This window comes from Henckelia pumila, chromosome 2, assembly GCF_033568475.1.
Source record: "Henckelia pumila isolate YLH828 chromosome 2, ASM3356847v2, whole genome shotgun sequence".
Lineage (NCBI taxonomy): Eukaryota > Viridiplantae > Streptophyta > Magnoliopsida > Lamiales > Gesneriaceae > Henckelia > Henckelia pumila.
In genome coordinates this window covers 106,199,129-106,304,990 of record NC_133121.1, presented here as the reverse complement: position 1 = coordinate 106,304,990, position 105,862 = coordinate 106,199,129, and the positions used below count along the sequence as shown (strand labels likewise).

The following is a 105,862-nucleotide window of genomic DNA, read 5'->3' as shown; positions in this document are numbered from 1 at the left end:
ATGTATCATCTCTCATAACAAAGAATATAAAACTTGATCTTAAAGCACTTATCCAGGAATCTAACAAATACTGATGGACAACAGACAAAACTTTATCAAGCTTTAATTTCTTCATTTTGCTTTTCCCAGTCAAACATCTCAGGTTCCTTTTCTCTCTCTGTATTCACATTCGGAGGATACAAACTCTCCTTTCTACATTATTGATTTACCAAACTTTAATCTTACACCCAATATTCTTACACATATTGGTCTACTACTGTTTTTAGATGGTTAATCTAGCATGACTGAAACCGACTTTAGCTATGTGGGTGCAACCAAAAAGTCGAAATCGCTAGCATTTTTTAAGATAGATTAGAACTCATTAACTCAATTCCTGGTTTTGGCCGAATGGGGCAACTCGAGTAGCTGTTATTTGAGTTTCAGTTCAAGCTCTCAAGTGGCTCCTTGATCAAGCTCGAGTATCGCATAATTTTTTTCCCGACACATTTACTATACCGATCGGCAAAAGCTATGATCCATCGGGTGTATTTCATCTCGTGGATCTTAGATCATTGATTGGGCATGAGGTTCCAGAAAATGTGAACCCTATGCCCAACACATGATATATATTACACCGGATGTAGCATTTGTTAATAAAACCTCAGGGGACTTTCTTTTTGGGCCAAAGTCACGTTAACAAAGTGTGACTGACAAATCTGCCCATTTTCAGTATTTTTCAAGGACCAAATTATTACCTTGCAGTTCCTCTTTATTGGTGGATGATCCACTTAGCTTTGTTTCATTGACAGAGACTAACAACAACACAAGCAATCATTGCTGACAAATAAACAATCATCACTTTCGGACATACTGTCAACATACAAGTAAAAAAATAGAGTAAATTGCAGTTAAAATTTAAGTTTACTCGCTTCAGGTTTTTTCAACTTACAAATTTTGTCCATATAGGATATGGTGTTTAGAACTTTTGAACTTGAACAGGATCTGTTGTGGTTCTACTCACTGTGTTGCTAAAGAAAAATTTGACTATGAGCTTTTCTCTACAAAGTTTTGAGAAAAGTTCATAATTACTTTTTTTCAAGCATTTGCGAACAATACCAAAACGCGAAACAGCGTTACATACAGAAGGGAACAAGCAAGGCAAGGTGCAAGAAAGTGAGAGCTTCCGGACATTGAATGTTTATCAGTTGCACTTGCATATAGTGGCAGAATAATAATGGGATAAATCATGAAGATGATATTGCAGGCATTATAGAATCAAGATTCCACCACTCAGAAACAGAGAAACAGGGGATTTTCTCATTATTAAAATACTTATAACATACCATCCTCATGACAATGCTCTTCAGACAACAAGAATTCAGCTGGTATATGTAGTCACACAACAAATGCAGCAAAGATATATAGCACTAAATCAAAAGAACTAAACTAGGGAACAACTTGATTCAGTACAAACGAAGAACGCTTCTTGTGATCGAGTGCGAGTTAGTAGGCTTGATTATACTACCTCTTCGCCCACTTCTCAAAGGCGTCAAGTAAAACCTCAACGGTCCATTATCAATATGGTTAGGAGAATATCTTGCACTCCTATTCTTTTCCAATACGAACTCGTCTCTCCTCTTATTCCCGCTTCCATTTGTTTCAAGATTTGGTTTCCTCGAGCTCCCAAATGATCCGCCAAAGTGATTGGAGTTTCTCCAGCTCACACTACTATTGCTCCTAAATGCCTTTCTGTTGAATCCACCAGCCATGGCCACCCCATTCCCTCTCCTATTCAACTCCTCCCAAGACTCCGAGAATGACCTCTCCACGCCATTTATTCCACCATACCTATCCCCGACGTCAAATTTGTTTCCATTACCAAGCCTGTATATGAATCCCCATATCCTCCAACTCCAACTCCTAGACTTTTTGGACTCCTTTCGTTCCCCATTTTTCAAATCATCCCTGAATCCATTACTCAACTCAAAAGTCTCAGAAACATCATCCCTCAAAGAATTCATATTTGGATCCCTCGAACTCTCCCTGGCCGATAATTTTGGCCCAAGAACGTGATCTGCAGTTGTAGGCAACACTTTAGTGTCAATATCTGCAGCCATGACAGCTTCTGCGTTCCTCATTGAGCTAGACCTGTCGAGACTCTTCCTTCGCCTTGAAGAAGAATCTGAGTAATACTCCCTTGTCTGTACAGACCCTCCAGGCACAGCTTCACTCTCATCAGTAATGTTAATTGGCTTGGTCATCGGCTCTTCCACTGGAATTTGCATATCAGAGCGAGTGACACGCGTGACTGGGGAATCCTCAATCACAGAAATCATTGGTGCAATTCTTGGAAAAGCCCTTCCAATCAAATGCCCGTCCCAAGAGGCTCGAGGCTCGTCGAACGAATACCTTGGATCATCGAAGCTGATCCTTCCAACATCAAGTGAAAACCTTGGCTCCGTGTCACAAGACCTCCTCCCAAACCCGTAATCGGCCACCTCTGACTGAGTTTCCCGGTACTGCCTTGAAATTGGTTTATCCACAGGTAATGCGGCTGCGCTTTCTCCATTTTTCTGCTTTTTAACCTTCTGCTTCCGCCTCCAGTTGTGCCATTTCTTGCTGAAAACCGAGGCAGCTGCCCAAAATCCTCCGCCTGAAGTCTTCTTTCCTCGGGTATCAAGATCTATGAGGTCCTTCATAAGTTTCAAATTATCCGTATTAAAAACGTCTGCTTCAATTACACCAGCATTATTCACCTGGGTTTCACTAATATTTCTCAGATTCTCCAAATGAGAATCTAGGACTGGAGTTATTTCATCTCCACCATCATCGTCATCATCCACCAGGGGAGATTCCATATTTTCAGCGTCTTTAAATTCGTCCCCATTTTCAGTTTCCTCAAAAACGGGCTTATTGGCAACACAAGACTCGTAATTTCTAGAATTCTGGCTATATTCTGAGCGATTTTGAGAGGATGGAATCGGAGCAGAGGGTTTCTTAGCAGTGCCCTTGTTATCGCCGTCTAGAGCAAAAAGAGACCAGAGAGTGCTCGAGTTTCTCACCCTAACGTCACAAGATTTTCTCTGGGGCTCGCAGAAATGGCCTAAAGCTTCATTCTTGGTAGCTGAAAATGACTTCGTACGTCGCAATTCAGGCAGAAACGAGGTGGGTTTGGAAGGCTTAGGAGGGACTGGCGGTGGGAGAGAGTTAGTGTTAGCGATGGGTTTCGAAGATGAAGATGAGAACAGCGATTTAATGGCGGCAGCGGCGGCTGCCGAAGCGGAGGAGGGGCGGCGAGATGAAGAGGGAGTGTTGGGTGAGGACTTATCTAATGTGGTAAGGCGCTCACAGAGGCAAGATGGACAAAATCCGGAGAACTGCTCATCAGGGTGGCGGTCACAGCTGGAAGAGGACCGCGGCGGCTGTGGCGGCTGTGGCGGAGGCGCTGTTGGGTCAACGACGGTGGCGTTAGAATTCATAACCGCTGGAAATGGCCGAGAACACCGCACCACCAGTTCATTTTACAACAATGCAGCACTCTTGCATCGTTAATTTCAAGAGCATATTTTTTAAAAGAAAAGCAAATGAATTACAGAAGGGAATTGAAGAAGAAGAAGAGTGAGGGTAAACGTCGGTGTCCTCTTATCTATACTACAATTATCTAGCGATAATTTTTAAAACCCTATTATCACCTACCATCACCAATTTATCAATTAATTTTCTTCTCCTTGCTGCCACCGCGCACCGCCAAACCATTAATTCCAAGGTGAAGAAGAAAATGAAGAAGAGGAGGAGTGTGTTAACGTCGGTGTCCGCATTTAATTTTATAACCTCCCTTGGAAAGTTAATTTGATTAATGACCTTTGAATACTTTCATTTTGGTAAAAATAACCTTCGTTTTATTAAAGTTAAATTAAAGTGGTAGCTTAAAGGCAAAATTGCCCTTTTATTAACTTGAATCAATAATTGTTCTTGAATCGTCTCATCCACTTGATTTATCAAGGTAATAAATATTTTCATTATCTGATAAAAATTCGATTGTTTCAACTGGATAGAATCCAATAGTGTATAATTCTTCCAAAAGTTTAACTTTATTTTTCTTTTCGTTTCGTTTTGGACATTCTTTTGCATAATATCATTCTTCATTGTACAATCAACATGTGCAATTCTTTCATTTATCCTTTGGGCAATGTGGTTTTTTGTTATCAAACTTTTTATAGAACTTTCTTCTATAAGGTTTTCTGAAAAAGTTCTTTTTGAATTTTTTTTCTAATAAGGAATGAATTTTCTTTTGAATGATTTATAAGGTTTATTAGTTTTAGTTTGTTTGTGTCGTTTTAGATGTTTTTGTGGTATGTTTGTTTTAAAACTATATTTTTTTACTGTGAATTTCATTTTATCACAGCAAACCATCCTCCTAGATTTTCGGCATAGGGACTCGTTAAAAATTTATTTTTACTGTTTATTGGTATATTGGATATTTTATTAAATATACTTAATTTGTAATGTTCTTTTTTATCAACATATATTAACTAATAATAGTTTGTTTCATAATCACATATAAATTCTTTTAAATAACATAAGTTGCAAAGTTTGATATTATCTAATATAAAAATTGCTCTATTTTGTTCTATATTTTTAGCTACTAAATTAGCATCATTATTTGATACTCCTAAGAATTCTTGATACAAAGGATCAACAAATAATTCAAAGTATATTTGTCATGTCATTCTTTGTTGTAAATTAGTAATTGCTAGGTTTTCAACCCAAGTTATTATTGCTCCTACCAATGTCATTTTTATCTTGTTTTGAAGCACGACACTACACTATTCAGTTAAGTTCACCACCTTGTTCTTTTGTAGTCATCTTTTCTTGGACATCACCTCTTTGATAAACTTTGCATAATTCTGCATTTGCTCCAAAGCATCAGCAAAAGAGATGTTGATATGTATCTTTTTTAAGATCTCCAAAAATTTTAAGAACTGCTCGTCCAATGTCTTCTTCTTGAACCTCTGGAATATGAATGTGTGGCTTATACATCGGTTTTGGCTCAAGTTCAATCTGCTTCTCTTCAACTTTCTTCTCACTGTCATACTCAATTTCAGAACCTTGGACTTTCTTTTCCTCCACTTAAATTTTAGTTCCCTCAGATTTCTCATTCTCAAATTTTCTTTCTTCAGTACTTACTTGTTTCCCACTCCGCAACTCTATTGCCTTGCAATGCTCAATGGGGTTTACTTCGGTGTTACTTGGGAATTGACCTCGATTGTTATCTTTCAGTGCATTTGCCAGTTGCCCAATCTGCGTTTCCATAGATTTCATCATGGCACCGATATTGACCACATGCGTCCCCAAACTATCAAGGCGAGACTCAGTTCTTGTCATCCTCTTACCAGATTCTTTGACAAAAGTACTTGCAACATCTTCTAACAAAGGTTTTCCCTCATCCTTGTTTGTATTGAACCCCAGATGAGGATTCAACACATTTTTATTGTTGGCATAAAAAAAAATTTAATGGTTACGCAAGCCAGGATGATAAGTATTAGGAACATGATTACCTCGATAGCCTTCATAACCTCTTTGATTGATGTACTGAAACTGTTCAGGAGGATGAGATTCCTTGATGGCAACCGAAACACCTGTTGGATCTGCGACACTCACCTTATTCAATGCTGCCACTTGCGTCGTCAATGCTGATAATTGAGCAGTTACTGAGGTGAGAGGATCCAATGCATACACCGCTTTCTTGACTTCCATTCGTTCAGATGGCCATTGAAAACTGTTGATGGTCATTTATTCTAGCATATCATAGGTCTGAATGGGATCCTTTGAAAATATGGTTCCTCCAGCTACAGAGTCCACTGACATCCTCGTGGTCATGTTCAACCCATTGTAGAAAAGCTTGATTTGCTCTCAATCCACAAAATTATTGTTAGGACAACGTCTTAATAAATATTTGTACCTCTCTCACGCTTCATATAGTTGTTCAGAATCCATCTGCCGGAAGGTACTGGTCTCTATATTCAGTTGAGTGGATTTGGCATGTGGAAAGTACTTTTCAAGAAATTTGACTGTCATTTCCTCCCATGTAGTTATGCTGCCCAATGACAGTGATTGTAGCCAACTTCTCGCTTGGTCCCTGAGAAAAAACGGAAACAAACGTAAGCGAATAATATTCTCAGGAACACCATTCATTTTTTTTAGTGTCAGTAATTTCTAAGAAGGTCCGCAGGTGTAGATGAGGATCAACTATGGCGCTCCCATTGAATTGGTTCTGATTGAACCATGTTGATAAAATTCGGCTTCCGTTCAAATTTGTTTGCATTTATAGTTTCTCAAGCGATTCCAAAATAGTGAGCCTGGACTGTTGGCCGGAAGTGATCTCTGATGGGCACCAAGGGAGGTTTTGTACGTTCTCTTCAGCCATTCTATGTAATTCTTCTTCTCTTCTCTGTCTTCTCAAAGCTCTTGCAGTGCGTTCGATCTCCAGATCAAACAATAAAGAATTAGCACTTTGAGATCTTCGCATACACTGCACGTAAGAAGAATTAAAACTCAATTAGTAACTAAAAAATAAAATAAAGAAAAACTCTAAATAATCTAGACTAATTGGTAACAAGACTAAAATAAAATCAATAATTTACTCCCCGACAACGGGCCAAAAACTTATTGCGTATTTTTGTGTCCGCAAGTGCACGATGTCAAGTTTTAATATAGTGTGAATAAAGTATCGTTCTCACGATGAGTAAAGTTGAAAATTTTTAAGTACTTGTAATTAAAATAATCTAAAATTTATTTAAAAAATTAAAGTTTGAGAGATTTGCAGAAAAATTAAATAATCAATAAATTTTAGCTAGCACGCACACAATTTCAAGGAAATATCAATGAGAGAATAATGGTCTAAAGGTTCAGATTTCACCTGGTTTCAACAACAACTACTTCTAATTAATTTATTGTCATGAATTTCATTCAATTAATAGTCAAGAACACTTAATTGTATTATTTTCCTCTCTCGAGCACATGGGCGGATCTAGGGTTTCGGCTTTAAGGGGCTGCTTACAAAATTTAAACAAAAGATTAAAAGATTAAAAATAAAAATTACACTGTTTTTAACAAATATATTTTTAACTAAAATAAATTCGAAGTACTATAAAATTTTTAAAATTTTCAATGATATCATCAATACAAATTTTATTGATAATGTTTCTTTAAAAAAATAACAACAATGCATTCGAGAAAATTATCATTCATTTTAGAGAAAACATAAGATTTTTTATTTTTACGATGAATATCCCTTTAATTTTAATTATTTTAAAATATATTATTTTATATAGTTTTAGAAGAAGAAAAATAGAAGTTTTCACTTTTCACAATGTATAACCACTTTTTTTTTTCTTTTTATTAGTTTGTAATTTTTAATTTTATATAATTTTAGAGGAAAAGTTTTAAATATTTAAATAATTAAAGAATTTATATTATTAGAATAGGGGGTTTTTACTTTCGAGATAAATAATTTTTTTTATTTTTATTAGTTTGTAATTTTTTATTATATATACAGATATATATATTAATTAAACAATAAATATTTTACATATTTTAACAAAATAGGTAATAGGGGTAAAAAGTTGGTATCTAAGGCATGTGCATTTCACTATCCGAGTTGATTTTTGTAGGAATTTGTGAAAAAATCATGATTTTTGGATCAAGAGAGGAGCCGCAAGAATGAATTACGGAGCAGCCACGGCTAGCTGTATCCCTGAACCATTGAGGGTCACACAGTGTAATGGAGTTTTAATCCCCGTTGAGATAGTTAAATTTAAAGAGTTAAATTTAATGAACTAAGGAGTTGGACTTCTTAAATAAGAGTAAGGGAGTAGGATTTCCTAAAATGACATAGGGATGGACATTTTTGGAAACCACTGAATTCGGATTCAGGAAAATTTATTTTGACTTTAAAACGTGCAGAAATGGTTTCTGTGCACATTGGTGAAATCGTTTCATCAATCGGAGTCAAGATGAATTTTATATTAATTTCTGAACGAGCGGGCTTTGCTTGTCGGGCCCCAGCTTATGACTAATGGGCCCTAAGGTGTTAGTGGCCTGCATTATAAATAAGTTATTTCAGTACAGAAATTACACAGAACAGGTCATTATTTTGAGAGACAAAAATTCGAAAAACCCTAGCCCCTATTCTCTCACAATTCGGCCGAACCCTCCCCATACTCTGCCCGAGAAATTCCGGTCTGTGATTTTGAATTGCAGTCAGGAATAACGAATCAAATTCGTGTATTCTCTTCGCAGAAAACTTCTGATAGATTTTCTAGTGCAATCTATCAGAGGGATTAAACCTCTGTTCGTGGACCTGATTGAAGGCGTTCATCGGTTCCAGGGAGAGACAACAAGAGCAGAATTGTTCTGTTGGTGTCCATTAATCTCGTTGCGAGATTTGAGGTAAAATTTATTTAATTGTTATTTAAATTTTACACACACGTAATTCAATCGATGAACGGTTGATACCCATACCATGGAAACGTTCCATGAAAAATTTTTAAACTTCCGCTGCACCGGGTATCAATCGTAATTGGTCTGGGAACTCGCCAGTTTTCCAAGCCCAGTGAGCCAACTGTGTGGCTATGGGCTTTGTTGACTCTTTGTATAAACAATCTTTTGTTTAATATTATTTACACTTTTATGGCAATGACTTTATATTACTTCATATTGTTATATTGTGATATACTATTGTTGTTTTGATAAAGACCTTGAATATACTATAGTGTATGTGAGATGTGGTAGAACATGGAGATGTCTATCATGAAATACATCTTATAGTCACTGTATATTCTAAAACCGTTCCTAGTCGATTGAGCCGTCCGATAATAAGGATAAGGATCGCTCGAGTTTGAGACTAGCATTTGCGATGCGGAGTACCACGTTTCATTGGTAGGGAACATGGAGATGTTCGAAGCATGCAAATGGATATTCATAGGATGAATAGTCGAACTACCCTATCCGGACTTTCCAAGTGGTTATCACTTATCGAGTGGATAAAGTCCGCGGTTTTGGTTGTACACCATTAGTCCTTACGACTTGAAACATCATGGAGACTCTATATGCTAGTACTGTGCTTTGACTCGTTTACCGACTCTGAGGGGGTCATCAGGTGTCGAGATTGGGTACAGTTACGACACATATAGGAGTCAATGCATTGTTGTCAAGGATTCACCACATACTTGCGAGTGTGGATATCCTATGCGATCTGAGGAGATATTAGTGTGACAAATCTCTGGCCAGAGTACTTGATGTGATTTAAGAAATGGTTTCTTAGTAGCACATGCGATGTCACTAATTTGATCTTCAAGATGCATTGCATAGTTATCGAATCTTGAGCGACTCTCGATATACCAATGGTTGTTGATTCGATCGGGATATATGGATGAAGGGACCGTACTGTACGTTAACCAAAATCTACTGGTTCTTGTAGGCACTATCAGTGATACCTAGGGAATCATGGGGCGATGTTGCTAGGCGCTTTACCATGATTCGTTGGGCAAGTCGGAAAGTGTTGTTCCGAGTCACAAGGAGTTGTGAGCCCACGGCTAGCTGTATCCCTGAACCATTGAGGGTCACACAGTGTAATGGAGTTTTAATCCCCGTTGAGATAGTTAAATTTAAAGAGTTAAATTTAATGAACTAAGGAGTTGGACTTCTTAAATAAGAGTAAGGGAGTAGGATTTCCTAAAATGACATAGGGATGGACATTTTTGGAAACCACTGAATTCGGATTCAGGAAAATTTATTTTGACTTTAAAACGTGCAGAAATGGTTTCTGTGCACATTGGTGAAATCGTTTCATCAATCGGAGTCAAGATGAATTTTATATTAATTTCTGAACGAGCGGGCTTTGCTTGTCGGGCCCCAGCTTATGACTAATGGGCCCTAAGGTGTTAGTGGCCTGCATTATAAATAAGTTATTTCAGTACAGAAATTACACACAACAGGTCATTATTTTGAGAGACAAAAATTCGAAAAACCCTAGCCCCTATTCTCTCACAATTCGGCCGAACCCTCCCCATACTCTGCCCGAGAAATTCCGGTCTGTGATTTTGAATTGCAGTCAGGAATAACGAATCAAATTCGTGTATTCTCTTCGCAGAAAACTTCTGATAGATTTTCTAGTGCAATCTATCAGAGGGATTAAACCTCTGTTCGTGGACCTGATTGAAGGCGTTCATCGGTTCCAGGGAGAGACAACAAGAGCAGAATTGTTCTGTTGGTGTCCATTAATCTCGTTGCGAGATTTGAGGTAAAATTTATTTAATTGTTATTTAAATTTTACACACACGTAATTCAATCGATGAACGGTTGATACCCATACCATGGAAACGTTCCATGAAAAATTTTTAAACTTCCGCTGCACCGGGTATCAATCGTAATTGGTCTGGGAACTCGCCAGTTTTCCAACAGTGGTATCAGAGCCAGGTTGCTCAGATCAATCGATTGAATAATCAATTGTACAAAATTTTTGAGTCTCGGTTTATGAAACAAAATAAATATTTTTAATAAAAAAAATTTTTTTCGGGGGCAAAACCCGGGCAGCGATTGGATCGCTGCCCGGTGGGGCAGCAATTGTTGCTGCCCCGGGCGGCGCACGGCGCCGCCCAAAGGGGGCGCACAGCGCCGCCCAAGGCGGCGACCGTCGCCGCCCAGGGCGGCGCACGGCGCCGCCCAGGGCAGCGCTGGGCGCTGCGCAGGGCGGCGCTCGGCGCCGCCCAGGGCAGCGCACGGCGCCGCCCAGGGGCGGCGCCAGGCGCTGCCCTAAGGGGGCAGCCGGGCTGCCCCCGGCCCGCGCCCCGGGTGCGGGCCGGCCCGGGAGTGTCCCGAGCGGCCCGCGGGAAAAATTATATTTTAATTTTAATATGTTAAAATTTTATTTTTGGTCCGGTCAAAAATTGTTTTTGATTGGTTCACGAGATTTCGGATCGAATTGTTCGAGTCCGTAAATTTTAAAATTGATTTTGGATAAATTTGAATTTTTGGAAAATTTTAATATTTTATCCGTAAATTGAATTTTGAAATCAATTATTTTGGTACAATTGATGATAAGATATGATCTTATGATATATTAGATAAAATATGATTTTATTTGTAAAATTGGATTTTATAGATAAAATATGATTTTATTTGATATGGAGATAAAATATGATTTTATATGTGAAATGTGATTTTATATATAAAATATGATTTTATCTTGTTTAAATTTGAATTGCCACAGCATGTTATCCAATAAATTAATTTTGAATTAAATGTTATTGGATAAGGATGATCGATTGCCATGACCAATTTTGTAGGTGTATGTTAGGAATTTACATTTTGTCTTTATTGTTGTTGGTTTTATTAATGGGCCTGGTTTATGGCCCGATATGAATGTCATATGTAATAAAAGTGGGCTTGGTTTATAGCCCGTTCCCACCCCCTAAAAATGTATCCCCTACTTGTCATTGTTATTTATTGTAAATACATTAGATTTAGTGGGAGATCAAGATTTGAAGATGGTGGGCCCAGCAGACAATGAAGACTGAAGAAATGTAAATTGGAAGCATATGTAATAGGATTGCATTTGCATACTGCATATTACCTAGGATTGGACTAAGACCCGTGATTGGCAACCACGGGTCAATTAGAAATGGAATCGATCATCCTATATAATATGTGATATTATGATTGTATGCATGTTTAGACATAAATTGCGTGAATCCGGCAATGCATGCAATAAATTAAATATGATGAGACAAATATTTTATAAATAAAATCCCTCATTTTAAATATGATTTAAAATTTATATCAAGATAAATAAAGGAAATTTAAATATTGTTTAAATGTTCCTACCTTCCATCAACGGTCAATGTATGTGATGCTACCCGCGGATACGGTCCGGCTCATATTATTGGGGGGGCCCGTCCGTCGGAAAGCTGTACATTGGATCGACAAATGTTGTAAGTTGGGTGGAACTCCCATGGGATCGGCTCATATTATTGGGGGATCCACATGGCGACCGTCCATCACAACTTAATATTGATGGGTCATCTTGACATGTCACTTTAAACGGCGTCATATTATTGGGCCCTTATTGGACATGAGGTAAATACATGGGGGTTGCTTTGGAAGCAATTGGGCTCTACCTTTTGAGAATTATGGTTGGCTGATATTATTCGGGACCATAAGTTTGTCAATTGGACTCCATGTTCTCACTAAGGAAAAAGTTTCCCGTTTTCACTAGAGGGTGGTGAAATCGTTAAAATAGTGGGAGTGAGATTCATAAAATTAAATTCGCCTATTTTATGTCTTAGTAAATTGTTAAACAATCATTGATATATGTCTGTTTTTCCTTTTCAGTATTTCATACAATGAATTCGCGAAATCCTTTATTCTCGATCCTCGAACAAAACAAGCTGACTGGCGCCAACTATACGGAATGGTTCCGGAAGTTGAAGATTGTCTTAACTTCGGAGAAAATGCTCTACGTGTTAGAGAAAGCACCTCCGAAGGAAGCACCAGCTGATATAAGTCCGGAGGAATTGGCCAAACTTGATGCATGGTGTGACCATGACATCAAGACCAAATGCTATATGCAAGCCTCGATGTCTGATGAACTCCAGAGGCGATTTGAGGACACGGTGAATGCTGCTGACATTCACACGCAACTCAAGGAACTTTTTGGGGCTCAGTCGAGGGCTGAAAGGTTCGCTACTGTTAAGGAGTTGATGACGTGCCGCATGCGTGAAGGGACTTCGGTCCGTGATCATGGGGTACGAGTGATTTGGCTCATACAGAAGTTAGCGACCCTTGATTTGGTGTTGGAGCATGAACTCAATGTGGACTTGCTGCTTCTATCTCTTCCTTCTTCATTTGATGGATTCGTGATAAATTTTAATATGAACAAGATAGAGGCCACCCTTGAAGAGATGGTCAATATGCTCGTTACATATGAATCCACACTTAAGAAGGATAAGCCAGCTTTCTTGGTGGGCTCCTCATCTTCTGCTAAGAAGGGGCCAAGTATGAAGGGCAAGAAACGTTCTGCCCCACCCAAGAAAGTGGAACCCGAGAAGAAGCAAAAGACAAAGGCTTCAAACGATGGAAAATCCAAGGATGTTTGCCATTACTGCAAGAAGCCGGGTCATTGGAAGCGCAACTGCAAGGAGTATCTTGGGCAGTTGGGAACTGCAAAGGGTATGTTCTATATCGAAATAAACATGTCACTTAATACAACTTCTTGGGTATTGGATACCGGATGTGGATCTCACATTTGCAATGATTTGCAGGTGATGACAAGAAGTCGCAGGCTTAGAATGGGTGAGACCCAGCTGAGGCTCGGGAATGGTTCCAGAGTTGAAGCTACGGCCATTGGAGATGTTTGTTTGATTTTGCAGAATGGTTTTAAATTATTGTTGAGAGATGTTTTATTTGTGCCAGATTTAATTAAAAACATTATTTCTATTTCTATGCTTGATAGAGATGGTTATTCTTGTAATTTTGTGAATGGGATTTGCAATATTTACAAGAATGAATGTTTAATTGGAAATGGACAACTTGAAAACGATCTATACAATTTAAAACTAAAAGACGTTCCAGTAAATTGTATTGACAAACCGGCGACAACAAACAAAAGGAAAATCGATAGTCAAAACCCGGCAAACCTATGGCACGCTAGGCTAGGTCATATTTCCTCAAGGAGGATGAACAAGCTAGTGGGAGAGGGCATGTTTGATATGTCTGATATTAACTCTCTACCTACTTGTGAATCCTGCCTAAAAGGGAAAATGACTAAATCTCCTTTTAAGGGGAAGCCTGAACGTAGTCAGAATCTGTTGGATTTGATCCATACAGATGTTTGTGGTCCATTTAGAGTAGGGACTCAACATGGCCACACCTACTTCATTACCTTTACTGATGATTATTCTAGGTATGGGTATTTATATTTAATGAAATATAAGTCTGAAGCATTTGAAAAGTTCAAAGAATTCAAGGCTGAAGTAGAAAACAAGCTAGGTAAAAGTATTAAAGCACTTCGATCGGATCGAGGTGGAGAATACTTGAGTACCGAGTTTTTGGACTATCTAAAAGAGAATGGGATTCTCTCTCAGTGGACTCCTCCTATGACACCACAGCTTAATGGTGTATCGGAGCGTCGTAATCGAACTTTGTTGGACATGGTTCGATCTATGATGAGCTTCACTGAGCTTCCACCTTCGTTTTGGGGCTATGCGCTTGAAACGGCGGTATTGTTGTTGAACAACGTCCACACTAAAGCAGTGGACAAAACACCATACGAGTTATGGAATGGCAAAGCTCCTAAGTATTCATACTTGAGGATTTGGGGATGTCCTGCTTACGTGAAGCGGACAGTGGGAGATAAGTTGGATAGTCGATCCAGCTTGTGTTATTTTGTGGGGTATCCGAAGAATTCAATCGGATATTATTTCTATTATCCTGCTGAAACAAAGGTGTTTGTTTCACGGAATGCCACCTTCTTGGAGAAGGAGTTCTTATTGGATAAGAAAGGCGAGATGATGGAACTCGAAGAAGTTCGAGAAGAACCCGAAATACAAAATAACGATCCCACACCTCAGGAACCATTGCTGGACACGCCTGCACCTAGAAGATCCGAGAGGACTTCTAGACCTCCAGTTCGATATGGTCTTCTTCTTGAAGAGGGTCAAGATGAACCCGACATTGGATGTGATCCAAGAAGCTTCAAGGAAGCAATTTCTGATGCGGATTCGAATTTATGGCTTGAAGCTATGCAGTCAGAATTGGATTCGATGCATACTAACCAAGTCTGGTCTTTAGTTGATCCTCCCGATGGAATTGTTCCAATAGGGTGTAAATGGATCTACAAAAGAAAGCTTGGGCCTGATGGTAAGATATTGACTTACAAGGCGCGATTGGTGGCGAAAGGTTATACTCAAAGGCAAGGAGTTGACTATGATGAAACCTTTTCACCAGTCGCAATGTTCAAGTCCATAAGAATCCTAATTGCCATAGCTGCATGGTATGACTATGAGATATGGCAGATGGATGTGAAGACTGCTTTTCTTAATGGAGACATTAAGGAGGAAATCTATATGAAGCAGCCTGAGGGGTACACATCCATGGGAAGCGAGCATAAGGTATGCAAGCTTCAGAGATCAATTTATGGTCTAAAACAAGCATCAAGAACCCGGAGGAACCTTGCGTGTACAAGAAAGTAGTTAAGGATGCGGTGACATTCTTAGTACTTTATGTTGATGACATCCTACTCATTGGGAATGATGTAGGGATGTTGCAGTCAACAAAGATATGGTTATCAGGTAGATTTTCGATGAAGGATTTGGGAGAGGCATCCTACATTCTTGGGATACAGATCTATAGAGATAGGTCTAAGAGAATGATAGGACTCACTCAATCAACCTACATCGATACCATATTGAAACGTTTTTCAATGGATGGGTCCAAGAGAGGACATCTACCCATGTGTCATGGAGTTTCTCTATCCAAGTCTATGTGTCCCAAGACTGAAGCAGAGATAGAGAATATGACACATGTACCATATGCGTCAGCTATAGGTAGTATCATGTATGGGATGATATCTACCAGACCGGATGTAGCATTTGCTCTGAGTGTCACGAGCAGATATCAGTCTAATCCTGGTCAGATGCATTGGAAAGCCGTGAAGGACATTCTTAAGTACTTGCGAAGGACTAAGAATATGTTCATGGTTTATGGAGGACGAGAACTCAAACTGGAAGGCTATACCGACTCTAGCTTCCAAAGTGATGTGGATGACTCGAAGTCAACCTCTGGATTTGTGTTCATGCTCAATGGCGGTGCTGTCTCTTGGAAGAGTTCCAAGCAGGACACCACAGCGGATTCCACCACTGAGGCTGAATACATTGCAGCATCAGCTGCTGCTAAAGAGGCCGTTTGGATGAGGAATTTCGTCCAAGAGTTGGGCGTCATTCCTGAATTTGTTGGTCCAGTCCCGGTGTACTGCGACAACACGGGTGCCGTTGCTCAAGCAAAGGAACCAAGGTCTCATCAAAGATCCAAACACGTACTGAGGAAATACCACATAATCCGGGAGATTGTGGAAAGAGGAGACATCAGTGTCGAACGAGTGGCCTCTGCAGACAATATCGCTGATCCACTTACTAAGCCTTTGCCAGGACCATTGTTTGACAAACATCGCGAAGCAATGGGTCTACGTAGTATGACTAGTTGGCTATAGGGCAAGTGGGAGATTGTAAGAGTGGGTGCCCAGTGAGCCAACTGTGTGGCTATGGGCTTTGTTGACTCTTTGTATAAACAATCTTTTGTTTAATATTATTTACACTTTTATGGCAATGACTTTATATTACTTCATATTGTTATATTGTGATATACTATTGTTGTTTTGATAAAGACCTTGAATATACTATAGTGTATGTGAGATGTGGTAGAACATGGAGATGTCTATCATGAAATACATCTTATAGTCACTGTATATTCTAAAACCGTTCCTAGTCGATTGAGCCGTCCGATAATAAGGATAAGGATCGCTCGAGTTTGAGACTAGCATTTGCGATGCGGAGTACCACGTTTCATTGGTAGGGAACATGGAGATGTTCGAAGCATGCAAATGGATATTCATAGGATGAATAGTCGAACTACCCTATCCGGACTTTCCAAGTGGTTATCACTTATCGAGTGGATAAAGTCCGCGGTTTTGGTTGTACACCATTAGTCCTTACGACTTGAAACATCATGGAGACTCTATATGCTAGTACTGTGCTTTGACTCGTTTACCGACTCTGAGGGGGTCATCAGGTGTCGAGATTGGGTACAGTTACGACACATATAGGAGTCAATGCATTGTTGTCAAGGATTCACCACATACTTGCGAGTGTGGATATCCTATGCGATCTGAGGAGATATTAGTGTGACAAATCTCTGGCCAGAGTACTTGATGTGATTTAAGAAATGGTTTCTTAGTAGCACATGCGATGTCACTAATTTGATCTTCAAGATGCATTGCATAGTTATCGAATCTTGAGCGACTCTCGATATACCAATGGTTGTTGATTCGATCGGGATATATGGATGAAGGGACCGTACTGTACGTTAACCAAAATCTACTGGTTCTTGTAGGCACTATCAGTGATACCTAGGGAATCATGGGGCGATGTTGCTAGGCGCTTTACCATGATTCGTTGGGCAAGTCGGAAAGTGTTGTTCCGAGTCACAAGGAGTTGTGAGCCCACGGCTAGCTGTATCCCTGAACCATTGAGGGTCACACAGTGTAATGGAGTTTTAATCCCCGTTGAGATAGTTAAATTTAAAGAGTTAAATTTAATGAACTAAGGAGTTGGACTTCTTAAATAAGAGTAAGGGAGTAGGATTTCCTAAAATGACATAGGGATGGACATTTTTGGAAACCACTGAATTCGGATTCAGGAAAATTTATTTTGACTTTAAAACGTGCAGAAATGGTTTCTGTGCACATTGGTGAAATCGTTTCATCAATCGGAGTCAAGATGAATTTTATATTAATTTCTGAACGAGCGGGCTTTGCTTGTCGGGCCCCAGCTTATGACTAATGGGCCCTAAGGTGTTAGTGGCCTGCATTATAAATAAGTTATTTCAGTACAGAAATTACACACAACAGGTCATTATTTTGAGAGACAAAAATTCGAAAAACCCTAGCCCCTATTCTCTCACAATTCGGCCGAACCCTCCCCATACTCTGCCCGAGAAATTCCGGTCTGTGATTTTGAATTGCAGTCAGGAATAACGAATCAAATTCGTGTATTCTCTTCGCAGAAAACTTCTGATAGATTTTCTAGTGCAATCTATCAGAGGGATTAAACCTCTGTTCGTGGACCTGATTGAAGGCGTTCATCGGTTCCAGGGAGAGACAACAAGAGCAGAATTGTTCTGTTGGTGTCCATTAATCTCGTTGCGAGATTTGAGGTAAAATTTATTTAATTGTTATTTAAATTTTACACACACGTAATTCAATCGATGAACGGTTGATACCCATACCATGGAAACGTTCCATGAAAAATTTTTAAACTTCCGCTGCACCGGGTATCAATCGTAATTGGTCTGGGAACTCGCCAGTTTTCCAACATTTTGATCATTAAACTTGTTTGAATTTTGTTTTCAATTATTGATTAGATTTTCTTCAACCAAGACCACGTGATTAGGCCGGACAAATCTATATAGAAAACTTGGATGTTTGTTTGGGATTTTTCAGATTTGGTTTTATTTTATTGATTATTAGATTTATATTTGTATTGTGAATGATCTGGTCAATTGTTTGCTTGCATGTTAATCGATTCCAAGTAGACAGAGGATGAATTGATTTCGATCATTCTAATAATTAACACGAGGTAAAATTGACTAGAAATAGTATTCGATTTCATCGTGTGGTTTTAGGTGTTAACTGAATTCTCACAGTTCCTAATGCATTTGAGTTTGATTAGAATTATGAAAATTGATCCGTCAATATTTGAATAGGTTTAATTGTTTTAGAAATAGACCTTTAAACAAGTTATGAGAATTCACCGTAATTTAATATTTAAATATGAGTCCTGAATCGGCTACATGTTACATGATTTATTCGGTACCTGCGTGTGTCTTGGTTGTCTCGTTTTAATTAAATTTTCCTTTCAAATATATTTAATTTTTATTTCTTAAACAGTTTTTATTTTAAAATTTTATTTTATTTAAATTCAATCGCTCTTTATGATTTTGTCTAGATTAAATAAAATAATCAAATCTTGAGAATCGACAATAGACCCTGTGGGATCGATACTTGGAATCTCTGTCCATTTACTATAACTTGACCTAGTGCACTTGCTAGTAAATAATGAATTTAGCGGTCAGTAAGTCACACAATATTCATTCACATTGGAGACCAAAATATTTATATAATGCTTTTACATAAATTTATATATATCTATATATATACTATTGAAAATTCAAAAAAAAAATCAGTTGCCCACCATTGCCCTATGGTGGGTCCGCTCCTGCCCGAACAACAAATAATGTGTATCAACTACGGTTTAATTTTAATATCCCTATTAAAAATTTAATCATATTAATATGTGTAAAACAATGTTTTTCTTAAGACTCCATTAACGTTATATACTCTCACGAGCTATATAAACAATTAATGGTGTAATTTTTATTGATCCTATTCAAAATACCCTCTCCCGAGCAATGATTTCAAATAAATTTAACAAATCAATTTATGGCCAGTAAATTGAAAAGACAATCAAAACTAGAAAAACAATTACTATAGTATAATTCAATCAAATAAAATTAAAAACTCGTAGAAGCGTCTACACTAGGTTCCATCATTCCAATAGACTAAGAAAATTTAGTTCATAATTAAATTCTAATAAAAACAAAACATATGTAAAAAAATAGACATGATTCAGAATTTAATAAAGGTTAAAGAAAGATAGCAAAGCCGAATATGCGATATCGTGTCCGGTTGACGCAATCTTCGTCTTTGTTCTTCAAGTTGGTGCAGATTTCTTCCAAACACCCTCTTCAAAACTAACGATCAAGCTCTCCAAAGTTCTATGATGATGTGTGGCGGCTATCCTCTCTAATGCTTAAAAACTCCCATTTTATATGTGCCTCTAATTAGTCCAAGAAAAACCCCAAAACTCTCCATGAAATTACTTCCCAAAATAACAAAAATTCTGTAAACGCAACGGCGCGGGTGCGCGGTAGGGAATGTGTGGGCGCGCTTCAACTTTGCACAACAGTCTCTCAAAATTTTTCACATAGCGCAGGCGCGCCAAAGAACCAGCGCGGCGCGCTTTTGGTTCGAAATTCCTAATTTTCTTAGCTTCTATCATCCGACTCAATCTTGATCTTGACCTTATTTTCTTACTCTTTTTGTTCCTATCAACATAAAAATTATGTTTTCTTGTCTTTCCTGCACTAAACAAAAACAACAACCAAAACACATAATTCTGCTCGAAACAAAACAATTTACTAGTGAATGCATATACAAATTAAGTTCACAAAATGCACTTATTACCTAGGTTTATTGGTCCATTTGAGATTTTGATGTTACCGTCGTATTTTTCAAGTATACATGATTTGTTTCATGTTTCACTGTTGCGACGGTATGTGGCAAATAAGTCTCATGTCTTACAGCCTTTAAAGTAATATTTTCATAATCGGACCGGTGATCGAACCGGTTTACCTTAAAAAAATGGTCCAATGTTTTCATAACCAGACCGGTTGTAGTAACCCAGAACCCATTTTAAGATAATAATATGTTAAACATTATTAAGGTTTAGTAATTAACCAATTTCGGGGGTTTAATAGGACTTCAGAATCACCAGATGGAGCGCTACATATAAAGGTAGTAGCCAAGTTCCACTTTACATGCTATGATATGGCATATAATTTTAAAAGTGGCAAAACATGATTAAGGAATCCTTATTTGGTGAAAATAAGTGGAAAATCAGCTTCGAAACGTCCAAAAATGGTAGGAAGGGTCCCGGGGGTCTCGGACAGTTTGAAGGCACCGAAATGAGTTCGGACCATCCGAACTCAAATACCAAGTTCGGACCATCCGAACCTGGGTTCGGAGGATCCGAACCCAGCTCTTAGGAGGCTCAGAACTCATCCAGTTCGGAGGCTCCGAACTCCCCCAGACAGCAATGCTAGATGACTAATCCGCGATTTTCGGCAAGTGTCGGGCATGCAGGTTCGGAGGGCCCGAACCCCAGTTCGGAGGCTCCGAACTCCGGCAGATTTTTCCTATAAATAGGGCCATTCGGACGAGAAATTAGATATAAATCAAGTATTCCGAGTGTTCAGTTTATAGTAAGCGTTATACAGAGGGCCCTATCGGTAATAGTGAGATTCTGGAATAACAAAGAAGTTGTTATAGTCATCCAGAGTCAGCGACATCAAAGGGCTTACTACGGACGAAGGTATGGTCCGGGAATATATTTAAGTTTTGGGAGTACTTATTAGCTTAGTTAAGACTTATAGAACTTGTTTAGTGATACACTGAACTTTTTAATATAGGCTTGGAACCTAGGATCCTACTTTACTTGAACTAGCCTAGAGGTACGTACACATTGACTGAGATTGCCAGCGAGTATACATGTTTATATGTTGCATTTATTTTGCATTATTATATGGCATGATATATGATTTATCGTTTTCCATATTCATATGTCATGTGCATATACATGTTGAGCCTATACCTTGATATACCTGATTATAGAGCCGCTCAGCTCTATACTCGATAGTCTGTCACTGAGAGTACTACGACGGCAAGAACATGTATGTCTGACTACTCTGGTGTACTAGACGAGTGTGGTTGCACCCAAAGGCTGATCCGCGCGGTGGCAGCACTCATGTGGCGCCGGTACTGAGCATGACTTTTCAGATGACCATTTACCAGCCATCATGTTGCATGCATTATATACATATGTTTACTCATGTTTATGTACTGGGCGTTAGCGCTCACGTCCTAGTTGTTATCTTGGACACCCTAATTCCATGGGGCAGGTCACATGATGGACGAAGCTGATAGTTCAAGGCAGGACTAGGGAGCAGGAGCCTTGAGGAGTTAATTATACAGCAGGATTCGATATAGCTGTATAATGTTTACTTTTAAGTTTTTCGATATGGTTGTATCACTACAGTATTAAGCCTGGATATATTTTACTAAGCTGATATGTAATTTATGGATTATGTTTCTGCACGTTTTACTCTGTTAAGTATTTTGTTGTATTAAGTTTAATGCATGCTATTAGTTGCCAGTTAGTAGGTGATTTCATGCAGAGTCACTACATTTTTGGTATCAGAGCATGCATAGATTTTGGGAATTAGTACTTGGGATTTAATTTAGTCTTAAGTAATACTTGTGCATTTGGGATTTTAATGTGCAATTCTTTTCAGGATATGGCTGACAAGAGTCACGGTAGTGTTGGCCAGGGAGGTGGTCATCATCATCGTCACCATCGGCATCATGATAATTGATATCGTCCTCATGAGGGTAGACGTCGCCACTCTATCAATAAGTTCATGCAAGTAGGACCGAAACCCTTGGTGGGAGGCGAGAATCCTGAACAGGCAAGAGGTTGGATGTCTAAACTCGAGATTGCGTTTCGAGCTTTTGAGTGTACTGAGGAGCAGAAACTGGAAGTTCTAGAATTTGTTCTAGAGGATCGAGCACGCTTATGGTGGGATGCCAAGGCTACTCAGGCACGTACGGAGAGAGGACAGGTGACTTGGGGGGATTTTTGTCTGCAGTTTCAGAAACTGTATTTTCCGTCAGCAGTTCGACAGGCACGATCTATGGAGTTGCTGACTCTGAGGCAAGGATCAATGACTATTGATCAATATCAGCAACAATTTCTTGATCTGCTACCTTTTAGTCCTCATATCAATGACAGTGATGCGTCCAAGTATGATATCTTTCTGCAAGGTTTGAATCAAGATATCTACTCACAAGTTGTTGTCTGTGATGATCCGACATCTTATGAGACTTTGGTGAACCGTTGCCGTCAAGTGGAGAACAGCAATAGGCGGGCACAGTTGATGATGCCAGGATAGCCTAGTGGATCTCTTGGGCCTAGGGCTCAATCTGTTGTGCAATCTGGACCTATGTCTTCCTTTACTCCTACTACTTTGTCTGGTTCTCGTGGCTCACGAGGTACATTCCATTTTGGGAAGAAGAAAAAGAAGAAGAAGAATGAGGAGTTTTGCAGCCACTGTGGTGGGAAGCATCCTGCAGCTTCATGTAGGAAAGCTACTGGTGCTTGTTATATTTGTGGTGAGTAGGGACATCTGCGGAGAGATTCTCCTCAGCGTATGAGTTCTGCTAGTGGATCGGGATCACATGTTGGATCTCAGGCTTCTTCTTTTCCACGTCAGCATCTAGCACCACAGAGTTCTTCTGGTTACCATCCACAGACTCAAGGACAGGTGTTTGCTCTGTCTCAGGAACAGGCTACTGAGGGAAGCGATCGCATGTTGGCAGGTACCTTTTTGTTATGTGGTATTCCTGCACTTGTCTTAATTGATACTGGAGCATCGCATTCCTTTATTTCTAGTCGCTTCGTTAAGAGACATAGATTACCTTATGTATCATTAGACATGGATTTAGTTGTATCTACTCCGCTGGAGCAGGAGGTAGTAACTAATCGTCTACTGATGGGTTGCCTTCTAGAATTTGATGGTCATGTGTTGTCTGCTAATCTGATGATTTTAGCGATGACAGATTTTGATTGTATTTTGTGAATAGATATGCTGGCTTTGCATCACGCTAATGTGGATTGTTATCAGCGTCTGATACAGTTTCATCCGGATGAGGGTGATAGCTGGTACTTTTATGGTGAGGGTGCGCGACCTCTGATGCCACTTGTATCGGCTCTGAAGGCATGTCATGTCTTGGAGTCAGGTGGGGAGGGCTACCTCATTTACGCAGTTGATATGTCCACGAGTAGTTCGGGTATTGATCAGCTATCGTGTGGGGCCTCGGGTTGCTAATCTCAAATCTTAAGGGCAATTAATGAATAAGCAATCACCAAGAATCCAAAGCTGTAACAAACAAATTTTTTTTTTTAAATAGGCTGCGCTCGAGCGGCTGAAAAGCGCCGCTCGGGCGCGCCCTGCCCATTTCAAGGCAGAACTTTCTGCCCCGGGCTGCGCTCGGGCTGCTGTTTTCTGCAGCTCGAGCACGGCCCTGGCAGATTCTTGCCCACATTTGACAGCTCCAAAACTTGGCAATTGACAGCTCCAAAACTTGTTTCCTTTAATGTAAACACAAATTTATACATCTAACAAAGTCTCAAGCAAGTATACATGCATTTTATTACATCAACCAAGTCGCTAAAGAAACGATAACGATAACGACACAAACTATCTCAAGTTTTATACATGTATTCCAAAACCAACAAGTTCTAAAGTTCCTTGCTTCTAACATTAAAAACATCATCTACAACCCGAGTCCTCACGTGCTAGACTCTCTCCCAGCTGTCAATGACGTCGATGATCAGCTCCTGCCCTCTCTGTTGTCATGCACACATACAAAACAAGACAACAGCCGGATAAACTCCGGTAAGATACAAATCTCAGTATAACCAACATATCGAAAGCGTTAAATAAATCATATTAACTCTATTTAAAACTCGACTCAACAAATAGAGTACTCAAACGCTTTAAATACGAATTGATTCATATAACTTTGAAGCCATCAAGATTCATAAATGATCTTGACATGGATATCCATTTAACGAATTCGTAAACGACTCGCAAATAAGGTTAACCGCAACCTTGGCTTAGAATCAATTCAATATCACATCATATCAACTCAAATTTAAAGATCCACTACCTGAGATGGATCGAAAACACCACAATCAAATCAAAACATAAACAAGTATGTGATTTTTGCGGGCCAACTCAAAGATAATCGTTCTTGAGTTTCAAAGTCCCTACTTCGTGATGTCGTCATTATACCTTCGTTTATTGAGGTTCTGAACTCTTCAAATCTGTAAGATATAATCAAAACACATATATCAAACTTCATATCAACCTATCATTTCAGAAACGAGTCAAAACCATCAAGATTTCATCAATCAAAACCACTTCAAACCTCAATCAACTTTCTTCGGTTCAAAGTCGGCGTCTCGTGTTGTTGGCCTTCCAAACGTGACTGAAATTGAACAAGACACATTCTTTAACATTGATAACATCTCAATAACAACATCAACTCAGAATTCGGCTATCAAAACAGTTCCAAAACTCGATTAAACGACGTAGCGATTCAAAATTGGTAACCGACGTAATTCCCGACTTCGAAACTTGTAACTCAACTGATATATCTTATAAAACTCAGCCATACAACAACATATCAGCAGCTATACTTGTCAAGATACATGCTACAAATCATAATCAATCCATTCAAGCATTCAAATTTGATCCGGTGTCGAAACTAGACGCAATACACAACTCCCAACATAACCGAAAACTCAATATCTGATATCTATCAATTTTCGAAATTCAAACCATGCTAAAAGATATAAAATCTTACACCAAATTGAATCCCTTGTTGTAAGGATTCCAGAACACTTTTCGGAATTGAAATCGGACAACCGGTTCAAAAGTTACGGCAAATCGAAAATCAAACTTTCAAAGGAAATGAAGAAGAACGAAACTCTGCTTTTGGTTTCGAAAGTTTTCTGAACAAAATCATGCTTACACGTTGCATAAGCTGAGTAAGCTAATAAAATCTGATAACTTTCAATAAAATTGCACTTTAGTCCCTCAACTCTTCAATAATTGCAATTTGGTCCTCGGCTCTTATTTTAATTCAATTTCAATCCTAAATAATTTAAGAATATTAGAATTTAAATCAAAACTCTAAATATTCCCAAATTAAATATACTCGGATTAAAATTAAATAAATTCGGATTAATCTCTAATTAATCCCGGGCCTTACATTTCTCCCCCACTAAGACATGAGTTCGTCCTCGAATTCATAAACAGTATAGATATGCAGTCCGCATGCTCATAAGAATAAAAATAACTGAAAACTGAATAAGAACTCACATCAATGAAATAAATAAGGAAATCGTTGCTTCATATCTTCTTCGACTTCCCAAGTCGCTTCTTCAACTCCATGTCTACTCCATTGAATCTTCACCAATGGAATGGTCTTCGTTCGGAGTTGCTTCGTCTTTCTATCAAGAATCTGAATAGGTTGCTCGAAATAGCTAAGAGTGTCATCCAATTCAGCTTCATCGGAGTGAATCACATGAGATGCATCAGATATGTACTTCCTCAACATCGATACATGAAAGACATCATGTATTCCAGATAAAGACATAGGAAGAGCGAGTCGATAAGCTAGATTGTGAAAGAGTGAGTGCCCGGTTAGCCAACTTGTGGCTAAGGGCTTTTATGACTCTATGTAAAACAATCTTTTGTTTAATATAATTTACACTTTTATAATGGCATTGAATTTATCTTTCTTCATATTGTTATATTATGATATACTATTGTTGTTTTGATAAAGACCTTGAATATACTATAGTGTATGTAAGATGTGGTAGCACATGGGGATGGCTATCATGAAACACATCTTATAGTCACTGTATATTCTAAACTGTTCCTAGTCAATTGAGCCGTCCGCAAATAAGGATAAGGATCGCTCGAGATTGAGACTAGCATTTGCGATGCCGAGTACCACGTTTCATTGGTATGGAACATAGAGATGTTCAAAGCATGCAAATGGATATTCATATGATGAATGATCGAACTACCCTATTCGGACTTTCCAAGTGGTTATCACTTATCGAGTGGATAAAGTCCGCGGTTTTGGTTGTACACCATTAGTCCTTATTACTTGAAACATCATTGAGACTCTATATGCTAGTACTGTACTTTGACTCGTTTACCGACTCTATTGGGGTCATCAGGTGTCGGGATTGGGTACAGTTACGACACATATAGGAGTCGATGCTTTGTTGTCAAGGATTCACCACATACTTGCGAGTGTGGATATCCTATGCAATCTGAGGAGATATTAGTGTGACGAATCTCTGGCCAGAGTACATGATGTGTTTTAGGTTAATGAGTTATCCTAGTAACACATGCGATGTCACTATTTGATCTCCAAGATGTTATGCATAGTTATCGAATCTCGAACGACTCTCGATGCACCAATGGTTGTTGATTCGATCGGGATATATGGTTGAAGGGACCGTACTGTACGCTAACCAAAATCTACTGGTTCTTGCAGGCACTATCAGTAATACCTAGGGAATCATGGGGCGATGTTGCTAGGCGCTCTTACCATGATTCGATGGGTAAGTCGGAAATTGTTGTTCCGAGTCGCAAGGAGTTGTGAGCCCACGGCTAGTTGTATTCCTGAACCATTGAGGGTTACACAAGTAATGGATTACTAAAACCCCGTAGAAATAGTTAAATTTAAAGAGTTAAATTTAATGAAAAAGAAGTTGGACTTCTTAACTAAAGGGAGTGAGATTTCCTAAAATGACATAGAGATGGGCATTTTTGGAAATCACTGAATTCGGATTCAGAAAAATTATCTTGACTCTAAAAGATGCAGAAATGGTCTTTGTGCACATTGGTGAAATCAGTTTATCAATCGGAGTCACGATGAATTTTATATTAATTTCTATAACAACAGGCTTGGCTTGTTGGGCTTAAGTTATGGATTGTGGGCTTTAAGGAGTTGGAGTCCTGATACAATTATAACTTAATCTAGTCTAGAAATTATCTATAAATATATGTGCAGTGTTCGAAAATTACATAGAATTCATTCATCAAATTTTCGAAAACACACATTATTTTCTAAGGGTTTTTTCGAAAATCCTTGTCCCTTTTCGGAGAAAATTCAGTCTTGTGATTTTTGTGAAAAATTACAATTCTGAATTAACAGATCATATCTGTTTATTCTCTACGCAAACTTCTGATTGATTTCTAGTGCAGTCAATCAGAGGGTTTCTGTTTTTCATTCGTGGACCTAATTCCGGAGAAAGATCGTGACGCCATCAGTTCCCGGGATTTACAAGAAGAGCAGATTAAATTCTGTTGGAGTCCACAATCAAGCCTTTGCTTGATAAGGTAAAATATTTAATTGTGATTATTTATTTTACTTGAACAAATTTAATCGTAAAAGGTTTTGATACCCAGATATGGAATCGTTCCATATTAGAAAAATAAAATTTTTAAACTTCTGCTGCACCGGGTATCAATTCTAATTGATCTGAACACAGTTTCCAACAGTGGTATCAGAGCCAGGTTGCTCAGATCAAACGATTAAATTAATCGATTGTACAAAAATTTTTAAGCCTCGGTTTTTGAAACAAAAAAAAATTTTAAAAATCAAAATTTTGACGGGCAAAACACGGGCAGCGATCCGGGGCAGCGATTGGATCGCTGCCCAGTGCAGCGCACGGCGCTGCCCAGGGCAACGATCGTCGCTGCCCAGCCCGAGCCCCGGTCGGGGCACGGGCTGCCCGAGATTGTCCCGGGCAGCCCGGAAAATTAAAATTTTATTTTTTAAAAAATTTTGAATTTTTGAAATTCTAGTGTTTGATCCTATCGAAAATTGTTTTTGATTAGATCACGAGGCATCAGATCGAATTGTTCGAGTCCGAAATTTTTAAAATTGATTTTTGGATAAATTTGAATTTTTGGAAAATTTATAAATTTTATTCGTTAAATTAGATTTTATAAAATTAATTATTTTGGTACAATTGATGATAAGATATGATCTTATGGATGGATAAGATAAAATATGATTTTATCTTTTAAATTATGATGTCTTTGCATGTTTATCCAATTATTTAATTATTGAATTAATTAATGGATAAAGGATGATCGATTGCCATGACCAATGTTTTAGGTGTATGTTAGGTGATTTACATTTGTCTTATTGTTGTTGGTGTTTATTAATGGGCTTGGTTTATAGCCCAATATGATTGTCATATGTAATAAAAGTGGGCCTGGTTTATGGCCCGTTCCCACCCCTAAAATGTATCCCATATTTGTCATCAAAATTTATTGTAAATTTATTAGACTTAGTGGGAGACAAAGATTTGAAGAAATGGTGGGCCCAGCAGACAATGAAGACCGAAGAAATGTAAATTGGAAGCACAATGTAATAGGATTGCATTGCATACTCGCATATCACCTAGGATTGGACTTAGACTCGTGATTGGCAACCACGAGTCGATTAGTTAATGGGATCGATCATCCTTAAATAATATATGATATTATTGATGTATGCATGTTTAGACTAAATTGTATGAATCCCGCAAGCATACATAAATTGCATGATGAGACAAATTTTCAAAATTAAAAATCCCTCATTTTAAATATGATTTAAAATTGATATCAAGATTAATAAAAGGGAATTTAAATATTGTTTAAATATTCCTACCTTCCATCAACGATCAATGTATGAGATGCTACCTGCGGATACGGTCCGGCTAATATTATTGGGGGGGCCCGTTCGTTGGAAAGCTGTACATTGGATCGACACATGTTGTAAGTTGGGTGGAACTCCCATGAGATTGGCTCATATTATTGGAGGATCCACATGGCGACCGTCCATCACAACTTAATATTGATGGGTTATCTTGACGTGTCACAATAAACGGTGTCATATTATTGGGCCCTTATTGGACATGAGATAAAAACATGGGGGTTACTTTAGAAGTAATTGGGCTCTATCTTTTGAAAATTATGGTTGGCTGAAATTATTCGGGATCATGATTTGTCAATTGGACTTCATGTTCTCACTAAGGAAAATAGTTTCCCGTTTTTACTAGAGGGTAGTGAAATCGTTAAAATAGTGGGAGTGTAATTCATAAAATAAAATTTGCCATATTTTATGTCTTAGTAAATTAATTAAACAATCATTGATTATTGTCTGTTTCCTTTTCAGTATACTATTACAATGACTTCTCGCAATCCACTGTTTTCAATTCTCGAACAAAACAAATTGACTGGCGCAAACTATACGGAATGGTTCCGTAAGTTGAAAATTATTCTTACTTCGGAAAAAGCTTTCTACGTGTTAGAGAAGCCGCCTCCGAAGGAAGCCCCGGCTAATACAAGTCCGGAAGAGTTGGCCAAACTTGATTTATGGTGGGACCATGATACCAAGGCCAAATGCTACATGCAGGCTTCGATGTCTGATGAGCTTCAAAGGAGATTCGAGGATACCGTGAATGCTGCTGACATTCACAAGAATCTCAAGGAACTCTTTGGAGCTCAGTCAAGATCGGAGAGGTATGCCACCGTCAAAGAGCTCATGACGAGCCGCATGCGAGATGGGACTTCGGTCCGTGAGCATGAGGTGCGCATGATTGGGCTCATTGAAAAGTTGGTAATACTCGACTTGACTTTGGAGCATGAACTTAGCGCGGACTTGTTGCTTCTATCACTTCCTTCATCGTTTGACGGTTTTGTGATGAACTTCAATATGAACAAGATAGAGGCCACCTTTGAAGAGATGGTCAATATGCTTGTCACATATGAAGGCACACTAAAGAAGGATAAACCGGTACTCTTAGTTGGCTCCTCTTCTAACTCTAAGAAAGGACCAAGTGGAAAGGGTAAGAAACGTTCTGCCCCGCCCAAGAAGATTGTACCAAATAAGAAGGGAAAGGCCAAGGCTTAAATTGGAATAAAAGATGAAAACGTTTGCCATTACTGCAAGAAACCCGGTCATTGGAAACGTAACTGCAAGGAATACCTCGAACAGTTGCAAACTGCAAAGGGTATGTTTTACATTGAAATAAATGTTTTGCTTAATACTTCTTCTTGGTATTGGATACCGGATGTGAATCTCACATTTGCAATGATTTGCAGGTGATGACAAGAAGTCATAAGCTAAGGATGGGTGAGACCCAGCTAAGGCTCGGGAATGGTTCTAGAGTCGAAGCCAAAGCTATAGGAGACATTTATTTAGTTTTGCAGAACAATTTTAAGTTATTTTTGAGAGATGTTTTATATGTTCCGGATTTGGTCAAAAACATTATATCTATTTCTATGCTTGATAGAGATGGTTTTTCTTGCAATTTTGTGAATGAGATTTGCAATATTTACAAGAATGAATGTTTGATTGGAAATGGACAACTTGAAAACGATCTATATAGCTTAAAATTAAAAGACGTTCCAATTAATTATGTTGATAAACCGGTAACAACAATTAAAAGGAAGGACGATAGTCAAAACCCAGCAAACCTTTGGCATGGTAGGCTAGGTCATATTTCCTCAAGGAGGATGAACAAGCTAGTGGGAGAGGGCATGTTTGATATGTCTGATATTAACTCTCTACCTACTTGTGAGTCCTGCCTAAAGGGAAAAATGACTAAATCTCCTTTCAAAGGGAAACCTGAGCGTAGTCAAAATCTGTTGGATTTGATCCATACAGATGTTTGCGGTCCATTTAGGATTGGTACTAAATGTGGCAACACCTACTTCATTACCTTTACTGATGATCATTCTAGGTATGGGTATTTATATTTAATGAAATATAAGTCTGAAGCATTTGAAAGGTTCAAAGAATTCAAGGCTGAAGTAGAAAACAAACTAGGTAAAAGTATTAAGGCACTTCGATCGGATCGAGGTGGAGAATACTTAAGTACCGAGTTTTTGGACTATCTAAAAGAAAATGGGATTCTCTCTCAGTGGACTCCTCCTATGACACCTCAGCTTAATGGTGTTTCGGAGCGTCGCAATCGAACTTTGTTGGACATGGTTCGATCCATGATGAGCTTCACTGAGCTACCACCTTCATTTTGGGGCTACGCGCTTGAAACGGCGGTATTGTTGTTAAACAACGTCCACACTAAAGCAGTAAATAAAACACCATGCGAGTTATGGAATGGCAAAGCTCCTAAGTATTCGTACTTGAGGATTTGGGGATGTCCTGCTTACGTGAAGCAGACAGTGGGAGATAAATTGGATAGTCGATCCACTTTATGTTATTTTTTAGGGTATCCGAAGAATTCAATCGGATATTATTTCTATCATCCTGCTGAAACAAAAGTGTTTGTTTCAAGGAATGCCACCTTCTTGGAGAAGGAGTTCTTATTGGATAAGAAAGGCAAGATGATGGAACTCGAAGAAATTCGAGAAGAACCCGAGATACAAAATAGCGATCCTACACCTCAAAAATCATCACAAGACACGCCTATTACTAGGAGATCTGAGAGGACTTCTAGGCCTCCTATTAGATATGGTCTTCTTCTTGAAGGGGATCAAAGTGAACCCGTCATTGGATGTGATCCAAGAAACTTCAAGGAAGCAATTTCTGATGCGGATTCGAATTTATGGCTTGAAGCTATGCAATCGGAAATAGACTCGATGCATTCTAACCAAGTTTGGTCTTTAGTAGATCCTCCCGATGGAATTGTTCCAATTGGGTGCAAATGGATCTACAAGAGAAAGCTTGGGCCTGATGGAAAGGTATTGACCTACAAGGCACGATTGGTGGCAAAAGGTTATACTCAAAAACAAGGAGTTGACTATGATGAAACCTTTTCACCAGTCGCAATGTTCAAGTCCATAAGAATCCTTATTGCCATAGCAGCATGGTACAACTATGAGATATGGCAAATGGATGTAAAGACTGCATTTCTTAATGGAAACATTAAGGAAGAGATCTATATGACGCAGCCTGAGGGATACACATCCATGGGAAGCGAGCATAAGGTATGCAAGCTTCAGAGATCAATCTATGGTCTCAAACAAGCATCAAGAAGTTGGAACCAGAAATTTGATGAAACGATAAAGGATTTTGGTTTTATCAAGAACCCGGAGGAACCATGCGTGTACAAGAAAGTAGTTAAGAATGCGGTAACATTCTTAGTACTTTATGTTGATGACATCCTACTCATGGGGAATGATGTAGGGATGTTGCAGTCAACAAAGATATGGTTATCAGGTAGATTCTCGATGAAGGATTTAGGTGAGGCATCCTATATTCTAGGAATTCAGATCTATAGAGATAGATCTAAAAGAATGATAGGACTCACTCAATCAACCTACATCGACACCATATTGAAAAGATTTTCTATGGATGAGTCTAAGAGAGGACATCTACCTATGTGTCATGGAGTTTTTCTATCCAAGTCTATGTGTCCCAAGACTGACGAAGAGATAGAAAAGATGACACACGTGCCATATGCGTCAGCCATAGGTAGTATCATGTATGGGATGATATCTACCAGACCGGATGTGGCCTATGCTCTGAGCGTCACGAGCAGATACCAAGCCAATCCCGGTCAAATGCATTGGAAAGCCATGAAGGATATTCTTAAGTACTTGCGAAGGACTAAGAATTTGTTCATGGTTTATGGAGGGAGAGAATTGAAGTTGGAAGACTATACCGACTCTAGCTTCCAATGTGACGTGGATGACTCGAAATCAACCTCTGGATTTGTATTCGTGCTCAATGGCGGTGCTGTCTCTTGGAAGAGTTCCAAGCAGGACACCATAGCGGATTCCACCACTGAGGCAGAATACATTGCAGCATCAGCTGCTGCTAAAGAGGCGGTTTGGATAAGTAAATTCATCCAAGAGTTGGATATAATTCCTGAAGCTGTTGGTCCAGTCCCGGTGTACTGTGACAACACGGGTGCCGTTGCTCAGGCAAAGGAACCAAGGTCTCATCAGAAGTCCAAACACGTACTGAGGAAATACCACATCATCCGAGAGATCGTGGAAAGAGGAGACATCAGTGTCGAGAGAGTGGCCTCTACAGACAATATCGCTGATCCGCTTACTAAGCCCTTGCCAGGACCATTGTTTGACAAACATCGCGAAGCAATAAGATTACGTAGTATGACTAGTTGGCTTTAGGGCAAGTGGGAGATTGAAAGAGTGGGTGCCCGGTTAGCCAACTTGTGGCTAAGGGCTTTTATGACTCTATGTAAAACAATCTTTTGTTTAATATAATTTACACTTTTATAATGGCATTGACTTTATCTTTCTTCATATTGTTATATTATGATATACTATTGTTGTTTTGATAAAGACCTTGAATATACTATAGTGTATGTAAGATGTGGTAGCACATGGGGATGGCTATCATGAAACACATCTTATAGTCACTGTATATTCTAAACTGTTCCTAGTCAATTGAGCCGTCCGCAAATAAGGATAAGGATCGCTCGAGATTGAGACTAGCATTTGCGATGCCGAGTACCACGTTTCATTGGTATGGAACATAGAGATGTTCAAAGCATGCAAATGGATATTCATATGATGAATGATCGAACTACCCTATTCGGACTTTCCAAGTGGTTATCACTTATCGAGTGGATAAAGTCCGCGGTTTTGGTTGTACACCATTAGTCCTTATTACTTGAAACATCATTGAGACTCTATATGCTAGTACTGTACTTTGACTCGTTTACCGACTCTATTGGGGTCATCAGGTGTCGGGATTGGGTACAGTTACGACACATATAGGAGTCGATACTTTGTTGTCAAGGATTCACCACATACTTGAGAGTGTGGATATCCTATGCAATCTGAGGAGATATAAGTGTGATGAATCTCTGGCCAGAGTACATGATGTGTTTTAGGTTAATGGGTTATCCTAGTAACACATGCGATGTCACTATTTGATCTCCAAGATGTTATGCATAGTTATCGAATCTCGAACGACTCTCGATGCACCAATGGTTGTTGATTCGATCGGGATATATGGTTGAAGGGACCGTACTGTACGCTAACCAAAATCTACTGGTTCTTGCAGGCACTATCAGTAATACCTAGGGAATCATGGGGCGATGTTGCTAGGCGCTCTTACCATGATTCGATGGGTAAGTCGGAAATTGTTGTTCCGAGTCACAAGGAGTTGTGAGCCCACGGCTAGTTGTACTCCTGAACCATTGAGGGTTACACAAGTAATGGATTACTAAAACCCCGTAGAGATAGTTAAATTTAAAGAGTTAAATTTAATGAAAGAGAAGTTGGACTTCTTAACTAAAGGGAGTGAGATTTCCTAAAATGACGTAGGGATGAGCATTTTTGGAAATCACTGAATTCGGATTCAGAAAAATTATCTTGACTCTAAAAGATGCAGAAATGGTTTCTGTGCACATTGGTGAAATCAGTTTATCAATCGGAGTCACGATGAATTTTATATTAATTTCTATAACAACAGGCTTGGCTTGTTGGGCTAAAGTTATGGATTGTGGGCTTTAAGGAGTTGGAGTCCTGATACAATTATAACTTAATCTAGTCTAGAAATTATCTATAAATATATGTGCAGTGTTCGAAAATTACATAGAATTCATTCATCAAATTTTCGAAAACACACATATTATTTTCTAAGGGTTTTTTCGAAAATACTTGTACCTTTTTGGAGAAAATTCAGTCTTGTGATTTTTGTGAAAAATTACAATTCTGAATTAACAGATCATATCTGTTTATTCTCTACGCAAACTTCTGATTGATTTCTAGTGCAGTCAATCAGAGGGTTTCTGTTTTTCATTCGTGGACCTAATTCCGGAGAAAGATCGTGACGCCATCAGTTCCCGGGATTTACAAGAAGAGCAGATTAAATTCTGTTGGAGTCCACAATCAAGCCTTTTCTTGACAAGGTAAAATATTTAATTGTGATTATTTATTTTACTTGAACAAATTTAATCGTAAAAGGTTTTGATACCCAGATATGGAATCGTTCCATATTAGAAAAATAAAATTTTTAAACTTCCGCTGCACCGGGTATCAATTCTAATTGATCTGAACACAGTTTCCAACAGATTGCCTATCTTCTCGAGAATCTCATACGGCCCAATATACCTCGGAGATAATTTCCCTCGTTTACCAAATCGAACGGTGCCTCTGAACGGTGAAATCTTCAAAAACACTCTATCCCCCTGATCAAAAGATAACGGCCATCGTCGTACATTTGCATATCTGGTGTCTTTGTGCTGTGCTGTTCTCATTCTCTGTTATATCAGTTTCACCTTCTCAGTCATCTGTCTGATCATATCAGGTCTTAACTCAGGTACCTCAAAAATATCATCCCAATACAGCGGCGATCGACATTTCTTCCCATATAATGCTTGGAATGGTGCCATCTCTATACTCGTCTGATAACTGTTGTTATAAGAAAATTCCACGAGTGGTATAGAATTTTGCCATGTAACACCAAAATCAAGTACTACAGCTCTAAGCATATCCTCAAGCGTCTGAATTGTTCGTTCAGATTGACCGTCGATTTGAGGATGGTAAGCAGTACTCAAATGTAAACGCGTACCTAGAGCTTCATGTAGGCTATGCCAAAAGTGCGAAGTAAACCTCGGATCTCGGTCAGATACAATCGAATTTGGTACACCATGAAGTCTTACCACTTCTCGAATATAAAGATCCGCCATTTGATCATGACGATAAGTCATTCGATAAGGAATAAAGCACACATATTTTGTCAACCTGTCGATGATCACCCAAACAGCATCGCACCCTCGAGATGATCGCGGTAACTTCGTTACAAAGTCCATGGAAATGTGATCCCATTTCCATTCAGGAATTGATAAACTCTGTAATAAGCCACCCGATTTCTTTCTTTCAGCTTTCACCTGTTGGCAATTCAAACATTTAGATACAAATTCAGTCACATCAGACTTCATTTGCTTTCACCAGTACTGACTCTTCAAGTCATTGTACATCTTTCTGCCTCCAGGGTGAACACTAAAGCGACTACAATGGGCTTCTTTCAGTATATTCTGTCTCAAATCTGTAATATTAGGAACAACTATTCGGTTATTCACATACAAGATATCGTCATCACTAACCTTGTACTCAGACTGATGTCCTGATTTGATCATTTCAATCGATTTCTGTACACTCTGATCAGCTTTCTGTGCTTCTTTGATACGAATCAATAACTCTGGCTCAGCACTAATTGCATACATTCTCATCGGCCTTCTATCTGTCTCAAATACATACCCAGAAACACAACAATTCTCAATCAAATTAGATACACCGATAGTAGATAAAGATAGAGCACATACTTTTTTACTTAGGGCATCTGCTGCTGCGTTAGATTTTCCCGGATAGTATTTGATTTCACAATCAAAATCCTTCAATAAATCAAGCCATCGTCGTTGTCTCATGTTCAATTCAGATTGTGATAATAGATACTTCAGACTTTTATGATCAGAAAAGATTTCACACTTCTCGCCGTATAAATAATGTCTCCAAATCTTCAATGCAAAAACGATAGCAGCCAATTCAAGATCATGAATCGGATACCTAACCTCATGTGGTTTCAGTTGTCGAGAAGCATAAGCAACAACATGTCCTTTTTGCATTAAAATACATCCCAAACCCTGGTGAGAAGCATCACAATAAACAACAAAATCACCAGTACCTTTAGGGATTGTCAACATTGGCGCAGTAGTCAATCTCTTTTTCAGTTCAACAAAACTCCTTTCACATTCCTCAGACCAAACAAATGATGCATTCTTCTGTGTAAGTTGTGTAATAAGCTTCGCTATAGATGAAAAATCTCGAATGAATCGACGATAATAACCAGCTAAGCCCATAAAACTTCGAATTTCTGGCACAGACGTCGGTCTTTGCCAACTGATCACAGCTTCTACTTTGCTTGGATCCACTGATATACCATCTCCTGAAATTATATGGCCAAGAAACATGACTCGCTGCAACCAAAACTCACATTTGGATAACTTGGCATATAATTTTTCTTCCCGTAACGTTCTCAATACAATTCGGAGATGATCAGCATGTTCACACATATTCTTAGAATAAATCAAGATATCATCGATAAATATGATCATGAAATCATCTAGATATCTTTGAAATACCCTATTCATCAATCCCATAAAAACTGCTGATGCATTCGTTAGACCAAAAGGCATGACTATGAATTCATAATGGCCATACCTGGTTCTAAATGCAGTCTTAGGAATATCTTCGTCTGTAACCCTTATTGATGATATCCGGATCGCAAATCAATCTTTGAATATACTGACGATCCCTGCAATTGATCAAATAAATCATCGATACGAGGTAAAGGATAGTGATTCTTTACCGTTGCTTTATTCAATTGCCGGTAGTCAATACATAGTCTCATCGATCCGTCCTTCTTTCTAGCAAACAATACCGGAGCACCCCAAGGAGAGACGCTCGGTCTGATATAACCCTTGGCCAACAAATCTTCGAGTTGGTCTTTCAGTTCTTTCAATTCAATCGGTGCCATTCGGTATGGTGTTTTTGATATCGGTTGTGTACCTGGCATCAATTCAATACTGAAATCTACCTCTCTGTATGGTGGCAATCCTGAAATCTCATCAGGGAATACATCTGCAAACTCGCTCACCACCGGTATATCAGTCAATTTCGGACTAGTCTTCAGTACATCAACAGTATAGATCAGAAATTCCTCTGCTCCTTTCTGTAACAACTCAGTCATAGCAAGAACAGATATCAATGGAATTTTATATCTTGATCCCTTACCATAAAATTTCCATTCGTCAGCCATATCAGGTCTGAACTTCACAATCTGCTGAAAACAGTCTACTGTAGCTCTGTACTTGGTTAGCATATCAATACCGATTATGCAATCAAAATCAAACAAACCGAGTACAATACAATCAAGCTCAATCTCATGCCCCTCACACTGTAATATACAATTTCCTACAGACTTCACTGATACAATACCTCGACCCAGAGGTGATGAAATAGATACAACAGTAGCTAAGGGCTCAACAGGTAATGAATGCAATGCAACAAACTGCTCAGATATAAAAGTATGTGACGCACCAGTATCAAATAAGACATAAGCAGGATAACCATAAAGAGAACAGTTACCTGCAATCACATCATCTGGTGCCGCTTGTGCTTGCTCCTCAGTCAATGCAAACACCCTTGCTTGTTGTCTTGGAGGTTGATTCACCGTCTGACCTCCTCCTCTACTCGGTGTGGCAGTTTGTGGTTGAAAAGAGTGAACTGAAGATGTAGATTGACCCACCGATCTCGATGCTCCTGCACCCTATGCACCTTCAGATCCTCGTTGTGGACACACTCTTGCAAAGTGTCCCATCTTGTTGCAAATGTGGCAGCTTCCAAACACACCTCGGCATTGTTCATCAGTATGGCGACCTCCACATTTGGTGCAATATACATCAGACTTCTGTCCAGCTCTAGACTGTCAGGATCCACTAGAACTAGAAGAGCTACCACCACCTGATCTCTTGAACTGTTTGCTCTTACCCTTGAAGAAATTTTTCTTTTCACTGCTGCTACCTCCAGCTTCAAATCGAGGTGGCTGTGGAATCTGTGGTTGTTCTTGTAGTTGTCTCACTGGCTGTGGCACAAACTGTGCTCCTCGTTGTTTTAGTATCCCTGCTTCAGCACCCTTTGCTCGATTCAGAGCATCAGCAAAGGTATTCGGTCTTCCCGAATTCACCAGTGTAAACACCTCAGGATTCAAGTCATTGATGAATTGATCGGCTTGAGCTTCGTCACTAACAGCGATATGTGGTGCAAACTTCAATAGGCTAGTGAATTTGGAAACATATTCTTCAATATTCAATTGTCCCTGTTGCAAACTTGCAAACTCTGCTCCTTTGTCCTTGCGATAAGACACAGGAAAAAAACGCTGATAGAAAGCAGTTCGAAATACAGACCAGGTAATAACAGTACCTTGGTTTTCCAGTGCTCTCTTCGCCGCTATCCACCAACTCTTGGCAAGGCCATGCAGTTGATGAATTATCAATCTCACACGACGATTATCTGTATAATCAATGGACTCAAATAACTGCTCAATATCTTCCAGCCAGTTCTCACACTCAATAGCATTCTCTGTTCCTTGCAACTTCGGTGGTTTAAATGACTGGAATCGTTTCAGAAGTTTCTCCATCGGATTAGCATCGCTGAACTCATCAGTAGACGTACTACCCTATCCATGTTCAGACACTGTCACTGGGACCTGTGCAGCATTGGTCTGTTCAGGCTGATTCACAACCAATGGTTGTCTAACTCTCGGTGCTGGTCGGGGAGGCATATCTGATAATCAAATAGATTAGTGTACAGTTCAATCTCAAATACATCAAGTCTGTTGCAATCCACATTGCCTTCGTAGATCGAGTTTTGATTCATCCTCATATTACATGCTAGCACTTCAATCAAATAACGAAATAACATGTAATTCATAACATTGTATAGCATACTCTTCGCAAATCATCACAGCATCATGTGACAATTTAATATCGGTAATCAATAAATCATATACCATACAATTATGAAAGCGATAAATAAATCAGAATAAAAGACTCGATCTACCCCGCTCATCTAGTCTTAGTCCGAGAAACTTAACGCTCTGATACCACCTGTTGTGGGGCCTCGGGTTGCTAATCTCAAATCTTAAGGGCAATTAATGAATAAGCAATCACCAAGAATCCGAAGCTGTAACAAACAAACAAAAAAAAATTTAAATAGGCTGCGCTCGAGCGGCAAAAAGCGCCGCTCGGGCGCGCCCTGCCCATTTCGAGGCAGAACTTTCTGCCCCGGGCTGCGCTCGGGCTGCTGTTTTCTGCAGCTCGAGCACGGCCCTGGGCAGATTCTTGCACACATTTGACAGCTCCAAAACTTGGCAATTGACAGCTCCAAAACTTGTTTCCTTTAATGTAAACACAAATTTATACATCTAACAAAGTCTCAAGCAAGTATACATGCATTTTATTACATCAACCAAGTCGCTAAAGAAATGATAACGATAACGACACAAACTATCTCAAGTTTTATACATGTATTCCAAAACCAACAAGTTCTAAAGTTCCTTGCTTCTAACATTCAAAACATCATCTACAACCCGAGTCCTCACGTGCTAGACTCTCTCCCAGCTGTCAATGGCGTCGATGATCAGCTCATGCCCTCTCTGTTGTCATGCACACATACAAAACAAGACAACAGCCGGATAAACTCCGGTAAGATACAAATCTCAGTATAACCAACATATTGAAAGCGTTAAATAAATCATATTAACTCTATTTAAAACTCGACTCAACAAATAGAGTACTCAAACGCTTTAAATACGAATTGATTCATATAACTTCGAAGCCATCAAGATTCATAAATGATCTTGACATGGATATCCATTTAACGAATTCGTAAACGACTCGCAAATAAGGTTAACCGCAACCTTGGCTTAGAATAAATTCAATATCACATCATATCAACTCAAATTTAAAGATCCACTACCTGAGATGGATCGACAACACCACAATCAAATCAAAACATAAACAAGTATGTGATTTTTGCGGGCCAACTCAAAGATAATCATTCTTGAGTTTCAAAGTCCCTACTTCGCGATGTCGTCATTATACCTTCGTTTATTGAGGTTCTGAACTCTTCAAATCTGTAAGATATAATCAAAACACATATATCAAACTTCATATCAACCTATCATTTCAGAAACGAGTCAAAACCATCAAGATTTCATCAATCAAAACCACTTCAAACCTCAATCAACTTTCTTCGGTTCAAAGTCGGCGTCTCGTGTTGTTGGCCTTCCAAACGTGACTGAAATTGAACAAGACACATTCTTTAACATTGATAACATCTCAATAACAACATCAACTCAGAATTCGGCTATCAAAACAGTTCCAAAACTCGATTAAACGACGTAGCGATTCAAAATCGATAACCGAAAACTCAATATCTGATATCTATCAATTTTCGAAATTCAAACCATGCTAAAAGATATAAAATCTTACACCAAATCGAATCCCTTGTCGTAAGGATTCCAGAACACTTTTCGGAATTGAAATCGGACAACCGGTTCAAAAGTTACGGCAAATCGAAAATCAAACTTTCAAAGGAAATGAAGAAGAACGAAACTCTGCTCAAGGTTTCGAAAGTTTTCTGAACAAAATCATGCTTACACGTTGCATAAGCTGAGTTAGCTAATAAAATCTGATAACTTTCAATAAAATTGCACTTTAGTCCCTCAACTCTTCAATAATTGCAATTTGATCCTCGGCCCTTATTTTAATTCAATTTCAATCCTAAATAATTTAAGAATATTAGAATTTAAATCAAAACTCTAAATATTCCCAAATTAAATATACTCGGATTAAAATTAAATTGTTTCCTGATGTATTCCCTGATGAGATTCCTGGTTTTCCTCCGGTTAGAGAGGTTAAATTTTGTATTGATCTAGTACCAGGAACTACGCTTATATCCCGAGCACCTTATCGTCTGGCACCGTCAGAGATGAGGGAATTGAAACAGAAGTTGCAGGATCTTCTTGATAAGGGATATATTCGTTCGAGTGTTTCTCCATGGGGAGCACCTGTTTTGTTCGTCAAGAAGAAGGATGGATCGATGCAATTATGTATTGATTACATGCAGTTGAATCGTGTCACCATCAAGAATAAGTATCATTTGCCACGAATTGATGATCTGTTCGATCAACTACAAGGTACTTCTGTCTACTCCAAGATAGATCTGAGATCAGGATACCACCATATGCGGGTACGAGAATCAGATATTTCTACGGCTGATTTTAGGACCAGATATGAGCATTATGAATTTTTGGTTATGCCATTTGGTTTGACAAATGCACCGGCAGTCTTTATGAATCTGATGAATCAGGTATTTTGAGAATATCTGGATAGATTTGTCATCGTCTTCATTGATGATATTCTTGTCTATTCTCATGACAAGAATGAGCATGCACAACATCTGAGGATTATTTTGCAGACGTTACGAGAGAAGCAGCTGTATGAGAAATTGAGCAAGTGTGAATTCTGGATTGATCGGGTAGTGTTTCTTGGTCATGTGATTTCTAGTGAAGGAATATCTGTAGATCCAAGTAAGATAGAGGCAGTGCTGAACTGGTCTCGTCCGACGACGATTGCTGAGATTCGAAGTTTCATCGAGAATTTTGCACAGTTGGCTAGGCCTTTGACACAGCTTACACGGAAAGATGTTGCCTTCATTTGGTCCTCGGATTGTGAGGAGTCATTTCACGAGCTGCGTAGCAGTCTTACTACTGCACTTGTGCTTGCTCTACCTTTTGGATCGGGAGGTTATGTTGTCTATACTGATGCCTCTGGTCAGGGGTTAGGATGTGTTCTAACACAGCATGGACATGTTATTGCCTATGCTTCTCGATAGTTGAAGACACATGAGAATAATTATCCAGTGCATGATCTTGAGTTAGCCGCCATTGTATTTGCGCTCAAGATTTGGAGGCATTATCTTTATGGCGAGAAATTTGAGATATTCACGGATCACAAGAGTCTGAAATATTTATTCACTCATGCGAAGTTGAATATGCGACAGAGACGCTGGATGGATCTCTTGAAGGATTATGATGTGAAATCAAATATCATCCAGGTTCTGCTAATCTTACTGCTGATGCCTTGAGTCGGAAGGTGAGACTTTCTGCACTTCAGACTAGAGAATTATCTCATATGATTCAAGAGTGATGTTCATTGAGTTTTACGCTCAAGCACAAGAAAAGGGAGAAATGAGATTCGTTTGTATACTATTCTATCTGAGCCAGCATTGTATTCTCGGATCAGAAATGCTCAGATATCTGATGTTAAGACTCAGCGTTTGGCACATCTAGCCAATGGAGTTAATACATCTGGATTCCATTTTCAACCAGATGGTTTATTGTGCTTATCAAATCGAGTGGTTGTACCTGATGTTGCGGAGCTCAAGAATGATATTCTATCTCAAGCTCACAGGAGTCGATTGTCTATTCATCCTGGAAGCATGAAAATGTATAAGGACTTGCGAACCAGATTCTGGTGGAAAGGGATGAAGAGGAGTGTATATCAATTTGTTTCAAGATGTTTGGTTTGTCAACAGGTCAAGGATAAACACCGACGATCAGGTGGATTACTGCAGAATCTTGAGATTCCCGAATGGAAGTGGGAGCACGTGACTATGGATTTTGTCACCCACTTGCCTATGACTTCACGTCAGTGTGATGCTATCTGGGTTGTCGTTGATCGTTTGACAAAATCAGCACATTTCATTCCTTACAATCGGGAGTATTCTTATGATCGCATGGCACGCTTATATGTTCAAGAGATAGTGTGATTACATGGGGTTCCAGTGAGCATAGTTAGTGATAGAGACCCGCGATTTACCTCACATTTTTGGATTAGTTTTCAGCAGGCGTTGGGTACCACTCTGAGTTTGAGCACTGCATATCATCCGGAGACTGATGGGCAGTCCGAGTGCACGATTCGTACGTTGGAGGATATGATACGTTCTTCTGTCATGGATATTGGCTTATCTTGGCAGGATCAATTACCTTTGATCGAATTTGCCTACAATAACAGTTATCATCGTAGTATTGATATGACACCTTTCGAGGCATTATATGGTCGACGATGTCGTACTCCGTTATTCTGAGATGAAGTCGGGAAACGACAAGTCGAGGGTCCTGAGTTGGTGCAGCAGATTGTAGACAAGGTAGATTTGATCAAGCGGAGGATCAAAGCTGCTCAAGATCGGCAAGCCAGTTACGCTAATATACACCGCAGGCCACTTCAGTTCGAGCCTGTGAATATGTGTTCCTACGAGTATCATCTTTCAGGAAGGTGATGAGATTCGGTGTGAAAGGCAAGTTGTCACCTCGTTACATTGGGCCTTTCCAGATACTGGAGAAGATCGGAGATGTTGCATATCGTTTGGTGTTACCGCCATATCTTTCCAATATACATGATATTTTTCATGTGTCGTTACTTCGACAGTATATAGCTGATGAATCTCATGTTATTCAGTCTACTGACGTTCAGCTAGAGCCAGATCTATCTTTTTGTTGAACGACCACTCCGTATCCTAGACAGGAAGGAGAAAGTTCTTCGGAACAAGACTATACCACTTGTGAAGGTACAGTGGCAACGTCGAGGCGTTGAAGAAGAAACTTGGGAAACCGAGAGTCATATGCAAGCGGAATATCCTGAGTTGTTTGCTTTGTACTTTTGATTACCATGTAAAGATGTAATTACAATTGTTGTAATAAAACATGGTTTGATGTTTCATATTGTTATCTTGATTTGTCTTTAGATTTTATTTCGCGAACGAAATATCTAAAGGTGGGGAGAATGTAGTAACCCAGAACCCATTTTAAGATAATAATATGTTAAACATGATTAAAGGTTAGTAATTAACAAATTTCGGGGCTTAATAGGCCTTCAGAATCACCAGATGGAGCGCTACATATAAAGGTAGTAGCCAAGTTCCACTTTACATGCTATGATATGTCATATAATTTTAAAAGTGGCAAAACATGATTAAGGAGTCCTTATTTGGTGAAAATAAGTAGAAAATCAGCTCCGAAACGTCCGAAAATGGTAGGAAGGGTCCCGGGGGTCTCGGATAGTTTGGAGGCACCGAAATGAGTTCGGACCATCCGAACTCAAATACCAAGTTCGGACCATCCGAACCTGGGTTCGGAGGATCAAACCCAACTCTTAGGAGGCTCCGAACTCAGCCAGTTTGGAGGCTCCGAACTCCCCCAGACAGCAATGCTAGATGACTAATCCGTGATTTTCGACAAGTGTCGGGCATGCAGGTTTGGAGGGCCCGAACCCCAGTTCGGAGGCTCCGAACTCCGGTAGATTTTGCCTATAAATAGGGCCATTCGGACGAGAAATTAAATATAAAACAAGTATTCCGAGTGTTCAGTTTATAGTAAGCGTTATATAGAGGGCCCTATCGGTAATAGTGAGATTCTGGAATAACAAAGAAGTTGTTATAGTCATCCAGAGTCAGCGACATCAAAGGGCTTACTACGGACGAAGGTATGGTCCGGAAATCTATTTAGGTTTTGGGAGTACTTATTAGCTTAGTTAAGGCTTTTAGAACTTGTGTAATGATACGGTGAACTTTTTAATATAGGCTTGGAACCTAGGATCCTACTTTACTTGAACTAGCCTAGAGATACATACACATTGACTGAGATTGCCAGCGAGTATACATGTTTATATGTTGCATTTATTTTGCATTATTATATTGCATGATATATGATTTACCGTTTTCCATATTCATATGTCATGTGCATATACATGTTGAGCCTATACCTTGATATACCTGATTATAGAGCCGCTCAGCTCTATACTCGATAGTCTGTCACTGAGAGTACCGCGAAGGCGGGTACATGTATGTTTGACTACTCTGGTGTACTAGACGAGTGTGGTTGCACCCAGAGGTTGATCCGCGCGGTAGCAGCACTCATGTGGCACCGGTACTGAGCATGACTTTTCAGATGACCATTTACCAGTCATCATGTTGCATGCATTATATACATATGTTTACTCATGTTTATGTACTGGGCGTTAGCGCTCACGTTCTAGTTGTTATCTTGGACACCCTATTCCACGGGGCAGGTCGTAGAATGGACGGAGCTGGTAGTTCAAGGCAGGACTAGGGAGCAGGAGCCTTGAGGAGTTAATTATACAGCAGGATTCTATATAGCTGTATAATGTTTACTTTTAAGTTTTTCGATATGGTTGTATCACTACAGTATTAAGTCTGGATATATTTTACTAAGCTGATATGTAATTTATGGATTATGTTTCCGCACGTTTTACTCTGTTAAGTATTTTGCTGTATTAAGTTTAATGCATGCTATTAGTTGTCAGTTAGTATGTGATTCCAAGCAGGGTCACTACACCGGTGATCGAACCGGTTTACCTTAAAAAAACGGTCCAACCAGTCGGACCGTTTTAACCGGACGGTTGGACCGGAAAACCATTTATATAATATAATAAAATATAATTAATAATATATTTTAAAATTTTAAAACTCAAAAGATGTATATAAATAGAAAAATATATAGATTTATCATAGTTTGAAAACTAAATAACAATATAACTATATTCAAAATATTAATTTTAGTTATATATTTTTTTAAAAATTAATTAATTAATTAAAAAAATCTAATATTACTAAAATAATATTTTTCATGAAGTATAAATTCCAAATAATGTTGTATATATATATATATATATATATTAAAATATTAAATTAAGGTTTTAAAATTAAAAATATATTTTTTCAAAAAAAATAAAAAAAATCGAAAAACCGGTTGAACCGGTTCTTGACCGGTTCTGTGCTGGTTTTTTGACAGGTTCGACCGGTTCGAAGCCTGTTTGACCGGTTCTTGACCGGTTCTGACCGTAAAAACAATTTTTAGGAGCAATTCGGACCGGACCAGTGACCGGTTCCCGGTCGAACTGGTTGAACCGGCCGGTCCGGTCCGATTTTGAAAACATGGGTTTACATTTAGATACAGATTTGATGTACGTGGAGAAATCTTTGCGTATTATAGGTCATAAGGATAAGGTCTTACACAACAAGATTATTGCTCTTGTTCTAGTTCAGTGGCAGCGCCGGGGCACTGAAGAAGCCACTTGGAAACTTGAGGGTCGTATGCGTATAGATTATCCAGAGTTGTTTTAAAACTTGTTGTATTCAAGATGTATCTTGTAAAATGATTAGTTTGAATAAAATATGTTTATTCAGTATTTTCTGCATTCAGTACTTAAGATTGTTCGAGTACGAAATATCCTAAGTAGGGGAAGAATGTAGTAGCCCGACTCTATTTTACAAGATTAGTTAAGTAAAAAATGGTTAAGCATGGATTAGGGATTTCATTTTGAATTAAATGATCAATTTTCGGAATTTTGGCCAAGGTGAGTTTGGAGTATCGGAACCAGGATCGGAGGGTCCGAACTCCTTCGGAGGCATGACCAAGGATTGGACTTTGGAGGCTATGCCCAGATCGGAGCATCCGAACTCAGATCGGACCGTCCGAACCAAGTTAGGCCATGCAAAGGTTGAGGTGTCAAGGTTGATCAGACACGTAGAAATTCAGAGGGTCCGAAGTAGGCATCGGAGCGTCCGAACTATACATGCAGTGACTTGTTTCCATGCAAGGATCGAAGTGTCCGATCTCTCCGATCGGAGCGACCGAACTCCGCCTATAAATAGGCCACCCGAGGCTTATTTTGGCACACCAACGCAAGTCTCTCTCTCGGTTCTTATAGTATTTTAGGTGTTTTGGGGAGTTTCCAGCCTTTCTAGGCTTGGTTCGAAAGTTGGCAAGGCGCTCCGGGGTTGCGGCAGAGAGGTGCTCAAGTTCTGGGGCAGTTGTCATTAGAGGGCTGACGACGAACGCTGGTATAGCTCTGGCTCCTTATAGTAAATAGGGTGTATGCTATAGCGTAGTTAAAGCTTTTATAATAAGGTTATAATGCATGAGTACTTTGCATTGTAATGCGGATTATAGGCTTGGACATAGAGCTGGTTTAGCTTACCTTGTATATGAGGAACGGAAGTATTATTCGAGATATCCAAATTGAGTATGCATGTATTATGTGTTTGCATGGATTATGTGATTGCATGTTTTATATGTCTTTATATACAACATGTCATGACTGTATGTTGCATACATGAGTATATTGAGCCTATACCTTAGAGGTATCATGTAGTAGGGTGCTCACCCTACGATTTTGTGAATGGTTGGATACATAAGTTTTGTGTCAGGTCACCGTGATGGTTGGACAATTGTACTAGTATCAGGTCACCATTATCCACTGGGTATAGGAGCCACCTCCTGAGACGACGGCGCAACGTGCTATATACCCTTGGTGCGGTCGATGAACTAGTTTTCTTTACCAGAGTGTATTGGTACCCAGTTCAATTGCATTCATGCACGTATAATACTGTACTCTCGTACTGATCTTTTAATGCTAACGTCCCGGATCCATGGGATAGGTCTGCGGTTGGATGAGGCGGGTGGTTCCAGGAGGGCTTAGGCGATTTATGTCCAGCAGAGATATTTGTCTAAGCTTATGGATTTGATGTATTTGGATTAATATATTCAGTATTTCGATATGGTTGTAATCAATATTTTAATTGTTGTTTATGGTTTCCGCTGTTAATTTTTTATTATTGAATTTTATTTTGAATCATGAATGCATGCTTAAGCTTTTGATTATTAGGTGACCACGGTGCGGGTCACTACAGTTTTGGAGTAAGGAAGTGCTCAGAAAGGGGTTGATTTGGCGAGTAGGTGACGACAAATCGATAAAAAAATTTGATGATGCATGGATTCCAAGTTTGAACTCCAAAATTGGGGGTCGTATGACTCTTAGCAATGGTGAAGTAGGGGTGGACGCACTAATTAGGGATGGCTCCAGGAATCATACTCTTATCCTTGATAGTTTTAATTGTTATGGGGCTGGTGAAATTCTCAAGATATCGCTTCCTTCGAATCCATTTGATGATATTTTGTACTGGAGATTTGATACAAAGGGAAGATACTCGGTTCAAGATTGGTACCGTCTACAGAGAGGAATTTATTCACCTGCGGAGAATCAATCGGACTACTCTCTTCACAAATGATGATCATTCATATGGGGTCTATCTATCCCACCCAAGGTGCACATATTTTGGTGGAAGGCGTCGTATGATATAATATCCACAAACCAAAATTTGGAGAGACATCATGTCCCAGTTGGTAGTCATTGTTCTCTCTGCTGTTTTGCACACGATTCTACTACCAGTCACGCCCCGAGACCAAGACGTGCCACCGGTGTTGTTTCAAATTCACACAAATTATAAAACAACCAGCCTCGTAGTATAATATATACCAAACCAGTCTTTTTCATAACTAAATTCCAGAAAAACATCGTCTTTACAACTCGATAAATCCAAAAATAACAAAACATGTGCGGAACCGTCTAAAAACTTAATAACAAATTATTAATGCAAAAATCCCAGTAATAAAAATATCAAAATTTAGCCTTAATATTCCTCTATCACCATCCCCAAAACATATCTTGTTCACGATCTTCTAAACCATCTTCTTCTTCATCTGGAGGGAAAAAGTAAGGGGTGCGTATTTTGGGAAACACTCAGCAAGTGGGGGCCGTTCGAGACATGTAACAAATATATGCATAATCATAGGAACACAACACATCATGAACATATACATAAACATAACTCAATACTTGGGCCATCGGCCATAACATCATCATGATACACAAGCTTTCAACACATGAACATAAGCACTAATATTCATCTCCTTTCCATGATTTATTGTCTCCTATATGTTAATCCTCTAAGGAGCGAGGCCATGTCCAATATGTTAATCCTCTATGGAGTGAGGCCATACAACGTTTACAATCTCACCGTATAAGGGTCATATCATTACAATATCCATTCGAATCATAACAGTGTTTGACAACATGCATGACACAACATGAACCAACATGACACGAATAAAAGACACATGCTCGAACGAATTTCAAAAACCAAAATACCATGACTCATCAATAAATATTTTTAAAATCACAACAAAAAATATACATATAAAAGCCCACTTACTATATACCATCGCGTGAGAATAAATACTTTAATTGGAGAAGCTTTCGGCCAAAAAATTCAGAAGCAATTCTCGAAAATTTGGCAAACTCTTGAGCACTTTTCCTTCCAATTTATATTTTACCTCCACGAGATAATATGGACAATAGTGGACAATTCCTCAAAGAATTCAGAAAGCACATTCGACAGATCTTAATTTATTGACCAATCAAAGTTCTTCTATACTTAATATCATTAATCCTTTCACACAAAGCTTGTAAGGCCCGAAAATATTAAATTATTAATTATGAGATTTGAGAATTAAATTCCATATTATGGGCTAATATTGATTTGAGAAGTTATGGACATGATAGATTTAATTTCCGAGTCAAAAATATTTAATTTGAGAATTTACGGATTTTGAGAATTAAATTCCGAGAATTCTTAAATTAAAAGAATAAATATTTAATTTGAATATTTATGGGATTTAAGATTAAATTCCATGTTTTGGAAATTAAAGAAGATTAATTTTGAAGATACAACCCGATCAGGGACTGATTTTCAAATATCGAAATTGCAAGGGCTAAAGTGCAAAAAGCCAAGATTATGTAATTAATCCAAATTTATTTAATTTTAATCCGAGTATGTTTAATTTTAATATTTAGAGTTTCGATTTTAATTCTAATATTCTTAAATTATTTTGGATTAAAATTGAATTAAAAAGAAGGCCGAGGACTCAATTGCAATTAATGAAGACTTGAGGGACTAAATTGCAATATTGATTGAATATATCCAAAATTACATGTCTTAGTCAGCTTCAACGTGTAATTCAGATATTTCATTCAGAATTTTGAACAAAGGTAGCCGAGACCTTCAAGTTCTTTTGATTTCCAATTTTCAAAACCCCATAATTTTTGATCCGATTGTCCGATTTCGATTTCGAAAAGTGTTCTGGAATCCTTGCGATGAGGCCTTCGATTTGATGTAAGTATTTAATCATCTTGGCATGTTTTGAAGAACGAAATTTGGTAGAGATCAGTACTTTGGTATATGATTATGTTCTTGACGTGTTGTATTGTTTATTTTCGAAATCGGATCGAATATGGATTAAGAAATGAATTTGTTATGATATCCAGCTTGTATTTGATATACTTAGTTGCTGTTATGAGGATTAGAATGATGTATTAATGATTTGGAATGGACGTATGAATTGGATTGAAGTTAAAGAAGTTAGCTTCGAAGTCGATATTAAGTCGATTACCGATTTTGAATCACTATGCCGCTGGTTGATGTTTATACATCGTTTTGATAGCCTATAAATGAGTTGAGATAGTTGTTTAGATGTTATGAATGTTATGGCATTTTTATTTCTCGATTTCAGTTGAGTTTCGAAGGCTAACGATTCACGACTCCGAGTTGTACCGAATAAGAAGAAGTTGAAATTTGAAATGATGTTGATTGAATCTATATTGATGATTTTGATTCAATTCTGAAATGATTGAATAGAATGAAGTTTGATATGCATGTTTTGATGATATGTTTCAGAGTTTAATAGGAGACTATTGACTCAAGAACCTCAACTTGAAACCGAAGAAAAAGTGATCAAGATTGAAGTGAATTTGATTGAAGATTGATTGATGTATGAATGATCAAATTTTTTGTAGGAGTTGTGGTACTTCCTATCCAGATGTGGAACATGACAAACTCGAGAATGAAAGGTATAAGATGACATCGAGAGTCAGGGATTCGATACTCGAGAATGATGATTCTTGAGTTATCCCGAACAAATCACATACTTGTTTAAATACTTGTTCTTGAGGTAGAACTTATGTTATTGTCGATCCATCACAGGTAGTGGATCTTTATTGCTTTTGATATGATTGTATATTGAATTGATTCTATGCCAAGGTTGCGGTTAACCTTATTTTCTAGCCCGAAATGGCTACGATAGATAGATATCCATGTCAAAATCGGTTACGAATCTTGATGGCAATGAAGTGATAAGAATCAATTCTTGAGATAAGCGCGCTATATAAATTGAAGTCTTGATTTGAAGTTTGAGTTGATATATGCGTTATTTTAACTCTATTCTTGAATTGACATGTTTAGAGTTGATATGAATTTTATTTAGCGCATTTATATATCGATTATACTGAGAATGATTTCTCACCGGAGTTTATCCGGATGTTGTCTTGTTTTGTATGTGTGCATGACAACAGAGAGGGCAGGAGCTGATCAACGACATTATTGACAGTTGGGAGAGAGAGTCTAGCACGTGAGGACTCAGGTTGTAGATGAAGTCTTGAGATCTAGAAGCATCAAACCTGAGAACTTGTTGGTTTTGAAATGCATGTATGAACTTGAGATAGTTTATGTCGTTTATCGTTATTTAGAGACTTGTTCGATGTAACAAATGCATGTATAGATGCTTGAGATCTTGTTTATGTTTATATGCATGATTTGGATCTTATATATCATGTTTTAGACTTGAGTTGGATGGATTGAAAGGATCAAGTTGTTGACAAAAGATCAGAGCAGACTTTTCTGCCCAGGATTCGCCCGAGCGGCAGAAAATTATAGCCCGGGCGCACCCGGGGCTCAGCCTACTATTTTGGAAAAAAACAGGGGCGCCCGGGCGGCTGTTTTTAACCGCCCGGGAGCACCCCTCCCCCCCCCCCCCCCCCTTTGAAAAAAAAAAATTGTTTGATCCTTATTCTTTCCTTATTAGATTAATGATGCTTATTCATTAATTGCCCCTTAAGATTTGAGATTAGCAACCCGAGGTCCCCACAACAGGTGGTATCAGAGCGTAGGTTCTGGACTGAGATAGAAGTTTAGCGGGGAAGAGTGAGTCACATGCATTTTTAGTATTGAATGATTATGCAGTATTTGATTCGATGATTTGATAAAAGGCATGTGCTCGTGGTCTACCTTTGAAATTGAATTGATTAATTTACTGATTTGTAAATTTTCGAATTCTTATCGATGTTATTATAAGAATTTCCCCGGGTGATGTAAGCACCCAGAATCGAAGAGAACATTGTTCTTTGGGTGCGTAAGCACCCCAGACTGACAGAGTTGTATGGCCAGACTGAACAGAATGATATGGCCAGATTGAACAAAACTGTATTATTGCTCAGCTGAATGAAGTATCTCTGATTGAACAAAACAGAATATCAGCGAATGAATAGAGGTATTGCAGGTAGAAGTTGTTCTGAAGACCTAATGTTTGGATATCTGAAAGATACCGATGAATGATGTATCAGATGGATTGTATACCAACTTCGAAACCTAGAAACCAACTGATAGAGTTTGACGAAGAAATTCTGACAAAATAAAGGTATATTTATTTGTTGGTAAGTGCTTAGAACAGAGTTTTATTAATGTTTCTTTGCCACAACAGATAAAAATGATGAGAAGGAAAAATGTACCCTCTTGAAGCTGAATATTTTGAATTTTGAAGAATGTCTTATTAGATTTTCAAGCCTATTATAATTCTTTGAATTATGGATAATAATAATGAAGCTCAAGATTGAGTTGTTTAATTATGGCTTGAATTCGAAGAATATGTCTGAATAAATGTTGACGACTGAAACATGTTATGAAAGACATAGTCTTGTTTAATAGAACTGAAGCTGAATGATGAAGCAAAAGGACTGAAATTGTAAAGATGCTACGGTGTGTGAGAGAAACACATATTTAGCTACAATTTCTATTCCAGAAGTATACAGAGAATCAGAATGAAATTGCACCTGAGAATGAAATTTTAGGTAACAGATTTATTTTGTTTTGACCTGTCTATTATTGGTGCAATAGATTCATGATAGCTGAAAGCTTATTATATGATCACCTCTGTATCAGAAAAGAGACTGTGTGAATTGAACTGAAGAATGGAACTATTGCTTCGATGAACTGAAACTGAAGATGATTTTGTTCGTATTGAAATATCTGTTTATATTGCATGATAGATGATGATGCAATAATTGAATACAGATGAGTAGAAGAATTGATGATAAGAAGCGATTAAATTAGATCAGTAAGAACATAATGTGCAATTGAATATGATGATATAGAATCTCGAATTAAGATTCTGTTATTTCGGTTCGATATATGATGTTTGATTACAGAAATATTCTGAAATAAGTATATTCAATGCACTAGATATGTTCATGATATAAACCAGAATTGAAAGATATGCCGATGAGTAGAGATGGCAGATATATTTCAGTAAGATTCTTGACTTTAGTTTAAGTTGTGACCTGGAATTTATCAGAGAATTGATGAGTTTGTGAATTGACTACTGCTTTTGAGGTTTACAAAATAGATGATGATATGAAAATCAGTTACAGATGATTCTTTTATTTGATTTTACTAAAGTTATTACATCATAAATCATGATTTTTGAAATTCTTGATATTGATTTTGAGGTTTTGGTACCGACCTCAATCGATTTTGATGGACTCTTATTCTTTGTTAGGGTCTGATTTGATTTACTTGTCTTAAGTTGAGATGCTAGTGAGTTATTTTCACTTAGCATATTGTCATTCATATTATTGTTCTGTGGATGATCTTGACTTAAGTGAGTTTCCCTGATTATGAATTTCAAGAGTCACTGATTGTTTGATGTATACATTCAGTATATTATAATATTTTTGACTTGTAACTGATAGAATTTCCAATTGAGATTTGGAAAATAGAACGAAAAGAAGAGATGAATGCGTGATTGATTGATCTTTTGAATTTATGTGCTTGAAGTATCGAGATAGATATTAAAATAATGCGGTATTATTTGTCTTGATGTGTTGCCACTTAATGATTACAATTCCTGTAACAGCTAATGAGTCGATTTTGAGATAATGTTATGATGATATGATGAAAAAAAATCCGATTTCTTTGTGTTGAAATGCTACTATTGAAGTATATAATATCAGATCAACCATGATTTGTCGATATCAGATCAGATTTGATTTGAGGAACACAAGGATGATGAAGATGAATCTGTACGAAGCAAAAACAGAAAAGAAGAATCAGAGTAAGTAATTGAATGATAGATATAACTTTTGAAGCTGAAACTGACTCGTTAAGCGTAAAATTTATTCCTGAACATCATTCGATTCAGAATTGAGAAAGAACGAAGTTGAGATACAGATTCAGAATATGAATGTGAATACTGATTTTGAAGCGATGAATAGAATAACAGTGTAGACTTGATATATCTTCTATGCGGAGCATAGAATGATATCGAGAAAGAAACAAGTCGTTACTGAAGTTGAATTTCACTGACTGAGATATCAGATAAAATTGATGATTCGATTGAACGATTTAATCTTTTCAGTTTGATATGATGGATCTGATTTGTTTCACGTATCTATGTGAAAGAAGTATCAATCGATTTTTCTTCCTACGTGCGTTAATCCGATGAGATAGATATTGAAAAGATTCTTAGTTAAGTCGATTATTTGACAGATCCTTGATTGAGGAAAGAAACCACTCAGAAAGAATTCTTATCGTTTAATTGAAATACACGAAAATAGAAACAGATTCGTAGAAATAATCTGATAAGAGATGAAGAGATGAGATACGAAGATTAGAATTGAATGATTGAAGTAAGAATAACTTCAGATAATCATTCAGTCTATCAGACTTGATATTTGGATTGACTACGATTTCGAGGACGAAATCATTTCTTAGAGGGGAGGAATTGTAAGGCCCGAAAATATTAAATTATTAATTATGGAATTTGAGAATTAAATTCCATATTATGGGCTAATATTGATTTGAGAAGTTATGGACATGATAGATTTAATTTCCGAGCCGAAAATATTTAATTTGAGAATTTACGGATTTTGAGAATTAAATTCCGAGAATTCTTAAATTAAAAGAATAAATATTCAATTTGAATATTTATGGGATTTAAGATTAAATTCCATATTTCGGGAATTAAAGAAGATTAATTTTGAAGATACAACCCGATCAGGGACTGATTTGCAAATATCGAAGTTGCAAGGGCTAAAGTGCAAAAAGCCAAGATTATTTAATTAATCCAAATTTATTTAATTTTAATTCGAGTATATTTAATTTTAGAATATTTAGAGTTTCGATCTTAATTCTAATATTCTTAAATTATTTTGGATTGAAATTGAATTAAAAAGAAGGTCGAGGACTCAATTGCAATTAATGAAGACTTGAGGGACTAAATTGCAATATTGATTGAATATATCCGAAATTACATGTCTTAGTCAGCTTCAACGTGTAATTCAGATATTTCATTCAGAATTTTGAACAGAGGTAGCCGAGACCTTCAAGTTCTTTTAATTTTCAATTTTCAAAACCCCATAATTTTTGATCCGATTGTCCGATTTCGATTCCGAAAAGTGTTCTGGAATCCTTGAAATGAGGCCTTCAATTTGATGTAAGTATTTAATCATCTTGGCATGTTTTGAAGAACGAAATTTGGTAGAGATCAGTACTTTGGTATATGATTATGTTCTTGACGTGTTGTATTGTTTATTTTCGAAACCGGATCGAATATGGATTAAGAAATGAATTTGTTATGATATCCAGCTTGTATTTGATATACTTAGTTGCTGTTATGAGGATTATAATGATGTATTAATGATTTGGAATGGACGTATGAATTGGATTGAAGTTAAAGAAGTTAGCTTCGAAGTCGATATTAAGTCGATTATCGATTTTGAATTGCTATGCCGCCGGTTGATGTTTTGACATCGTTTTGATAGCCTATAACTGAGTTGAGATAGTTGTTTAGATGTTATGAATGTTATGACATTTTTATTTCTCGATTTCAGTTGAGTTTCGAAGGCTAACGATTCACGACTCCGAGTTGTACCGAATAAGAAGAAGTTGAAGTTTGAAATGATGTTGATTGAATCTATATTGATGATTTTGATTCAATTCTGAAATGATTGAATATAATGAAGTTTGATATGCATGTTTTGATGATATGTTTTAGATTTTAATAGGAGACTATTGACTCAAGAACCTCAACTTGAAACCGAAGAAAAAGTGATCAAGATTGAAGTGAATTTGATTGAAGATTGATTGATGTATGAATGATCAAATTTTTTGTAGGAGTTGTGGTACTTTCTATCCAGATGTGGAACATGACAAACTCGAGAATGAAAGGTATAAGATGACATCGAGAGTCAGGGATTCGATACTCGAGAATGATGATTCTTGAGTTATCCCGAACAAATCACATACTTGTTTAAATACTTGTTCTTGAGGTAGAACTTATGTTATTGTTGATCCATCACAGGTAGTGGATCTTTATTGCTTTTGATATGATTGTATATTGAATTGATTCTATGCCAAGGTTGCGGTTAACCTTATTTTCTAGCCCGAAATGGCTACGATAGATAGATATCCATGTCAAGATCGGTTACGAATCTTGATGGCAATGAAGTGATAAGAATCAATTTTTGAGATAAGCACGCTATATAAATTGAAGTCTTGATTTGAAGTTTGAGTTGATATATGCGTTATTTTAACTCTATTCTTGAATTGACATGTTTAGAGTTAATATGAATTTTATTTAGCGCATTTATATGTCGATTATACTGAGAATGATTTCTCACCGGAGTTTATCCAGCTGTTGTCTTGTTTTGTATGTGTGCATGACAACAGAGAGGGCAGGAGCTGATCAACGATGTTATTGACAGCTGGGAGAGAGAGTCTAGCACGTGAGGACTCGGGTTGTAGATGAAGTCTTGAGATCTAGAAGCATCAAACCTTAGAACTTGTTGGTTTTGAAATGCATGTATGAACTTGAGATAGTTTATGTCGTTTATCGTTATTTAGAGACTTGTTCGATGTAGCAAATGCATGTATAGATGCTTGAGATCTTGTTTATGTTTATATGCATGATTTGGATCTTATATATCATGTTTTAGACTTGAGTTGGATGGATTGAAAGGATCAAGTTGTTGACAAAAGATCAGAGCAGATTTTTCTGCCCAGGATTCGCTCGAGCGGCAGAAAATTACAGCCCGGGCGCACCCGGGGCTCAGCCTACTATTTTGGAAAAAAAACAGGGGCGCCCGGGCGGCTGTTTTTAACCGCCCGGGCGCACCCCCCCTTTGAAAAAAAAAATAAAATTTGTTTGATCCTTATTCTTTCCTTATTAGATTAATGATGCTTATTCATTAATTGCCCCTTAAGATTTGAGATTAGCAACCCGAGGTCCCCACAAAGCTTCTGACACCAATTGAAGCACTTGATTTCGAAATTAAAGAAAGAAAGTGGACCGATTTCTTGGGTATAAGTGGCAGCCTTATTCACATGAAAATGACCGCACATGTACAGAATTTTCTTGACTCTAGTTTGCTGGTTTGCGTCGAAAATATGGAGAGGAAAATAGTAGGGTTCTGAACGTGAATAATAAAGAAGGCTGAAGGGCATGTTGTGCAGCTTAAATAGAAACTGAATTATGCTTTGATTTCGTATAGCAAGGAAAGAAAATCAGTAGCTTTTTATTCCTTGATTTGCTTGCTGAAAAAAGTTGATTTGAATCCCAAAAAAAAAAAAAACTCAATCACAAGGAAAGGAAAGATTACCTCTTCCAAGTTTGGGAGATCATTGCTAAATAGAAAAAACTTGGAGGCCAAGTTCCGGGTTTTACATCTCTCCCTCCTTATGAAAAGTTTCGTCCTCGAAACTTGGGTTAACTTGCTCTTAGGGTTCGCTACTCTAAATAGTTAAGTCAGTTTCTCAGGTATAAGCCCTAACTTCTTAGCGAACCTCCTAGATATAAACGAATGTGTGAGACCAAAATCGAATGAAACATATGTAGATACATTGTTGATTAGAATGGTACCTGTCACGATTTTGTTTGCACCGTCTGCTTCTTCTTGAGTAATGGCATAGACATGAGCATTGGGTTTATTTTCCTTTGGTTGGCCTTGAGTAGTAGTACTAGCATTTGGTCCTGTCTTTGCCTTCATGGGTTCGGGACATTGAGCAATTCGGTGTCCCATTTTTCCACAGTTGAAACAGGCGCCATTGTTCCGACGGCATTCCCCTTCATGTCGGAGGTGGCAGGTGGGGCATAGCTTGATCTGTGGATGATTTGGAGCAGAAAGAGTCTCCTTGGATAATTCACCAGAATGGTTTGGACACTTGGACACATGCCCGTTCGAAGAAGATTGGCCAGACAGAGGTTGTTTGTTGTTGAAGTTATTTTCTCGACGCTTGATATCTGATAAGTGTATTTTATACACTTAATTTATATATGATTTTAATTATTAATTGTTTGTTTCGAGCAGATTTATGTGGGTGTTTTGTTGTTTTTGTGATTGTAGGGAATTATTGAGATTTTGTGAATTAAGGATTATTGTGGAGAAAAGAAAATAATAAAAGAAAAGAAAAGAAACGTACAGACAAAGAAGAGGAATAGTGATGGGCTTCTCTATTGGGCCTAAGTATAGCGCTTGATGAAGCGCTAAAGAATGGAAGAGAAAGAGCTAACGCGCAAGACACACTTGAAGGTGAAAAGATTGAGAACAGTATCCTATACGCGCCCGCGTGAGTCCTGGAGAGGGAGCGCTTGTCGCGAAGTCTGAGTTTGGAAATTTTAATCGGAAGGAAATTTTTATAATTTCTTGGGCTTTTGAGTGGGCTTTGTGTACACGATAAAAGGGAATTTTTTCATCAGAAGGAGGGGAGAGCCGCCACAACAATTACAGAGGAATCAGAGATTTGATCGTGATTTTTATATTATTCTGGAGCTTCATCGTGAAGAACGAAGACGGAGTTTGATCGACCGGACACGGCGTCGACGACGGATTTGATTTCTTACTTTTATTTTATTCTGAATATGTTTGAATTTATGAATTATTGTTTTATTCAGAATTTTATTATGAACTAAATTTTTAGAGTCTAGAGGTCGGATGGAACCTGGTGTAGACGCTTTCATGAATTCTTGATTTTATTGAATTGAGTTTCTTCTAGATTAATTGTTTTTTCTAGAATTGATTGTCTTTTCAATTATCTGATCAATAATTGATTTGTAATATTTATTTGAAATCTGGTACTCGGGAGAGGAGATTTTGAATAGGACCAATAGAAAATACACTGTTAATTATTTATATCGCTCGGGAGAGTGTATAATTTTAACAGAGCTTTTAAAGAGAACATAGTTTTGAATTGATCACTGCAAGTAGATTCTTAATAGGGATATTGGAATTGAATTGTAGTTGACATACTTTATTTGGCACTCGGGAGAGGGAATAATACACGTAAGTGTTCTTGGCTATTAATTGACTGAAATTCATGAAGATTAATTAATTAGGATTGATTGTTGTTGAAACCAGGTGAAATCTATACCTCTAGACCATTTTTTCTCTGATTGATTATTCCTGAAAGTCGTGTGTGTGCTATCGAAACTTCATCGATTATTTATTTTTATTGCAAAATTCTTGATTATTGATTTTCTAGATAAAGTTTGGGCTATTCTAATTACAAGCACTAAATATTTTCATTTTACTCCCTGTGGGATCGATATCTGATTTAATCACTATATTAAAACTTGACACTCGTACACTTGCGAGGAAATTTCACAACAATATCTGATTCAGCTCGGATGGCTGCTCCCATCAAGTCTGCAAAGTTGGCAGGCTGATAAACCGCTAATGCAGACTGGATTCTGCTGCTCAACCCCTTCTTGAACCGGTGCAACTTTAGCTCATCATCTCCCATAATAGTTGGGGCGTAAGACCTGAGCTCATTGAACTTGGAGGTGTACTCCACCACTGTCATATCTGAAGATTGCATGAGATTTTCAAATTCGCTCAATTTCTGTATTCGAACCTCCGTTGGAAAGTACTGCTTCAAAAACGCAGTACTGAACTGTTGCCATGTGACTGGTCCCGCAGCTAGCACAGCAGGTGAAATGGCTTCCCACCATTTCCTTGCTTTGTCCTCCAGAAAAGGAATTGTCACCTCCACTTTAAGTGCTTCAGGGACTTCAAGTAAACGCAGTTGGTCCTCCATCTTCTTCATCCAATTTCGTCCCATCTCTGGGTCAGCATCTCCCTTGAACATTTCAGTTTGATTCTTGCGAAGAGATTCATAATGGAATTTGACTCCATTCTGAGCAGGTGAAGGAGGTGGCGGATTGCCATTGCTGTCGTCGTTGCCATTTGTATTTCCCATCCCTTGGAGGGTCGTCGCCACTATTGTTGCAATAGCCGCAAGGTCTTCTCTGCTAAGACTGATTCCTGGAGGTGGATTCGCATTATCCCCACGATTGTTGTTGCGTGTTCTTGGGGGTTCTCCGACCATTTCCTACAGTAAAGGAGTTCTAAGAGTTTGTCGAAATAAGATACTTTAAGAAGAAAGGAAATAGCAGAATAAATGAATCAATAAATACTCCAAAAGAATAAAAGTTATTTTATTGATTCCCAAAATGTCATGAAGGTGAACGAAACAAAACAAGCTAAGTCTCAAAAATACCAAGATATCAAAACCATGTTGAATAAAAATCAAAGCAATGCTGAATAAAAGAACTAATCTAGGTAGTAGCTCTAGTGCGAGGGATAGTCATCTTCCAAAAATGAAGAAGAATAAATTAAGATCAGAATTTAAACTGATGAACAATTTATCATAGGTTACTCGGGCAGTATTGATATCAAGCGAAATTTTCGGGCAAATTTTCCAAAAATGGAAATTTTTGAGATTATCCTAGGATTTAAACTACTGATCAAAAGAAGTATGATACAATCGACGGAATCGAATTCCGAATTTTCTACGAAAAGTTATAAGCAACCCAAACATTTCCAAAAATAGCAAAATCGTGAATTCGAGGGCTCAAACGGCCGAATTTGGGCTAAAAGCATCACTGTTCATACAAGTATGAGTTTGACTCAGAGGGTCGTTTCAGGTCAGGATACGCTGGGCTTTGGTCGAAATTTGACAACGTCAAATTTTTCGATACGAAATCCCATCCGAATTTATGAACATGGCGGCTTTGATACCACTTTAATGTCACGCCCCGAGACCGAGACGTGCCACCGGCGTTGTTTCAAATTCACACAAATTATAAAACAACCAGCCTCGTAGTAAAATATATACCAAACCAGTCTTTTTCATAAATAAATTCCAGAAAAACATCGTCTTTACAACTCGATAAATCCAAAAATAACAAAACATGTGCGGAAGCGTCTAAAAACTTAATAACAAATTATTAATGCAAAAATCCCAGTAATAAAAATATCAAAATTTAGTCTTAATATTCCTCTATCACCATCCCCAAAACATATCTTGTTCACGATCTTCTAAACCATCTTCTTCTTCATCTGGAGAAAAAAAGTAAGGGATGAGTGTTTTGGAAAACACTCAGCAAGTGGGGGCCGTTCGAGACATGTAACAAATATATGCATAATCATAGGAACACAACACATCATGAACATAAACATAAACATAACTCAATACTTGGGCCATCGGCCATAACATCATCATGATACACAAGCTTTCAACACATGAACATAAGCACTGAAATTCATCTCCTTTTCATGATTTATTGTCTCCTATATGTTAATCTTCTAAGGAGCAAGGTCATGTCCAATATGTTAATCATCTATGGAGTGAGGTCATACAACGGTTACAATCCCACCGTATAAGGGTCATATCATTACCATATCCATTCGAATCATAACAATGCTTGACAACATGCATGACACAATATGAACCAAAATGACACGAATAAAAGACACATGCTCGAACGAATTTCGAAAACCAAAATATCATGACTCATCAATAAATATTTTTAAAATCACAACAAGAAATATACATATAAAAGCCCACTTACTATATACCGTCGCGTGAGAATAAATACTTTAATTGGAGAAGCTTTCGTCCGAAAAATTCAGAAGCAATTCTCGAAAATTTGGCAAACTCTTGAGCACTTTTCCTTCCAATTTATATTCTACCTCCACGAGAGAATATGGACAATAGTGGACAATTCCTCAAAGAATTCAGAAAGCACATTCGACAGATCTTAATTTATTGATCAATCAAAGTTCTTCTATACTTAATATCATTAATCCTTTCGCACAAAGCTTCTGACACCAATTGAAGCACTTGATTTCGAAATTAAAGAAAGAAAGTGGACCGATTTCTTGGGTATAAGTGAAAAATGACCGAACATGTACAGAATTTTCTTGACTCTAGTTTGCTGGTTTGCGTCGAATATATGGAGAGGAAAATAGTAGGGTTCTGAACGTGAATAATTTGAAGGCTGAAGGGCACGTTGTGCAGCTTAAATAGAGACTGAAATATGCTTTGATTTCGTGTAGCAAGGAAAGAAAATCGGTAGCTTTTTATTCCTTGATTTGCTTGCTGAAAAAAGTTGATGTGAATCCCAAAAAAAAAAAAACTCAATCACAAGGAAAGGAAAGATTACATCTTTCACGTTTGGGAGATCATTGCTAAATAGAAAAAATTTGGAGGCCAAGTTCCGGGTTTTACACTACCCACTCACTATTTTTTTTGTACGGCAATTAAATCTCTATGGACAGACACTGAGTTTTATCGATTGGTGAAGGTTGGAAGGGGGCTTGTACCTTGGATTTATGTGAATGGATGAGATCGCAAACGACGAAAGCTGAGTTCGAATCTTTTGCTATGCATACATACATGGGCTGTATGGAGAGAGAGGCAAAACTTACTACACGATGCTAGTAAGCAATTGGCTGCCGATTCGGTAGGTTGAAACAGATCCCTTCTTGCTGATTTCCAATCTGCACAAATGGCAACAAAAACGGCTACAGTATCATCGCTTGATCAGCATAAGAAAAGGTGGAAGAGCCCAGAGCTTGGTGAGCTAAAACTCAATGTAGTTGTTTGTGTTCATGAGGCGATGAACAAATATAGAATGGGTGGTGTCCTTCGAGACTGTCAAGGACGTTTGTTGATGGCCTTTGGTAAGCAAATTTCTCAACCATTATCTGTCGTTAATGCCGAGCTCTTAGCCATCCGAGAAGGTGTTAAACTTCTTTATGAGAAATGTTTCCTCAATGTTCAAGTTGCAACATTCTGTGTTAGCAATGCAAGCATTCATGACTACACAGGAAAATCTTGGTTATGATGGTTTCTATGCTTCTGAAAGTAAAGATCTAATGAAAGCTCCGGTGGTCTCAAGGTTGACGCATGAGAGTAGAGCGTCAAATTATGTGGCACACAAGGTTGCTCATTTAATTTTTTTTTCCCCTTCATCTTTTGTTTGGGTGAATGGTGAATTTTACTTGTGGTTGATAAAGCTTGTATCAAACGATTATTCTCAATAAATTTACAGGTTGTTCAAAAAAAAAATTTATTTGTAATATGAAAGATAGTCATTTCAAGTAGTGTTATTTTCATATTAATTATAGAATGAGACGAATACTTCATATTTGTAACAAATAATAATAATTTTTGACCTAAAAACTATTATTTTTATTGAGTTGAGTCAGATCAGATAAAAAATCTCGTATCTCAAAATTAACTCGTGAGACGATCTTGTTGGATTTTTTTGTGTTATTGAATATGCCAGCACGAACGACTAAAGTCGTGGTTGAAACTTGTAAGCATCCGTGAGAATGTCAGGTAAAATCTTCTTTTGTTTTAATTTAATGTGTGTCACATAAATGTGTGTGTACGCGCACGCGTGTTCACTACATAGGAAAAAAAAACTTTGATATGCATAAAATAAATAAAAAACATTATCGAAGTTAGTTAATCCACAATCTATGGATTTGGAATGAACAATAAGAAATTATGTCTTCGGTAAAATTATGAAAATTATTTATAATTCTCGATAATTCCATACTGGTTAATAATAGATTAATATCAATAGTGTAACGAATGTCTAAACAAAATATGCAGTTAAAATTTAAGTTTACTCGCTTCAGGTTTTTTCAGCTTACAGATTTTGTCCATATAGGATATGATGTTTAAAACTTTTGAACTTGAACAGATCTGCTGCGGTTCGAAAGCTGAATCCTCCTACGCCGCACGTAGTATCCTAACCCGAAAACTCCTATCATCAGCACCACAAGAACTGGTATTCCCACTCCAAGAACGATCTTCAGCCACGGACCATCGTTTTCAGGGAAGTAATGGACCGTTAGATTCCATCTCCGAACACAGTTCAGTTGAATGTATTCCCCCGTCGAAGCGGAGAACCCGAAATACGAATACCGTCTCACGTGATCTCTGAGGTTTAGATTGTACGACAGGATCTGTTGTGGTTCTACACTTCTACTCACTGTGATGCTAAAGAAAAATTTGACTATGAGCTTTTCTCTACAAAGTTTTGAGAAAAGTTCATAATTACTTGTTTTCAAGCATTTGCGAACAATACTAAAACGCGAAACAGCTTTACATACAGAAGGGAACAAGCAAGGCAAGGTGCAAGAAATAAGTGTGAGAGATTCCGGACATTGAATGTTTATCAGTTGCACTTGCATATAGTGGCAGAATAATAATGGGATAAATCATGAAGATGATATTGCAGGCATTATAGAATCAAGATTCCACCACTCAGAAACAGAGAAACAGGGGATTTTCTCATTATTAAAATACTTATAACATACCATCCTCGTGACAATGCTCTTCAGACAACAAGAATTCAGCTGGTATATGTAGTCACACAACAAATGCAGCAAAGATATATAGCACTAAATCAAAAGAACTAAACTAGGGAACGCCTTGATTCAGTACAAACGAAGAACGCTTCTTGTGATCGAGTGCGAGTTAGTAGGCTTGATTATACTACCTCTTCGCCCACTTCTCATAGGCGTCAAGTAAAACCTCAATGGTCCATTATAAATATGGTTAGGAGAATATCTTGCACTCCTATTCTTTTCCAGTACGAATTCGTCTCTCCTCTTATTCTCGCTTCCATTTGTTTCAAGATTTGGTTTCCTCGAGCTACCAAATGATCCGCCAAAGTGATTGGAGTTTCTCCAGCTCACACTACTATTGCTCCTAAATGCCTTTCTGTTGAATCCACCAGCCATGGCCACCCCATTCGCTCTCCGATTCAACTCCTCCCAAGACTCCGAGAATGACCTCTCCACGCCATTTATTCCACCATACCTATCCTCGACGTCAAATTTGTTTCCATTACCAAGCCGGTATATGAATCCCCATATCCTCCAACTCCAACTCCTAGACTTTTTGGACTCCTTCCGTTCACCATTTTTCAAATCATCCCTGAATCCTTTACTCAACTCAAAAGTCTCAGAAACATCATCCCTCAAAGAATTCATATTTGGATCCCTCGAACTCTCCCTGGCCGATAATTTTGGCCCAAGAACGTGATCTGCAGTTGTAGGCAACACTTTAGTGTCAATATCTGCAGCCATGACAGCTTCTGCGTTCCTCATTGAGCTAGACCTGTCGAGACTCTTCCTTCGCCTTGAAGAAGAATCTGAGTAATACTCCTTTGTCTGTGCAGACCCTCCAGGCACAGCTTCACACTCATCAGTAATGTTAATTGGCTTGGTCATCGGCTCTTCCACTGGAATTTGCATATCAGAGCGAGTGACACGCGTGACTGGGGAATCCTCAATCACAGAAATCATTGGTGCAATTCTTGGAAAAGCCCTTCCAATCAAATGCCCGTCCCAAGAGGCTCGAGGCTCGTCGAACGAATACCTTGGATCATCGAAGCTGATCCTTCCAACATCAAGTGAAAACCTTGGCTCCGTGTCACAAGACCTCCTCCCAAACCCGTAATCGGCCACCTCTGACTGAGTTTCCCGGTACTGCCTTGAGATTGGTTTATCCACAGGTAATGCGGCTGCGCTTTCTCCATTGTTCTGCTTTTTAACCTTCTGCTTCCGCCTCCAGTTGTGCCATTTCTTGCTGAAAACCGAGGCAGCTGCCCAAAATCCTCCGCCTGAAGTCTTCTTTCCTCGGGTATCAAGATCTATGTGGTCCTTCATAAGTTTCAAATTATCCGTATTAAAAACGTCTGCTTCAATTACACCAGCATTATTCACCTCGGTTTCACTAATATTTCTCAGATTCTCCAAATTAGAATCTAGGACTGGAGTTATTTCATCTCCACCATCATCGTCATCATCCACCAGGGGAGATCCCATATTTTCAGCGTCTTTAAATTCGTCCTCATTTTCTGTTTCCTCAAAAACGGGCTTATTGGCAACACAAGACTCGTAATTTCTAGAATTCTGGCTATACTCTGGGCGATTTTGAGAGGCTGGAATCGGAGCAGAGGGTTTCTTAGCAGTGCCCTTGTTATCGCCGTCTAGAGCAAAAAGAGACCAGAGAGTACTCGAGTTTCTCACCCTAACATCACAAGATTTTCTCTGGGGCTCGCAGAAATGGCCTAAAGCTTCATTCTTGGTAGCTGAAAATGACTTCGTACGTCGCAGTTCAGGCAGAAACGAGGTGGGTTTGGAAGGCTTGGGAGGGACTGGCGGTGGGAGAGAGTTAGTGTTAGCGATGGGTTTCGAAGATGAAGATGAGAACAGCGATTTAATGGCGGCAGCGGCGGCTGCCGAAGCGGAGGAGGGGCGGCGAGATGACGAGGGAGTGTTGGGTGAGGACTTATCTAATGTGGTAAGGCGCTCACAGAGGCAAGATGGACAAAATCCGGAGAACTTCTCATCAGGGTGGCGGTCACAGCTGAAAGAGGACCGCGGCGGCTGTGGCGGCGGAGGCGGAGGCGCTGTTGGGTCAACGACGGTGGCGTTAGAATTCATAACCGCTGGAAATGGCCGAGAACACCGCACCACCAGTTCATTTTACAACAATGCAGCACTTTTGCATCGTTAATTTCAAGAGCATATTTTTCAAAAGAAAAGCAAATGAATTACAGAAGGGAATTGAAGAAGAAGAAGGAAGAGGAGTGCTGCGTGTAAATGTTGGTGTCCTCTTATATCTATTTATTTCTCCGTAATCATCAACGGACACATTAATTTTATATATTTATTTAACATTTTTTTCTTTTTTTATTTGATTGAATCTTTTGTTACACTTTTTATATTATATTATATATATGTGTATGTATGTATGTATTTGAATGAAAAATAATACGTTTGTTATAAAAAAAAATAAAAATATTTTATATAAATCTCACATATTCATCTCATAAATTTGATTCACAGTTAAATATGATTTTTGTTTGTGAATTAATTTATTTTTGGTTGAACAGATCGATTCTTACGATTTGATTTTGAAATACTCATATTGAACTTTAAATTTAGTGCTAGATGGGCTAAAATAATCGAAAATTTTATTTATCATTTGAATTCAAAGACTAATAGTAAACAAGTCTTCCAAAAATTTCCAATTTATTATTGGATGTGGTTTCACTAAATTCTCAAATGTTAGGCCATTTTATTAATTAATTAATTAATTTGACTATTTCGAAAGGATGATAAAAGGTTAAATTACCTTTGTCTTATAATATAATATAATATAATATAATGTTTTTTAAGATTCAATACATTTATTTTACGAATCAGAATTAAGTAGACTCTGACTCTATCTAGATAGATATGTGATAAATTTATTCTAAATCTGCATGGTTGAATGTGACTTTTTTTCTGGAAATAATAAATTGATAATAGTGAGAGTGGCAATATTGTTTGGATTTTGTAATATACTTTGAATTGTTTCAAATTTCATGAATTTGGAGTTCAAGGTTATCACGTTAAATTTATTAGAAGTCAAAACCCAAAACTAAATATTTTACTGTTCAAAAGATTTCATGAATTTGGAGTTCAATGTTTTTACAATCTTGTGAATCAATTTTAACAGACGAATCTCCGATTCATCTTGACCATGCAAAAAATTACTCCATTCGTTTCAATTATATTGTCTACGTTTTCTTTTTTGTTTGTCCCAAATATATAGTCATATATATCATATTTAGTAATAATTTTTTACACTTCTTTACTAATATACCCCTATTAACTACACCTTGAAAATTGTGCAATCATTTTTTAATACATTAAATAGGGTTAAAATAGAAAATTTATATAAAATTGCTTTTCCAATATATTTTTCTTAATATGCGTGAAATTCCAAAGAAAACAACATATATAGGACGGATGGAGTATTATTTTTATGTTAAAATTGTTATTTTTAATGTAGGTATGCATATGACTGATTCGTTTACAAGACGTACTCTTTTTATTATGCATTTAGCAACTTTGCCTTAATTAGATGAGGTTAGATTATATAACATCGTATTCATATTACTGAATGGTGTGACAAATGAGATCCGACAATAATATTTTTTTTATATTTGGTTCAAGTTTTACACTAAATAATTGGAATTACACAAATTATATTGTATTTATTTTTCAATATATTATCTCACCCTACGTGTCGAAATTTTTTTCAAAATCGGGCTAGTGTTATACTTGTTTTAAAAGGTTATCAATTAAGTATTTCTGATACTAGACATCAAACCTACAATAAATATCACATGAATATTCTTTTACGAACCCGAGATGTTAATAAAGGGGAAAAATGGTAAACTTATCAAACTCGTGATATGTTGAGAAATTAGAATTATTTTTAATATGAAACATAGCCATTTCAATTAGTGTTATTTTTTAATATTAATTAATTATAGAATGAGACGAATAACTCATAAATGTAATAAAATAATAATAATTTTTGACCTAAAAACTAATATTTTTAATGAGTTGAGTCGGGTCAGGTCAAAGATCTCGTAATTCAAAAATAACTCGCGAGACGATCTCGTGGGATTTTTTGTGTTATTGAATATGCCAGCATGACCAAGTCGTGGTTTAAACTTTTAAGCATCCGTGAGAATGTCAAATAAAATTATCTTTTGTTTTAATTTAATGTGTGTGTCACATAAATATGCGTATGTGCGCGCGCGCATTCACTAGATTGAAAAAAAAAACTTTGATATGCATAAAATAAATAAAAACGAACACACTATCGAATTAGTTAATCCACTATCTATGGATTTGGATGAACAATAAGAAATTATGTCTTAGGTAAAATTATGAAAATTATTTGTAATTCTCGATAATTCCATACTGATTAATAATAGATTAATATCAATAGTGTAACGAATGTGTAAACAAAATAATATAATATGAATTAGACGTAAAGTAATTTTTTTTTTCAAGAACAAAAAAAAAACAGACATAAAGCAAGTATCTGTCCACACCCTTTAACTTTTTATCGAAACAACGACGAAAGTTGTTCGATAATATTTTTTTAAAAATATATATATACAAAAAGGAGGTGACAACAAATAAATAATAAAAAGCATTCAATATTTGTCTTTTTACTTCATGGGCTTGTCTTTTCATGTTTGCTTCACATAGTTATTTAGAATAAATAACAATTTCTTGGCCAAAAATAATAATAATTTCATTATTGAGACAAAAATTCTTTCCCATGTGTGGCGGGTCCTATCTCAGTCTGAGAAACAGATCATATATATATATTAACATTCGGATATTTATTATTAGCTATAATGTAATAATAATATAATACAATAAACAAAGTATCATAAAATATGAAACTTTATATTCCCAAAAAAAAATTGAAACTTTTGATAAAAAACTATATTCGATGAGTGTGAAATTGTGAATCCCAACTATAATACATGGAAAGAAACACAAGTGGGCAACCGATTAATTCATCAATATTCTAATTTTTTTTTTCATATAATAATAATGAAATCAAAAAACACGAGTAAATCTCATCGAGTTGACAAAGTTCGTATGAATCAAATAAAAATAATCAGGAAATCAACGGCACGCGTGCACTACGGTTCCACAAATTTCGCATCCCCATTATGTCAAATAATGCTGTCTTAATATTAATTATTCTTCATAATCACATACGAGCCAACTTTTTGAAGCCTCCAATCGTTTGTCATATTATATGCGTATAGTAGGGTAAGTTGAACTAAACCGCTTGTAGTTCAGTTATATCTCGGTTTCATTTGAATGAAAGGATTTAAATAGATTTGATTTCAAATTTATATTCACATTCATTGGATTTTATATTTCTATTTGGCTCGTAATTAAAAAAAATGGATTTGAAATACCTTTTGCTTCAAATTTCAAATTCACACTTCGAACTAGTAGTTTAAATATAATATTTGAAATTCTCTCACAAATCCAAATTACTTGATCCAAAACAACTTCATGTGTTTCCATATGAAATGAGATCACTCGTTTTTATATAATATATATGTCACGATATCTTACATCGAAATATTAAACTAATAAAAAAGTTACTTATAACTCGCGAGGTTGAACAACTCAATGAATAAGTCTTTTGAGATTGAACACCTCTTGAATTTGTAGCATAACATTATATTATACGAATATAAGATATATGCAATACTCGATATTTTATCCTATCTTATTATTTTGAGAAATATTTATTCTTTTTAGCATTTCAGCACGAAAATTTGATAAGATTTTTTTAAAAAACAAAAACAAATAATGTTGGAATATGGAATGGTAGCTGTACTTGATAATTGCAGTGAAAAAGGGAGAAAATACACGCACACACACACTAAAGGAGCCCTCAAATCATTTCAAAATAAAATTGGACCCTATAATTGATTGTTTATCCCCCCACACAAAACAAATTGTCCAATAAAGAACATTGTTTTTAATGAAATCCCACTATAAAAGAAGCCTTCATTTTGGACCCAAAATGCCTATCTATTCACTCTCATCCTAGCCTAAAAGGGGGGAACCAAAAACAAAACATTAATACTCTATGAAAACGCTAGCCATAATCATGACAAACATAGGTATGTTTTTTCAATATTTTTAGAATATAGTGATTATTGATGAACGTACATAGTTATTATTTTTTAGTATTTTTCGGTATTTTTTTAAATTGAAAAACCTCAAATTTGTTTATGGATATGGTCAATAATATCATCATGATCACTCAGACTGAGTCAAAAATCGAATTTTTATTCAAAGACATTGCCAGAATTCAATTGCATCGATAATAATCCAGACAAGTCTTGAGACGGTTAGCGTTCAATTTAGCAACATTGATTCTGGTAAATATATAAACTAATTAATCGTTAAATTCAATTGCTCAAATTTGCAGATTTTGATAATATAAAGGCCAACCCTACAAGGGCATTTTATCATTGCATAACATGGTGAGTGAAGGAATCCCAAGAAAGAATGCAGAGTTTGGCATGTTACTAAAGCTACACAAAGTTTATATAGGTGAAAAACAACACGTTGCTTTATACAATTTCTTGGGGATTCACAAAATATTCCCAGAGATCTTACTCAGCACAATTTAATATATATATTCATTTTCCCCGGCCTATCTAGTTTTTTCTTAAAAAAATAATTATACAAGAACAATCCATCTTAATTAATCATATATTTTACAAGCATTTATAAACGTTTTTAGACATGCATTACATACGCTTTTACACGTTTTACACATGTTTTTAGACGCTCTTTTATATGTTTTTTAGTGCTTTCAATACGTCTTTTATTCTTTTTTTATTGAATACTATACTGTCTTGAGCGTCGGAGGAGCTTCGCCTTCGGACGAAGTCATCTCACCTGTTTTCTTTGATACACATAAATATTTCGAGATCGTTCGGCTTGGTTTATTGAAAAAATTGATTCGTTGATTAACGATTTGAAGTAATTTATTTGATATAAAATTTTTAAACGCATCAAATAATTTGCTATCCCTCGTGTTTATGTCCCAAATCGTTTGACAATTTAGCTAAATTTTACCCATTTTAAATGATCCAAATTCCAATGTGTGGTATTGGAACAAATATATAAATATGTAGTTAACATTGACTTGTTAACTATATATTTATACATGTTTGACGAAATCTCGAGCATATATAGATATATGCATCTCACATGTATTTTGTATGTAATATTTTAGATATTTTAAAGTCAGGGTTGAATTATGTGATCTCTTTATTGAACTGTCATTTTAACTAATTCGATTGTTATAGAATAATATACGGTGTAACACAATCTATGTATGCTATGTGATATTGATTTGTAGATGATAAAAAAAAAAAAAATCAACGTAAGGTTACCAATGTGCTATTTATTTTAAAGAAATGTATGTTGTAAATTTTCTTCAAATAAAAAAAATAGGAAATATTTTATAGTTTTCAGATAAAAAAAATTTGTTTAAAAATTCAGAAAACTTTTTATTCGAGACGTTGCGCCGTTCCCCGCTAGTTCCTGCCGACAAAGCCGATAGAATTTTAGGTCCAAACAGCATAAAAAGTGAGTTAAATTTAATTTTTCAGAAAGCACGTGTATCCAAAATCCAAAATTAATACCACCATAAAAAAAATCCAAAATTAATATAAAAAAATAAAATAAAATTGAACACTAATCTTTGAATTCTTGTGGGCTGGATATCAACTCCGGGCTTGATTTTAATGGACCTCAAAACAAAACTTCTGATAGATCAACGGACCCAAAATGATGTCAAGCCCGATGACCCAGTAATAGTATTAACCTCATATCCTGCAATTCAAGAAAGCCTGCGATCTATATTACCAAGGCTGCGTTTGTTGTTATCCTATCCAATCACAAGTTTCTTTAAATTTATAAGTTATCAATACTGACATTAATTGCTAAACATCGATCAAATCATATCATATTAAATAACATATTCACTTTTAGGTTCTGTTTGGTTATAGTTTTATGTTTTTTTTTTATCAGCATAATGTAATAGACTGTAAATATGTCAGTGAGATAAATCATACCGAGCTAACATTGTGTGAAACTTGTCGAGAAAATAAGTTAATAATGACAATTTTTTCATAGTTATTTGGCTCCAATTTGTGTGGAGGCGTGGTTTACCGTGGATGGAACTCTTCTCTGTTACATTTTTGTTTTTATTTTCAATGTTGGTTCCTTTGCATAAAAGGTTGGACACTAGATGATCAGGCCAACACCCGAACATCTCGTGTTAATAAGCATATCGTGTTCTTCGATGTAGCATAGAGTAAGCTGAAAGGTTGCAATGTACAATATCTCAGATATTATAATTAAAATTAGAAAGGAAATTGATACTAGTCCTTGGCCCCTTCCCTTTATTTTTATCAATATGCTAGGGCTGGGAGATTACCTTGAAGGTGTTATTTGAGTGACACGAACTGTTGATCATTTTCTTACTTTATTTTTTAAAATATAATTTATGGTAAAGGTTCGTTCTACTAGCGAAGAATTATGTCTTCAACCTATGGTAAATTCTCCAATTACTTATACAAATTTGATCAAATAAATTATATATTATATATCTACACGTGTTAAAATAATAATGCATCTCATTTAAATATATTCTATTTTTGTAAATTAAAATTTCGTACATTTTATGTATTTTGTCAACAACAAAAAAACAAATTTTACCATATTTATGTTCACCTAGTCAATTTTGGATAATATTACATTTTGAAACTAAAGCAAGATTTTATATCACCCGGATATGCAAAATATAAATTATGCACACTACATTTACTTTGCAATGAACTCTAAATAGATTTGATTAGATTTCTTGTGAAACGGTCTCATATTTTTTTTGTGACGTGAAAACCCGCAGCCGCTATTTTTTGGTATTTTTTTTTCACGTGGGAACCCGCAGCCGCTGCCTTTCGATGCGCTCTTGGTAAACCTCCGGACTAATGCAGTAGTCTGCAAACTACGCTAGTCAGGTAAACCACACTAGGCAAGCCATGTGTGACAAGCTAGTCCAAGAAGGTGTTGGCAGGGGGAATCGAACTTCTGACTTATGGCCAAAAGTTCACCTACTCCACTAACTTGGACACCCCCTTAAGGGCCGGTCTCATATATTTTTATAGATAAGACGGGTGGGTTAATTATATTTTAATAATTATCACATCAACAATCAAATTTAAAGTTTTTTTAAACAAAGTTATTAAGCACGACTATTTTTATTTGAACATACTAAATTTCATTCTTAAAATGTTTATAATTTATGTATACATTATTTTTTCAAAATAATATATCTCGTTAATTATCTTATCTTTCAGTAATCAATATAAATTCGATATATATTTCCAAAAAGGTAAAAATAATTATGTGTACAATTTATTTATTTTATTAAGATATATATATATATATATATATACACCGACAGAAATGTCTCACGATATTACCCATAATAAAATTATATTATATAATGGGACCGGTTTATTTCCGAGTTATTCCGGTCCAACACATACCAACATATTAAACTCCAAAGCCGGTAATCCACATTTCTTTCACTTCGCTTCATGTTCTCTCTTACTAATTGCGCAAGAAAAAAAATTCTGCCGTCAAAAAATTTACATATCATCGCCATCGGTACTTCAGTCGACGTTCGCCGCCGCCGTTTCTCAGACGATCGTGACGTACGTGAGTGCTTAAATTTATCATTTTTTTTCATTTATTTAAAGCATTTTGTACTTGGCGATTATTCGTTTCTTGTCCGCTGGGTTCCGGAGCTCAAACAACACGGTTCCGACAACCTTTTGGATGATTTGTTGTATATGGGTGATCTGATAACGAGCATAAGCATTCTTTGTGAAATTTTAGGTGTTTTGACTCGAATCGCAGTTCTAGGGTTTGGAGTATACGCTGGAATTTGTATTGCATTCGAAGATTTCGGAAAAACAAGTGCGGAGGGTTGGGTTGGTAGGATTTCCAATACAGGGCTTGGATAGTTGTTTGAAATACAGAGGTGACATTCATAGAGGGATTTGCGAAACATCTTTGATCATTTTCTTTTGGGGAAGTTGGAACTGCTCTAAAATTACCCTCAAATTTGAGACTGGGGAGTAGGGTTGGGGTAAACGGAGGATAATGTGTATACTTTGCGTGATTCAAAAGTGGTCGCGGAGAGTTGCTACCATGTTGCCATGGCTAGTGATACCTCTCATTGGGTTATGGGGTTTGTCGCAGCTCTTGCCACCTGCTTTCCGTTTTGAAATCACATCGCCCAGGCTTGCTTGTGTGTTCGTGCTGTTAGTAACTTTGTTCTGGTATGAGGTTCTGATGCCTCAGTTGTCAGCATGGCGGGTCAGGAGGAATGCCTTGCTTAGGGAGAGGAAGAGGCTTGAGGCTATTCAAATGCATAAGTTGAGAAAGACAGCCACAAGGAGGTGCAGGAATTGTCTTACTCCATATAGGGATCAAAATCCAGGTGGGGGCAAGTTTATGTGCTCTTACTGTGGCCATATTTCCAAGAGGCCAGTTCTGGATCTTCCTGTGCCTCCAGGGATGGGCAAGTCAGGGATATTGTATGATTTGGTTGGGAAAGGTGGAAAGATACTGAATGGGAAGACTTGGTCAGGTAATGGTCTGCTGTGTGGTCAGGACTGGATGGAGGATGGGAGTTTGGTAGGTGCACCCTTTTCTGGAAAGTCGAGTTATTGGAAGAAGAATGGTTGTGGGTTTCCTTGTGAGGATGACCATTGTTTGGCGGAGAAGTCTTATTCTCGCCTTTTTGTTTTTATTTGCAAAGCGTTTGCATCATTTTTCTTCACTATAATGTGGCGTTGGAGAAAGATTTTCAGGGTTAGTTCTGCTGCGGATGATGGTTCAACTGATGCACAATACACCGGGATGCTGGATACTCGAATTGAGAATGAAGCGAATGGCCTGGAAAGTAGAGGAGAGAAAGCTCGCAGAAAAGCCGAGGAGAAGAGGCAAGCTAAACTTGAAAAGGAGCTTATGGAAGAGGAGGAAAGAAAACAGAGAGAAGAGGTTGCTAGGTTGGTTGAAGAGCAAAGGAGATTGCGTGATTCGAAGCTGGAGACTGAGAAAGACTGTGGAAAAGGATCCCCTCGTGCAAAGAAAACAGGTGTTAAAAAAGAAGCTGAAAGGAAGCGTCAGGAAAGAAAAAAGGAAAGAGATAGGGGATCCAGTAAAAGCAATTCTGATGCGGAGGAGTTGGAAAAACGATCGGCCAAGGAAAGCGAGCGAAACAAAAGTGAAGGTGATGGACGGGAACAACGTAGAAATTTACCTGAAAGTATGAAATCTCACAGCGCACAAGCAGGGCATGGTTTTAAAAGTGCTACTGCAAGCAATCAATATAGATTGAATACAGGAACAAGATACTTGGATCGCATGAGAGGCAGTTTTTTATCTTCTTCCAGAGCATTCACTGGAGGCAGTTTTTTCGGAAAGAGTGCTAATGCATCTGCTCTTTCAAGAGAGCAGAAATCTAACATATCATTAGATAATTGTCACACTTATTTGTATAAGAAAGAGACCACAGACCGTGTACCTGGGAAAGCAAACACAAGTGGAGATGATAAGACTGCCAACCGCCCAGTAAGTTACTTCTTATTCCTTTTCCGCTCTATGGTGTATTAGAATATGTTTCTGTTGCAGTTGCCTAGACGAAAAATTTGAATGTATTCTTCAAAGAACTTGATTTATGTTTTTTGTATTGATGGGGTAAATTCTTGCCAATATGCTGCTATATTTAATCATGTCTTTCTCTTGTTCTATTAGGATGCCTTCACAGTTTCTTGCTGATGTTTTCACTGCAGGTGTTCATTGAATCTCAACCATGTACAGCCCCTAAAAAGTCATGGCAACAATTATTTACCAGTTCATCCGATGTTTCTCTGCCTTCTAATCCTAATGTCTCAAGCAAACCAAATGCGAAATGTTTGACAGAAGTTCAGAGCCTGCCTTTTTCTGGCCAAACTGCTGAACCACAACCATATTACAACCCTGTCACTTTTGGACTACCATTGCCAGTTGCTGTACATCCATGCCCTTTTGGATCAACGAGACATAGCACAGATCTTCCAATACCTTCTCCTGCCTTGTTTTCTAAGATAGGCGATGCTCCACATCCATTTTTGCCAGAGGAGTCAGAGATTTTTGAAGATCCTTGTTATGTTCCTGATCCCATATCCTTGCTAGGGCCTGTTTCTGAATCCCTTGAGAACTTTCAGTTGGACCTTGGGATTGTGACAGATCTAGGATTGGATAAACCATGTGCTATAAAGACAATAGCTCCACCCTCTGAAACTACCAAGCCATCACCCATTGAGTCCCCTTTGTCACGATCACGAGTTTCTGAGGAAAAGCGTGCTAGTTCTCTGGTTTCCCCTGGAGTTCCAAAGTCTAATGATTACTCAAATAATGTGAATGATAGTGGAACATGGCAGATGTGGAAAAGCTCTCCTATTGTGCAGGATGGTCTAGGTTTGCTTGGTGGGCACGTCAACTGGTTTATGAATTCGGAAATGAATGAGCCAAAGAAGGAAGATATCAATTCAGTACCTCATAAGACAATGGCTTCACTATTTAAGAATGCTGAGCAAGTCAATCCTGGCACTCATTCTTCTCCTGATGTTTTATTTGGCAACTATCAGAGTGGTGGAAAATTTAATGATTCTTTGCCTGCTAGCATAGATGGTCCATGGTTACCTAAACCTTTATATGGACTGGATCCAATTGGGAAGAATCATGTTTTGGCAATATCTAAGGAAGAAGCTACTCAGAATGCTCCAGTCCATGGAGATTACGATGGCTCTGCCACTAAATTTGAGTTGTCTACAAGTAATCCTTTGGCAAAGTAAGAACAGTAAAACTAGACTCTATTTTAAATCTCTTAGTTGTTACAGCGAAATAAGGACTTTGATTGTCAGAGTATTCATATTGAAGATGATTTGCTTTAATTATGTTCTGCTGTATGATCATCTTCATCATTACGGTTAAGACATAATGTCATATTTTGTTTATATAGATAGATTGCTCATGCTGAAAGTCATGTCCATGCAAATAATGAAAATTTGATGTTTGCAAAGTTTACTTTCAGCGTTATCGTTCACCATACGCTCATTTTATTTTAAGATGTCTGTTGCTGGTTCATTTTAAAAGAGATTTCTGGAGTAACTTATTCACTGCCATAAGATAATCGGATCAATTTTTCGAAAACCTCACTTTATCCTTGTCTTGTGTTTGTCTATGTATATATACATAGCATGTAACTGTTTGTAATAGAGACTATTTAACATTCTGCAGCATGAGTTTGTTTCTTTGTTAATATTATTTTCTAACAGAAATATAATTATTAAGCTTGAACCAACATCTATGGAATGGAAATGTTTCACAATTTCTTTTCTTTTCAGAAAAATCGAGTTAAGTTGTTTCAAATAAAAAAAAATGATGAGTTTAGTAAGAAATGAAAGAAAAGGTGGTGAGCACACATGTGTATGTTCTCTTAAAATGGTGAATTCTGCGTCTTTGTTTTGAATTTTGGAGTTTTCTGAGCAATGTAATTTACACAAAGTTATGGTCTTTTAAACTATGTAATGATGAGAATTGTCCTGAGTAATTTATTTCTCCAGCTACCCATACTGTTTTCCTCTGTTAAATTTACTTCTAGAATCAAGTTTGTACGCCTCTCTTTCCCATATATCCTACGATTAGTTGTTTCTGGTGCAGTACAAGATGGGTAGAGGAATTGTTTAAACCAGAATTCCTAAAGATAAAGTCTATATAACAATCATTTAGATAAAATAGAATAGAATCTATCTGATTCATCGTCATAAGTTTTTATTAAGCTTGATGATAGTGCTGAAGAAATAACTTCTTCCATCCGACCTCTTGATGACACTTTTCTCTTTTCCTCAGTTGATTGCAGTGCTACTTACATCTATATTTGACCATTCTGACCTTGTGAATTCATTCCCATTCTTGAATTACTTTCCTTTGCTTCCTCTCATGGGCGTATTTCTTTGAGTACGTGTGTTTTGATAACTGGGGGTCAACGAAATAGGGAGATGTGTGAGATTCGAAATGGCTTGCTTAAGCTGGTGAGAATTTGCAGTGGTTAAAGACTGTAAACTTGATGGGTGATGACGGTGTATTAAAGGGTGGTTAGTGGCATGGGCAATGGTGGGTTGAAGCTTTGATCTGTGTGAGTAGAAGAAACAGGGGCAAGGGAGGAAGGGAAAAACATTTACTAAATGAAGTGAGAATTTTTTATGCTTGTTTATCTGGAGGGATACCTCGATGTTTGAAATTGCGCATTTATTTGGAAGCAAACAGTGCACGAGTTTTTTCTTGCTCAAGTCTACATTCCATCCGCCATTGGTGGAGCAATGTAGGACATGATAGTCATGATTTTTTACTTTGTTGTACATCAATTTGCTTATCACATATAATCCATGAGTTATTTCGTTTCGAAGCTTTTCATTTGCCAAGCTCAGACAAGTTTTCCTATTCGATTAATTGCTTTCTATAACAGTGACGCGTACGTTTTGGTTTGTTTTTGTGGTACCGATCTTCTTGTGATGTTTCCTTTGCAGAAAAGATTGGACTTTGCAGGGTTCAAGAGATGGTGCTGGAAGCCTTCCATCGAATAGACCCCCAAACATTGGGGGCCTATATTCCACTCCAGATGTACAATCTCTTTGGTCTTATGAATGAATTATTAAAAAAGAAAAAAAGAAACAAGAAAGAGAAGGGAAATTGACATCAGCCTCTTCCGAAGAAGAGTTTAGTAAGCTGGACTTGTTATTGTATCTTCCATCTCTTTTATCTATATATACAAAGGAGATTTAATTAGTTCACAACAGTTTACTCGAATTTTGCATCTCATGGTTCACTAGCATATATGAATGGCATGCTATCCAGTAAGGGAGTGTTTGGTAGAGTTTCTACAAAGTGCTTCTTAGCTTCTAGCTTCATAAAAGTGCTTTTGAGTGTTAAATTCTGCTTTAACTTCTACAATTTTTACCCAAAAGCAAAAAGCTAAAATTCGATGTTTTTTTTTAGTTTTTGTTTTTTGTTTAAGGTATAAAATTACACGTTGACATATATACCCTTAATTAATAAACTTATCATATTACATATGCTTTTATTATTAATTTGATTTTTTTAAATTTTACAAGTATTTTTTAAAAAAAATATTCTTTTAATTTTATATTATTATTACAAGCATTTTTTTTAAAAAAATGTTTTTTAAAATTTTACATTTTTATTATTACAAGCATTTATTTAAATATATATATATATATATTATATTTTAATACATTTTTGTACATATTTTGTATATTTATACAATTTTTTTCATTTTTAATATTTTTATTTTTATTAATCTTATATTTTTTTTTTTCAAGTATTCATCTTATAAAAATTAAAATATTTTTGATACAAATTTTTTTTAGTGTAAAATAATATATAAACTCATTTTTTATAGTTTGAGTATCAAAAATTAAATAATCAAATAAGGTATGATTGTTATTTAGTTAAAAAATTAAGCTTGGAAGTAATTATTTTTCAAACACTAAACTTTAGCTTGTATTAGGTTTCAATTTCTATTTCTAAACACTTTTTTACTTTAGTTTCTCATCAACTTCAAAATAATCTCTATTAGAATCACTTTTAAATAATTAAAAGCTCTCCAAAACACTTCCTAAGTTTGAAATTGGTTTTTTTCAAATATGTGATTCGATTATACTTGTAGAGCATGAGATGAAATCCAACGATGAATATATTTTTTAAAAAATACAATTGATAAATGATACATAGCATACTAAAGATTGAAATTACTCGTATCTTGTTTTAAGAGAGAGCTTGCCACACCCATTTTTCAAAATCATCCTACATGTACACGTGCTTAGTTGACCACACAAAATACTTCAAGATGGTGTCCGACTAAATCATTTTATACAAAATGGAATACAATCAACTCTTGGTTACACCATGGAGGTCTACTTTTTTGTGAAAAAAATAGTTTACAACTTTACATGACTCAAAAGACATAAGAGCACCATGTTGATTTTATAGGAAAAGTGTAAGCGTTATGTCATTTAAAAACTTCTTGATTTTCCACCATGTTATTTTGCATTTGAAGTAGAAATTATAATGTTTTATGGCAAATTTTGTTGCAGAGGTTTCCCGACCAATGCTTCTGCTTAGTTCCTCCTGTACTAGAATTATGTGTAAGATTGAATTCTCGGCTTAAATCTTTTCGCTCATAAAATTGAACCGTATGAAGATAAATAAATGCAATATCAAGGAAAACCTAGAAACATAACAATCAATCTTGGAGATGTATTGATGCGGGAAGAATACAATTTACAGCGAACCAAATACTTGATATCCGGCGTTATCTTTTTTTCCTTGTTCTTTTTTAACAACAATACAACGTAAAAAAGCCGTATATTTTACATCACAAGAATAACAAATACAAAGTGTCGATCGTTGCTTTCGTTAAGATGCAGACTGCAAGGTTGTATCTGTCCTACTCGTTATCACTGCTTGTCCTGCCGGAACTTCATCACAAGCATGCAATATAACACATACATCGTTTGTTTCCAAGAATTTCTCCGCGTTGACAAGAATAATAGGCGCGTATTCAAATACCAATCTTTTACACTGCAAAAGAACAAAAATAAAACCACACTAATGAGCTTTTAATATAAATTAGAAAGAAATGTATGCACTATGCTATTCCCGATAACAAGTAACGAAAGCCCATTGCCCATCAAATGAATTTCATGTGTGCTCACCTTTTGGACATTATTTTTGATTGAGTTACATGCCTTCAGGAGCAGCTGGACTACTTCCAACTGAAACAAATAAATAAATAAACCAACGTCACAGCCCATGTTTCACGAAATCAAATATAAATGCTAGAGTCAAGTTATCATCTAGAAAATAATTAGCTGAAAACAGACTAGTACCGCAATCAAACAGTAAGCACAAAAGCAGGGAAAAAAAATGATTATGCTTGATATCACATAATTGCAAATAATTGTATTCTGGATGTATGCAGAGTCACTATTATTCATGGTCCTAAATCATTTGATTGGGGGTGTGATAACTTTAAGAAACGTCTCTAATATTTCTTCGAGGTTCTTGGTGTTAGCTCTCATAGCAACAATGTCAGTATTACTAAATATGCATGGCATACACTCTCAATGTCCCGCATTTGTATTTTCTTTTTCAATTTTTTCAGTGAGAAACTTTTAGTGAACTCGTACTCTTCAAATAATTTCAGCAGTCATAGTCTTATTCTTACAAGACAGCTATTAAATCTGTTGTCACCAACAGGCAGCATTCCTATGAGGAACTTACGCAAACACTTAACAATCCATCCATAAGACAACAATTGTGCCTTCACAATTATAAGATCACGAAGGTGGAGCTAAGGTCACAAAACAAATTCTGCATTAATAGTTTGCAAGATCAATTATCTTGATGATTATATGGTGCTTATCAGCTGAAAGTGCAAAGTTACCTCGGTGTCGGGATCTTTCAACTTCAATAAGGCTTCTGCTACCACATTATGGCACGCATCACATTTATTATTCTTAGAAAGATCCAGGGGAAAGGAAATCACTACTTCACAAAGGCCAAACTTTTGGCAGAAACCATCAGGTTCTATGGAGGAAACCTCCGTGAAAAATAGAGGGGCATAATAGTCCACCAAAGTTAAGCACTGCAAGAAATAAAAAATAATCACAGGAAGTGCTCGGAACAAGACATCGGAAAAAGAACAAATAAAATCGCCATATTTTCATATGGCTAGCAGCCTAGCACAATATACTCATAGGTCATATCAGTGATTATTAAAACTCTTTAAGAAACAAATTGGAAGTTCCGATTAATATATCATAGCTTAGGCCCAAGGGTCTCTTAAATACCTGCTTACTGATTGTTGGTATCCTGGCACAGGTTTTGTGAAGGATTTCAATAATCTCGGTTTGGGTTTTGTTCTCTGAGAGGTAATTAAGAGCATCAGCAGAAAATTCTTCACACAGTGAACACAAGGTTTCGTCCTTGATAACTTCTTCCATCTGTGGAGCTTTCCCCCCTAACACCTTGTTATATGACTGCTGAACTGCACACAGAAGGTAGGAATTAGTATTCACTGCAATAATATTGTTCAAAGTCAAGACAGAACATTATTTTATTCGAAAAAGACCGACTGACACAAGGACTAAATAAATTTGCTCAAATTTATTCATAATCGGAAAGAGTGTTATTTGACGGAAGGGCTGCTTTTGATTCTAGGCAGCAATTTAACATTCCACGGACTGGTGTGCTCAATGGTGCTGAAACACAAACACTTTGGATGAGTGACCAATGCAAACTGCAAAAAATATGCATGAAACCGTTTGGTTTGAGTGACGAGATAAGTAATACATAGATAAGTATTATAATATAATTAAAAATAAATAAGAAATAATAGTTAATATATTATTTGATTTGATGGATAGATTATAGTTTATTTGATTTCATTGATGTAAAATTAATAATTAATAGATGGATAAATAATATAACGAGAATAACGCGAGATTGGATTAGATAAGTTATACATAGATTAATGATACACCAAACCAAACAATGCCTAAGTGTCTTGATTAGTCTTTTTGTCTGGCTTTTGGACATTATATTCATATATTCTGGATATGGGACCTTGTCTAACAAATGCACAAGAGTTGGCCACGTATGCTTAAGGGCACGATAAAGCCATAAGTAAGGTACTATTTGACATATAGAGTTCAATGTATTTCATAGCTATGCAAGAATTCAAGACTAGGAGAGGAATATGGTCTTCTTCTCCATCATTATGGAACGAATCCCAGCTGCTGTGTGAATGTCACGTGACACCTACAGTTCATCATGTAACTCACCCAATTCCTTCCTGCACCTTCTGGAATTTTTGGTTGTAAAGCACAAGTGTGCCGCCACGAAGTAAAGGATAAATATATTACTCACAGAAGCCGCTGTGGCATGTCATACACAATAATATAGTCTAGCAAGAAGAATTGACGTAAAAACACATTAATGAATAGAAGAACTAAAAGAGAAAAAAGGATGAAAATTGAATGACACAGAAGTATAGCATGGAATATTCTATCAAGTCCTTTTCTTTCCTGGGTATTTATGAAGCCGCCACGTCAACGAGTGTTTCTAGATGGTCGAGGCATTTTGTGTAAATGGTTAGTTGATAAAATCATCTAGAGATATTTCATAAAAATATTTGATAAGTTAATATTATCTGTCTAATGGCGAGAGTTGATCAGCACATACTTCTACCACATCAACATTCAACACAACATGTTCGGAAGCTTCTACCGGCAAATAGGTTGTGATATTTAGCTGGAGAGAGTTTGCTGAAAATTAAGGAAAGTAAAGAGGAAAAAAAAAGTGGGCTCAAGTGGGGTAATCAAGAAGAATGCACTAATGATTTGTGTATTTAAAGAATCTAAGATGGAACGTGATGCACTTACTAGTTAACCTATACCATACATGCCTTAATTATTTGCAGGATTTTGGCCGAGCTAATATAGATTGCAACTAAGTGTATTTGAGGCAAGACCACACCTTTTGGCCAAAAATACTACCTTCCCTACCCCAAACCACGATCAATAAGTTGTTACTCCGTAGTTTTCCAGCTTTCGAAGCAGGAACAGCGCAGTCAGATGTACAAACCTGAAATCATTTTATTGAAGTCGGCATAAATCAGATCTCTAGCATTACAGCACCAGAAGCTGCTGACTATGAAAAAAAATAGGAGCACCCTCGTATCCATGCTGCAACAAGTGAAAATGTCAGCCCAAAATACAGGAATTTTAGCAAGTAAACAAAATAATAACCCCTCGCAACAATTTCGAAAGACATGCTGACCAACAGCTAAAATCACTCAAAGGAGCCCAATATCTTGAATCAAAACACTTGACAAAATGAATAAAATAAAATGGAGCATATAGCAAGGCAGATATCTACAAGAAGACAATCGCAGTGAAAGGGTCGATACTTTCTGGTAAAACAATATTTAGTATAGCTAACGACCAAGTCATCAAACAGGCGATGTTTGGATAGTTTCACCCGTTAGTGATAAGCTTTTCTCTTTCTTTCTGCATTGACCAACCATTCTAATTCTTCTCGACTAATAAAAAAAACCACAGAACACGATCGGAATAGGATTCTATCGATTCGGCATCGCCCAACTCAGATAATTCCCATTATATCAACGAAACCTACTAAAAATTTTGAAGATGCCCCAAATTAATCCAACAGGCGAAAAGGATCCAATATTATTAAGTCAAACTGCGCTTAAATCGTTCCGAATTTCCAACACACAACAACGCACGAACACAAAAGGCAATCGGTTCAATCGGAACTGGAAATTGAGAAATCAAAGAATATTGACCTGGCTAGAAGGTGAAATTTCAGGCCCGGAGCGAATTCTTCCTAGCAATCAACCAAATCGATCATGATTGATTACGTGTTATTAATACTCCTCGAATATTGATCAAAAAAAAAAAAAAAAAACTCCTCGAATAACTGACGTTGACCACTCTTATTTCGACACGTGGCAACACCAGCTTCGTTCCCTAAATAAATGTAATTCGTCGGAAAATATAAATTATAAATTATTTGTATTTTCAATTTTTACGTGAGTAATCCAGGGTTCCTCTGGAAGAATATATATATATATATATTTTTTGGAATGTACCGGTGTATTATTCATGAAGATCTATTCATAAATTTTTTTGAAATCAATAAGGAAATTCATCTTTTTTTTATATTACATTAGTAGAAATGAAATAACAAATTTAACTAAACTATGGACAACATTGTTTGTGGTTTGATTTGTTGAATTAAGCTCGAGATCGAGGTGTTGAGAAGATGCATGCAATGCTTTGGCGGCCTCCAATGAATCCGAGTAAATCTAGTCGAGACATTCAATTTAGATACAAAAAGATAAGCTCATGTAATGGGTAGATTTCAACCTAGCATATGGGTAATATTCCAATGATAGATTTAATGTTCCATGATTTGCCACGTCAACAATATATAATTAATTACGCCTATGTGTAAAAATACGAACCATTGTATACATGATTTGGGTATTACTCATATGCTAGGATCTCATCTACCCACGTAATATGACAAAAAATTCATCCCTTAAGCTCGATCCCGGGTTTCGAATTTTACTAGTAAAAGCTATATTTTTAGCGTTTTTGGTGGAGCTCGCTTTATTTGGAGGTCCGTTACATATATACAATTGAAATAATTCAATATGTGTGAATATGTTTTCTCGTGTTAAACGAACTGAGATATATATGATTTAGTTAATGAGATATAGATAATACGTGCAATAGAATTGAATCTATGTTGTTGAACTCCATTTTAAAATAAAATATCATTTGAGTTTAACAATTACTTTAATAAAAATATACGAATAATAGATTTCAAACTTATTGTCGGTTAGGACATCTTCAATGGAGGTTTAAAAACAAGAGTTCGAAAATCGAACTAAAAAAAATGAACCCAAGTGCATTGGAGGTAGTGGGTTCATGATTCAAGAAATGAACATAGTTCATATTACGAACGATGTTTATTTCTGACAAAAAGAAACATTAGAGTTGTTGCTGCTTGGGGTCCGCGGCCACTCCTAGGTTTTTTTTTTAAATAAAAAAATATTATTATTTTTTGAATATAATAGGACGCCTTTATAATTTAAGTATTTTTAACAAAATTTTTGATTTTTAAAAAATGTATCATAAAATTTTTATGTAAGATTTTAATTAATTTTTATATTAAAATATTATTTTTTATAATATATCTTTTTATTTTTTAATATTTGTTTTCTTTTTTATTTTCAAAACAAATTTCGTTTTATTAAAAATTTTTAACCCTTATTGTCTTCATATTTTTCGTTTAAATATTTTTAAAATTTTATTAAATTATTAAAAATGTATATATGATTAATTAATATTATATAAATTAAAATTATTATCATAAAAATTTATTTATCTATATAATTTAAAAATTATTATTTTAAATATATATTTAGTTAAATATGTAGGTGCAAAATTTGTAAATAAAAGTAGTCAATTAAAATGAAGGAATGGATGAGTGATTAGATAGTGGGATCCTCAAAAATTATGTTTTTCGGGTTTATGATTATGGATGAAAAGTTTAAAAAATAATTAGTTTTAAACTTTTTATGTGGCCGTACACGTAAAAAAAAATGAACCAGTTTTTGGATTTATCATTGAAAATGTTCTTAAATGATGAAATTCAAGTTGCAGCTCAACGATAGCAAATATGAACTTTACAATAGGGAAATATTCATTAACTTATTTATATATATATAGTATCATTATTCGCATTTTAGCAATATATAAGCTTAAACTTCAACGACATAAAAGTAAAAGTGTAACGGAGATGAATAAAGACAATAATTGCATTTATCAGTTAACTAGTTGAATGCAAAGATAACATACCATTTAAATTTGATAATTATACTTTGACAAAATATAAGAATTATGTATCTCGCACTCATGTCTAGCCAAATGATTAAACTTAAGTTTGAGTTCAATGGTAACAAACATGAACTTTACCACAATCAAATATTCATCAACTTTTAGTTTGAAGAACGATAATAAAACGACATTGAAATAAATTATATAAAGTGGGTATCACTGTTCTAACTTTGAAATGTTTATTAACTTTTCGTGTTATTATCACTATAATGGCAATATATTTGTTAATAACCATAATAAAACAATATCGAAAAATACATAAAACTATTTTCACTATTCGAATTATAGGTATACAAAGACTCGAATTTCACCAACATGCGAGTGAAAGCGCAATGAAGACGAACAAAAGCAACAATTGCATTGATCAAATAGCTAATTGAATACAAAAACAACATACCATTTAACGTTGAAAATTTACTTTAATAGAATAATAAATTTCAAATTCGAATACGGTCAAATGATGAAATCCGAGTTTTAGCTCAACGGTAACAAATATGGACTTTGCAACATCGAATTATTCTAGGGGTGTTTACGGTTTGGATAACCGCCCGATCCGAACCGAAAATCGAATCGTTGATTCGGTTTTCGGTTTTCGAATTTTTGGTTTTCGGTTTTTTTTCTGCAGTTAACCGAACCAAACCGAAAATTCGATTTTTTTTTGGTATTTGAATTTCTTTACTAATCAATTAATATGTGCATCACTGTGAGCTCAGAAAATTAATTTTATGGAAAAAACTGGAAGAACAAAAGCCATAATTCGTTTTTTTTTTAAAAGAAGAAGACATAATTAGTTTAATTATTTATCTAATTAGTCAAACATACAAGACTTGAATTATAGATTCAACTTGAAAAATGTATTGATTTAGTGATTTTAAAGAATATTGATTTTTCAAATAAAAATAATTAAAAATTAATGAATTTATTTTATTTATATTATATATAGACGTATTTGCATTATATATTACATTATGTTTATAAATTCATAAATTATTATTATTGAAATTAATAACGTTAGTACTTTCTTTGTTATCAGTTCAGTTATTTTCAAATACATTTTTTGAAGCATTAAATCACAAATATTTGATTTAACAATTAATTTTTTTCAAAAAATTATTCGAATAACTAAAAATATTTAGTTTTTTTTAATTTTAGTTTAATTTTTTTTTTCGATTTTTAAAAAAATTAAATGTTAATCACATATATGTATTGTACGTGACTCAAATTATAATCGATTGTTCACTTTTCCAAAAATTAGTCCATCAAATCATCAACATATTTTTTTAAAAAAAACCGGTTAACCGAACCGAAAATCGAAATTATTTCGGTTAAAAACCGAACCGAACCGCTTCATTCAGTTCTGGGTTTCAGAGAACCGAAATTTCGATTTAACCAAAAAACCGATTCGGCTCGGGCGGTTTTAACATGGACATCTCTGAACTATTTATTAACTTTCTGTATAGTTATCGCTCTAATAATTATATTTATGAATAACTAGAATACAACAACATTTAAAAAATTTATATAAAATGTATGACCATTCGAAATTTAGCAATACAGAAGCTTAAACTTAACCCACATATATACTATATTATAAGACATTAGACCTTATGTAATACTATTTTATTTCTAAATTTTATTTAAATTATTTAAGTAATTTTAAATCCATATCAGTACCTTAAAATTTAAACACTTATATCACTCTAAATAGAGAAAAACAGTGTTAAAATTCATTAATTTGAAAAAATAAAAAAATAATATTTAAATAATTACTCAAATTATACAAGCATGCAACGCGTTGAGCAGAAATGAACAAAGATGAACAAAAGCGACAAATGCATTTACCAACTAACTTTCTGAATGCAAAAAGTATGAGACTTAACAAAAAATGTAATCCTCTATTATAATATTATAATAATAATAAATAAAAACCAAAAAGAGAACAAAAGAGAAATATCAAATGTTTATAGAAAATTCAATTTTCTATATATATACTAGTATTTTGTTGCATACGTTGTGTTCTTACATACAGTTTTAATTTATTTAATACTTAATAAACAATATATTTTTAGAAAATATATCCGAATTAGTTGGGTTTATTTTTTTCTTCTCCGAGTATATAAAATAGGGAGTTATTACGAAGATGAGAAAGTAGTGTTATTGTTATATTACACTGAAAATAAAGAAAAATAATTTTTTTTTAAAAATAAAATAAAAAAGGAAAAATGACGAGACTATAAAGACTCACAAATCACACTTTACGGTTCCCCTTTCGTGAATTTTGCTCAATAGCCGCATTTCACCTCTCCTCAGTGCTTTGTATAATACATGTATATCTACGCTTCCATCGGCCCCTCAGCAGCCACCGCCGCCGCAGCCGCCGCCGATACTCGCTCTGCCGCAGTTTAGGGTCTTCCAGAGCTGGATTCTCCGTACTTTCCTCTCCCCATCTCCTTGCGCCGTTCTTTTACAGGCTTCGTCGATTAATCGTCACCTCTTCTCAAACACCCTCCTTTCTACATCTATCTCTGTCTTTCATTCCTCCATCAAAATTGGAACTGAAGGCTCCCAAAGTTGTACGTTTTCTCCCATCAATTGGGGCGATTAGGGTTTTTTCATGAGTTGCCCGGCAAAATCAGTTCGACTAGGGCAGGGCTGAGAAACTTGGGAAATTGGTTGAAATTTTATGGCATTGGGGGATTTGATGGCTGCATCTCGATTTTCTCAATCTTCAGCGGCGGTGTCTAACCACTTGGAGGAGTTCTCCTCAAATGAAAATCACGTGGAGGATGATGGTGAGAGAAGTGTTAATAGTAGCAATAGCGCTGATAATAATAACAGTAATTCTAGGGATTTCAGCGAGACAGCCAGCAGCAGCTACGTAGCTATGACCACCACCACCAGCATGGCGTACTTGCCGCAAACTTTGGTGCTGTGTGAGTTCAGGCATGATGGCTTCGAGGAGTGCGTGCCTTCAGGCCCGTCGGACAGTGGGCTGGTCTCGAAATGGCGGCCACGGGATCGAGTAAGCTCCCGGATTTCCTCTTTTATTTTGTTCGGTGATTTATGAATATAATGTTCTTTCCTGTTTACCCTAGTGCATTAATTGTGTTAATCCACACTGCATTTGTAATTACGGGCACTAGATTTTATATTATGTGGTGCTATAATCTGTGCAACAAAGAGAGTTTGTCCACTCACCGAGTTGAAATGAAGATGATGGCTTCTCCGGCTTTGGTGGTGTCCATCTCCTTGTTAAGACCCTGCCTCTCTTCCAACACTTTCATTCTTTAGCTTTTCTGAAGCCTTCTAAACCCACCTAGCTAATTTCTTAATGCTGGGTTCAATATCCGAACTTTGACATTTGCTTTGCCTGGAATTGGATGAAAAGATGTTTTCTGGTGTTAGAATTTCAGCGTCGAGTTATCATAAGCGATATTCTATCGCTTGCCGATTGAAGTGGTTTTGAGGTGTATTTTCTTTTAATGTAGAATTTCAGGTCGCTGGTGACATGTGAGTGAGTTGATGTATCATTTTTGTTGAAGGGGTTCTGTTGATCCCAAATCACCTCCAATATAATTTCTTGGCATATCTATGTAACTGTATTCTTTTGTTGATTTTTGAATTTGATTAGTTTTCAAAAATCATTATGCAAGACATTTTTTCATGTAAAAAGCTATTTGTGTTACCTTTAAAATCATCATTGCAGATGAAGACTGGTTGTGTTGCTCTGGTTCTGTGTTTAAACATTAGCGTTGATCCACCCGATGTAATAAAGATATCTCCTTGTGCACGTATGGAATGCTGGATCGGTAAATTTATCTTCCTTAATTACTTTTGTTCATCACTTTACTTGATCAACTTAATATGCTTGACTGTACTATTAATTTATGCCATTATGTATGGAATTTATCTTAACTTTTGTACAAAGTTAGTGGCGGCATGGTATTTTTTCAGAGAGGTTATTCACAGGCTTTGCCTTTTTCTACTGCTCTAGATTTTCACAGCATCACCGCTTCCATGTCATGTGCATGTCTTGGCTCTAGCTTTGTGATTTGAAAATGGCTGATTTAGTGTTTTATATTGGAACTTTGTGGGTGTCTTGTAAGGAAATTGCTTTGTTCTTAAATTTAGGGCTAGGAGTTGGTATGTAGATCTATTGGTTTAAGCTATTTTGAAAGGTGCAAAGTATTTTGTCATGTGGCTGGTTCCATTTTGGGAAGTAGTTGTTGGAACGGAAATGATAAATGTCCGACCGACTGAAATGAGATCTGCGAGGGAAGCTTTTAATCTGTTATTTTAATCTCTCTTGCGATCCAGAAAATCTCTTATTTTCGTAAAACGTCGAAGTAAAAGGCTGCTGCTGGTTGGTTGCTTTCTTTTCATTTTTCTTTCCGTGGGTTCTGTTTTTTGGATACAAGGAAAGCGGATAGGATTTCAGCACTTTTGCATACTTTACGAATTTCATACAATTTGAGGACGCTTAAGATTTGTTTTTGACGTATTGGTTAATTTGGTTGTGAAATAGGATGTGTTTGATGGATTTCAAAAAAATGTGTTGTGACTCGTGAGGGTGATGGTTACTTATCATTGAACCACGTTCTTCATGTATTTTGTTTTATTTAAGAAGAGTAGAAGACATAGATATTCTGGTGTTATGATAGTGAAGGTTTTTATGAAGATGGCATGATTGTTATGGCCATATTTTATTTCCTCGCGGAAATTTTGTTATGAATTTATTTTGTTCACACAACTTTGATGTAAATTAAAAGTGTTCCATAAATTATAACTGATCATACGAGTTAATGTCTTTTATTGCCACTTCTTTCTAGACCCTTTCACAATGGCACCTCAGAAAGCGCTTGAAACGATAGGTAGAACCTTGAACCAACAATATGAACGGTGGCAACCGAAGGTATGGAAATGTTTTTCTCCTCTTATGTTGGTGCTTTGGTCATATAATTCATTATGCTATAATTCTGATATAATATAGTAGTATAATTAGTTTATGTAAATGAACAGGGACAGAGAGATTATGCATTTGATACTCATGCTAGAGTGATTAAATTTATGTTAATTTGTCAATGGTTGAGCAGGCTCGATACAAAATTTCGTTGGACCCCACTGTTGATGAGATCAAGAAACTATGCACTACATGTCGCAAATATGCAAAATCCGAGAGAGTTCTTTTTCATTATAATGGTCATGGTGTACCGAAGCCTACCCCTAATGGTGAAATTTGGCTGTTTAATAAGGTCCGTTTGCTGAAACTACATCTTTTGTGCCCTCAGTGCATTAATCCTGTACTTGGAAAATGTTATGTGAATGGGTTTGGGTGTTTTTACTTAACCATGGGATGTTAGTCAAGACGCATCACCCTAAATCTAATCTATTGGATGTTTTATTAAAAAGGTGATGTTGCTAATTAAATGGTCTGGCAAAAATAATCCACCCAGTCTGACTTAAAATTTTCCTCTCCCCCTGTTCTTATTTGCTGTTCCTGCAGAGTTATACACAGTACATCCCTTTGCCAATCAGTGATCTGGATTCCTGGTTGAAGACGCCCTCTATATATGTTTTTGATTGTTCTGCTGCTGGGGTGATTGTTAGTGCCTTCATTGAGGTACTTGACAATATACATGACCCAGTAAAGAGTTTTTTTTTTTTTTTTTTTTTTTATATTTTTTTTTTTTTGCTTTACCTACTTATCTTTAAAATAATCTTCTCTTATTACAGCTCCAGGATTACAGCACTTCAAGTTCAGTACCTTCCACCAGGGATTGTATTTTGCTTGCAGCATGTGAAGCTCATGAGACTCTTCCTCAGAGTGTTGAATTTCCTGCTGATATATTTACTTCTTGCCTCACAACCCCAATAAAAATGGCATTAAGATGGTGACTCGTTGCTCATTATTGTTTGTCTCAATTATTGTTATTTGATTGTTAAGAGTGCTGCTATTGACTGCTCTTAATTTCACGGTGGGGATGAATATGGACTAACTTCTTCCCGTAATCCTCAGCATCATTTTCTGATGTAGTACATACTTTCAACACATCATATCTGCACGAAATTTGTCTAGGTCGAAATGCTAACTATATTTTTTTTCTAAGTGCAAGCCTTAAAGGTGAACAACATGGAAGAATGTTTATTATCCTTGTTATAATACAAACTGTTAGCTGTCACTTGTTAAAGACTCTGCACATTTTTTTGCATGCTGCCAATGCCAAATCGTTGCTCACAAGCTCTGTAATCTGAATATCTGCGTGTTTGTCATTGTCTTGGATAACTGTAACCATCCTTCTTTAAGTTTTCAAACTTGTTTAGGATTCTGGTCAATATTGCGAGTTCACTTCTCAGTTTGCCACTGAATTCTTTCTGCTCAATTTGCTGTATGATTTCTCTTTATGATTGGTTGCTTTCAATAAATGTTTTCCCGAACATTTTTGAGTGTTTGGTGCTGATGTCCCGACACACTTTTGCATGTTGACAATTATATGTCGTTCTCTGTTATTTATTCTTAGTATTCCTTAAGTTGATCACATTATATAAACTCTATGCATCATATATGCTCTGGTGATTTCTCTTTATCTGGGTGACAGAACATTTATGATGTGTATTTTTCTTTTCTTTTTCTTTTCTTTTTAGCTTTTCATTTTGGCGTCTTTCTGCTTTTATCTATTATTTTAATTTTATAATTATTGATTCTTGATTTCAGGTTTTGCACCCGCTCGTTGCTTCACGAGTCATTTGATTATTCTTTAATTGATAAAATTCCTGGTCGCCAAACTGACCGGAAGACCCTACTTGGCGAGTTGAACTGGATATTCACAGCCGTGACTGACACTATAGCCTGGAATGTACTTCCCCGTGGTAATGATATATAATTGTATGGAGTCTATTTTAAAATAAATTTTTGTTTTTATCATGCATTTTGGTTAAATACTAACCCCAGTGAATATTGGATTGTGCAGAATTGTTCCAGAAATTGTTCAGACAAGATCTTTTAGTTGCTAGCATGTTCCGGAATTTTTTACTTGCTGAAAGGATTATGCGCTCTGCTAATTGTTCTCCTGTTTCATATCCAGTTTTGCCACCAACTCATCAACATCATATGTGGTAATTGCAACCGTCTTCCTTGTACTTCCAGTTACTCGTGAAATTTAATTGGATCAAGAGTCATGATTCATATGTTCCTTACTTTTCGCTTCTGCATTATAGGGATGCTTGGGACATGGCTGCTGAAATATGCCTTTCTCAGCTTCCAGGTTTAGTTGAGGATCCTAATGCAGAGTTCCAGGTCTTAACAGTTGATTTATTTTCTGAATGCATTTTTATGTTCTGTTTATGCTGGTTGGTAATTGAAAACACGACACCTCCATGGAAGTTTTTGTTTAATGTTATTATTGACTAATGAATAAGCCACCTTATACAATGTTTTGGTTGCTCTTCTCTCCAGCCCAGTCCATTTTTTACGGAGCAGTTAACAGCTTTTGAGGTGTGGCTTGATCATGGATCAGAATATAAAAAGCCACCAGAACAGCTGCCAATTGTTCTTCAGGTGGGGCTTACTCGATGTTCCTAGTCAATTATTTCTCAATTCCTGATGAATTTCTGGGATGCAACTCATGTAAAAAGTTCTTTTTTTTTCATGCTAGAAAATGTTGGTGCTGGATGAGTTTATGCTGTATTAAGCAAGTTCACTGGCTAATACATTTGAATCATTTCGATAATATTATAGTATTGGTGGTGCATTTTGATGGGAGAGGGTTTAGTCTTCAAAGAAATGGTTGAAAACTTATGACAATTGAATGATTGAATCCCAAGTTGATGAGCCGGTCTTTGTGAAATATGCTTTCTGAAGAACCTGAAGTAATCACGTTTTGTGGTCTTTTTTAAGCTTAGAATTAAACTGTCTTTTTTTTTCATGCTAGAAAATGTTGGTACTGGATGAGTTTATGCTATATTAAGCAAGTTCACTGGCTAATACATTTGAATCATTTCGATAATATTATAGTATTGGTGGTGCATTTTGATGGGAGAGGGTTTAGTCTTCAAAGAAATGGTTGAAAACTTATGAAAATTGAATGATTGAATCCCAAGTTGATGAGCCAGTCTTTGTGAAATATGCTTTCTGAAGAACCTGAAGTAATCACGTTTTGTGATCTTTTTTAAGCTTAGAATTAAACTGTCATTAATAGTTTGTTGCCAACAAAATTCAATAATTCTTTTCAATGGCTTCTTTTAATCATGGCAATTCTTATCTACTTTTTTTTTGTTAAGATTTGAAAAGCTGTTAACCTCTATTTTTTTATTTCTGTTTAATGAATTCCTCAGGTTTTACTCAGCCAGTGCCATAGATTTCGTGCATTGGTTCTTCTCGGTAGATTTTTGGACATGGGGCCTTGGGCTGTGGATCTGGTATTTCTTACTGGCTTGTTGATTATCATGTTATAGTAGCTGGAGTGCATACCTCGGTAATAGTTACATATTTGCTTTCGTACCTTATTCAGGCATTGTCTGTCGGAATATTTCCTTATGTGTTAAAGCTTCTGGCGACGACCACCCCAGAGCTACGTCAAATTCTTGTGTTCATCTGGACAAAGATTCTTGCACTCGATAAGGTGCAGTATATCTTTTCTTTTTTCTTCTCTCTCTCTCTCTCTCTCTCACACTCCCGATAAGGTGCAGTATATCTTTTCCTTTTTCATGCTCACAACAGCACTTACAGAAGTAACTTTAGATGATGAATCTTGTCATAATAGCAGATTCCACCAACAACCATAATATTTTCAAATAAACTACTTTTGGAATTGGGCCGAATCAAACTCAATTCCTAGAGTTGCTATTTCCATATGAGTTGTCCATGTTTAGAATAACATTTCGTTGAAAGAACAATTGTAATATGTAAGAATATCTCAGCTTATTATCTTTTTATTTATGTACTTCCCTTTTCATTGGAATTCAAGGATGCTGAACCATATCGATAACTTCCTGTCTCTATAGTCTTGTCAGGTTGATCTCGTGAAGGATGGTGGGCACACATATTTCATTAGGTTTCTTGACAGTGTGGAAGCTTATCCGGAGCAACGTGCAATGGCTGCATTTGTTTTGGCTGTCATTGTAGATGGTCACAGGCGGGGTCAGGAAGTATGCATTGAATCTGGTCTCATACATGTTTGTCTCAAAAATCTTCAAAGCTCCTCACCAAATGAGGCACAAACTGAACCGCTATTTCTTCAATGGATATGTTTGTGCCTTGGTAAGTTGTGGGAAGATTTTTTGGAGGCTCAAATGATAGGTTTGCAGGCGGATGCTCTTGCTGTTGTTGAACCGCTACTTTCGGAGCCACAGCCAGAGGTTTGTCTCTTCGTTAACTGCATGATTTATTTGCATGCGCATTATGAAATTTCTGATGCACAAGGCCAGTAAAATAAACAAATGTGCACTTTCCATGCTTAGTTTGATGGGCATATTTTGAAAGTGGATCACATTTATTTAGGTCCGGGCAGCAGCTGTTTTTTCTCTGGGAACGTTACTTGATTTTGGACTTGACACATCAAGAGATGGTCTCGGAGATGAAGAGTGTGATGATGATGAAAAAATTAAGGCCGAAGCTGGTATTATTAAGAGTCTGTTGAGTGTTGTTTCTGATGGAAGCCCACTGGTGCGAGCTGAAGTTGCTGTGGGTATGTACATTTTGAATGCTTGTGCTCTCCCCTGTTAAAAAATGTTTTATTCCTCGAATTCCTGGTCATGAAATCGTTTTCGGTAACTTTTTTCTAAATCCCCTGACAATTGCATCATCATATTGTTGTTTTGAACTGCGGTGAATTTATTACTCTGGTAAACAGCTCTGGCTCGTTTCGCCTTTGGTCACGACAAACATATTAAGTCGGTTGCTGCTGCTTATTGGAAGCCCCAATCCAACTCAGTGCTCGCAACTCTGCCTTCATTTGCAATCAATGGTTCTGGTAGTGGATACACAACTCCGGTTCATTACATGGCACATGGAAGTAGAGTTCCAACTCCAGTTGGTCCATTATTGCGGGTTGGAAATGACAGTCAGGCGGTGACTCGTGATGGGAGAGTCTCCTCTGGTAGCCCTCTTGCTACCTCAGGAATAATGCATGGATCTCCACTTTCTGATGATTCTTCACAGCATTCTGATTCTGGTGCATTAAATGACTTTGTTAGCAATGGTGTTGTTAACCATTCAAGGCGAAGACCACTAGATAATTCACTATATTCGCAATGTGTATTGGCTATGTGTACTCTAGCAAAGGATCCATCACCACGCGTTGCCAGCCTTGGGCGAAGAGTATTATCCATTATTGGTATTGAACAAGTGGTGACAAAATCGGTTAAATCTGCTGGTGGAAGTGCTCATCCAAGTGAACCATCTACAACGGCAAGCGTCAGTCTTTCTGGACTGGCTCGTTCCTCATCTTGGTTTGAACTGAATGGTGGTAAGTTGATTATTCGTGGTAGTTTGTGGCATGATAGTTAGAATTTGGTTATTTTCTCTGTAATTGAGCTTTATCCTTTCACTGGAGAAATTTATTTCGCAACTATTTTATTAAATTCGTGTAGGAGGCCGTCTGCCATTGACATTTAGAACCCCTCCCGTTAGTCCTCCCAGACCAAGCTACATGACAGGAATACGGAGAGTCAGCTCCTTGGATTTTAGGCCGCATCTGATGAATCCTCCAGACTCGGGACTTGCTGATTCACTATTAGGTTCTTCTGGACTATCTGGAGCTTCTGAACGTAGTTTTCTTCCACAATCGACGATCTATAATTGGAGCTGTGGTCACTTTTCAAAGCCGCTTCTTACTGCAGTGGATGATAGTGAAGATATAATTGCTAGAAGAGAAAAAAACGAGAAACAAGCGCTAGACTACATTGTGAAATGTCAACACTCTGGTTGGTATATTCAACTGATTGGTGTTGTCCCTTATCTTTCCTCGCATGCTTCTCATTTTGACAAACAACTTCATGATTGAACCATATTCCTTGGTTTTTCAGCTGTGAGTAAACTGAATAATCAAATCGCCGGTTGGGATACCAAATTTGTGACTGGCACCAAGACCACGCTGTTACAGCCCTTCTCACCTGTTGTGATTGCTTCAGATGAAAATGAAAAGATTAGGTGGGTAAAATTGGTGCACTTTGGTGCTATATGTTTCAGCATTTGAGTGGATCTGTCATTGAATTATTGCCAACCTTTCAGTTTTTTTTTTGGTTCAAATGCTTTTGTTGCTAGAATATGTATTTGGAAAGGCGGATCATATAAGAATTTCATAATTGTAGTTCTGTAACGGAGGAGTTTTTCTTTTGGTAGCTGTTTGGTATGTTTGGAAAGTTTTCACCTTATAGCATTGTTTCATTATCGGGCCCTTATTCTAATTAGCGTGAAGTCGACATGGGGGAACATGGGGTCAAAAGCATTTTGTAAAAACAATTTTTTCATTTTTTTGGTGAAATAGTGTTGATTAACCAACCATAAAGATGAAGTTAAGTTTGACTTGCTTCATCAGCAAAATATAGCATATTAAGAAGCATGGTTGTGGTGTTCAAGATAATTTTTGTCATTGCGTATGTTTGTGTATTGGAAAATGTGATCGTCAAAGTGCTTGTCATTTGATTTCGGCCTGTGAGGAGTCGTTTGGTACGCTTGATTTTTGAACTTCATGTGAATACTTGAACAGGGCCACAGAGACTATTCTTGTATGACTCCTTTTTTTAAAAATATATTTGATCCTGTCTCTGGTGGTGGATCAGTTCTTGAGTTTGCTCTGTTATGTTGTCAGCGTGATTCATTTTTTTGCTTGACTTTTTACACCCCTTTTTCGGTTTGTGATCTGCTAGGGTATGGAATTATGAGGAAGCTACTCTTCTTAACAGTTTCGATAACCATAATTATCCTGATAAAGGCGTTTCGAAGCTCTGTCTTGTGAACGAGCTTGATGAGAACTTGCTCCTTGTAGCATCAAGTAAATTTCTTCCTCAAGTTTGCGCAACACTTTTGCTTGTATCTGTCGATAATTGTTAAAATTGATCTGTACCCTGCTTAATTGGAATTAGATGATGGAAACGTCCGGATTTGGAAAAATTTCACCTCAAAAGGGGAGCAGAAATTAGTTACTGCATTTGCTTCAATTCATGGTCACAGACCTGGTGTACGTGCTGTGAATGCTGTTGTTGATTGGCAGCAGCAGTCTGGATATCTTGTAGGTTCTACGGCTTACTATGATTTACTCTTAACTATTGTCTGCTTTTAATTTAATACCCAAGACGCACTTGGACAAATGTGCTACTTGGTATTTTTATCATTTTTTTCTTATACATGCCTTTTGTGCTGCCGTACTAGTTTGCATCAGGTGAAATTTCATCTATCACAGCCTGGGATCTGGACAAAGAGCAACTCCTCAGCACCATTCCCTTGACATCTGATTCTAGCATCTCAGCATTGGTGGGTTCTACTTAGAAATTATTCTGATTGGATAATGGCTTGGATGAGGAATTATATCTTCCAACTTTTCATCCTCTTGCTTATTAAATTGGTCATTTTTTTATATGTCAAATTAACCCTAATGATTTTCAGTGGCCATTGTTGTCTTCACACATTGTACGATCTCGAATTTTTACTTGATAAGTACATTTTGTGCTGGTTGGTCATTTTATAATAATTTTGTTGGAGTCAAAATCGGATCTGTTAAGTTGCAAATCACATGTGATTTCACAATGCGAGTTTAGTGTGTAGGACTTCTCTTCTTCCTCTTGCAACAGTCAAGTTTCCTTATCACTAATTTTACAAATTCAGAGTTTCTTATCAACCAATTTGTTTGTGCATCACATAGGCTGTTTCTCAAGTTCATGGTGGCCAATTTGCTGCTGGGTTTGTGGATGGCTATGTCCGATTATACGACATTCGTACTCCTGAAATGTAAGAATTTTTTGTTTGTTTTATCACCCTCAAGGCCATTGCAAGCTCCATGGTGCATTGTTTCCACTTTTATGCATTTTGATGGGCATCTGATTATAGTTTCTGAATATTTGACTATTTGTCCTTTGTCCTCTCACGATGAGGAAGCTTCTTGCTATGTTTATCCTGCATCAAACTATTTTGTAAGCTTATGTTTAACTATCTGCATTTCTCTGTATTTTTGCACGCTTGATTTAGGCTGGTTAGTGAAACCCGACCTCACACCCAACGTGTTGAAAGAGTGGTAGGGATGGGCTTCCAACCTGGACTTGAACCAGCTAAGGTGACTCTCATTGTCTTAATGTTGTTTCTGCAACGTCCCGCCCTAGTAGCGGCTGCGGAATGCCTAATATGAAATGAGGTAGAGTCTGTGTCGATGTCTAGTACAGTTTTTTCAGCATCTTTTTTCTTTTCTTAAACAGCTGGTCAGTGCATCCCAGGCTGGTAATATCCAGTTTCTTGACATGAGAGCCGCCAAAAAGCCGTACCTTACCATTGAAGCCCATAGGGGGTCACTTACAGCATTGGCCATTCATCGGCATGCACCCCTTGTTGCTAGTGGCTCTGCCAAGCAATTTATCAAAATATTCAACTTGACGGGTGATCAGTTAGGCACCATTAGGTATCACCCCACTTTCATGGCTCAGAAGATTGGATCTGTTAGCTGCCTTACCTTCCATCCATACCAAGTTCTGCTGGCTGCCGGTGCGGCCGATTCTTGTGTTTCAATATATGCCGATGAGATCTCTCCACCAAGATGAGCACAAAACTGTTATGACATCTGAAAGCCTTTTGGAGAGTGATGGAGGTTGACAGAATATGATCTTGGAACGAAGAATTTGCAAACCGACCGGTGCACAGTTTACCTTTTCTAACAATCACGTTGCATCAGGTGTGGTGACACAAATGGGTTCGGATTTGAAAGTGAATAATATATTATTTGGCCTCCTCTTTCGAGTTCTCAAAAGTTGGGAAGAATCAACTTGTTCCGTGGAGGCTATGGCAAATAATCTGTTTATAGGTGAAGAAGAAAGCTGTAAGTATGTCAATCTTTCTTCTTCATTTTTTTCTTTGGTTCTTTTTAGTGTGCGTTTTCTTGTATTGCTTTCTTTCCTCCTTTTTCTGTCTTCCTTCCCTTTTGTCATCTTCTTTTCGTACTTTTTGAACAGATACAACAAACCTTGTCCAATCTGTACAGTTCTATTGCTATTTATTTTATATTACTCAGTCTACTAGCTTTCCCCCCAACATTTGTTTCCTTCTTCACAACGATAGCTTGCTTGTGGCATTGCTTGCACCACATTGAAGATAAAATGTCACGTATCAACACCCCAATTTATGAAAAGTTTGCCTTGGCCTTGGCTTATGGATAACTATAATCAACTCATTACAATGTAAACTCGGCCGAGACATGTTTATACGTTATTCATAACGTAGATGTCGAAGTTGCCGATTAGTCGGGCTTATCGTCGTGGATTTCATGAGGTATAACCACCAAAGCAACTATGAACATTGCACAGGCTCTGGAATTGCTATTATAATATGACACACGACCTCTCTAACCAGCTGCCCTTGGCTTTAAAATCCCATAAATTTTCTTCCTTGTTGGCTGCCTAGGATTATGTCCTATTCGGTATTAAATTGGACGAGTGAAGATTTCATTACACTAAATTGTAGATCATCATCGGGGTCTGAATCATCTCTTTTGAAAACTTGTCATCTTCTGTGCGCACTCAATATATGGAGATGACAACATTTTTATTCTTGTTATTTGCATTTTTTTCACTTTTGGTCCTCTTGATGGTGAATTTGTATTTTCAATCTATTAACTTGCATGTTTTTTTTCCTTCCATTTTTTGTCCTGTTACGTTGATCTTTCATTTGTAGTTCTATAACTTGTATATTGTTTTAATTTTTGATCCTTTAACTTGAATTTTATTTCATTTTCGATCCCTTTATAACCGATAAAGAACTATAAAAAATGAAAACAACTACAAGTTAAATGACCAAAAATAAAAACAATATACAAGTTACATGACTAAAAATGAAAGTTCATCGTAACAGGACCAAAAATGAACAAAACATGCAAGCTACATGATTGAAAGTACAAATTCATCGCTAACAAGACCAAAACTAGGAAAAAAATGCAAATAAAAGAATAAAAAATGTAGTTCTCCTCAATATCTAAAATGCGAGGTGTATCTTTTTCTTGAAAGTGACAATGATATTGTAAACTTTAATTTATTTTTCAAAGCACTTCATAGTTAGTACACAGCCGGGCCCTCAGAACTCGGCACGAACATTATTTCATTTGATATTAAAGTAACCAATCTCCTCTTAATTAAATTAAATTAATTAAAACCTAGAAACGAGATTCCAACAGCCTCAAATTATTTTAATGGCTCCTCGTTTGTCGATTCTGTTTCTACTTATTCACCTAGCGTATATTCAAACAATATATTTTTTAATAAAATAAGTATTTCTTTATTATCAAATTAATTTAGAAAATAACGTGATACATCACGTCAGCCGATTGTCCACTACTCCGATTTTTAGACAGTTAATGTTTTTGGGTGCTATTTAATTAATCAATCTTCTAGACTGTCTAATTATCGCTTAGGCGGCTCAAAATCCTCGCAGGTGGGCCTAGATTAATATACAATATATGTTATTTTTTTAGTTTTAAACTTTTAAAAAATATCATTTGCCAGATTTTTCGATTAATTTGTATCAAATGGCGATGAATTTTGAGTTTAAATTCAATAAAAAAGAATTATTGGAGAAATATTAAGATGAACAAGAATAATCAGATATTTAGGTTAAAAAGAAAAAAATCGTGTAGGACGAATTATATATTTAACATCAATGCGAATCAGATATTTATGTTAAAAATAAAAAATCGTCTATATTCACCTAATCGCCAATCGGCCGCTTAAATCCTTACCGTATATCACTTTTTAAACATTGTCATACATATATGGTTGCAATAATTTTCATGATTCGATTTATATTTACATCTTCATTTTGTTATAATAATAAATATTTTGAATTTAAGATAAGATATTTATGATATATAGATCGCAACCACTATTTTTCGAAAAGCGGTAAGAAAAATTGAACTCTTAATTCTTTTTATTATTATTATTATTAAACATTTTTATTATTATTATATATATATATATATGTCGTCATCAGTATTATTATTATTATTTTTTGTGACGTGTGAATCCGCAACCGCTATTTTCGGTGTGCACCGGATAAATCCTCGGACTAACGCAATAGCCTGCAAACTAGGCTAGTCAGGTAAACCACACTGAGTAAACCCTCGGACTAACGCAATAGCCTGCGAACTAGGCTAGCCAGACAAACCCGTGTGTAATATATGAAATTTATTTTAAAATATTTTGTATTGTTATAGTATTCTAATTTTAATATTATGATTTAAATGATACTTAATAGTTAAAATTTATTATAGAGTAACACTAAATTAAGAAGATATTTATGCAATAATATGTAACAAAATGATGGACAAGAGATTGAGAAACGTGGGAGAAAATGGAGAGTGGAGAAATTTTATTTGTAAAATTATCATTTTGCTCTTTTTGATAAAAAAAAAATAAAAAATATAACCAATGATATAGTATTCCACGGGATAATTCCTAAATATATCCCTGTATCTTTTTCATTTTTCGTATTATATCCCTTTCACCTTTTAGGTTCCAAATATATCCCTGATTCATTAAATAGTTTCTTGAATTTGTTCTTAAAACTAAATAATGTCCATTCTACCCTTTATTTCTCTATTTAAAATTTAAAGGCTTAATCCCATCATTCTTCCGTCAGTAAATTAAAGCAGAATACCTCTTTGACCACGCTGTTGCAGGGTTATGTCCACCGGGTTTTATAGGTTGTTCCTCACAACCAAACCACGCGATCGCAACCGATGGTTCCTGACACAGACTCCTTCAGCAGCAGCTAGCACAACCCTATTTCGTTTCCTATCTTAGGGCGTATAGTAAAAGCTTAATTTTTTAAATAAAATAACATGATAGAGAAGAGTTTCGAAAATTTATTCAGACAATATATTATTACATAAATCAACCTCCTTTGAAGAGGAGGAGATAACTAGTTTAGCTACTCATAGTAGCCTTGTTCTTGAAATACATAAAAGTAAAAACTTAATACAATAGAACGAGAAATATTACAATGTTTTATTTGTAAGAAAACTGAAGGAAATGATCGATATCTTCAGCTTTCTCAAAATCCTGTATTTATAGCCGAAGTTCCACTCGTTTCACCGAGAAACTTCAGGGAATCTTACAACTGTTTTGAATTCTTTATGCCATTATTGATGACATCTTTTGCTAGTGGGAGTCACATGCCCGATGACATCTTTTACTAGTGGAGGAGTCACAAGCTTGACTTTTTCTTTTGGATTTATTCTCCTTACATGCCTTCTTTATTGTTGTCGGGGCATCTTTTGCTTTTGCAGTGGGCCCCTGGGAAAACGCGATTTTGATGCTGTCCACCTTTGCTTGTCTCGGAAAATCTTTTCGATCCGTTCGTGGTTTGAAGGTTTTTCCGAATTCTGGCTCCTTCTGGTTTGGACATTCTAGGAAGATATTCTCTGACCATCTTACGATATGAGTCATGTTACA

At 36.7% G+C, this 105,862-nt stretch overlaps 6 protein-coding genes and 1 long non-coding RNA gene across 8 annotated transcripts; 2 read left to right on the top strand and 5 right to left on the bottom strand.

Moving 5' to 3' along the window:
- Window positions 1-1,294: 1,294 nt before the first annotated feature.
- On the bottom strand, window positions 1,295-3,756 carry LOC140882262 (protein OCTOPUS-like). Its single transcript, XM_073288169.1, has one exon. The coding sequence runs from the start codon at window positions 3,456-3,458 to the stop codon at window positions 1,443-1,445; it is 2,016 nt and encodes a 671-aa protein (XP_073144270.1). The 5' UTR covers window positions 3,459-3,756; the 3' UTR covers window positions 1,295-1,442.
- Window positions 3,757-40,382: 36,626 nt separating this feature from the next.
- Window positions 40,383-58,827, bottom strand: LOC140880440 (uncharacterized). Its single transcript, XR_012149657.1, has 4 exons — window positions 58,742-58,827; window positions 41,032-41,091; window positions 40,896-40,927; window positions 40,383-40,447 (listed from the first exon to the last, which is right to left on the bottom strand). It is a non-coding gene; the product is annotated as an uncharacterized lncRNA (long non-coding RNA).
- A 37-nt stretch (window positions 58,828-58,864) lies between these two features.
- LOC140878093 (uncharacterized) lies at window positions 58,865-64,154 on the bottom strand. Its single transcript, XM_073281699.1, has 3 exons — window positions 62,732-64,154; window positions 60,467-61,209; window positions 58,865-58,982 (listed from the first exon to the last, which is right to left on the bottom strand). Exons 2-3 carry the CDS (start codon window positions 61,204-61,206, stop codon window positions 58,865-58,867), a joined length of 858 nt encoding a protein of 285 aa, XP_073137800.1. The 5' UTR covers window positions 61,207-61,209; window positions 62,732-64,154.
- A 1,293-nt stretch (window positions 64,155-65,447) lies between these two features.
- LOC140881655 (protein OCTOPUS-like) lies at window positions 65,448-67,793 on the bottom strand. Its single transcript, XM_073287133.1, has one exon. It carries the CDS (start codon window positions 67,629-67,631, stop codon window positions 65,616-65,618), a length of 2,016 nt encoding a protein of 671 aa, XP_073143234.1. The 5' UTR covers window positions 67,632-67,793; the 3' UTR covers window positions 65,448-65,615.
- Window positions 67,794-75,192: 7,399 nt separating this feature from the next.
- Window positions 75,193-80,526, top strand: LOC140880672 (uncharacterized). 2 transcript variants are annotated; one of them, XM_073285309.1, is made up of 4 exons: window positions 75,193-75,317; window positions 75,498-77,240; window positions 77,462-78,501; window positions 80,240-80,526. In XM_073285309.1, the coding sequence occupies exons 2-4, from the start codon at window positions 75,765-75,767 to the stop codon at window positions 80,358-80,360; spliced, it is 2,637 nt and encodes an 878-aa protein (XP_073141410.1). In that variant the 5' UTR covers window positions 75,193-75,317; window positions 75,498-75,764; the 3' UTR covers window positions 80,361-80,526. The 2 variants fall into 2 exon arrangements, with proteins under 2 accessions (XP_073141410.1, XP_073141411.1); XM_073285310.1 differs by having other exon boundaries at window positions 75,194-75,313.
- A 1,443-nt stretch (window positions 80,527-81,969) lies between these two features.
- LOC140881047 (uncharacterized) lies at window positions 81,970-86,175 on the bottom strand. Its single transcript, XM_073286031.1, has 6 exons — window positions 86,101-86,175; window positions 85,380-85,480; window positions 83,585-83,781; window positions 83,179-83,379; window positions 82,448-82,507; window positions 81,970-82,313 (listed from the first exon to the last, which is right to left on the bottom strand). The coding sequence occupies exons 2-6, from the start codon at window positions 85,477-85,479 to the stop codon at window positions 82,149-82,151; spliced, it is 723 nt and encodes a 240-aa protein (XP_073142132.1). The 5' UTR covers window position 85,480; window positions 86,101-86,175; the 3' UTR covers window positions 81,970-82,148.
- Window positions 86,176-90,380: 4,205 nt separating this feature from the next.
- Window positions 90,381-102,439, top strand: LOC140877140 (regulatory-associated protein of TOR 1). Its single transcript, XM_073280666.1, has 23 exons — window positions 90,381-91,244; window positions 91,929-92,031; window positions 93,052-93,134; window positions 93,316-93,474; window positions 93,726-93,842; window positions 93,956-94,113; window positions 94,935-95,089; window positions 95,191-95,335; window positions 95,438-95,516; window positions 95,676-95,777; window positions 96,554-96,637; window positions 96,730-96,840; window positions 97,223-97,576; window positions 97,719-97,905; window positions 98,071-98,685; window positions 98,810-99,142; window positions 99,245-99,368; window positions 100,088-100,212; window positions 100,304-100,449; window positions 100,590-100,691; window positions 101,080-101,165; window positions 101,403-101,487; window positions 101,627-102,439. The coding sequence occupies exons 1-23, from the start codon at window positions 90,906-90,908 to the stop codon at window positions 101,963-101,965; spliced, it is 4,131 nt and encodes a 1,376-aa protein (XP_073136767.1). The 5' UTR covers window positions 90,381-90,905; the 3' UTR covers window positions 101,966-102,439.
- Window positions 102,440-105,862: the final 3,423 nt, after the last annotated feature.

Excerpts from the sequence above, each read along its gene's own strand:
- LOC140880672 (XM_073285309.1), top strand. The coding sequence starts at position 75,765 with ATGTGTATACTTTGCGTGATTCAAAAGTGGTCGCGGAGAGTTGCTACC. Across the intron at positions 77,241-77,461 it reads ATAAGACTGCCAACCGCCCA|GTGTTCATTGAATCTCAACC; the intron begins GTAAGTTACTTC and ends TTTTCACTGCAG. Across the intron at positions 78,502-80,239 it reads ACAAGTAATCCTTTGGCAAA|AAAAGATTGGACTTTGCAGG; the intron begins GTAAGAACAGTA and ends TTTCCTTTGCAG.
- LOC140881047 (XM_073286031.1), bottom strand. The coding sequence starts at position 85,479 with ATGGATACGAGGGTGCTCCTATTTTTTTTCATAGTCAGCAGCTTCTGG. Across the intron at positions 83,782-85,379 it reads CTTCAATAAAATGATTTCAG|TTCAGCAGTCATATAACAAG; the intron begins GTTTGTACATCT and ends TTCTGTGTGCAG. Across the intron at positions 82,508-83,178 it reads TGAAAGATCCCGACACCGAG|TTGGAAGTAGTCCAGCTGCT; the intron begins GTAACTTTGCAC and ends TATTTGTTTCAG.
- LOC140878093 (XM_073281699.1), bottom strand. The coding sequence starts at position 61,206 with ATGGTCGGAGAACCCCCAAGAACACGCAACAACAATCGTGGGGATAAT. Across the intron at positions 58,983-60,466 it reads GTTGTGAAATTTCCTCGCAA|ATCAAGCTATGCCCCACCTG; the intron begins GTGTACGAGTGT and ends AATCATCCACAG.
- LOC140881655 (XM_073287133.1), bottom strand. The coding sequence starts at position 67,631 with ATGAATTCTAACGCCACCGTCGTTGACCCAACAGCGCCTCCGCCTCCG.
- LOC140877140 (XM_073280666.1), top strand. The coding sequence starts at position 90,906 with ATGGCATTGGGGGATTTGATGGCTGCATCTCGATTTTCTCAATCTTCA. Across the intron at positions 93,475-93,725 it reads AAATTTGGCTGTTTAATAAG|AGTTATACACAGTACATCCC; the intron begins GTCCGTTTGCTG and ends CTGTTCCTGCAG. Across the intron at positions 99,369-100,087 it reads GATGAAAATGAAAAGATTAG|GGTATGGAATTATGAGGAAG; the intron begins GTGGGTAAAATT and ends GTGATCTGCTAG.
- LOC140882262 (XM_073288169.1), bottom strand. The coding sequence starts at position 3,458 with ATGAATTCTAACGCCACCGTCGTTGACCCAACAGCGCCTCCGCCACAG.